The 143,562-nt window shown below is 48.4% G+C and overlaps 1 protein-coding gene across 1 annotated transcript; it reads left to right on the forward strand.

Annotated features, from left to right (window-relative positions):
* The first annotated feature begins 16,135 nt into the window (after window positions 1–16,135).
* SH3PXD2B (SH3 and PX domains 2B) lies at window positions 16,136–116,404 on the forward strand. The gene is made up of 13 exons (XM_047072920.1): window positions 16,136–16,210; window positions 50,150–50,230; window positions 61,724–61,799; window positions 68,356–68,432; window positions 80,930–81,021; window positions 84,944–84,969; window positions 92,942–93,076; window positions 97,153–97,257; window positions 101,210–101,327; window positions 104,351–104,577; window positions 106,472–106,521; window positions 107,435–107,560; window positions 114,860–116,404. Exons 1-13 carry the CDS (start codon window positions 16,136–16,138, stop codon window positions 116,402–116,404), a joined length of 2,733 nt encoding a protein of 910 aa, XP_046928876.1.
* The last annotated feature ends 27,158 nt before the right edge of the window (window positions 116,405–143,562 follow it).

The following is a 143,562-nucleotide window of genomic DNA, read 5'->3' on the forward strand; positions in this document are numbered from 1 at the left end:
AGCCTGCTTCAGATCCTGTGTCTCGCTCTCTCTCTGCGCCTCCCTGCTCGCGCTCTGTTTCTCTCTTTCTCTCCCAGAAATAAATAAACATTAAAAAAAAGTTTTTAAAGATTCTGCAACTTCATCATATTTTTTGCATTAATTTTGTTATTAATAAATCTTTCATTAACATATTTTTTCTCTTTGTTACTGAGGGTTTTTGGCACCCCCTTTAAATTTTGCATCTGAGGGGCACCTGTGTGGCTCAGTCGGTTAAGTGTCCAACTTCGCCTCATGTCATGATCTCACAGTTCGTGAGTTCGAGCCCTGCGTCGGGCTCTGTGCTGACAGCTCAGAGCCTGGAGCCTGCTTTGGATTCTGTGTCTCCCTCTCTCTCTGTCCTCCCCCCCTGCCCCACACTCTCTCTCACTCTCTCTGTCTCAAAAATAAATAAACATTAAAAAAATTTTTTTAATTAATTTAAAAATTTTGCATCTGAAGTGAGAGCTTCACTTAGCTCACAAATGTCCTGGCCCCATCTCGTGCATTTATTTCATCCCTTTGTGCCTCAGTTTTCTCATTTGTAAAATGGGGAAAACAGTAACACCTCCCTCTCAGTGTTGCTGCAAGAATTAAATAAACTAATATACATACAGAGGTTAGACCAGAGCTCAGAAGGTGAGTATTAGCTGTCATTATGACCATAGTGCCTAGGAAGTTTGGAGCACACGGTTAATGGTGGCTATTAAGTAAATACTACAATAGTGTATGGTTGATATTTAATTTGGCACCTCTTACAGTCTTCACATTAAGCAGGATTTTTCCACAATCATCTGGAGTATGTAGGGTGCCCAATGGTGCTCTTTGCCCTGCAATGATTTGTTTTAAATGTAATCTCACAGTTCTTTTATGAAAGATAAAAAGTTCCTCACTCAGACTCAGAATTCTGCATTCTTGCAAAACTCCATTCATCTCTGTCCGTGATCACATCTTACCTTTTCCCCCAGCACACTCTCCAAAGCTTCAGGACCCCTCCCTGGACAGGGTTCCATTGGATCTCAATCGCCTGCCATCATTGCCTTCATTATCTTGCTTCCTTTTCACATTCGGTCTACTAACTCACAAAGGACATTTACAAAAACTGTCTTCCGTTGAACGTCTTCTGTCAAAGCAGAAACCTCAGGATTGCCAGGCAGATAGATCCGCCTCCCTCCTGCCTTACAATCTTCCAACCTAGAGCCATCCACCTTTGAGCTCTTCCTTCTACTTGGTCCAGCCCCTCCCTGTGCTAGCTAGCTTTTAAATACACCTCAATTACTAATCTTTCTCTCATTGAATTGTTCCTGTTTCCTTTCTTACTCCATAACATATTAATTATTTTTCTCCCATTTTCTTTATTATTTTATTTGCTTGCCATTCAGAATCTTGATATTCTACTCTCTAGCTTTCTTGCCTAGCTAGAGAGTAGAATATCAAGAATATATCAAGAATATATAGGGGCGCCTGGGTGGCGCAGTCGGTTAAGCGTCCGACTTCAGCCAGGTCACGATCTCGCGGTCCGTGGGTTCGAGCCCCGCGTCAGGCTCTGGGCTAATGGCTCAGAGCCTGGAGCCTGGTTCCGATTCTGTGTCTCCCTCTCTCTCTGCCCCTGCCCTGTTCGTGCTCTGTCTCTCTCTGTCCCAAAAATAAATAAACGTTGAAAAAGAATATATATATCAAGAATATATTTCTTGCCTATATAGTTTAAAGCAACAAATATTGATCTCCATTCCATGTGGCACTTCTCAGTTGTCCCGGTGCCATTTAATGCATCCATTTGTAAAGCTTCTATCTTCCTGAATCCATTTCCCTTGTGATTAACTCCACAACAGAAGCCATTGCCACAGTCAAAGCCATGTGGGCCCTGACTCCACTCCCGGTAGGCTCATCTATCCTGGCCTTGGTCCCCAGGTCCTCCCACACCTCTTGGTGCCCACAGGAACCTCCAGCGCCTGTCCCTAATTCTGCTGAGAAAAGAAGATGGCCCTAGGGACCACCAGACACTGGGAAAACGAGGTACCCGCAGCAGCATCTCTGATAGCTTCTCCATCACAATAAGGGCACATTTCATTGATTTTTCTCTTGGGTCCAACATCTATTCAGAACAGCTTTTATTTCTTGTTTTTTCTATTTCTAAGTAGTTCGAGCTTTTTCTTTTAGTTTAAATTAGTGTTATTTATGTCTTTGTTTAGTTGCCTTGTGGGCAAAGGATGCCTTTGGTGTTTAACTGTTCTTAGTGGCTTCAGGTAGGATCCATTTTTGTAGCTTGTGTATGGGCACATAAAGAAGGTGCATTTTTTATTTGCAAAGTACAAAGTTCCATGTATGTCCAGGGCACCAAGTAAGAGCCAGCCTCCCCTGAGGGCTTGCTGTGTGCCAGGCTCTGCGCCGTGCCCTTTGCACACATTCTCTCATGTAATCCCCCGCAACCCTGCAAGAAATGTCTCTGTGATCCTCGTCTTACAGACAAGAAAACCACGGCTTAGAGGGGTTCAGTAACTTGTGTAAGGCCACACAATGAGAGGTACGGAGCTGGGATTCAAATTTAAGGTGATTGCTAAGCTCAGGCTAGTTTAGGATTGAAGTCTTCCATATCAGGGACTCATGGAGCTCCTGGGGGACATAATGAGCAGCCCCCATCCCAGTTACAAAAGTACTGGCATGCCTGCAGATGTGCATTTTTCTGAAGCAAGGGTTCATTGAGCACATTAGATGCTCCAAAAAGGTCAAAAAGCACTGTTCTGTGTCCATGTATATTTTTTGTCTATTTCACCTGTGAAAGATGGAGATGGGTGTTTTAACATGCCCCTTCTGTCTTGGGTTTCTTTCTGTTTCTTTCTATTCTGCTTTATCTATTTTGCTGCAATGTTTTCCAGTACATCAATGCCTAGGACTGATATCATCAATGCAAACTGTACCGCTTTCTCGAGAGAGGGAAACAAACCACAAGATACTCTTAATGATAGAGAACAAACTGAAAGTTAATAGAAGGAGGTGGATGGGAGATGGGCTAGATAGGTGATGGGCTCTAAGGAGGGCACTTGTTGTGGGCGCCTGGGTGGCTCAGTTGGTTAAGCAATTGGCTCTGGCTCAGGCCATGATCTCACGGTTCGTGGGTTCAAGCCCTGCATCAGGCTCTGTGCTGACAGCTCAGAGCCTGGAGTTTGCTTTGGATTCTGTGTCTCCCCCTCTCTCTGCCCCTCCCCCACTTGTGCTCTGTCTCTCTCCCAAAAGTAAATAAAATGTAAAAAAATAAAATTTTTTTTAAAAAAGGAGGGCATTCCTTGTGATGAGCCCTGGGTGTTGTATGTAAGTGATGAGTCACTGAATTCTACTCCTGAAACCAATATTGCACTGCATGTTAACTAACTAAAATTTAAATGAAATTTAAAAAAAGAAATTGTATCTCTTTCTCAACATAAAATGACTCTCTACAACTAAATAACTACTTTTTTAGAATCCGGGTTTACTAATCCTTGGTGGCTATATACCTTAGACCCCACAGTTCCCTACTCTGAACTTTGGTCCTATAAAGTAAGACCCCCATTCCTGCCATCAGGACCCTGGTTAGACTCCACAGCAACCTCAAGCCCACAAGGCCAGAAACATGTGTCTACAATTGAATTCCTACCCCTCTCTATAGACATGCCTCCTCTCCCAATTCAAGCAGGTGGCAGGCTCCGGGCCTCCTTGCCTCTTGGGAGATTTGACGCAAGACCTTTCCCTTCCCAAACCCAAGGAATAACAGGGTTCCCCTAATGAGAACAAGCTTGAAGAAGGGGATGAAAAATAAAAAAGCAATATGATGGTCTCTTGCTCCCGGCCAGACTGTGCTGGTCCATCCTGAACATACACAATCTCCTAGAACACCAGTGTCAGATGAGGACGTTCTGTGATTGTGATGGAACAGAACAAAAAAAGACCAGTCCTTAGTCACACCCAAGCAGAGATAAAAACAGAGACCCTCGAGCAATCCATTAAATTAGCAAACATCCCCTCCCCCCTCACCTGAGTGATTACTGCCCAGTTCCTCCCACCTCCCAGGCACAAAGTGTCACCCGATCACTGAATTACCCCACTTCCTGACAGCACCCAATCCAAAACAAACCCCCATGTCCCCTAACACAGACCCCAACGCTCTAATAAGCCCCCGTAACCTCTCTTACCCAGATGCCTCAGCTCTCCATTGTGTGTGTCCTGCTCAACGCAGCAGGTGATACACCCAACTCTGCACACAGGTGTGTGTGCCTGAGCTGTTGGGCTGGTGGCCATCACCTAAGATTTCCCCCGAGACAAAAAGAGCCCTCCCTCCCCAGGCTGGGGAGGAGCAAGAGGGTCTGTAGAAGGGATCTGTGTCCCCTCTTGAGCTGCACCTTGAAGAGCGATGGGAGTTCTGCAGAGATCCTGGGGATTACCAGAAAGCCTGGATCCTGGCCTAGAGCGCCCCCTAAGCCTCCCCAGAGATCCTGCACCCCTAGCAGGGTGTGGATGTTCTGGGCAGGGGACATGAAAGGACCACGTGGGCTAGAGCCCTGGGCAGCACCACAAGAATGGCTGGCCACGACACCCAGAAAGAAGTTGCCCTGTTAGAGCCTAGGGGAAGGGTTGCCTCGAGAGTGGCTGAGATGAATTTATCCAACAACCAGCAGGTTAGAGAGAGTCAACAATTAGCTAATTTGAGAAAATTAAGAAATTAGGTCTTTCTTGGATATGTACATCTGTGGCCTGAGTTCCATACCTACTACACCGGATTAAGTCAAAAGGGGGATGAAAGGGACACTGACGTGTCTTGATGAACTACAAGGCAGAGATGAAGCTGGGCCTCCAGACGACTCTGCACCCAGGCTTGAAAGGAAGCGAGGACTCCGTGTTCACCTCCCATCCCGGTTTCTCTGCACAAACCTGTGTGATCCTTTTCTGCCATTTCACATGACCCACCATCCAGTACACCGGCTCGGTGCAGCCTGGGGTCCTGGGAAAGCAGAGCTTGAAGTCAAGGGAAGCCTTTTGCTGAAGACTGGGATGCAGGGAGCAGGAGGGAAGGGCAGGAGGGGGAGCCATTCAAAATGCCCCCAAGCGGCCAGGGCTTCAGGGGACTGGCTGCTCGATGCCACAGGCTCAACAGAGAAGTCATCCTTCGGAGGGAAGAGAGGGGAAGCATCTTACCATTCCTTGAATGTACCAGCTCTGAACCTCTGGCCTGCCACCCAGTAATGTGATTAGGTGAGTCCTACTTACCCATCAGTTCTCCACTTAAACATGACTTCCTTGGGGCGCCTGGGTGGCTCAGTCGATTGAGCGTCTGCCTTTGGCTCAGGTCATGATCTCGCGGTTCGTGGGTTCGAGCCCCGCGTCGGGTTCTGTGCTGATGGCTCAGAGCCTGGACCCTGCTTCGGATTCTGTGTCTCCCTCTCTCTCTGCCCCTCCCCTGCTCATGCTCTCTTTGTCTCTCAAAATGAATAAATGTTAACAAAAAATTAAAAACAAAACAAAACATGACTTCCTTAGGGCAGCCAGCAGACAACTGGTCCCTTTGTACACCAGTCACTGCTGTGGCCACAAGTTCACGCGCAGCCATGGACATAAATCACATGATACCTGCAGACAGACTGTTTCAGTTCAAATTCTGGCTCTGCCACTCATCAGCTGCGAGACCTTGAACAAGTCATTCTTTTTCAATTTCTTTGTCTGCAAAATGGGAACAAAAATAGTATCTACCCCATAATCCTGCTGTGAGGATTGACTTGTTATATACACAGGGCTTAGAAGTGCCTGGCCCAAGGTAAGTACAATGTTTATGTAAATAAGCAAATAAATAAAAATACATATGTGATATTAATGGCAGGTTAATAGTAATAGAAGGTTTTTTTTTTTTTTAAGCTGAAAGTATTTTTAAATCTCCCCAAAAGATGTCATACCTGGGTGGCTCGGTTGGTTAAGCGTCCAACTCTTGATTTTGGCTCTGGTCATGATCTCATGGTTAGTGAATTTGAGCCCCATATCCTGGGATTCTCTCTCTCCCTTTCTCTCTGCCCCTCTCCTACTCACGCTCACGTTCTCTCTCTCTCTCTCTCTCTCTCTCTCTCTCAAATTAAATAAACTTTAAAAGAATTAAATAAATCTCCCCCAAAGCATCAGAAATGTAATAATATATGTGTCCCTGGCCAGGAACCCAAATTGGTGACCAAAGAACTCAAAGCCAGTTTTATTCTAGAGGTATTTGCCAATGCAATCAATTGAGAGGCTAAATTGCCCTTTTGTCAGGTTCCAAGTGCTAGGTGGGCACAATATAGAATCAAGGCAGGGATCTTAGTACAACACATTTGGTCTGAGACTGATAGACTATCTTCAAGAAATAATTATAGATCAGAAGGAAGCCAGCCATGGGATAGACTATAGCCTAACTTTGTAGCATTAAGCCCAGAGCTTATGCTAAGGGACCCCAAAATCCTTTATGAAGGAAGATAATATTATGTTGGGCCTCAAACTATTTCTACAAATACTTTCTCAAATAAAATGTCTAGGGAAAAAAATGGAAGATATGAGGAGACTAGACAAAAATAAACTAGAAACAGCAGAAACGACCAGCCACGGAAATAGACCCATAGAATCCCGGGTGTTGAATCCTTAGACAGACTGTGAAATGCTATATTTTATCAACTCCAAAATGCCATTAATCATTAGAGATAGCATTATGTGATGTCTTACCAAAAGAAGAAGGTTAGGCTGCCAATAGGTCACATGAGCCTCTCGTGACTTTGAAATGGATTTCAACCATGTGAAGACATCAGGCAATTTATTTTGCCTTCAGTAGCATCGCTTGGTGAATCATGGGCAATCTTTTGCATAGTTTCAGTATCAAAATGCAGTACAGGGCTTCCGGCCAAGATGAACTAACAGAGACCAGATTTACCCTTCCATCAGCAATAACTAAAAAGTAGGATAAGGTGTATGAAACCATGGCAGTCGCAATATTGCACACCAACAACAAAGGATGGTGACCCCAGGGAGCCATGGAACAATTGAAGGGAGCCCTAGGGTGCCCCAAACACAGCTCAAGGAAGAGAAACCTTGGCAGCCTCCCTGAGTCCAACAGAGAAAAAGTTGGGAGCGTAGGGAAGCCAAGGCAGCTAGAGTTTGCGGAACAAAGTATTGGAGAGGAGAAGGATTCTCAGAGAGAATTCCAGACATCTACAGAGGGTCCCCTATGAGTATTCAGTTGAAAGTTTATCAGCACATGCATGTGAGGAAACTACCAAGGCCAGGCAAAGAACTACCTTTAAAGATTAGAGGAAAATGTGCACAGAGCCCACGCAGGGGCAGGAATCATGCCTTTCTCCAACAGCAAGAGCAGAAAACCTCATAGTGATGTTCCCACTCGTTTCTAAAGGGCCTCAGGGCATCATTAAGGTATCTAAGAAGGATCTTGCCTCAGTAGTGGGGAAAAATTAGCCCTAGATTAAATGCAGTTCTGGTACTTCATAAAAAAACGTAAAGATAAGATCTGAAAGGACCAAACTATTTCCACATAACATAACTGCATTCCAGAACAAAGCTCAAAAATGTCTATAGGAATATAAGAATATCCAGCACCCAACAGGATAAAATTCACCGTATCTAGAACCTACCGCCCTCAGCATTTCTACTGCCAATACTCTGGTCTGGGCCACCATCATCTCTCCCCTGGATGATTCAAGTAACCTCCCAGCGGTCCTCCCCTTCTCCCCTTGCATCTAGCAGTCAGGATAGGCCAGGTTATGCTGCAGTGACAGATAACTCCAAAAAGCCCAGCCACTTAACCAGCAATGGTTTCGCTCCACACTCACGTTCAGCACAGTTCTGGAGAGGGGCTCTGCTCATTTGTCTTGGTGCATTCGGGCTGCCATAACAAAGTGCAACAGACTGAGGAGCTTATAGACAACAGAAATTTATTTCTCATGGTTCTGGAGGCTGGGAAGTCTGAGATCTGGCATGGTTGGAGTCTTCTCGTGTGTCTTCACAGGGTAGAAGGGAGCTCTCTTGGGTCTCCTTTACAAGGACTCTAATCCCATTTGTAAAAGCTCTGCCTCCCAAAGGCCTCCCTTCCTAAGATCATCACTTTGGGGCTAGGTTTCAACGTATGAATGGGGGGTGGGGCAGGAGTCACATTCAGACCATAGCATCACCATGGTCTTTGCGGGACCCAAGCTGGCAGAGCAGCCACAATCTGGAGCATCGCCAGGCAACAGAGTAGAGGTGAAATTGCCTATTCACCCTTCTGCCTGGAAGTGAAACACTGCTTCGGTTCACATTTCAGTGGCCAAGAAAGTCTCATAACCCACTCTGAATAAGGAGTGGCAGACTGCAATCCAAGCATGTGTCCAGGAGAGCTGGAATCTATTCTCATTCTAGCAGACACAGCGATCTCTGTAAAACATACATCGGATCACGCTGCCCCTCAGGGTCAAAGCCAGCATTCCATGGTCCCTACAAGACCCTGTGGAAGTCAGCGCACCATTACCTCACTTCCCTTTCCCTGCTCCACTCCAACCACACTGACCTCCTTTCTGTTCTCAGACGTGCCAGTCATGCTCCCACTTTTGCACTGGCTATTCCCCTCTTCTAGACAGTTCTTCCCCTAGGCGCAGACATGGCTCACCGCCTCACCTTCAAGTCTGTACTCAAGGTCACCTCCTCAATGAAGCCTACCTGTTCCACCCTATATAAAATTGCTTCCTGCTCTCCTGACCCCCACCTTCCTAGTCCGCATTACCTTGCACTATTATTTTGCTCTGAACACTTTTTACCTTCTAATTTCCCTATTTCTTATGTTTATTGCTAGAATAGGAGTACCACCAAAAAAAATCTTTACCTGTTTAATAAAACTGATATGTCCCAAGAACCTCATGCAGTGCCTGGCACATATTAGGCACCCAATAAGCACTGCGTATGCAAGTGATCAGTATTTGCTTACAAGCGATAAATAAGTATCAGATTACATAACTGGGATCCATGAGCTACCTTCGTGGGCTCATGCTCTGATGCACTTTATACGAGTAGGCAAGGCTGAACCATAACCTTTGGTGCAACAAACTTATAGGGTAATCAAGCAGTTAGATTCACCTGTTAATGTGGGGTGTGGGAAGCACTGGGGATGATTAAACAGTAATTGTCGTACCTGAGACGGGAATGGGGCGGTGCATTGGCAGGAGTGACAAGCTGGTTGCCACCCTGTGGCTGAGTGAGGAAATGCACCCAGGCTGATTTGGGGAAACTGACAGGTGATCTCTACCTTGTTAATACCTTTCTTCAGGTTTCTTTAGGCTCTGTGAACAAGGTGGGAGTCACCAGGCTTGTCCCCCTCCAAGGTCTCTGGAGTATGTGCCCATTGACCTGAAATGTAGCCCAAACCCTTTTCGTTATCTATCTGATCTCTCACACACTCTCACATCCATTTGTTCATCTGTTCATTTCTTTTTTTTAAAGACTGAAATTTTTAAAAAGTATGTATGTATGTATTTATTTATTTTGAGAGAGAGAGAGAGAGAGAGAGCATGAGCAGGGGAGAGGCAGAGACAGAGAGAGAGAGTTAGAGAGAGAATCCCAATGCAGGGCTCAAACTCATGAACATGAGATCATGACCTGAGCCAAAATCAAAAGTTGGACATTTACCTGACTGAACCACCCAGGCGCCCCTCCATTCATTTCTTCAACAAACATTTGCTGAGCAGTTGCCAGGGGTCCAGACACTGTGGGGGAGAAGAGGCCCTACCTTTCTCGTGGAGAAGAAAGCCATTCATTTATTCCAAGACTATTTACCCACTACTAGCCTATGAGCGCTGTGCTGACATTACAGATGATAACTGATGAGACAGTCTGAATTAAAATGGTGGAGCTGATGTTCTATTGACAGAGAAAAAAAGAACATGACAACAATGATAAATGCTGTGAAGGAAATGCACATGGGAGAGAGGGGTTACTTTAGGGAAGGTCTCATAAGAGATGATATTTAAACTAAGGCCTGAAAGACAGGAACGGGCCATGTGAGGGAAAAGCATGCCAGAAGGAGGGAACAGCATGTACAAAATGGTGAGTATTCTAGGAATGGAGAGAAGGCCAGAGTGTCTGTAGGGGAGTGTGCCAGGGGGAGGGGATGAGATGAGGCCAAGAGGTCAGCAGAGGCTTGACCATAGTGAGGCGTTAACCTTTGTAGATATTTTCTAACTTCCTTTTTGTAAAGACCCATGTAGCTGGAGACATAGAACGGCTTTAGGGGTGTCAGCCCATTTGGGCTGCAATAACAGAATATTATAGCCTGGCTGGTTTATAAACAACAGAAAGTAATTTCTCACAGTTCGGGGGTCTAGGAATTCCAAGATCAAGGTGCTGATTTGGAGTCTGGTAAGGGTCCACTTCTTTTTTTTTTTTTTTTTTAACGTTTATTTATTTTTGAGACAGAGAGAGACAGAGCATGAACGGGGGAGGGTCAGAGAGAGGGAGACACAGAATCCGAAACAGGCTCCAGGCTCTGAGCTGTCAGCACAGAGCCCGACGCGGGGCTCGAACTCACGGACCGCGAGATCATGACCTGAGCCGAAGTCGGCCGCTCAACCGACTGAGCCACCCAGGCGCCCCAAGGGTCCACTTCTTAATTCATCAACAGCTGCCTTTTCACCGCGTCCTCGCATGGCAGAAGGGGTGAAAGAACTCTCCAGAATATCTTTTATAAGGGCACTAATCATCTTCATGAAAGCTCCACTATTGTGAACTAATCACCTCCTAGAGACCCCTACCTCCAGATTATATCAATTTGGGAATTAGATTTCAACGTGGATATGGGGACACAAACATTCAGTCTGTAGCAGAAAGATATCTACTTAATGAAGACGAGTGGATACAAACATTAAGAAAACATCAGTCCTGGGGCTCCTGGATGGCTCAGTCGGTTGAGCGTCCGACTCCTGATTTCAGCTCAGGTCATGATCTCACAGTTCATGAGATGAAGCCCCGTGTCAGTCTCTGTGCTGACAGTGAGGAGTCTGCTTAGGATTCTCTCTCTCTCTCTCTCTCACTCTCTCTCTGCTCCACCCTCGCATGTGCATGCTTTCTCTTTCTCTCTGTCTCTCCAAATAAATAAAGAAACATTTAAAGAAAAGGAAACATCAGTCTTATCCTCAAGTGGGGTCTTGCTTCCAGAAAAAAACATGGCTCACGCACCCAGTAGATCTGAGCTTAAAGCTCAGCTTCACCACTTTTCTGTGCTAGGACCCCTGGGCAACTTGTCTGAACTTTGCTTTTCTCACTTGAAAATGGGAAAAATAACACACCGCAGGTTTCCTGGACGAATTGGATAGAGGAATGCGCATAGAATGTCTGCGGCTGTACATAGCACCTGGTAGGTGCTCAGTAAAAGACACATTACAAGACACATGCACATCCCTTTACAAAGTAAGGAACAGACAGAAACAGGTGCAATTTATAGACACAAAGTAGGAAGAGATGAAAGCAGTACTGAAGGGTCCAGGTCATGGAGGCCTTGAATGCCAATCTACAGCACATGAACACCTTGAGCAGGGGAGCGGGGGCGGTGAGGCCAGTGAAGGTTTCTGAGCAGCAGGGGGTGGCGGGGACAGTGCTTTCCTTCAGAAGGAAGATGATTATGGCAGCCAGGAAAAGGAAGAAGATAGGAGGAATCTGTGCTCTCCTCCTTCCAGCCGCTGAAATGTAACTTCACTCAAGCTCCTCCCCCACATCCAAGGCTCTGCCCTGCCGCCTGGGCACCTGGAACTTTGCTTTAAAGCCCACTTCCTTCCCAGCCCGTAATCCGTTCCACAGGACCACGTGTGCCTGGCCACTGAGCACTTGTAGGCTTAGCTATGAGCATCTTGCTGTGCCAGTCTTGGAGGGAAAGAACCTCTTTTCCAGTCCCCCGCCTCTGTTCTGGAAAGAGAGAGGTCTGATTCCATCTCAGACAGTTGATGGACAGAGGAAGAAAAGGAGCGGAGCCTCAGTTCCCTGGGCCTAGCCGTCTGTCTTGGGGACTTGGGATTTGGGAGCAGTGAAGCCTGACAGTCAGGCAGACATCAAAAATCACCAAATGACCAGAGGCCTCATTCAGCCTGATGGGCTCAATGCCCCTCGAATGTATAGCCCTCCTCTCAAGTGAGCCTGCCATATGGAATTCTGCGGTCTGTTGGCTTCAGCGTTGATTTTCTACGGTCTACAGCTCTTGAGCTTGCAAAATGCGCTTCTAGAACAGAAATTTAGAAGAATGAAGTCAGCTAAGGCAACAAATTTACCTTTTTCTCTGCCCTGGTCTCCTCACATCCCAATCAGGAAAAATGCCAGTGTTCCCAGGAGTGTGGATACAGTGAAGCTTGGTGTGAAGAGGTCTCTGGGGAACAGGTAAGGACAAAAGCCAGCCCAACCCTGGAGAGGAGTTAGGTTAGCATTAAGGAGATGGAGATAGATTCATTCATCCCACAGGCATTTCCTCAGGGGCCTCTCAGTGCTAGTTTGTGCCAGATGCTGGGGGATCTGAGACAAATGGGACCCATTTCAGCTCCTTGGGGGCTCAGAGTATGGCAAAGGAATCAGATCTATAAGAAGGAAATAATGGCTATGACAAGGGACAGTGATAGCTGCGGGGGATGGGTGTTGGGGAAACAATTACATATCTGGGATGCAGGGCTTCCTGGAGGAAGTGACATCCCACCTGGGCTTTAAAGGCTGAATAAGAAGTCACTGACAGACAGGGTGGGGAAATGAATCGCTTACCCTTAGGTATGCAGGTAGGAAAAACCAAAAATATATTTCCTTCTGGAGATCACAAGTCATTTCTATTTGGGGGAACAGGGAGGCAGCTGGTGGGAGATGAGGCTGGACACAAAATCAGGGGCTAAAAAGAGAGTCAAGACTAGGAAAGAGCAGGGGCACCTGGGTGGCTCAGTTGGTTAAGCATCTGACTTCGGCTCAGGTCATGGTCTTGTGGTCTGTGAGTTCGAGCCCTGTGCCAGGCTCTGTGCTGACAGCTCAGAGCGTGGAGCCTGCTTAGGATTCCATGTCTCCCTCTCTCTGTTCCTTCCCTATACACATTTAAAAAAACTTTTTAAAGGGGGCACCTGGGTGGCTTAGTCAGTTGAGCATCTCACTTCGGCTCAGGTCATGATCTCGAGGTTTACGAGTTCGAGCCTTGCATCTGGCTCTGTGCTGACAGCTCAAACCTGGAGTCTGCTTCGGATTCTGTGTCTCCCTCTCTCTCTGCCGCTCCCCCACTCACACCCTGTCTCTCTCTCTCAAAAATAAATAAACATTAAAATTAAAAAAAAAAGACTAGGAAAGAGTAGATGTAATTCATGGCAGTTGGGATTAAAATTAGGTTTGCGATTTGGATGCACTTAAAGGGAGATATTTAGCTATCTCAGATCAGCGAATAGCAAAATAACAAAAATACATGTACTTGACATGCATTATCTCATTTAGACTACAGAACAAGCCAATGAGGTCAGTGGCTATTCTTATCCCAAATTATAGATCAGGAGATAGAGTACAGAGAGGTGGCGTGCCTTGCCAAGGTCACACACTAGGTAAATGGTGGTTGCCAGGGGCTGGGCAAGGAGGAATGGAGAGTTATTGCTTAAAGGGTACAGAGTTTCAATTTGGGAAGATCAAAAAAGTCCTAGCGATGGTTGTTGGTGACGGTTGCACAATGATGTGAATGTACTTAATGTCACAGAACTGTATGCTTACCAAGGGTTAAAATGGTCAATTTTAGGGGTGCCTGGGTGGCTCAGTCGGTTAAGCGGCCGACTTCGGCTCAGGTCATGATCTCGCGGTCCGTGAGTTCGAGCCCCGCGTCGGGCTCTGTGCTGACAGCTCGGAGCCTGGAGCCTGTTTCGGATTCTGTGTCTCCCTCTCTCTCTGACCCTCCCCTGTTCATGCTCTGTCTCTCTCTGTCTCAAAAATAAATAAGTGTTAAAAAAATTTTTTTTTAAATGGTAAATTTTATATTGTGTATATTTCACTACAATAAAAAAGAAGAAAATGGAAGACAAAGGAAGGGTACGGAAAGATACAGGTATTGCCTCTTCTGCTACGGGCAGGTGAGAAGAAAGTTTGTCTTTCCAGGCCATTCCTGCCACCACAGAAGAGGTGAGCACAGGCGGGCTGAGGACCCAACTTTGCCACTCAGCACACAATTAGGGCCAGGTCTCATCGCCTTTCTGGGAAAACCAAGGAAGCTGGCTGATTCACAGATTTCCTCTAGCGTCTGCGTTCTGTGGTTCTGCCTTATTAGGAAGGCCGGGCTTATTCACAGGATGAGGTAAAAGGAACAGAAAAGCCAGGCCTTCGACATACTGGACATTTCCAAGTAATCCGACTTGCAACTGTGCTTCAGAAGAATGTGCCTTACAGAAACGGTATCAGTGAGGGTCCTGGCATGAAACAGATGCCACCCTCAAACAGGGCCACCAGGGGAAGTTTACTGAAAAGTCCCCTTGCAAAGGTGTGGCAGGACTTGGGGAACCAAAAGGGGACAGGACTGTTAACATGTTTAGTGGAAAAAGTGGCCCCAGGAACCCTCAGGGAAAAGGTATGTGGAAGGCCACCTTGGAGGCACAACCCTGCAGGACAAAAGAGAACTCAGGAAATTAATACCTAGACCTCTCTCTTCTTCTGCCCTCAAACTGCTGCCAGGGCCTCCCATTGGCCAAGCCCAAGAGGAAGCTGAGGACAGGGAGCCTGTCCCTGAAATCCTAACAGGCCATCCTCTAGGGCCAGGGCAGGGTGGCAAAACCTGGCAAGGAAGTGGGAGGGGCAAATGGAGGGGTGAATCCAAAATGAATCAGCACCAAACCATCCAGGAACCTGGCCAGGGCTGCAGAGAAGCATCCTCCCCAGGATGACCCTCACCATCTTTCAAAGGCTGACCTCAGATCTAGGGTGGGAAGGAGCCCTGGGCTCTTTCAGGCCCGGAGGGGAGTTACGCAGTTTGTTGGAAAGAGCCCCCGCTTACTAGTGTGACAGCATTGGCCAGGCTCCCATCCATGCATCGATGTGTACATTCATTCAGACATTTGTTCAGCCAACATCTGAATATGACTCTGAGCCAAGCCAGGGCTAGGAGGCACTGGATGAAGAAATGTGGAACAGCCCCAGCCACCCTTAGCTTGTGAAATATGCCTAGAGCCAGATAGTGATGGGTTCCTTCCACCATTCCGTGAGTCCGCAGGCTGTTCTCAGTCACCTCTGTAATACGGGTCAACCATCTTTTCCTCCCGGAGTTGTCTTGAGGATTCAAAGAGAACATTTCGGAAAAGCAGAAAGAAGGTTCTGCATCTGGCATGGAAGAAGTGCCCCACATTTGGGACTCAATGGCCTCTGTTACCAAGCACCCAACTGCCCCTCACTCGCTGACCACCCTACGCTGTTCTGCCACTCTTTCAATTATACTGCACTTGTTTTTGTTGCCATTTTACTCCCTGAATCTCCGAGGCTCGGGTCTGGGTTTAAAACTGCCAACTTTTATACCCTGGCCAGACATTGCCGACAGCCTCACGTGCATCTTCACGCGGGGAGCTCAGCCCTGGATGGTGGGCAGTCGTACCAGGCCCATTTTACAGATGGAGAAACTGAACCCGGAGAGGAGAAGCAACTCGCCCAAGGCCACAGAATAGACAGCGGCAGAGTCGGAATTCGAACCCGGGAGCCAGGCCCTCGGATCCGGCGCTGGACCGCGACTCCCGAGCGAGCGCGTGCGGGAATGAGCCAGTGAGTGACTGGACGGCGGGTGCCCGCCCGTCCCCTCCCCCGGCCGCCGGGGCAGGGCGCCGGGACAAAGGCGCGGCGGAGGCCGGACGTGGGCCAGCCGGGTCCGCGCGCCGGGGGCGGGAGCGGGGCAGGGCCCTTTAAGGGGGGCGGGGCGGCGGCGCGGGGGGCGGGCCGGGGGCGGGCCGGGGGCGGGCGGCGGCGGCCGGCCGGGCCCGAGGGCGCGCGGAGCGAAGGGCGGCGGCGGCGGCGGCGGCTCGTGCTCGGCCCGGGCTTCGGATAGCGCTCGGCACCCCGCTCGCAGCCCGCGGCGGCGCGCCCCCCGCACCCGCGCCCCCCGCACCCGCGCTCGGCCCCGCGGAGGACGGCCATGCCGCCGCGGCGCAGCATCGTGGAGGTGAAGGTGCTGGACGTGCAGAAGCGGCGGGTGCCCAACAAGCATTATGTGAGTGCCGCGCGGTCCCCACGCCCCCTCGAGCCCGTGCCCCGCCGGGGGCGACCGAGAGCCCCCCGGCTCTGAAAACTTCCGAACCGTCTGCTCTCTCCCCACCCTCTCCTTCTTTCCCCTCCTCGGCCCTGCTGCTTCGAGCCCGGGTCTCTCCAGCTCCTCCCCCTCCCCCTCCTCTCTTTTGCCCGGTTCTCCTCCCCTCCTTCCCGTCCTCCCGCCTCGCCCCTCCGCCGCTCGTCTCCCCCTTAACTGTCTTCTCCTCGGCCCCCCACTCCGTCCTGCCCATCTGTGGAAAAGTCTGGCCCAGGCAGTGTAGGGGACAGAGAGACAGAAAGAGGGGGAGGGGGAAAGAGAGAGACACAGATAGAAGCTCCTGTTCTCGGGCCGCCCGCCCTGTTCCTCCTTGTCCAGAGGCGCTCAGACCCGCAGTGTCTTAGCCACAGGTAGCCCCTCTAGGGATCGCCAAGTTTGGCTCCGTCCTTTTGGAGCATCCAGCCAGCCTGAGCGATCTCTGAGAATGGATCCTTTGAGTGCCTGCACCGTGAAAAGGTTTAAAAAAAAAAAAAAAAGTCTCTGCCCTTTTTCTCCAGTAACTTCTGTTAAAAAATGTGCGAAAGTTTTCTCCTGGTACCTCCCTCTGTAAAATGAGAATCTTGTTTAGAGCTAGTGAGGACTTGAGAAAATGGGCCAGTAACCTCATTGTGCAGATGGGAAGGCTGAGGCTCCAAGAAGCTGCAGGTTCTAGAACATGGAGCTGCATTCAGGCCTTCCCTGCCTCTGGAAGGTGTGCCAGGGCAGGCGGTGACCCCCACATGGGAACCGGATTCTGCAGCAATCTAGGAGCTGAATCTGGGTTCAGGGGCCATGGGATCACCTCAGAGGTTTTGGGTGGAGGTATAATGGGTCTGTGGGATGTTGGGCCCAGGTGAGGCCTTGGGGAGGCCTCCCTTACTGGAGGGAAGGGGGCTCTGGTGTCTCTGGTGGTGAGAAGGGGGCAGTGGCAGCGCCTAGCTGCAGAGAAGTTAACCAGGAAGGAAAAAAGCAAGAGGGAGGGAAAAAATCCTAACAAAGAAGTGTAGAACAATGAATAGCAAAGGGCGTTGGCTGGCTAAATTCAGCTCCTTGGCCTCCCTGCAAGTCTTCTCTGGATCTATTTTCTTAAGAGGCTCATTCTTACAGAGCAGATCTATATGCCCTCCGTGAATAGCTTATAAAATCCTGAAAGGAGATAGCCGGAATCCACTCTGCACTCTCCACGAGAAAGGGTGTGCTGTGTGAGTCCGTATTGTTATTGGCTGGGCAGCCAGTTATTCAGCCCTTAGCCAGGCTGTGGGAAGCAATTTCCTGGACCTGTGGCATCCTTAAATAGAGTGAAGTTTCCCTTGATTCCAGAGCTGAGCTAAATTGTCTTTTTTTTCTTCTTCTTCTTTTTTTTTTTTTTTTTTTTTGTCAACTGTTTCAAATACTGCCAAATCGTGGTTTCTTGTTTGAGCTTGTTGAGTGTGTAACTGAGTTGCCTTTTTGGTATGAAGACAGTTTTCACCAACATGGCAACAAGAGGAAGTCTAAAATTCTCCATGCTGCCTCCCACCCAATCTGTGAGCTGGCAAAACCAGAATAGATACAGTCACCACGAAGTGGGCATCATCATCCACTAACTCTCTCCTGTCCGCTCCCGGGGCACACCACATGAGGCAGAGGTTCTTGAGCCCATTTGACGGGTGAGGAAACTAAGGCTCAGAAAGGTGAGGTCTTCTGCCTGAGGTCACAGTCACAGGCAGAGCAAGGATGTCAGTCCACGTCTGTTGGACATCGAAAGGTGGTGTTTCACCTGACCACTACAGCACTTTCTAGATCCCATACCTTCATAGTTTCCTGAAGCAAAGTCCCCTTAAGAACCAAGAAGTCTGCCATCATTTGTGATCGTCCTGCGGCTTTTCATTCCCTGCTTAGTCGGATCCATATCCGCCAGCTGTTTGAAGGTTCGGCCGCTTTAGGGGGCATCTTGCTTGCTTTTCCATCCCTTTTTTCGGGGTCCTTTGAGACAAGTTACAGTATGGATTTGGGTTCACATTGTGGCCTCAACTTGATAGCTGTGCGGCTTCTGAGCCTCAGTTTTCTCATCTGTACCTGGGGGGTGATGGTGCCCACTTCCTCGGGGGAGGGACCACGTGACACCAGGGCTGGCTTGCCATCACTGTTAGAAGCCTGCCTCCCTGCTCCATGGTGTCCATGTCACCCTGATTGGGAGTGTGCCGAGGTCACATGTGGAGGGATTTCACCAAAAACTTGTTTTTCTGCATGTGGGTTTAGTCACTCTTGTGACTCAAGGGGGCCCCCTCCCTTGGATCCAGCCTTTTGGGTTCGTCAGATGACATGGGGCGATGGGTTGAACTGAAGCCTGAGTTATCTACAGGAACAGGGCAGATTTCATGCCATGATGGCAGGGGACCTGAACCCACCAGAAACTGCCAGTGCCTCCCCCCTCCTGTTCTCAAAACACATCCACCCCACCACTCTGGAAGAGTGTGGAGGCGCCTATTGGCATAGGCCTAGACTCTCATCCCATTTGGTACCCTCCTCTCAGAACCTGGCCCAGCCACCCTGGAGGGAAAGCATGAGAAGGGAAGTTGGACAGTCCTGAACTCTGCTGTGTGACCTTAGGCTGCTCAGTTTCTCTCTCTGAGCTCCAGCTTCTGTAATCTGCAAGCTGTAAATACTGCTGCTTCCCCCTAGGACCGAATTTCTCACCTCAACCCTGTTGCCACGTTGAGCCAGATCATTCTTGTTGCCAAGGGCTGTCCTGAGCACTGTAGAATGTTTAGAATCCTCTCTGGCTTCCCCCTCCCAAATTGTGACAACCAAAAACGTCCCAGGACATGTCTCCCATGGTTCCCCCCAACCCCCTGCCCCAACCATTGTGTTAGAATATACGTATCAGTTATGGAGAGTTCCGTTAGCCATGCCCCGTAATTTTCCACCCCCTCCTCCCCATTTGCAGTTACCTTGCCTACCACCTGTTCATCCCTCAGTTGCTTTGGAAGGAACAGGTCACGGGGACTGTAGATGTCATAGAGAAACTGCATCTGAGCTCAGGGCTGGGCCCCCTGTTCCACCTGAAAGGGCAGATCTCCATGATCAGGGTGACATCCTGTCTCTGCCCAGCCCCAGCCTCCTTCGCTTGTGGGCACAGACATCATCAGTGGGCCCAAGGGCAGAGCCACAGGTCAGGAGGTCTGGAGAATGCAGGGGCAGAAGCTCCCGGGGCCTCTGAGAGCCTAACAGTTGGAGAGGGGGTTTTGTTGGTGATAATATTGATAATAAGGATAGGATTATTTGGAGAGTATCTCCCGGAGCCACCACCCTCTGTCAGAGGCAGGGAGAGAGAAAGGCTTAGAGAGCTGCTCCATTTTTGTGCTGCCACCTTTCCTGCCCCGGAACCCAGGGCTTTCTGAATGAATGGAAAGGGGGCTTTCAAGCGCGATACCCTGGGGAGACCCTTCCCGGCTAGGTTGTCTTCTTTCTGACTTGAGGGGAGGAGGAAGTGCTCCCTGTACGTTTTGCAGGTTTTATTTGGATCACCCCATTTCCTGCACTGGAGCGGGATGTGTAGAAGCCTTGGGTTCAGAAGACAGTGCTGTCTGCAGGAGCTAGGAGATGCTGGCTTGCCTAATCGAGATCTTGAGATGTTAAGAGGAGCAAGACGGTAGTAGTCGTTACAACAGCAGTAATCACAACAGCTGAAATATGATCAGTCGTGGTGGATCAGGCACTGGGTTAAGCTCTCTATATAATTAGTCATCATAACAGTCCTTTAAAATAGGTACTCTTGGGGGCACCAGGATGTCTCCGTTGGTGGAGCATCTGACTCTTGATCTCAGGGTCATGAGTTCAAGCCCCACATTGGGCATGGAGCATACTTAAAAACTAATAATAATACAATAGGTACTTTTTCATTATATTAATCTACTGTTTCAAATATACGAATACAGAAAGTATCTATCCACCATCCAGCTCTGTCAGAACTTCATATCTTGCCATATTTCAGATCATTAATTTTGTTTGTTGAGAAATAAAACATGGCAGATGCAAAGCCCCTTGTGTACCCTCCCCAGCTCACGCCAACCCCCTCCCCCACCCAAGTGAACCAGTGTCCTGCATTTGGTGTTTGATGTTTGTCATTCCCATTTGCTTTAAAAAAAAAAAAAAATAGAACATTCGGTCTATTAGATAGGATTTTCTTTCTCTAGCAGCTTTATTGAGGTATAATTTACATGCCATAAAATTCACTCATTTTAAGCGTATGTTTGCTGATTATTTTAGTAAATTTACAGAGCTGTGAGACCACCACTACAATCCAGTTTTTTAACATTTGCATCAACCCCAAAAAGATCCCTTGGACTGGTCTGCAGTCAGTCCCCTTCCCACCCCAGCCCTTATGCCCCTTTTAACATTTTTTACCTTTTTAACTGCCCCAAATCTTGCATTGAGTGTTTTAAAACTACATAAAAACATCGCCCTTTCAAGATCTATGCTGACGCACGTGTCCCCAGTTTCATTTTAACTACTATTTAATATTCCACTTGAGGGGCGCCTGGTGGCTCAGCCGGTTAAGCGTCCGACTTTGGCTCAGGTCATGATCTCGTGGTTTGTGGGTTCGAGCCCCGCGTCGGGCTCTGTGCTGACAGCTCAGAGCCTGGAGCCCGCTTCTGATTCTGCCGCTCCCCCTCTCGTGCTCTGTCTCTCTCTGCCTCTCAAAAATAAATAAATGTAATAAAAACATTTTTTTTAATATTCCATTTGAATATACCACTATTTATTCTAGCTCCTGGCGGGGTCTTTTAGGGTGTCCCCAGCAGTTCAGATCTGTGTGGCTGCTTCCTGCACATGGTGGAGTTGCTGGGTCAGGGGGTTTGTACACTTTCAGCCTTTACATTTAGATGCCCCCAGAGCAGTGTCTGTGCAACCCTTTGCTGCGTGTCCTAGCTCACACCCTAAATTGTCAGCCTTTTTAGTTTTTGCCAAGCTGCTGGGTGCAGAATAGTATCCAACGGTTGGTGTGTGTTTGGATTTTTCCCTGCTTGCTGGTAAGGTTGAGCATCTTTTCACACCTTTGTCGGCCATTTGAGTGTCCTCTTCTGTGAATTGCCTGTTTTATCTTTTGCTCCTTTCTCAGTATATTGAGTTATTTGTCTTCTGTTAATTGGTACGATTTATTTATACAGTCAAGATCCTAATCCTTCAGGTAGTTATTACATTAAGGGTTCCCATTCTCCCCTTGAGACTGGAAGGGAGGGCGTGCACCTAACTAAGGTCACACAGCGAGGAGTGGCAGCATGGGGATTGAGCCAGATATGTACGTGGTCTAGGAGAGGTGGCAACTGTGTGATCCCACCCCTAAGCCAAGTGATGTCGGGTGTGTCACCTGGCTTCTGGACCCCAGTTTCTCCACCCTGCCCTTCCCCCCATCTCACTGCTCCCTCAGGCGGCCGCCAGCCCTAAACATTCTCACCCCAGGAAGCTCTGGGTTGATTGTGCCCCTGGAGTGATGAGGTGGCAGACCCTGTGCCCCCAGTCTTGAAACCTTTCTCTCTTTGCCAGGCCCCTAGAGCCCAGGGGTCACTATTCGGAGCTGCTGATCACGCCCTTCTTAGGTATTACTGGCAATCTCAGCTCAGCCTGTAGGAAGCCTCTGGGTGCTGAGCTTGGTGGTCTGGAACAAATTGTGAATCTGCATTAGCTGCATTCAGTTTCCAGCTACTAGTTACCTGGCACCCCCTTTTTTTGCAGAAACGTGCAGGACAGGGCAGCGAACTTGAGTGGAAAGAACTTGGGTGTTAGAGATGAACATGGCCTTGGCTGACTCCGCCCCCAGCCTTAGTTTCTGCATCTGTAGAATGAGTACAGTGTCGTCCTCCTAAGACTGTTGTGTGCTGTTTTTTGTTTTTTTGTTTTTTTTTCAACGTTTATTTATTTTTGGGACAGAGAGAGACAGAGCATGAACGGGGGAGGGGCAGAGAGAGAGGGAGACACAGAATGGGAAACAGGCTCCAGGCTCTGAGCCATCAGCCCAGAGCCTGACGCGGGGCTCGAACTCATGGACCGCGAGATCGTGACCTGGCTGAAGTCGGAGGCTTAACCGACTGCGCCACCCAGGCGCCCCTGTTGTGTGCTGTTTTTGATAATGTATGGACTCTATCTATACTCCGTGCCTTCTGCCGGGAGAGATAAATGCCAGTGACTAGCACATTTCTTTCATTATGAAAAGACCAAGGTTTTTTTTTTTTTTTTAATGTTTGTTTATATTGGGGGGCAGAGCGGGGGAGAGACAGAGGGAGACAGGGGATCCGAAGCAGGCTCTGTGCTGACAGCAGACAGCCTGATGTCGGGCTGGAATTCACCAACCACGAGATGACCTAAGCCGGAGTCAGTCACTTAACCAACTGAGCCACCCAGGCACCCCAAGAAGACCTAGCTTTGAGTCCTCTCCAACCACTTCTGAGTTAGAAGAGCTCTCTGAGGGTATGTAAAAAGGGAGCCAGGGTGGTAATAGTCCTTACCTAAAGTGTGGGCAGTTATGAAGATTCACTCGTGTCACGCAATATTCAGTCTGATGCATCATGTATAAGAGGCGCTTAATCAATCATAGTAGTCATGAAAAATAATATTGACAGTAATAATGGCCATGATCCAAATCTGTGCCGCTTTCCTACCTGCTGCTGTGAGGCCAGGCTACAGGTTCTCCATGCTCTTTCATTCAAGAGGCATTTCTAGGGTGCCAACCCCAGGCTGGACACCCTACGGCCACTGGCATAGGCCCTTGAGCAAGGCTGAGCCTTCCTATCTACTCTGTAGGTGGGTTCTTGTCATGCGCCCTATGTGGGTCACAAAGAAGTAGACATTAAGACCCCTCAGGTCGGCTTTTTTTTTTGTTTTTAAATTTATTTATTTTGAGAGAGAGAGAGAAAGCAAGAGCAGGGAAGGGGAGAGAGAGAGAGAGAGAGAGAGAGAGAGAGAGAGAGAGAGAGAATCCCAGTCAGGCTCTGCACTGTCAAACACAGAGCCCTACGCGGGGCTCAAACTCACAAACCGCAAGATCATGACCTGAGTACAAACCAAGAGTCGACACTGCACCGAGTGAGCCACCCAGGCACCCCTAGGTAGGCTTTTGTTTTCAATGGCTGTTGCTTTCTTCTGATTGAAAAATAGTGGACCTTATCAGTTGCATTGCCCCATCCTGCTCTGTCTGGCCCACAGATGCAAGGAGCTAGATAGGGCATCTCAGCAGAAGATATCAGCCTGCTGATTATACTCTGGGCTCCTGCAGCTGTCTCAAGGTCAAGGCGGGTGGGGCTCTCATATCTTCAGATTATTTACATGTCACTTTAGTTCAGACTTTGAACCTGTGTCATTCCGCGCTTCTGGTGAGCAGAGAAAGTACACCAGAAAGCCTGCGTTCAAGTCCCTGCTCCGCCACCTACCAGCAGTGTGACTTCAGACAAATGACTTACCCTTTCTGCACCTCTGTAAAATGGGAATAATAACAGTTCCAATATCATAGGGCGGATGTGAGGATTAAACAAGCCTAGCATCTCACAACTATGAGCTTTATTAGGAACATACAAGCATAGTATCATTTATGATAGTAAAAAGTTGGTATCCACTTAAACGCCTGTCGCATGCTAGGATATCATCAAGATGGTAAAAATATATTCTGTCTTCTGTCATGGGAATATTAAATAGTAAAAGCTGGTTGCAAAACAACATGCTCAGGCTGATTCCCACCTGATTACGAATGAAGGATGAAAATATGTGTCTGTATAAGCACAGAAATATAGCTGATAAAATGTCACTTTTTTTTTTTTTTTTTTGCTCGTCTGTGCTTTTCTGTTTTCCAAATGTTCTGCAGTGAACACATATTCCTGTTTTTAGTGAAAATAAAAAAAACAGCAAATGCTCATTTTAAAAAAGAAGCCGTGCCGGGGCGCCTGGGGTGGCTCCGTCGGTTGGGCATCCAACTTCGGCTCAGCTCATGATCTCGCAGCTCGTGAGTTCGAGCCCCGTGTCGGGCTCTGTGCTGACGGCTCAGAGCCTGGAGCCTGCTTCGGAGTCTGTGTCTCCCTCTCTCTCTGCCCCAACCCACTCGCATTCTGTCTCTCTCAAAAATAAACAAACATTAAAAAAAAGATTTTTTTTTTAATTTTTTTTAAAAGAAGCAGTGCCAAACTGTGGGTGGCTCCAGCCGGGTTCCCACATCCTTCTGCCCCATCCTGTCCCGAAGCAGTGGGGTTCTCCCGGCTCCTCAGAGAGCCTGTCCTCCCAAGGTAGGCGCCGGCCTCCGAGACTCTTCCCGCTCTCCTGCTGCAGAGGGAGGTCTCTGGATGTGGCTTTCCAGTGCGAGAGCCCAAGAAATGGAAAGAAATGAGTTTAAAATACCTCAAGGGAAGGCCTGAGCAGACGCTTTTCTAGTTAAAATGCTGTTTGCTCTGCGGGTCCAGGCCCTCCTCCCATATCGCCTACAGCTAAGGAGGGTTGGAAAGAATTGCAGGCCTGAGTTCTATGGTCTGCACCGAGGTCACTGGGCACAAGAAAGTTCATCCAGATTAGAGGGATGCCCTGCACCCCCCTCCCTGGGTGTTCATTCATTCGCTTTTAGCCCACCCCAAGGCGCATGGGGGTCAGCACAAAGTACGGTTATCACACTGCCAGAAAAGTACCAGGGGACCGCACCATTCATTGTACTGAACATCTAGGACACTGCTATCCTCATTGCAAATGATGAGTGCTTTTTTCCTGGAGGGAGGGCTGTGGTAGGGGGAATAGTCTTGCTTTGCGTGACTCAGTTTTTTCCTTCCCCTTGGGGATGAAAGCCAGCCGTGGGCCACTGCAGCTGCAAGAAAGGGGACCATTGGCTGAGGGTCCTCTCAGCCTGGTGGATACAAGCAGTGAGTCATGGGCACCCATCCCTAGCTGAAGGAGAGAAGTCGACGCTCGTTAAGAAGGCCACGTGGCCGGAGGGTTGTGAGTGTGGCTTCTGCCCTCAGAGACTGAGTTCTAGTCTGAATCTGCCATTCACTCACTGTTGGCCTCGAGCCTTCTCCTCTGGGAATGGGTGGCTTTGGTGGCTTTGCAAATTAAGTGAGCTTTTGTGCAGAATGCCTGAGGACAGTACTGCTGGGACAGTTGTCCTTGGAGCTTCCTGGCCTGGGGTAATGCCCAGACACTGGGGCCCTGTGGTTCCTTCCCCAGAGCCCTTGTCAGCAGGGTTAGCCAGACCCTGGCTAGAGCTGGCATTGCTGCCCCCTGCCACGACATGGGAACTGGCTGTAATTGAGTCAGGAGGCTCGGTGTCTCATAGTGGGCCAGTGGGCAGGGGCTTGTGTGGCTCACTCCTCTGGGACTCTCCCAGGAGCCCACAGGTCCCAGCTTTGTCACACATCCATTGTTCCTCCGCCCCCTTCTCCAAACTGCGGGGTGTTTTCCTCCCATACTTGCTGGCCTGGATGCAAGCCTGCAGGTGGGCACAGAGCCCAAGCGCAGGGCCCTCTTGAGGTGGTGAAGGGAGGAGGGACTATTGGTGCATCTATTGTGTGCAGGTGGACAGAGCTCTCCTGCCTGCTTCTCTGCAGGCCTATCCCAGGCCATCCTCAGGCATCCTTAGGGTTGCCAGATGTACCAACTTTAACAGGACGACCTGTTAAATTTGAACTTTAGATAAACATGCAATATTTGGGACATACTGACACTACGGAATTAATCATTTTTTATTTGAAATTCAAGTTTTACCAGGCATCCTGTACTTCGTCTGGCCGTTCCACCAGAACCACCACTTTCAAAAAGAAACAACAACCAAGAGACCTTTGCACTTTGTAGTCGACCATGTTTCTTGAGAATTCACTGAACAAATATAAATCCTTACAGGAGCCCGGCACTTTGACATGCAGGGATGATATACAGATAAACAAACCAGGAATTCATACTTCAAGGAGGTCAGCGTTCTGAGAGAGACAGGTAGACAGGGTGTTTCGGAGCTAGTCTGGAACTTGGGGAGTAGGCACTTGGGTTGTGGGGAAGTTGGACTTGCACGAGGCGGCATGGCAGAGGTGATCCAAGGCCGATCACAAAGCCAGGGAGGGATTCCACAAGTGGAGAAAGGGAGGGGAATTTCAGGCAGAGAACAGGAAGGCAAAGAAATGGAAACCCCAGCATAAAGTGTGTTTGAGAAAAGCAGGAGAGCTTTGAGTGACGGAGATGCAGCGTGCCTGGCAGGTGCAGGCCAGAAGGACCTGGGGGCTCCTGAGTGGGCCAGCAACCACAAAAGAATACAAAGAAAAGAATACAAAGCATGGACGCCACGCTCAAGAAGGCCATGGCCCCAGTATACACGGGCTGGGGGCCAGGGGTTGGCACCAGAGGTGTCCAAAAGGAAGTCACTGGAGTAGTCAGGAAGCTGGTAGTCAGGGCCCCTCCTGCTGGCTGGGTGGTTAGAAAGGCCTTTCACAGGAGAACGGAGGGGGCAGAACACAGATAAAAAGTGGGAGGAGAGAGAAAGCACCTGTCCACAGAAGGGCTGTGTGCAGTGAAGATGAAGTCGGGGTGGGAGGGACGGGAGGGAAATATTAGAGGGGACTGTGGGAGTCCAGCTCCAGGAAGAGAGAATCTGATTGGCCAAGCCCAAGATCACCTGGCCGTCCTTTGGCCCAGCAAGGGCCAGATAGTGGGATAGATACTCCCCCTAAATTGCAAGCAGTGGGAGAGACAGTCATTGTAGGAGATTCAGGGTACTGTTGCTGAAGAAGGATCTGGTGGAAACCATTGATGCCGGCCACGTGGGTACTATTATTAGCCCATTTCACAAGTGTGGAAACTGAGGCTTGGAAAGGTGGAATAATTTACCCAGGATTGCACTCAGCTCTATGCGCATCATTGACTACAAATGAGAGTATAGTCTCTCTCCCCAGACATGAAGGGAAACATTGCCTTAAAGCACATAAGGATAATATTTTCTAGTCTGCTTAATTAAGCAGAATTGCATGGACCCCCTGCCCACTGCATTGGCAAAGACAGCTAGAAACCCACACAGTGGCGTCACCATTTCCTCTTCCCCAGCCAAGGTGTGAATCAGCAGCCTTTGGCTTCGGGCCAGCCTTGGCTGCCAGTCCCTTGCACAGATGTGGGTTTATTGTCTGCCCTGGCCAAGCCTGGCCCCAGGCCGGAGAGAGGCTAAGATAGCCAGGCAGCCTTTGTCCCCATGGAGGTCACCGTCTGTTGGGAATGCATCACCACTGCATTGGGGCCCTGATGGGGCATAGCATGGAGCTGTGGTGACAGGGAGGGGTCTGAGGCCTGGGCTGCCTATTCTTCACTGGGACAGAGACGTTTGCTCTGGAGGGGGAAAACCAACTGGCAGAGGAATCCTCAACATGGGTAGAATTCAGAGGGTCCTGAACTTGGAAGGGGGAAAGTTCATCTTTATTTCCGTTAGCCTCTGGCCATAATTTAGCATTGCCTTTCTTTGTGAACGAAGGCAGCAGCCCTCAGTGATGTTAGTAATACCTGGGACTTTGTCGCCAGAGGTAGTGTCGTATCACTTTATAGTTATTGCATGGATCCCAAAGATCATTCATTTATCGTCTGCTAGTAGTAAGTAGATCATTCACTAGTTGAGAATTGTAGTGTTACTCATCCTACCGCTAGATTTCGTTAATAAAGGGGTACCTGTATTCGCCGTTTTGGCTTTTGAAACCCTTTCAATATATATAATTCAGTGTAATCCATTTCATTTGAAATCCTTTGTGCTTTATTTTATTAATGCTAGATCATTCTGAGAAGTGGTCCATGGGTTGCGCGAGGTTGCCAACGGGGTCCTAAGCACAAAAAAAAAAAAAGATGAAAAACTTCTGGGTAGAAGTTTCCAACTCTGGGTTTGGAAGCCAGATGGCATGGGTTCAACCCGGCTCTGCTGGTTCCCAGCTGTGTGAGCTGGAGTAAGCGTCTTAACTTCTCTGTGCCTCACTTTTTTCATCTGTAAAATGAGAATAAGAATGGCACCTACTGTGGGTTGTTTCACATAAAGGGTTTAGAGCAGTACCCGGCTGTGAAAGGGTTGGGTAGTTACCTGTTAGTATTGTCTTAGCATCATCATTATCACCATTACTTTCCAGACAGGCAACGCAGCTGATATGACTCGGGTGGTCTGGAATGATCGCACGTTGAGAAGCATCCTCTAAATGGACTAGCCCGGGATGCACCCCCTGAGATTTAAAGCAGTTTTCCTGGATGATTTATATATTCGGATATTCAGCGGTGTGGTAATTAAAACGATGTCGAAAATAGCCTAGATGTTTGTCATTGGAAATGTGATTAGATAAATGATAGATGGCCTTCGGTGGACTGTTAAGGGTTCTTTAAACATGGTTTGTTCAAAGAATTTTTAACGAGATGGGGAAATGCTCACCATATAATGCAAGTGAAAAAGACAAATTGTATATACAATGTGATCTTCATTTCTTGAGTACTTCCGAAAAGAGTCTGGGGAAGAAATATGCCCAAAACAGCATTTCTGGTGGTGGAAACACGGACAGTTTTAAGACCTCAGACTTTGCTGTCAGGGCTTGTTCCCAGCTGGATTGCACAAGTGACTTGACCTCCCAAGGCCTTACTTCCTCCACTACAGAATGGAAACAGCGATACAATGCAGCCTCATAGGAAGTACATCTAGGCTGTTAGTCGTTGTGAAGAATTATATTGTTTTATATTGCATTATATTTTTGTGTGTTATCGCATGTTTCCCTGGAGGGGAGAGGACAGTGTAGTATGGCAGAGGCAGGAAGGAGAGAGGGAGAAGGAGGGGACCCTGTTCCCTTGCTCCCCCTTTTCCTGTCTCATGGACTTGTGTATGAACCATGAGAAGCTGGCAGAAAATTCCACACAGGAGCTCAAATTGAGGCTGGGAGGAATACTCTCTGCCAGTTGCGCCCAGTAGGATATGAGGACAGGGGTGGCCAAGGATACTCACAGAACTTGACCCTTAGGAATCACTATGGTTTTTGCAGGAAAAAGGGCTCCTTGTCTGTACAAAGCTTGGAACCCACTTCTGTAGCCCCCCCCCCACCTTTATCTGGTGCAAGAATCCCTCTCTCCTTATGACACCTCTACTAGGTGGCTGTCCCCAGGGTCTGAGAGCTCGGTCCTTCCACATTCTCATCTAGTTGTTTTCTCCTCCATGTCCCCAAGCCCAGTGGGACAAGATGAGACCAGACTTAGGGGTAGGGGACAGTTGTTTAGGGAGTATTCTAGATTAGTTGGCCTCTTTCTGCCTGTCACCCAACCAGGGCACCCAGCTTTGATTCTGAGGCTCTCAATGGACAAGCACCATTGCAGTGCCCATATATTGGGTCCAGTCATCCACTGACGTGTCTTCTCTCCCACGGGGCCTGAGTCCCTCATAGTCCAGGGCCTTACTCAGGACAGGAGCCACGTATATTCCTTCAAGCCATAACTGCTTGGGCTCTCTCAGTCCCAAGGTCCCATGATTCTAGGGCGATGGCCGTTGACATTGTTGAGCTGAGACAATCAGATTCCTCCTGACGACCTCCTTTTGCCACCAGACCAAGCCTTTTGTCATAGCTGTTAAGGCACAGGCTTTGGAGGCAGCCAGACCTGGATGCAAATCCCGGCTGTGTCATTTTCTAGTTGTGCAATTTTGGGTGGGTTACTTAACCTCTTAGAACTTCAGTATCTTCTTCATTTATAAATGGAGGAGTCATCCCAGTACATGACACATAGTGAACACTCAAGAGAAAAGTAACTGTAATTCTTAGTCTATCTGGAAACAGAAGGAATCCTCTAACCCTCTGGGATGCTGTTAGGTTGAACCCTATGAAATTGTCCATTTTTTACCCAAATGGCAGTTTCACTGGGTTCAACCTAATGATAGGAATTTGATTTGGGCCTAAGGAACTCGCTCTGCTTGCGTGAAAGGGGATTGGTGTTCACTACTATACCAGACGTGTTGCAGACATTATCCCATCATATGCATTACAATAACCCTGAGAGACAGGAAATACTTTTATTAGCATCTCTGTTTTACAGACGAGGAAACTGAGGCTCCTCAGTAGCTTGCTTGAGGAAGTGTTTTTAGCAGGATCGGAACCCACGTCTGTCCAACTCAGAGTCTGTGTGGTTGACATTGTTGCTGTCTTGAGGCTGGGCTGCCTGTCCTGTGTGGTGTCGCCTCACCTCGTTGCTGGAAGAGCTCCCAGCATTCTCTTGGGCCCCCTGGCCCAGCAGCTGGTAGATGTGGACCAGAGCCTCCCTGAGATGTCACCTGGGGGACCCCACATTTCTGACCCTCAGTTAGACTGTCTCCGCTTCCACAGTTTTCTGCTGCAGTGCCTTTGGCCTTGGTTGAAGGACTGGAGGGTGATAAGGACTTGTGTCAGTTATCCTTCCGAACTTTGGGAGTGTTCTTCCCAAGCCCTCCTGTTCACCTGATTCAACACCTAGATCCTGGTGTCTAGACTCTGGATCCAGGCACAGCGTCCCCTTGTCCAGTCCTTGTCCACAGCCCCACTGAGGCAGAGCCAGAGTGGCCACTAGAGGCAGGAGGCCAGACAGGGGGCCCTTGCAGAAACCCAGACTGGTGACTGTGTTGGCCTGAACTAAATAAGGCCATCGGCTTTTCCAGACTCAGTTACCCCATCTATAAAATGGGGAAGACAATAGGTCCTGCCCCACAGGGGAATAAGGATTAACTGGCCTGAGCATGGCCAGTAGTAAGGAAGTGCTCCTTAAATGTGAATCTGTGTGGTTGTTTTGCTGTTTTTCATTAAGAGGGAACCCCTGAGAGACTCTAAGGAGGAAGGAAATCCAGTCAGATGCTGTGTTTTAGAAATATCCCTGTTGGGGCGCCTGGGTGGCGCAGTCGGTTAAGCGTCCGACTTCAGCCAGGTCACGATCTCGCGGTCCGTGAGTTCGAGCCCCGCGTCGGGCTCTGGGCTGATGGCTCGGAGCCTGGAGCCTGTTTCCGATTCTGTGTCTCCCTCTCTCTCTGACCCTCCCCCCATTCATGCTCTGTCTCTCTCTGTCCCAAAAATAAATAAAAAACATTGGAAAAAAAAAAAAAAAGAAATATCCCTGTTGAGGTGAGCAGAGGGGCAGGAGGCCCTGGAGGGAGCAGCCGCTGCATCCAAAATGAGGTGGCCCAGGCCTGAGCTGAGGCTGCGTGGTGGAGGAAATAGCCAGCGAGGAGGCAGCATGAGCCAGCGGGGCAGGGAGGACCCAGGATGAGAGCTGGCTGCCAGATTCTTTGCTCTGTCTTCTCTCCTACATCTTTCCAGCCACCCTGGCCCCCATCTCCTCCTCCACTGAACTCCCTCCCAGCTTGGAGGTCCCAAGTCCATGTGACCTTGTTTTAGAAGGTGCCAGACTTCTGGGGTCTTCTGATTTCTGCAGGATCAAGAATAGCCAGGCACCTGCACACATTTCATTGCCTTTGTGCCCACTAACTGTAGGTTGGGGGAGAAGTAACAACTCTTCTTTATTGAGTAGCTGCCGTGTGCCTGGTGCTGTGCTTAGAGCTTTGCATGCGTTGAATCAGCTGATCTTTACTGTCATCCCATGAGGGAGGCACCACTATTGCCCCCATTTTACAGATGGAGAAGCAGGCTGAGATAGGACTTGCCCAGGCCCATGCAGCTAGGAAGTCACAGGGTTTGAACCCAGGCTTCGGGCGGGTCTGGCGGGGGTCACACTCTGGAGTTTTCAAACGCACCCCAAATGTACTGTGCAGTCAGGTTTGCGAACCTGTCGGGGACAGTAGGTATGTGGCTGGGGCCGTGCACTGGTTTATGAGCCCATGTAATCTGTACATTAGAGAGCGCCTACCGCTCACAGGCACTCTTTGACTTCGCATATGTGGCCTCATTTACATTTCAAAACAGAGACTTGTTGCCCAAAGTCACCTGGCTGGTAAGTGGTAAAGCAGGATTCGAGGTCGGCTCTGATGTTCTTGGGAGCCAGGGGAAATGAACATACTTGCTTATGGTCCCTGTGGCTCCTTTTTACCTGGTCTTCTTGGTTAGGAATGGGCATTCTGAAGTGAAATAAATCCGGGTTCACATTCTGTCATCCTCCTTCACCAGCTGCATGGCTTTGGGGCAGTGACCTAACCTCTCTGAATGTTGGTTTTCTCTGCTGTGAAATGGGGTGGACAGTAAATTTCACTCCAAAGGGTTTCCTGAGAGCAGAGTGCTGGGGATTTAGTAAGTGGTCATTAGGTGTTGGTCCTCCTTTGGAAAACTCCTACTGATTCCTCGAGATCCAGAGCAGTTGGTTTTCTGGTTTTTGTGGGGTTTGTTTGTTTGTTCGTTTTTCATCTGGAAAGCCTCTCTGAAGTTCTCCCTGCAAAATTAGCCCTCATCCCCTCTATGCCCCCACAGAGTCTATAGAATGCTTCTAGGGAGCCTGTGGCCTGTGATGTCGTCTCTCTTGAGTACCCACTGTGTTCCAGGCACTGTGCCGGACCCTTTAGGTAAGAACTGAGACCCATCTGACCTTGCCTGCCTGACCACGTATCCTGGGGTTTTCCTACCATGTCACGCTGCTGGGGTTTAGATCTTGGCTGTGTCGCGTGGTGGCTGTGTGACCTTGGGTAAGCTAGCTGCCCTTTCCGAGTCTCCAGATCCCACGACATAACATAAACGAAGTACTTGGCATAGCCCCCGATCAGCCCAATAAATGTGGCCCGTTTTGATTCTTTTTCATTACTTGGGCAGCTTTATCCCTACTGTCTGTGGGGATATCCCTACATACTATCCCTACATACAGATGTGTTGCACATAGTGGGTGCTCACGTGGGCTTCCCGGTTCTGTCCCGTCAGCCCTGTTAACACAGGACAGGTCCCAACTTGAAATCTCTCAGCTCTGTTTCCTGCAAGGCCCCGGGCTCCTCTGAGGCCTGGCAGCCTTAGAGATCCCCACAAGCCCTAAGTGCCTGCCCTGGAGGCTTTCCTAGAAAGCCAGCCTTCAGGTTGGTTTCAGCAAGCCTGGGCTCCAGCTGCCAGCACCTCTGCTTGCCATTGGAAAGTTCCCCATGCTGCTCTGGGCCAGATGTGTGCGAGGACGTGTGTTGGCAGCCAGAGGCCCAGGCTGGAGCTGCACACCCGGCCCAGCGAGTGTTTCCATCAGTTCCATGGCTCTGTATAGAAGAAGGGAGGTAGCCTGGCCAGCCTGGAAGTGGTTCCTGCTGCCCGCCATCTGGAGAAGACTCTGGCAGTGAGGGAAAGACAGGCTCCAAGGGTGGGCAGCTCCGTGTGCAGGCACACAAGGAGGGGACGGTTGATTGGGTTTCGCAGCATGACCTTCCTGACTGTTCCTTTTAACATAGCTTTACCTCGAAAAGATTTGAGTTGGCCCCGGGGGAGACGGACTGTCTGAGCCTCCAGCGCCTCATCTCTATAATGGGGTTAGCAGTGATAGTGCTGGAAGCTACCTAGAGTGGGGCAGTGTGCCAGGCACCTTGCGTGCATCAGCTCCTGTAATCCTTAGCCAACCCTAAAAAGTAGGTACTATTCTCTCCATTTTATAGATGAGAAAATGGAGGCTGGAGCCATGCATGAACTTGCAAAGTCACACAGCAGCTTCCAGCTATAGAGCCGAGATTCATACCCGGTACTCTAAGGCCAGCGCCTGCCTGTTTTTTTAATGACATTAAGAAGTGATTGATGTGTGTGTGTGTGTGTGTGTGTGTGTGTGTGTGTGTGTGTGATTGTTATTTTTAGTTTTTAGTTGTGTGCGGTAAAACTCCCTCTTTTGGTATAGCATCCTGAGTTTTTATGCATGTGCAGGTTCTCATAACCACCACCACAGACAGGATACGGAACAATTCCATCATCCCCGCCAAAGAATTCCCTCAGGCTGGCCTGGTGGGATGGGAATTTGCTCCTGTGGTGTGCTCTTTTTCTCCATCGCCTGTTCCGAGAAGCCTGGGGGTGAGAGGTGGACTTCTCTTCCCGGGTTGGGCCCCATGCCTGCATTCTCCTCTGTCACAAAGCTGGTTCTGTTTCTAGTTGAGCTGTCCATTCAGCCATTTCAAGAGCATTGTCGCTCTCCAGACACAGAGAGCCTTGAGTGAGGTCACCTTGATTTATGACTGTGTGGCCCTCTCTTGGCTTTTTGTCACTTTGCCTGCCTGCCTGCCTGTCTGTCCATCCGTCTGCCTTTCACCAGATGTTTCCCAAGGGCCTAATGTCACCCAGATGGATTTGGGTGGCAAAGCCACGGTGCACCAGATGGATTTGGCCCCTGCCCCCTCAAGGCTCCTGGGGGAGAAGGGGTGACAGTCGTGCAAACAGAACGGCACACCCAGAGGAATGTATACTGAGAGAGGGCAGTCCCAGTGGCTGCGGGAACCCAGAGAATGGGGCCAGACCCAGACGTGGGGTCTTCAAAGGCTTCCTGAGCTGACCCCTGAGAAGTAAAGAGGCACTAGACAGGCAAAGGGAGAGGTGTTCCTGCCAAAGGCCATATAGCATGTGCAGGGCCAGGAGGCAAGGGAGAGCCTTGCTGGGAGGAAGCCCCTAAAACCCCCTAGCGTGCTGCTGTTGTCTTCCTTGACGAGGCTGAAAGCTCCAGAAGGGCGGGGGCCTCTGTCTCCTCCATAGCCAGAGCTCCAGCTCTTGGAAGGGAGCCTGGTACACAGTGGGCACTCTGTCCGTATTGGCTGAATGCATGAGCGAATGAATGAACTGAAGTGTTTGAAGCAGAGGCGAGAGACACAATTAGATTTTCACTTTAGAGAGAGTGCCCCGTTGTCCCACCTCCCAGCCTCGCACTCCTCTGCCCACGGGTGGTCAGAGACCCTCAGCTCCACTGCACATTCACCGCGTACCCTATGGACGAGGAGCGGTCGGAACACAGCCCTGAACCAGAGCATCTTATCTGCAGCTAACGCCACAAGCACTTGGATTTGGGCCCCATTCCAAGCATTCACTTAATTGAAAAGATTGGGAAAAAAAAAAAGAAAAGAAAAATTGGCAGCCAGCCACCCCCAATGTGTCACTTGCTGTAGAGCCTGAGCTTGGTGATTCCTGACGCTGATGTGGGGACAGGAAAGTTCTGGCCTGGGGCCAGGACACCTGAGGCCTGGCCCTGGGAAGCTAGGAGGAGACAGGACCTCAGAGGCTGAAGGGGCCAGGATCCAATCTGAAGTCACCTGCCCTTCGCAGCTGCGTGACCTCAGGCATGCCACATCACCACTTTGGGCCTGAGTTTCCCTCCCCTGACCTAAGGGGGGGGGGCCCACCTTCCTGGCAGACATTTCATGAGGATTGCACACTCTGTTCATAAAGCACTTAGCACAGGGCCAGTGTTTAGCAGCACATTTCCCAACATGGTCAATAGTTTTGTCTTGGGCCCCCACTCGCCTTGGTCCTGCCTCACTGTGACACCCTGCGATCACCTCCTGGGTCTCCAGGACATCGTGACATTTGGCAGCATTTCCCCAGGAATAGCCTCAACGTACTTTCTCTGAAAAGATAAATACACGGTCTTGAGCACTTCCGGTGGTGTCGCTGCTCCGGGGTGCTGGGAATCAGACAAACTGCAGGGTGTTGCAATTCCAAAAAGAGGTTGGGAGTGCTGACCTACATAGGCCAGATGTTGGGCAGACAGCTGGGGAGAGCCGACAGATCGGAACCAGAGGGAACTCGTGGTCTCCACGGGGAGCGGCAGAATCATGTTTCCCATTAGTTAAGCCTTCGGAGCCCATCCAACTGCCTCTGCTCTCTCCCTGTCTCCTCCACCCTTTTCTCTCTCTCTCCCTGCCTGCCTCCTACCCCCCTCAGACTGGGCTCCCCCACCTTAGGCCAGCATATTGCCAGAGACTGGAGCCCAGCCAGTCATTACCAGGCTGTCCCCGGGATCCGCCAACCCAGAAACCCAATGAGTGTGGGAGCTTAATGGAAGAGGGGGTTGCACTAGCCTTTTAAAGCTGGTTTCTTACTTAAACTAGGGTCTGTGTCTCCTGGGCGCCCTTAGACATATCCCCAGGAGCCTCCTCTGCAGGAAGTGGGTTCATCTGGATCTTGAAACTGACACAGCTGCCTGATTTCAGGGCTGCACGTGCTTTTGCAGTTAAGGTTGCGGCACAAGACAGCTTCTGTTATCGCTGGCTGAGCACCCGCTGCAGAAACTATATGACTCTAAGCAGAAGCTGTAGCCCCTCGGTGGGCTGCGTAAGAGACCATTTTTCCTTCCTCCATCTGAAAGGGACTCTGCTGCTCCTCAGATCTAAAGAATGGCACTCTGGAGCAGAGCTCCTGCGTCCTCAGCACCTCCCAAGAGGAGCTCTGAGTCTGGTTCCAACCCTCCTATCTGCCCTCTATGTGACCTGGGCAAGTCGCTTCCCCTCTGTGGCCTCATAACCCCAAGTGTAAAATAAGGGATGGTCTGGGGTGCCCGAGTGGCGCATTTGGTTAAGCATCCAAATCTTGATTTCAGCTCAGGTCAGGATCTCACGGTTCATGGGAGGGATCAAGCCTCACATCAGGCTCTGTGCTATCAGTGCAGATTCTCTCCCTCTGTCTCTGCCCGCCCCTGCTCACATGCACGTTCTCTCGCTCTCTCTCTCAAAATAAATAAATTAATTTAAAAAATAAAAAATAAAATAAGGGATGGTCTAGAGCAGGATTTTCAAGTATTTTGAAGTCTTGGAACCCCCTGCTGTTGGCAGTGAGGACTGTGGGCAGTGGAAGAGGCCAGGCCCTATCAGAACCTTCACTGATGATTGCCTTGCGGACCCACAAGGTCTGGCAGTCGGGCCTGTATGCTACTGGGTTACACCCTCCTTCATATATACAAGAGCTAAAGTGGTGCTGCCTAGTGGAAACCAAGGTAGAGAGACCCAGCCACCTCCCCAGGATCTGGGGCTCCTTCCAGGCCAATTTGGCCACTGGCTTAATCACTCCTAAAGTTCTCCGGACAAGTCATTGTGCAGGAGGCCTGAGCCGGGGCAAGAGGATCCCGTATAGAAATTTGGGCACTCTCGTGGAAGTGAAAGAGTCCACAGCTGGCAGGTTGCTGCACCTCGTGGCCCATCCGTATCTTCATTTGTAAAATGGAGGGGTTGATCCAGATTAGGGATGCTGAGTATGCAGCACACATCCTACAATCCCCATGCCCGTGGCAGACATTGTTAATGGATCACAGAACTCTGTCTTGCTGATGTGCCTTTCTTACAGCCTCTGCAGGAGAACAGCCTCAGTCCCTTCTGCGCCACTGGTGCCCTCTCTTTAGGTATTTTTTTTTTCCATCTCCCAGGTCATTCCAGACTGCCCACCAGCACTGTAGAGCCAGAAGAGGGCTTCCAACTTGAGAAATGTTGTGGGCTCATTGGCCTGTAAACAACGGAACTCCAAACCAAGTGAGAATGGCAGTGGATTCCACTGAAACAGTACTGCCCTCATTCTCGAGCCTCCTTCTGGCCCCGTCACAGTGTCTGACATATCCACAAACCCCTGTGCTACATATTCTTAATTCAGTATTCTTCAGATTGACTCCATTTTTTTACTTAAATTATTTTTAAAGGTGAGGCTTTCACTGTCTACCATAAATGGAAAACTAGCACTTGCTAGAAATAGAAGGAAACTAAATAAAAAGGAAAAGGAAAAAGCCGTGTGTTCAAGTTGTTCCTGGCTAGTGTTGCCTGCCCTGAGCTGTCCCCTCTTTTCTAAGAAGAGACCAGCAAATGTTGGAGAAAGTGTTAAAAAGCCATTATTGCCAGCCTTCTGAAGGGAGGGGAATGTCAGAGACTAATTTTCCCTCTGTGGGATTCCCTGCAGCTTAGTGCTGAGATCCCGTATCAGCTAGTACCCTCTCGTGTGCCCTGAGCTCCCGTGGACCTTGAGACACAGTGATCTTAGGAAAGACCGTCACTTTGGAAAGCCCTTGGACCAGACCCTCCCCACGCCACCAAATCAAAGTTCTGGCCACTGCAATCCAGATCAAAATGTAATCACTTGGCCATGACTTGTGCAGCAGCCCCACCCCTTCTAATAGTATCAGCTGGGACTTTAAGCTGGGTTCTTTGTCAACCCTAAAAACCCCACTGAATACATATGCAAAGCGAAGTGATGTTGGAGGATGTTCCCCCGGGTCTCAGAGATTTTATGCACAGGGCAGAAACACCTTCTCATGTTTTCGAGAGTTCATATGATGAAAGCAAGCGTCTGAGATCAGAGCACTCCTGAGGCAGGGTGACAGCTGCTTCATATCATGCTGCCCTGGGGCCGTAGTACTGGGGCCTTTCCAAAAGCTGCAGCCATGGCCAGTGGGTCTGCAGGGGATGGGGGTGACAGTTAACCAGGCTGCTGGGAGCTACCCAGGCGCTTGGCTTGTTTCAGACCAGCCACTGCTCCTGGAGTGTTTCAGGGGCCTCTAAAGCTTTGTTCTGATTTAAATCTTTATTCATGGACAGATTTGCCCCTTGGCTGTTGTCTCTTGGAAATGGGGTCTAAATTCCTGCATGCTTAATGGGGGCCTTCCAGGCACTGGGAGCCCTCACCCCCTTGGGCCAGGGCTGGACCTGCCAGGTGAGGTGAGGGCAGAGGGCTTAGGGAGCACACATTGAATACCCTCCCTGGTGTCCCAGCCATAAGCTGAGATTCCAGCCAACACGGGTTCCATTTCTGGAGCTTAGGAAAAAAAAAAACAAAAAAAACAAAAAACCCATTTAATCTTACAATGCCGTAAGGTTGGATTTTTATCCCCATTTTTCAAAGAACAAAGAGGCTCAAAGAGGCTGAGGACTTAACCCAACTCACGGTAAGGTCAGGACAAAGGCCCCCTCTGCCAACTCCCAACTTCCTCCCACCCCACACTCTCACCTGTGCCATCGGCTATGCTAGCACCCGGTAGGTGCTCTGTGATGTGGAAGGATATTCCAGAGGGATGGCCCCAGGACTGAGCCAGGGTAGTGAGAGAAGATGCTGTCCTGGGGCTCAAGGCAAGAAAGTGGGCCACAGACCCTTCTGTCTTCCTAGAATAGTGGCATCCTTTTTTCTGATTATAAAAGAAAATCTGAAAAATATGAGAAAACTTCAAGAACAGAATAAAAAAAAGTCCTACATATTCCTGCCAACCCAAGCAAACCATATATATGATATATGTATCTCACTGGCTTATCCACATAACATACACATTTATATGCCCTACAGTCAATCTGCAGTATTTGTAAATTCCATATTTGGGAATTTGCCTACTTGGTAAAATTGATTCGTAATCCAGCATCAAAACGTACCACAGTTTTGTGGTCGCTTGCAGACAATGGGCATGTGCACAGCAGCAAAAACACACAGTGTGCGTGTTCCCAGCTGAGGTTAGACAGGACGACATTCTGCCCTCTGGTTTCAGCTCTTATACGCTAAACAAGTGTCTTCTTCATAATCTCTTTAGTGCCATTTTTTTTTTGTACTTTTGTTGATTATTTCACCTTTTTTTTTTTTAATGTTTATTTTTGAGAGACAGAGAGAAAGAGAGTGCAAGCGGGGGAGGGGCAGACAGCGAGGGAGACCCAGAATCTGAAGTAGGCTCCAGGCTCCGAGCTGTCACCGCAGAGCCTGATGCAGGACTCGAACCCACAAGCTGTGAGATCATGACCTGAGCTGAAGTCAGACATTTAACCGACTGAGCCACCCAGGCGCCCGGTTATTTCACATTTTAAAATGACCCCAAACATAGTGCTAAAGTGCCGTCTAGCGTTCCTAAGCTCAGAAAGGCTGTGATGTGTCATAGCAGAGAAAATACACGTGTTAGATAAGCCTCATTTAGGCATGAGATATAGTATCACTGGCCCAGAGTTCAGTATTAATGAATTTATAATATACATTAAATAAAGTGTCTTTACACAGAAACAGCCAGGCTATATACTGACTGGTTAATGAAAACGTTGGAACCAGAACCTTCAGGATCCTAATCTTGTAGTTCCCCAGGAGCAGTGGTTCAGTATTTGCTAAATCAGTGTTCACAAAAGACTTTATAGAACATAACTACCACAAATGATGTATATGCATGCACACACATACGTTTATATACAGTACGTATAACTTTTTCAAGATGGAGATTACATTTTTTTAGCCTGTTCTTTTTACCTAAGATAGTGCCTGAACTTTCTTCTGTACATCATAGAATTCTTTTCGTTGCATAAAAACTCTCTTCTCGCCAAAAGGGGAATTAACTGGAAGGCCCAGGCCCCTGTCGTGCGTCATAGAAGCCATGGGTGGGCAGGCGGGCCCTGGAAGCAGGAACTGAAGCACTGGCGGGAGCCAAGCAGGGCTCTCCCTCTCCCTCCTTTCTGTGCCTTTCCTTCATTTGTCCCTTTCTGCACACTGAGTGCCCTCATAAAGTGTGGAGGTGCTCAGGCTGCAGCCAGCCCCCTGGCTGGAGCTGACATGTGGTCTGATTCTAGATACCTGAGAGAGAGAAGCTGATTGGCCCGCCCTGGATCAGTTGTGGCCAGTTGTGGCCATGAGACCGGCAGGACAGGTGGTGCTTCTCACGTGGGGGGTCCAAGAAGGACTCTCAGCATCTACCAGAGGGCTTTTTTTTTCTGTCTTCTGAGAGCAGTCTAAGTTGAGAAAAGTAGCTTCTAGAAGCCTCAGAACAGAGTAGTCCTCAGAATACAGGGGTCCCTGTGGCCAAGGCCACACCCAACACCATCCATGAGCAGATGGGGTTCTTCATCCTTTGTGAGGTACCTCCTGGCAAGGTTAGACTGACCTAGGACTCCTGGGACAGTCTTCACCCCTTGGTAGAGGAGGAAAGGCCAGGGTGGGTAAAGCCTGGCACCAGGCAGGCTCACAGGTATGTGGTGACCCTGCATTTGGGCCAGACACAGAACTCCCCTCCACTGAGGCTGAGGCTCAGGGTGGGGGTAGGAGGTGGCGGGGGCCTTCCCCGCAGACATTCACGGGGAGGGGACAGGGCCCTGACTCATCTGACAGCTAGAAAATGTGTGCCCTGGCTCAGGTGAGCTGGGCCTGTGTTCCCAGGCCACGCAGGGGCCAGTCCTTCTGACCCTCATGGGGCCTGGAGAAGACAGTAGAAGAGGCAGGGTCCTGGAGGGGGTGGAGAGATGGGGGCAGGTGGGCGGGTTGTGGGAGGCGTATCTGTAGAGGCAGTGAGCAGAGACCAGGTCTCCCTCAGCTTTGTGTCCCTGGGTTTAGCTCACCGTGCTGAGGGCAATGGTACCTTCTCTACACCAACCATTTACCGCATGCAGGCACCATGCTAGGCACTCTGTGTGCACGTTCTCGTGTCATCATCACCCCAACTCTGAGGTTGCAACTATTGTGATCCTCATTTCTTCCAGAGAGGAAGCTGAGTCACAGAGAGTTCAAACCACTTTCCCAAGACCACGCAGCTAGTTGAGTAGTTGAAAGCAGAGGTGAATCAGGGCCATCTTAACTCCTGAATCCCACAGCCTCCTGGTGGGCTCTCAAAAACAGAAGAACCAGCATGCATCTTCCTGTAGGCCCACAGTCCAGCTGCAGTCCAGCTGCCGGGGTGGAGGCCTGATTCCCTGGTGCAGCAAGGCCATCAGGGTTAGAGGCAACCTGGATCAGAGTCCTCATCTGGAACTGCAGAGCTCGTGACCTCAGGCAGGTCACTGCACTTGTGTGCCTCCGTTGCTGGCTAGGAAAATGTGAGACGTGTTATCCTAGCCTGCGGGCTCTGGGGAATTTGGGAGACACCACGGCCCAGCCATGTGCCCAACTCTACCCCACGCACCCTGATCATGGTATACCCTGCCCCCACAGCCCTCCCCTCCATCAGTCCATCTCTCTACTGACTTAGAGGAAGTGAAGAAACCCAGCACTTCTGGGCCTGGTGGAAACCCGGGCCTGGGGAGTCTGGGCTTTGTAAATCACGCAGGCCTGACTGCTGAGGTTGAATAAGAAGGGGTTTCCATGGTGGCTAATTCCAGTTTAAGGCCTCCTGTGAGGGAGCGGGAGGAAACCCTTGGGGGCCCTCAGACACCAGTGTGGTCTCTGCTTCCTCATTCTCAGAGGGAAGGAGTCCCGGCTGCTCGGGGAGACTCTCTCTGCTCCAGGCAGACGGGTCGGTGGGAGGGGTTGTGAAGCAGGGCACCGAGCACAGAGGATAGGCGAGCCTGAGGGACCATCTGAGAGACACGGCTAGACCAGGCTCCCTTCCCACAGACCTCAGGCCTGCCTCGGGCAGGCATTGCCACCTGTGAGAGCTTGGCCACCTGGCATCTCCGTCTCTTTCTCATTTTTTCATGAAGCATAGATTTTCCACTGTGCTCGGAGCTGGGCATACAGCACCCGGGGAACAAGACAGGCATTGTCTCTTCTGTCAAGAAACTTAGAACCTAGAGGGAAAGCAGACACCTAGCAATTGCAGTAAAGCTTAACTGACATGAGGAAACGGTGATGGGGAAACAGGTACCAAAGGAGACATGTAGCAGGGAGACCCAACCCAGTATTGGTGGGGAAGGAGCAGTCCGAGAGGGCTTTCCGGAAGAAGTAGCATTTGAACGATGCCCTGTTAGCAGACTTCTAGAATACCCCACATTCTGAATTTGTCTGACTGTTTCCTCATGGTGTCATTTAGCTTGTTCCCCATCCTCTTTTGTTTTCTGTAAATTGGAAGTTAGGTCAAGAGGCTTGAGATTCAGGTTCAACATTTGGGCGACAGTACTTGACAGAAGATTTTCTTGATTCCACATCACATCACCTCGGGGGCCACGCGGTGCCTGCTTGCCTCTATTGGTAATGCTGGGTTTGGTCACCTGGCTCCAGTTTGACTGCCAGATCTCCATTGAAACGGTACATTTGTCCCCTTGCTGGGAGAGTAATCCGTGGGGTGTTCCTTTCACCGTCTGCCCTGATCAACAGCCTTTCACCCGGTGGTTCCGTTTCGTTTCCATCCAGAGTGGCTGTGCCATCTTGCTTTCCCACCAATGTGTGAGAGTTCTGGTGACCACACACTTTTGTCAGCATTTGTTTTCAGTAATTTTTTGTTTGTTCTTGTCAGCAATTTTTATTCTAGCCATTCTGATAGGTACGTGGTGATATCTCATCATGGTTTCGGCGTGCCTTTCTCTGATGGTTAATGATGTCAGGCATCTTCTCATGTATGTCTTTGCATCCATATATTCTCTGTGGTGAAGGGTCTGTTTAAATCTTTTGTCCATCTTGTGATCACGTTGGTTGTTTCCTTACTGTTGAGTTTTGAGAGTTTAAAAAAAAAAAAAAAACATGCTCTGGATACAAATCCTTTCTTGGATATGCAGCACATGTTTTGAAGGCTGTACCAGGGAGAACATTTCAGTGTCATTTCCAGAGGAACGTGACATGGACTATATAAATCTGCTTTTGTTAAAAATTATTTTTTTAGGGGCACCTGGGTGGCTCAGTCGGTCAAGTGTCTGACTTTGGCTCAGGTCGTGATCTCACGGCTCGTGGGTTCGAGCCCTGCATCGGGCTCTGTGCTGACAGCTCAGACCTAGAGGCTGTTTCAGATTCTGTGTCTCCCTCTCTCTCTATCCCTGCCCCGCTCATACTCTATCTCTCTCTCTCTCTCTCTCTCTCTCTCTCTCTCTCAAGGGTAAATAAACACTAAAAAAACCTTTTTTAATTATTTTTTTAATTGTGATAAAATATATATGACATAACATTTTACCATTTCAACCGTTTTTTTTTGTTTTATTTTTTTATTTTCTTTAATTTTTCTTTTTTTAACATTTATTTATTTTTGAGACAGAGAGAGAGCATGAACGGGGCGGGACAGAGAGAGAGGGAGACACAGAATGGGAAGCAGGCTCCAGGCTCTGAGCCATCAACCCAGAGCCCGACGCAGGGCTCGAACTCACAGACGGCGAGATCGTGACCTGAGCTGAAGTCGGACGCTTAACCGACTGAGCCACCCAGGCGCCCCTCAACCGTTTTTAAGTGTCCCGTTCAGTGGCATTAGGTGCATTCGCTTTGTTGTGCAACTGCTACCACCATCCGTCTCCAGACCTTTTATTTTTTCATTAACACTTATATTTTCATTTAACACCATTGAACACTAACTCCCCATTTCCCCACCCCATCCCCTGGCGACCCCCACTCTACTTTCTGTTTCTATGAATTTGACTCCTGTAGGGACCTCCTATAAGTAGAATCGTACGGTATTCGTTTTTTTGTGGCTGGCTGATTTCACTTAGCATAATGTCTTCAGGGATCATTCATGTTATTAGCATGTGTCAGCATGCCCTCCCTTTTTAAGGCTGAGTGATATTCCACTGTATGTATACAACACATTTTGTTCCTCATTTGGCTGTTGTGAATAATGCTGCCATGAAGAAGTCGGCTTTTAATTCCTTCAACGGCAGGCCACGGAGCGTTAACTGGATTTGGGATATAATCTAAAAGTCGTTGGGGCGCCTGGGTGGCTCAGTCGGTTAAGCGTCCGACTTCGGCTCAGGTCATGATCTCGCAGTCCGTGAGTTCGAGCCCCGCATCGGGCTCTGTGCTGACCTCTCGGAGCCTGGAGCCTGTTTCAGATTCTGTGTCTCCCTCTCTCTCTGACCCTCCCCCGTTCATGCTCTGTCTCTCTCTGTCTCAAAAATGAATAAACGTTAAAAAAAAAAATTTAAAAGTCGAGGTCAGATATGTTAGGATTGCTTTGGTTGCAAGTAATACAAACTAAAACTGGCTTACACAAGAAAGGGAAGGTTTTGGCTTGTGTCCATGAAATGACCGGGACGCTGGATCCAGGGGTTCAAACGATGTCACAGGACTCAGGCCCTCTCTGTCCCTCTTGGCTGCTTGCTTCTGTGTGGCAGGTGCTTCCCACATGGTTCTCCCAGCTAGCTGTCACAGTAGGGAAGAGGGGCTCTTCCCTGATCGTGCCATCAAAAGTCCCAGAATTGAGTCTCATTGGCCTGGCTTGGGTCATGTGCCCATCCCTGAAGCATCGTTGAGGCCAGGGGTAGACAGTAGTCTGGGACACCCACCCATTCCCTGTCACAAAGACCTGGTGGCGGCAGAGGAGTGATCTTCCAAGGGAAATCAGGTGCTGTTACCAAGAGGAGTAGAGGAGAACCAGAGAAGCAGTAATGTGTCGGACAGCTGCTATGCAGGAAAGACTGTTTGCACGTGTCCTGTGTGCCAGGCATCGGGCAAAGCCCCATGTACCTTAGTGATTACAGTGAATCCTCAAGGGAAAGTAGAGAGAAGGACACTGTGGCCAGAGAGGTTGGTGCCTGTGAGTCTCACCCAGCAACAGGGCTGGCATTAGAATCCAGTGAGTATGCCCTTTCACCCACCCCAAACCCTGGGCAAGACCAAAACCCTGCACTGGGGCAATGCTCGTTAAAAATTAGATGTGTGCCTAAAAATGCAGACATTAAATTGTGTTCACAGGTTGGTTCCACTAAGCCAATTAGGCCTGCTGCAGAGTCCTTGTACCATATGTACAGAACTTTAAAAACTATAAACAAGAGATCGAAAATGAATTGTGTAAGCAGAATTTTTTTTCCATTTATGGGAATGTTTTTCTTACTGGTTTTCAGAAAACAATGAAACTTTGATGGTCAACCTTTTTTCCCCCCCCTTTTTTTTTTTTAGTTCACTCAACGAGCTTTATTTTGATACTCGCTTTATTTTTTTTTTTTTTAACATTTATTCATTTTCGAGAGACAGAGTGTGAGTGGGGCAGAGACAGAGAGAAAGGGAGACCCAGAATCTGAAGCGGGCTCCAGGCTCTGAGCTGACAACACAGAGCCCGACGCGGTGCTCGAACTCATGGACCGTGAGATCATGGCCTGAGCTGAAGTCGGATGCTTAACTGACTGAGCCACCCAGGCGCCCCTTTTCCCTTGTTTTTTAATCCCCATTAGTATTATTCTTGACACATGGTCATCCACACTTTGCTTATGCATCCCCCAGTGACAAGACTTTTGGTATGGTATTCTCTGGGCCTCAATTTACCCATCTGGATGTTGGGCCATTGGATTGGCTGTGTCCCTCTCAGTGACAGAAAAGCCTCCTTAGTGATGTCCCTGCTCCTTGTCAAACCATTTTTCACACAGCAGCCAGAAGGATACATAGGAAAACTTTTTTTGAAACATACGTTCAATCATGTCACACACACACACACCCCACCCTTTGAAACTCCTTAACAGAATAAAAGCCCATCTCCTCCCTGTGACCTGCAAGCCCCTTGTAATGCCGCTGGTGCTTGCCTCCCAGCCCCAGCCTCCTTCCTCCCCCGGCTCTGCTTGCCATGACGGCCTTCCTGCACCTCAGACATGTCCTGAACCATCCGGCATCCGCATCCTTATTCATCCTTTTCTTTCTGCCTGGAATACTCTTCTCTCAGTTCTTCTCCCTGCCAGCTCCTTGTCCCTCAGGTCTCCGTTCAAAGCCTGCTTGCCCCAGTGGGCCTTCCCTTCCGGGGATACTCATCCACCCCAGCCTCCCCCATTGTACAATCATACCAGACTTTGGGTCCTTCCTAAGCACTGACTGGAACTTATAATTCGTACGTACTTGCTTGTCTGCTGGTCTGTTGCCCATCTTTCCATTTCCCAAGGGCAAGGTCTAGGTCGCTCTTGCTCTTCATTACGTCCCAGCACCCAGAGAGTGCCTAGCACACAAGAGGTACTTAATAAATGTCATAGAGTGAATGAATGAATGAATGAATGACAAATGGGAGCCATTCAGAATCTCTGTGCCGGAGTCTTGATGAACAGAATGGATGTCTTTTTCATAAAACTGACTACTATCTGGGTGGCTTTGGAGACAGTTCTTTTTTGTCAGAAAATCACCTTTCCAAGGTGACTCCTAAAGGATGTCTTGACCTGTTCTTTGGCTCCATGAGGTTCCCAGGACCAGGGAGCACCAACAAGGGAGGGGAGGTGGGCCCGGATGCCCAAATCTCTGATGTTGAAATAGCCTGTTTTTATGAACAGGGTGGGACAGGCCCTGGGGAATCAGAGTGCGGGGTACTAAAGTTTCTTGAACTTTTCCTTTCTGCCAGGCAAAGAGCTCAGAGCTTTGCCTCTTATAATCATCGTAACAATGTGTGAGATGGGCTTACTGACCCCATTTTACAGTTAAGGAGGCTGTGGCCCCAAGGCTAGGAAATTGTGTGAGTCTAGAGCCCAGGTTTCTTCCTCTCCATCATGCTTCTTTGAAATAAAATCCATGTTGGATTTGGAGAGGTCATTCATGGTGGACTTAGCTTGGCACTCAAGGGCACTTCCCCACCTTGTCCTGAATTACCTTTCCATTATTCATTTCTTCTATGGGGTCTTCTGTGAGACCCTGGTGTTCACACTGGTCCCTGGCTCCAGCCCCCCATGGTTTCTCCACCCTATTCCATTTTGAATGGAAGTTTCCTTGTAAAGTTTCCACATCGTTCAAAGTGCACCATGATGACTCCAGGCTTCAGAGAGCTCTCTCCTACCTCCCATCCTGCCTCGGTCAGGACTAGATTACCTATGTCAAAAACCCAACTTAAACTGGCTTCAGAAATAATTCGAGAGGGCAGGTTTGGCCCAAGGTTTCTCGGCTCAGTAAACCTGACAGACCAGGAGTAGATTGAGCTTCAAGCAGAACTGGATCTAACGGTTCGACTGTGTTCCCAGGAACCTACTGATGTTGGCATCCTTGCAGGCAGGAGTGAGATGGCCCGCAGCAGCTCCAGATCTACTGCCTAGCAGCCTAGCAACTTCAAAGAAAAGACAGCTTGTCTTTTTTAAGGGTTGGAGCAAAAGAGCGACTCTTGCTGGCTCTGATTGGCCCAGCACAGGTCACGTGCTCATTTCTCAACCAATCACCATGGATCATGAATGGCACCCACCTCTGTATCTAAGGCACTGTGCTGGGGTGGGGAAGGAGGTTCCCAGGAGAAAAGTCAAAAAAGCTTTGGTGGGAAGAAAAGGGAATCAGTACTGGGCAAAAAATAATAGGCGTGCACTACCCACAGGTTATTTTCATTTACGTATGTGTTGTCCCTCCAGCCACTCCTCAGCTCATGACCTCCATCACCGTCGAGCCCATCGTGTTTATACAGCATTTCCGCCTTTCCAAAGAGCTTTCACATACATCCTTTTTAATTGTCCAGGTGGTGTGCGGGGCCACGAGGTACCGCCTCTGACCAGCTGCCACCTCAGTTTGCCCAAATTTGTCATCATATATTATTTTCTGCATGTGCCGTGACTTGTGACAATGATTGGAAACATGGCCCTGTGGTTGCCCCCCCCATCGTCGATCGCGTGAGATCCTTACACTGTCACCCTGAACAGATGCTCTCAGACCAATTCACCAATGAGGAAACACACCTGGAGGGAGGAAATGACTTGGCCCCAGGCCCCTAACTGGTGGCAGTGGCGTGAGGCTTAGCTTATGAGAAATACCAGAGCGCTAAGAGCCATAGGTCTCTGCGACTTCTGACAAAAGGCAAAGTGTTAAGAATGACTGGAAAAATAGCCAGCCCCGTGGCTCTCTGGATTGAGTGGAAAGCAAGAAGTCCCTGCAGTGCTGAAAATAACACTATCTCCCGAGATGAGCAGGGTGTTAATGTTTTCCATTCTTGATTTCACTTAATCCTTTGTATAATTCTCAGAGGTGGGAGTTATACCCATACTGTTGAGGAAGCTGAGGCCCAGAGAAAGCAAGTAACTTCTCCAAAGCCACACAGCAGGTCAGCAGCAGAACTTAGATTCAAACCCAGGTCTTTCTGACAGCCCTGTGCTTTACTCCAGAGTCCTGGAGATGGAAGAGCTCCCCGCCCCCACCCCCAACTCTTTCCTTTCATTTAAATCCAAGTTAGTTAACATGTAGTGTAATAATGACTGCAGGAATAGAATGTAGTGATTCATCACTCACATATCACACCCAGTGCTCGTCCCAATAAGTGTCCTCCTTAATGCCCCTCGTCCCTTTAGCCCATCTTCCCACCCAACACCCTGTCAGCAGTCCTGAGTTTGTTCTCTGTATTTAAGAGCCTCTTATGGTTTGTCTCCCTCCCTGTTTTTATATTATTTAATTTTTTTAACATTTATTTATTTTTGAGAGACAGAGATAGAGCATGAGCAGGGGAGGGGCAGAGAGAGGGGGAGACACAGAATCTGAAGCAGGCTCCAGGCTCCAAGCTGTCAGCACAGAGCCTGACACGGGGCTGGAACCCACAGACCGTGAGATCATGACCTGAGCCGAAGTCAGACCCTCAACCAACTGAGCCACCCAGGCGCCCCTGTTTTTATATTATTTTTCCCTCCCTTCCTTTATGTTCATCTGTTTTGTGTCTTAAATTCCACATATGAGTGAAATCATATGGTATTTGTCTTTTTCTGACTGATTTCACTTAGCATAATACCCTCTAGTTCCATCCATGTAGTTGCAAATGGCAAGATTTCATTCTCTTCGATTGCCGAGTAATACTCCATTGTATATATATACCACATCTTCTTCATCCATTCATCCGCCGATGGACATTTGGGCTCTTTCCGTACTTTGTATTGTCAATAGCATTGCTATAAACATTGAAGTGCATGTGCCCCTTTGAATCAGCACTCCTGTAAATGCCTAGTAGTGCAATTGCTGGGTCATAGGGTGGTTCTATTTTTAATTTTTTGAGGAACCTCCATACTGTTTTCCAGAGTGGCTGCACCAGTTTGCCTTCCCACCAGCAGTGCAAAAGGCTTCCTCTTTCTCCGCATCCTGGTCAACATCTCTTGTTGCCTGAGTTGTTCATTTTAGCCATTCTGACAAGGATGAGGTGGTATCTCATTGTGGTTTTGATTTGTATTTTCCCTGATGAGGAGTGACACTGAGCATCTTTTCACGTGTCTGTTCGCCGTCTGGATGTTGGAAGAGATCCCTTGGTGTTAATGCCTGTCTCCTCTGTCCCTCTCTATAGGTCTATATCATCCGGGTCACGTGGTCCAGTGGCTCCACAGAGGCCATTTACCGGCGCTACAGCAAGTTCTTTGACCTCCAGGTAAGGATTTGGAGTCTCCAATGGGCTGCAGGGTCGGGAAAGTTTAATTGGACTAACTTTCCATTTTGACTTCAGGGTCTAGATGCTCACCCCACAGTGGACACAGAGTGGTTTTTTTTTTTTATTTCCTAGACTTAAAAATGATGTCCATTGTGCTCCCTTGAGCAGCACAGCTACGGAAGTCAGAATGATACAGAAATTAACATGGTCCCTATATAAGAATGACATGCAAATCTGTGGAGCATACGTTTGAATATCCCAGGAGAAAAAAACCTTCCTGGCTTCAGGCACAGATTGATCCAGGGTTTTCATGGTACCACCTCCCCCAGCTCCTTCCTCTCATCCTGCATTCCTACTTTCAGTGGTGTTGGCTTTATCCTCAGATCCCACGTGGTTACAAAATACTCTGGGATTATACTCAGCAGGAAAGAGTGAAAGGTCACTTCCCAGAAGTCCCGGCAAACACAGTGTCCTGCACGCCATCCTATCTCTTGACCCCACATGTTCTTTTAGAAGCTTGGGTGATATTAACCACCGACATCTTGGTTGTATGGACCTAATCCATTCCTAAAAATGTTGAATAAAGGATTTTCAGAACCTGTATTTCATTATTTTAAAGGAAGAGGAGATGATAATGTGCTTCTCGCAGGTTTCCCCAGTATCACTAAAACAATCTCAAACGCCTACATAACAAACTGCCAAGAGTCGTTGTGTAATGTCAACCAATGGAGACTCCTGTTACCTAATTATTAAAATGCAGTGACCTCATTAGTGGTGTTCTGTGTTGACAAAATGCAACAAAATTAAACAGTACCATACGTAAATTATATTTTTCTTCTAGTCTACAGCAGACCTAGAAGTGCACAAAGAGACTATATGGTAAGGATGCTAAGACTCTAGCTAAAACAGACTTGGCAGGAGCAGCATGGGGGCCAGGAAAGGGCTGAACCGTGGGGGAAAGGAAGGGAAGATGATGCCCAACACCTTTGAACGTGATGAGCTGGAGGCATCGTCCTGTCTGAGAAGGACCAAGATCCACACCCTCTTTGCCAGGAGCAGGGGTGACTTAGGCAGATCTATTATAGCAGATCTTCAGTTCAGAGATTGAAGTTGCTAGACTGACTTTTCATGCACAGAGGGTCTGTGTAGGGACGACCACTTGTATTTTGCTTTCAGAGCCCTCTTGCCTGCTTGACACCTCCAAGAAGGATGAAGGATAAGAGGGGACAGAGAACGGCGACACTCAGGATTGCTGTCCCGGGGATTATGGGAATCCGCAGAGCAAAGTAGCCACTGGGCAGCTTAGGCAGGAAGAGAGGAGTGGGGTAGATTTATGGGAGGAGGCAGGTGTGTCCCATGGAGCCCCAGAGCAGGAAATGAAGCTGGCCCCACAGGGCCCCAGAACCAGCACCTGATTGACCCTCGGAGGACCAGCAGCTCCCCAGCCGTCTGTCATTGTGGCCACAGGGTCTCCCATCAAGCCTATTTTGTTTAACTGCTAGCTTCTCTGGACCGGCTTCGTCCCCTAGCCCATTGGCCCACATCCCCCAGACAGCACCTCAGTCCCTCACTTTTCCCTGTTGTCAACCCTCTGGAGTTTCTAGGTGCTGAGTCCAGTCTCCAGGAGAGAGAGAATCTGATTGTCCCAAGGGTCCTAAGTGTACCTCCACGCCTGTCAGCTTGGCCAGGGAGGTTGGGGTGTTTGCTCCGGCATCATCTAGAAGAGGAGGTTGGATGAAGACGGGAGTGAGGAGAAGGGCATATGGAAATGTCCACGGCTGCCATTTTGCAGCCAGCAGGGCGGCATACCCACGGCTTTAGACCTTGACCTCTGGGGTTAGAGAGACTGGGTTCAAGTCTCAGCTTCGTGTTTCAGGTCTCAGCTTGGTGTCACCTCTGTATGCTTCTGAGACTCAGTCTCCCCACCTGCATGTTAAAGAATGAAAGAACTTTCCTCATGCATTCGTGGTGACGGTTAATCGAGCTGCGCCTTGCTCAAGAAGCACATTAGCTGCCATTAGCTGTCCCTCAGTTCAGAAGGGACTTGCCCGAGGTGACATCATTTGGGAATGCCTGAGCCAGAGCGTGATCACGAGTGTCCCTGGCCCAAAGCCTGTACTCCCTCCACTCTCCTGTTCTGACTCAACTTTCTTGTTTCTCCCAGAACTTAAAAGTGAGGTTTTCTTCCCCACTCAGCATAATTGGCAATAATTGGGGGTTTGGTATAGCATATATAGCTGCCTCAGACTCCCCTCCCTGTTAGTCCAAAGGCAGTGCTTCAGCCAGCCTTAAAGAGGCCCAGATGGGTGGCTGGAGTGGGAAAGTCATAGAATTCCAGAGGGTCCTGCTGTCCTAGAAACAGCCACCCCCCCCAAAACCCAGAGGAGGAAGCTGGAAGAGGTCAGGGCGGGATCCCACCAGCCAAAGTCAGCTGTTCCCGAGGAGCAGGCAAGGAGGCCGGCCCGTGTGGGGCCGTGACACCCTAAAGTGAGGTGATTTCATGATCCCACCCTCCCCTTCCTCCTGTCTGGCGAGTAGCCTTGGCTTTGTCAAAAGTAACTTGGCACAAAAGAGTATGGAGAGGGCCAAGCTTTCGTGGAGAAACAGCTAGGCCAATGTGGCGTAATGGAAAAAGCAGAGGACTCGGTCAGGAGACTTGGGGCCCAGCCACCTGTGCTATGAGGCCTTGGGCACGCCTCTTAACCCCTTTGTGCCTGATTGTCCTCACCAGTAACAAGGTAATGACAAAAGAAACAGCTGGCATTTCTGGAGCACGGACTGCTAAGCGTCTAGATATAATGACTCACTTAATCCTCATATTAAGTTTATTAAATTACATAGATGAAGAATTCTAGGCTCAGAGAGGTTAAGTCATTTGCGCAAGGTCACACAGCTAGTGAATGTCCGAACTTAGATTTGAAACTGGGCGCGTGACACCAGATACTGCACTCTTTGCCACTGTGCCGTCTAGTGTCCCTGTCTCTAGTGGCTACTTCACAAAGTTTATATGGAGTTAAAAGTGATGATGTGTGTCCAGAAGAGGCAGATCCGTAGAGACAGAAAGCAGATTAGTGGTTGCCAGGAGCTGGAGGGAGGGACAAAAGGGGAGAGGCTGTTATTGGGTATCTTTTGGGGGGTGATGGAAATGCTCTGGAATTAGATGATGGCCCTGGTTGTGCGGCCTTGTAAATGTACTAAATACCACTGAATGGTACACTTTAAAGGGGCGAATTTTATGGTACATGAAGTATCTCTCAATTGCTTTTTTAAAAAGAGTGATGATGTGTGGGAGCAGTCTCTGGGCTGTCAAGCCCTGAGCAAATGTCAGCTGTTGGGATTATTGATGGGCGTGAGTTGCTGCTAGGAACTGGCATGAAGATCAGAGGAGGCGACGATGCCAGTTTAATAGAGTGGTTAAGATCCTGGGCCTTGATCCAAATACTGCCACTTACTGGCTGTGAGATCTCGTTTTAGTCAGAACTGTTTTAGTTGCAGATGACAGAAACCTAGTCAAAATGGATTATTCAAAAAGAGCATTGATCGGCCAAATGTAACTGAGATGTCTAAGGGTACTAGGCTGCAGGTGTGGCTGGATCCAGGAGCAAAAATGTCCACGAGGACCTGCCTTTCTCCACATCTTAGCTTTCTTCATGCCCAAGCAGGGTGGTGTGTGATACAGTGGTGGCCGCAGCTCCAAGCTGTATCCAACAGGTCAGCTCAGTGGCTTCAGGAAAAAGAAGAATGCCCCCAACAATTTAAGCAAAAGTCTCACTGGTTCATCTTGAGTCGATGGCCAGCCTAGGGACTGGAGGAGAATGAGTGTAGACTAATCGAGGAGTAGAAATAGTCCCCGGAAGAAATCAGACAGCTGCTTCCAGAAAGGGAGAAATAGCCTGTAGATGACAAAAACCAGTAAATGTTCCTTCTGGTCGGGGCGAGACATTCAGGCAGAGGAAATCCTCTCCAGAGAGGCTGCCTGGAATAGAAAGAAGGAGCATGACTCAGGTTCCTTTGTGGGAAGAGAGACTCACAGTCACCAGCGAGAAGGTCCTGTTTACGACAATTCACCTTCCAATGTGATTTTCTAACCCTCTCACGCTTAGAGGAGCCGGACCCTGATCGTCATGCCTGCCACTACTAGCTGACATCTGGCCACAAGTCTCGTTGACATGAGGGGGCAGGTAACAGAGCCCTGGGCTTGGAATGGGCAGACCCAGTGTCAGGTCCTAGTTCTCTGTCTTCCCAGCTGTGTGGCCTTGGGCAGGCCACTCAGCCTCTCTGAACCTCCCTTTCTGCCCTAGCCTAGGCCCACGTTGGAGAGTCCATCAGAGTGTGACGGAGGGAGCTGGCCTCTGAGCAAGATGCCCACAGCGTTGAGGGCAGTGCCCAGAGAAAATGCATTTTGGTTGAGTGGCACAGTAACAGTATCAGCAATCACGTACTGAAATGGGCCAGGTGCCCATTTTCCATGCCGCCTCGTGTAGTCCTGATTTGCAGGCCCGAAGTCGGTATTGTGCCCGTGTCACAGATGGGGAAACTGAAGCTCAGAGAGGCGGAGTCATGTGCCCAGAAACAGCATGGCTAAGATTCAGGCTGCGGCACCCTGAGTCTGAAACCTGGGCTCCTAACCACGGAGCCCCCCGGCCTCCCTGAGGCCCAGAATTGCCTTCACCCATGTCTCTTCAGAGTTAGCTTTGCCTCAGAGTTCTGCCTGTAGCTGGCCTTCAGAGACTCATTTGGCACTCCTTCTAGATGTGGGCGGGGCCTGTCCTCAGGGCTACTCCGAGCAGACCACAAGCCCTTCACAAACGGGCCTCAGATGCATGAGGGGGTCCGCTTTACACTGCACCGTGCGACCTTTGCCCTCTGAGTTTTCCCACTGGTTCATTCTATCCCCTGGGCTGGGGTCATGGTCATCCCTGGAGCCAGGGCTTCCCTCACAGAAGGCACGGTTAAACACGTGCTGAGCCAGACCCCAGGTGTGCAGAGAGGGACCTCTGTCCCAGCCAGGGAGCCCAGGCAGAGCTTGCTTCCTGGAGGAACAAACATCTGAGCAGGGCCTTGACAAGGAGTAAGGAGTTGACCTGCCTGCAGGACGGGGGGAGGGCTTTCCGCAAAGAGGAAACCACGTGTGCAAGGTGTAAAGGCGTGAGGAAGCGGGACTTTTAGGGTGCCCTGCAGAATTACAATGGTGGGGGACACAGAGCCAGCTGGGTCACTCTGCCTAGCAGGGAGCTCACATGTGTCCCACGTGCAAGAACGCTCCATCTCTGAGGACCCAGAGAGGGCTGTTCCTAGGCACAGGGGCTCTCGCGGGATGCTGCGCCCTGGACGCCGCACATCTCAGAGCTGGAGGCAACCTGGAGGCAGCATGTCGATCCACGCCTTTGTTTCTCGCCAGAGAAGGGAACTGAGATCCAGAGATGGGAGAGGCCGTCCCAAGTCACACAGCAAAGTCATTTGTTTCCCACTGTGATTGAGACAGGACTGGCCTGTCCCTCTGCTGAGAGTCTAACTGCCCCCCGTGCACTTCTGAGCTTTGGGGACTGTCTGCCCAGGAGCCCCCACGCTCCACCCCAGGGGCCAAAGGGAAGGGAGTGTTTTTCTCGTCTCTTCTGGGGGCAAGTACAGGGGTGGCAGAACCGAAGAGCTCTCACTCCCCAGGCGGGCCTTGCCCACCCGGGGGGGCTTCCCGGTGAGATCCTAGCCCACAGCCGGCTGAAGAGCCCGCCACGCATATTTATCCAAATGCTCGGGCACACTCCTTTCCACAGACGTTCTCTTCTGAGGTCGCAGCGCACCTCCCACGTGTTGTACGCGCTTCATACACTCCTCCTTCCCTTCCGTCTGAAGAGCTCTTGCCACCTCAGTTGTGTGTCGCTAAGAAGACAATACCGTCGTTGCCCTTTTCCACACAGTTAGCAAGTCTTTCTTTCTAAACTAGAAGGAAGCGAGACTGTGTTGGTCAGTTGCCTCTGCATCCCAGCCCGGGTCCTGTTGCTCCACCTGGAACATTATAATGTAACTTCCCCTCTCCTGGACAATGGCTGGCCAAACCAGATAGCCACTTTCTTTTACTCATTTGTTCGTTCATTCGTTCATCCGTTCCCTCTTTGCACAGTTGCTGGCACACACCAGTGGGGAGTGGGGAGGTGGTGGGGCAGGCCAACGGGCAGGCAGACCAGTGAGGAGGCCAGACTGAGGCAGTGGACTGAGGGGCAGTAGGGAGAGAGAGATGGATCGGTGGGACGAGAGGCGGGCCCCACGTGGCATGTCCACCGGGACGCCGGAGCAGGCTAACCTTTAGGCCAGCTCCTCGAGGGGACAGAAACCCCAAGGACAGCGAGCCGTGTCACACAGGTCCAGGTATGCTGTGTCCTGCTCTGAGGACCACGCGGCCTCTATCCAGCCAGCGGCTGCACATGACGGTCCCCATGGGCCGCCCTGGCTCTTCCGGGTTGTGAGGCTTGGTGATACTGAGGGAGGAAAGCCCTCCAAGTCCAGTCTGCCACTAACACAAACCACGTGTGGCCCTCCATGCCAGCTTCCATGCTGTTTTCCTTGGACAGCACGTCTCCTTTCTCTCTACCACAAGCTGATGTCTTGAAAACTGCTGATGGAGGGTTCTCTCATCCCCCTCGGAGGCCTGCAGTGTAGCCACTTGACGTGGCTCCCTCTCCCTCCCTACCCCTCAGACTGACTCACTTTCCTCCTTGGTTTCCAGTCCTCCTCACCCCGAGCACCACTTCCTTTTATTATTTGGGGGGAGGGGCATGGATTTTCTAGTTTCCAAGGAGAGCGGTCCACAGTGGGACTTAGCCTGGCATGTCTCTGGTCCTGCTGCTGCAGACAGCCTGGGTCTGGGGGTCCCCACAGAGTGTCTGGAACGTGGCCTGTGGGTGCAAGGATGACGGTTCTCTGGATAGGAGTGGCTTGTGGCCTGTGAAACTGGACACACTAAGACCAGAAGCAAAACAGCTCCCAAGCCTCCGATCTTCTGTCCTTTCAAATAGCAGTCTTAGACTATAGTTGCCATTGACAGGGTGATAAAGAAAGCGAAATAAACCTGGGTACGGCTAAACGAGGAGGATGGATGTTCTAGTCCAGCCCTGCACTGTTCACTATGATGGCAGTAGTCATGTGAGGCTATTTAAATTAATAAGAATTAAATTAAATTAAAAGTTCAAATCTTTAGTCTCCAGAGCCTTGTTGCAAGTGCTCAATCTTGGAGCTCAACCTAGGGCTTAGTGGTGACCGTAAAAGGTCTGTGCAGATAGAGAACATTTCCATGGTTGCAGAAAGTTCTGTTGGACAACCCAGCTCTGGCTTGTGGGGGGCCTTGGATAGTCTGAGGAGTTTTGCTAAGTTTAAAACACAGCCTTGCGATGGAATGTTCTTCAGCTTTAAAAAGGAGGGAAATTCTGGGGCGCCTGGATGGCTTAGTCGGTTAAGCGTCCAACTATGGCTCAGGTCATGATCTCACAGTACGTGAGTTTAAGCCTCACGTTGGGCTCTCTGCTGTCAGCCCAGAGCCTGCTTCAGATCCTCTGTCCCCCTCTCTCTCTGCCCCTCCCCTGCTCGTGCACTCGCACACGCATGTGCTCTCTCAAAAATAAACAGTAAAAAAAAAAAAAAAAGGAAGGGACACCTGGGTGGCTCGGTCAGTTAAGCATCCGACTGGTTCAGGTCCTGATCTCACGGCTCATGAGTTTGAGCCCTGCATCGGGCTCTGGGCTGACAGCTTGGAGCCTGGAGCCTGCTTCAGATTCTGTCTCCCTCTCTCTCTGTCCCTCTGCCACTTTCTCTCTCTCTCTCTCTCTCTCTCTCTCTCTGTTTCCCTCAGATATAAATAAACATTTAAAAAAAAAAAGGGAAGAAATTCTGACACCTGCTACAACACGGATGAACCTTGAGGACATTATGTTGAGTAAAATAAGCCAGACACAAAATACTGTGTGGTTTCATTATATGCAGTACCTAGAATAGGTAAATTCATACGGATAGAAAGTGGAATGGTGGTTGCCAGGGGCTAAGGGAGGAGAATAGGGAGCTGGTGTTAAATGGGGGATAGAGTTTTAGTTTGAGAGGATGGAGAAATTCTGGAAATGGATCATGGTAATGGTTGCACAGCAGTATGAATGTGCTTAATGCCGCTTAATTATATGTTTAAAATGGTCAAAATGGTTTATGTTAAGTGTATATAACACAGTTTTTAAAAACACACAGCCTCGGGGTTCCGGGGGTGGCTCAGTCAGTTGGGCGTCGAACTCTTGATTTCAACTCAGGTCGTGATCTCACGACTCATGAGTTTGAGCCCCACATTGGACTCCACGCTGGTGGCACGGAGACTGCTTGGGGTTCTCTCTCTCCCTCTCCCTGCCTCTTCCCTGTTCATGCTGTCCCTCTCTAAATAAGTAAATAAAACTTTAAAAAAATTAAAGAAAAAGAAAATCACAGCCTCACAAACTACTAATTATTCCCAAAGAACTTTCAGAATAATGTATTCCTTATGAACAGAGTGCAAGGAGGGAGGATCTGTTTGCGAGCACCTGCATGTCCTTAAAGGGCTCACATTCAGCATTCATGTACACAAGGACCCTGACAGGCAGGCTGTGGTCCTTGTTCCCCAGATGATGAATCAGGCTCCCTGGGTGAGGAGTCTGGCCGCTGACACACAGCTGGCATGAGGAAACATCAGGATTTAACCCCAGGGCTGTCTGGTCCCCAGGGGTAATAATAATCTGTGGTTACTCTTTGCAGCATTAAACCCAGGTCTGCTGCCTCAAATTAATAAAGAACACTTGGGGAGACACTTCAGCTCTTTGGGCCATGCTTGTCTGGGGAAAAAAAAAAAAAAAAAAAAAAAAAAAAAAAAAGGCAAGTCAGGACAGAATGAGAGAATAGCTTCCTAAGCAGACTGTTGACCATAAGAAACACTGGGGGAGGCCTCTTCAGCTGGCATGCACATTCGGACAGGGGCTCAGAAGGAAGCCTGAAGAATGGAGAACGGGCATGAGAGGGTGGATGGATTACTGGTGCAGACCCTTTTTTCCCCCCTAAGTTCCCTGTAATGGTGTTTCAGCAGTGTCTTAGCAACACCTATAATCGCTAAAAGACTGCAGCTGGGACTGATGGGTCACCCCGCTTTTCAAAAGAAAACACGTTCACCTGTGCCCAGAATGTTACACTTAACTACATCTCGGGCTGAGTTTTCACGTTGGCATGACATTCCAAAGCCACCTCTGAGGGTGATCTTAGGGAAAGAGAATGGGATTTACATTAAGATACTTGAACTGGCCGGACCACCACTTAGCTGGGCGACCTAAGGCAGCCGTCGCTCTCTGCTCCCCAGTTTCCCCCCCTCTGTGACATGGGGAGCATACGTTTATGTCACAGAGTTATTGTAAAGGGCAGATAAAATCATGCATAGGAGAAGTCTTGTTAACTGTAAACTGCCAAGCAAATGTTAGTAGCGGTTACTGATTGTTACTTAATATTAGTGACATGAATAGTATTAAGTAGGGTACTTGGCAAACATGTAAAGCTGTCCTCCACAGTGTTCACTCAGTGAACATTGGTTGCTTTCGTCGGTTTTTATTGAGAGCCTACTTTGTGCTGGCTTCGAAAAACTCCTGGGTTTGAAGCAAGAAGCCTGCCTTTTCCAGAAGGCCCGCCGTGGCCTCGCCAGTTGCTGAACGACGTGAACCAAGCATTTCCCCATCACCACACAACACAGAGTAGGGCCGGGTTGGGGGGGGGGGGACCACATATAAAACCATGGCCTCCGGGCAGCCCTTCAGGGTGCTGGCCAAGCTGAGGGGGACCCACCTCCCTGGGTTATCCCATAAGACAGCGCAGAGGAGGCGTGAAACCCCAGCCCGTTTCTCGAGCCTGAGGAGCAGTCCGTGTTAGTTGTTATCTTCGCTGCTCTGTAGAGGCGGGGTGTGCGACGGCGGAGAAGCCATGGACTTCCGTCTCTGGCCCGTCCACTTGCTGGCTGCAGGCCTCTGGCAGGTTTCTCCACTCTCTGGGCTTCAGTTTCCTGGCTAATCTTGTCCACCTTGAAGGAGCATTCTGAAGATTTAGTGACAGCCTGTGTCTGAAGAATCGAGTCTATGCCTGGCACGGACAACCTGCTTCTCTTGCTCATCCGGCCTCTTCTCCCTCCCCCTGCGCAAGAGCCCTGCTTATTTCTCCAGGGCTAGTAGGAGCTTCTCTCCTTCTATTGGAGGGACATCTTGAAAGCCAGGGTGACTCTCTCCTGGAGGGGAAATGATGAGCAGGCTTCTCACATTCCAGCCATCGCTCTGGGACACCCCAGACTCCCTTTCCCTCTGCTTGAATCCTGGGCCCAGATACCAGTAGGATGGTCATACCACCATGACAGAGCCTCTCTATACAACAAGGGTCAGCTCTCCCTTGGGCTGCTTGTCCATCAGAGGTTGTTGGGGGCTCCGGACCCTCAGTGGCAGAGAAGCCAGGGTCTGGAGCGTGGCCGGTCACGTGGCAGAAGGAAGTGGGGGGTAGTGAATCACGCACCGCTCGTAACTTGTCCACCCCAAAGCGACGTGTGTCTTTTCTCCCTCACGTTTAACTGGCTGTGTCCCAGCTCAAGTGCGGGGTGGGAAGTACAAATCTATCACGTGCGCATCTACCGTGAGAAGAACCAGAAATCTGACGACAGCCTTAGTCACTACCACGGCCCGGCCTTAATCCATAAAGTAAGGCTGCAAGTTGGTATCATTTTGGCCAATTAAAAGTTGAGGCCCAGGGTATGTCACTTCCCCAAGACCACAGCTGCAGGTCCTTGTGATTTTGTGTATCAAATCCGAAGCGTCGTCCCACTGGTAAAGGTTTTCAGTTCGGGTACTCTGCCCTTGTTCTTTCTCACCCCCACAGCAGCCTACGCCTCTCCCTGCAGGTACCGCCTACACCACCCTGTAACGATCCATTTCCTTTGCAGTCTCTTGCTAGACTGTGCATCTTTCCATCTCTGTACCCCGTGCGCCTAGCACAGATTCAGGCACAGATGTATCTGTTGAGCCAAGCTGGGGAGTCTTAGTGGGGCATGGGAGTGTAATGATTCACAGGCATAGACCTAACCAGACTGAGTCGTACTGGTTTGTCACTTAACAAAACCTGCAGTTCTTAGGAAGCAGATTGGCCTGCTGTCAGTGGGATTCTGGTGGCTCTGGGGGTGTTGTTCACATTTCAGGTCCTGTGGCTAGAGAACCCCAAGAAAACTGAGAATGGTCTCTCCCAGCTCTGAGCCTTCACTAATATGGCGGCTGTGGACATAAAGAACTGTTTTCATGGAGAACCTAAGTCCAGTTGACATTGTCTTTCCCATGTGCACATGTCTGGGTTTCTGAAAAGCTGAACAAAGTGAGCCTTTATGTATCAAATCACATATTTCACATAACTCCCTTAAAATGTCAGAGATGCATGTATCATATTAAAGGCTTCCATTTTTGCTCTTTTCTCCCTGTTTAGATGCAGATGTTGGACAAATTTCCCATGGAAGGAGGACAGAAGGATCCCAAACAGCGGATCATTCCCTTTCTGCCAGGTAGGTGAGACACATGCTGTCAGAAGGGGCTTCTGGGGGTTCCAGGACCGCCCCCAGATCTCTCAGCTCAGTTTCCTTGGGGCATAGTACTAATGACCAGAGTCCCAGTCATTTGTGGAAATTAGTGCCTAAGAATAGGGGCTTCGGGGTTAGATGCCACACCATCTACTTAGGCAAGATACTTCACCTCCAGGATCCTCAGTTTTTTCTGTCTCTAAAATGGGAATAATTAGGGGCGCCTGGGTGGCGCAGTCGGTTAAGCGTCCGACTTCAGCCAGGTCACGATCTCGCGGTCCGTGAGTTCGAGCCCCGCGTCAGGCTCTGGGCTGATGGCTCAGAGCCTGGAGCCTGTTTCCGATTCTGTGTCTCCCTCTCTCTCTGCCCCTCCCCCGTTCATGCTCTGTCTCTCTCTGTCCCAAAAATAAATAAACGTTGAAAAAAAAAAAATTTTAAAATGGGAATAATGAGAGCTCATAAAGTTTTTGTAGTGAGTGGCATCTTTATTATGGCTGCAATATTAATTTGCTATTGCTGTATAATGAATTAATGCCAGTTTAACAGCTTAAAAGCCACACTCATTTATTATCTCACAGCTCAGTTGGTCAGAAGGCCAGGCAGTTCTGCTGGGTTTTCTGTTTAGGGTCTCATAAGGCTGAAGTCATCATCTTGGCCAAGCTGGCTCTTAGCTGGAGGATAGGGGAAGAATCCATTTCCAGCCTCATTCAGGTTGTTGGCAGAATTTACTTCCTTGTACCTATAGAGCTAAAGTACTATTTCCGGTGTGCCTGGGTGGCTCAGTCAGTTGGGCGTCCAACTTCAGCTCAGGTCATGATCTCGCCATCCGTGAGTTCGAGCCCCACATCAGGCTCTGTGCGGAGCCCGCTTCAGATTCGGTGTCTCCCTCGCTCTCTGCCCCTCCCCCACTCACGCTCTGTCTCTCTCTGTGTCTCAAAAATGAATAAACATTAAAAAAAAATTTTTTTTAAGAGTACATACAGTTACAGTATACCTCCCTAGCTAATCCAGCATAATTTCCCTCACTTAAAGTGAATTATGGCATATATTGTAACATGAGCCCAGGAATGAGATCTCATCAGATTCACAGGCTCTGGGGACTAGGATGGGACGTCTTTGGGGTCCGTTTGAGAAATTCTGCCTGCCTATCTACCATAGCTACCAAGCACCTTCTGAGTGCCCAGCACCACTCTGGGCACTGTGGAGGAGTTAATACAATCATGGCTGGTCCCCGCTCTCAAGACATTAAGTGTTCCTTTCCCCCGCAAAAATTCCCTTACCGAAGGAACAGCATGAAGGCTTCAGCTCAAAAAACGGGGCTGCCCGAACCAGAGTTATTGCTTCAAGTAGTAACATTGGATGTCTACTGCAGGCCAGTCACTGGGCTAAGTGCTTTACATTCATTACCACATTTAGTCTTCAGAACGACCCTGTGCCCATTTCACAGATGAGGAAATTGAGGCTCAGAGGAATTATAATCATTTGCACAAGTAGCAGAGCTGGGGTTAAACACTGGTATGGCTGGCCCCAAAATTCATGCCTGAAGTCAGAGGGCCCAAGTTCAAATCCCAGTGCCCTGCGGATCCACTCGGTTACCTTCGGTAAATTATTTAAGCACGCACATTATTTCCATTTGCAAATTAGAGATGATAATGATGCTTAAATGATAAAGTTGTTATGAGGATTAGCTAAGGGACTGGCACAGAACTAGCAGCAACCAAGCACTTACTATTTTTATGTACAGACAATCAGCAAATTGACAATCGCCCCAAATCACAAATATTTAGCGCTGGGAGGGCCCTTTCCATCTTTTTCATTTTGCAGACAGGAAGCAGACCCAGAGAGGAGGGGGACTCCCTAGGTCACACAGGAGCCCACTCTCCCCTCCCCCACCCCAGAGTTCTGCAGTCGGCAACACATCGAGTGGGTTCTTCCAGATGTTAGCATCATCGAGTGGGTTTAGAGACAGGGTAGATGTATTTGCCAGGCCCCCATCCACTGGGAGAATCATTTGCCTAAAAAAGCTAATGTTTTTAGTTCTTCCACGGAGAAAGTGTGCAATCACCCTGGAATTTTTGTTTCCTATTGGAGAAAACCCAGTGTACCGACTGCAGCTGCCAAATAGCAGTGCCCCACAGCGTGTGCTTTAAAGTCCAACAGACCCAGTTGTGTGACTTCCAGCAGATGACATCCCCCTGCCCCTGAGCCTCAGTTTCTACATCTATAAAATGGGACCATGACTCCCCTTTTACAAGCTTCTTGCCCTTGGATATAGTGGGTTCTCTGTCAAAGTCAGAACCAGGATCCTGGGATATTCCTTTGGAATGTCTTGGTATTCATATTTGAGAGTCATACATAAATGATCAGTCTGAATATTCAAGTTGAACTGGACTCTAAATGTAGGCCTTTCTTCAAGGAAAGGAAGGAAAGCAGTAAGTTGTAACTCTTCACTGGATGAAAGGCAAAACCAGCTCTGAAAAAACTTCCCAGGACAGGGAAGAACTTGAACCGACCCTCTCCCAAGCCCCTGAAAGCTTTTGTGGTTACGTAATCTTCCACCCACGAATTTATGAAAATGCTCTTCTCAGAGACTCAGCCCCATTTGCCCTGCTCAGGGTACCGACTTGCAGCTTGGAGTGGTCTGGTCGGGCCCCAGGACCCCTAGAGCATTCCTTCCCAGCCCACCCCTTGGCTTTTCCTTGAAGCCGAGGCCAACGGCAGGGATACGCGGGAGACACATCCCCTCTCCTCGGGGTCAGTTTTCTGCCAGGACTGCCGCGTCAGCAGAACAAAAGCAAGTCTCATGTTAGCACAAAGGCAGGGGGAGGGGAAAGGAGCCCTGTACAATTTTCCATCCCAGCAAGAGCTGGGGAAGCCAACTTGGCAGAGGATGCAGCTTGAAAAATAAGACTTACAGTTTGGCCTTCCACCACTGTGGAAAACAAAAGCCTGCCCATTCCCACCAAAGGCTGTGCTCTCCGCTGAGCACCCTTTCCACTCCAGGAAAGCTGGCCTGCCGGGGAAGGCTCGGGCTCACCCTCCTTCCCTACAGCTCACACCGAAAGGCATCAGGTGCAGACGAGGGGCCGTTGCCCAACTGGCATTTCACTCAGAGCCACCGGTCAAGGAGGTACTGGCCACGTGCTTCTGTCCCGCAGCCCAGGGCCTGAGCCAGGTTCCGGTTCTGCTGCGGATAGACGATGAGTTAGCCCATTGGAGACAGGTCTTCACAAACTAAGCTGCAGGTTGAGGAAAGAACGTGTGCTCTTAATTGCAGAATATAAGGCCGTATCGTCTAACCCATGTTTTTTTAAGTGATTTACTCTTTTTGTGAGCACCTAGGAAGGGCCAGGCCCTGTGCTGCGTGTGTCATGGAGGGTACTACTAAGAAATAGGGGCTGCTCTCCCATTTTACAGATAAGGAGACTGAGGATCTGAGAGAGAAATGAATTTCCCAAGGCGGCATAGTCAGTAAGAGACCACCTTGGAATTGGCCCAGGGCCTCTCTGACTGCAGAGTCTGTGGCCTCCCTGGCAGATGCCACTGCTGCCACGGGGCTTCCTGTCCCCAGACATCTACCCAGAGACTCCTATCCCACAGAGGCCACGCAGGGAGAGGAATGGTGCTTTTGTTGTTGTGTCACCCATCCAGGAGACATTGAAGGTGCCTGAGTTCTCCATCCTCTCTCCGCCCCTGCAGGGTGGGCCTCGGGTGAATTCTCTTTGGTGGTGGTGCCTCCAGGACCAGCCTGTGCTGTTCCCATGGGCCGGTGCTAGCAGCATGCCCGTTGTGAATTGTTTGAGTCGGGTCACGATCTCCCCAGTAAGAGGCCTGAACAACCCCACTCTCCACCCTTCCTCTGATTTACGGAAAGGGACGTTATATCAAAATGGGACCAAATGTTTTTGCTGTAGATTTCTCTTCACAGGCATGCATTCCTTGTTTTTCCTCAAGGCTCAGGATTCTCCTAGGGGTTCTAAACTGCAAATGGTCCCACCCATGAGGGTGGTAATGTGATTATCACAGTGACTGGGGGTGGAAAGGGGTTGGGAAGGCTGTGCGCTTTCTCTGGATTTGGGCCACGGATGCTAAACATCCTGCAGGGTGGGGAACCCTCCCACACAAGGAAAGACTGCCCCACCCGAAATGTCAGCAGGGTCCTCCCTGTTGGGAAACACTGACTCAGTGCCAAGAGGGCAACCCCCTGCGCTGGCCCGCTGAGGGCTCACGTGGAGACTGTTATCTATCAACTGAATAAGAGCAGGGATGCCAGGTTGTAAACCCTCCCCGCTTGGCTGTGTAATTTACTTTTTTATTGTAAAGGACAAATTTTCTGATTCTGGAAGCAATGCATGTTTATGGTAGGAAATTTGGGGAAAGTCAAGGAAGAAAACAAAAAGGCTCTGTCTTCTACCCCTTGGAGACAAGCACTTTGAATCCTGTGATGCATTTTCTTCTCGATTTTTTCTTTCCTAATAGACATGGTATGTCCGAAGTTTGACTCATGAGCAGAATTAAAACAATCACCATAATAAACAAAGGAGATTCCTTGTTATTAAGGAATATGAGGAAGATGTATTTTATCTCACTGTGGGTTGTTGTTTTCTTTCTAATTGGTAGAAATTAAGCAAAACAAAACAAAACAAAACAAAACAAAACAAAAAACACCTCACTATGAGGCTGACCATATCTACCTAATATCCTAATTGTGCCCTTTTGCCCAAGAGCAAGTGGTCAGATAATTTTAAATGTTAGATTAGCCACATGGTCTCTTTGGGTGCAAATCTCCCTTACCAGCTTGCATGGAACATCTCAAAGGCAGTACACTGTCTCCCATCATCATTTCCAGTTCTGTCCTATTACGAAAATTCCTTTGGACCTTTCCTCCTATTCGGTTCCGGCTCACCCAAGCTCATTCTATGCGGTCTCACCAGAGCAATGTTGGCATGCTGATTGATCTCTCCTCACCCTGCCAGGCTCGTGGCCCAAATTCCTCTCCTTGACCTGCCTCCTCAGGCCAGAAGTAAGTGAAGCTCTCCATAGCTGTCCGTACTCTGCTGTCTGAAACGCTATGGTCCCCCTGTGTCTTCCTCTTTGACTTCCCCCTGGAGACCTCTTGACACTCTGATAAGCTTGGCAGAGGAGCTTGTCTCCATCCCCCACCTTTTTGGCCCCCCCTTGGTGTCTTATTTCTGATTTTGCTCACCCCCTCCCTGTGTGACAGGTCCAAAAGGGTAAGGCCGAGCTGTCTTAATGGTCAGTGCATGTACTTGACCACCATCTGCCATGTCTCTCCCCTGTGAGACTCACGGGAACTCACCAATTTGCTTAATTTTTTTAACATTTATGTCTTTTGGGAGAGAGAGAGCCTGCACATGTACACATGAGCGGGGAGGGGCAGAGCGAGAGAATCCCAAGCAGGCTCTGTGCTGTCAGGGCAGAGCCTGAATTGGGCTCCCTCCCACAAACCATGAGATCATGACCTAAGCCGAAATCAAGATTCAGACCCTTAACTGACTGAGCCACCCAGGAGCCCCTCACCAATTTGCTTTAAACAAACCTCACCCATAACATTTTAGCATCTTGGATATTTCCAGACATCCTCAGCGGCATCGTTTATATACTTGTCTTTGCCTGTGACCTGCCCACATGTCACACTAGAAGCTCTGGATATCACCGAGCAAGTCATCAATTGATTCTCAGTTCGTTTTCAGTGAAATAGGAAGGCTTGGAACTCTTCTGTTAGAGAGAACTGATTGTAAGGAATTTGTCATCTTGAAGAATTTGTCAATTGAAGGATTTGTCATCTTGGCAAGTGAAATCCCCCTTTATACATTCATCAAACATGAGTGCCATGTGGTGAGGGCACACAATTGACTAAGGCCCAGTCCATCCCTTCTTGTGCAGAGCTCCATGACTAGTAGGAAAGAAGAAGATGTAAATCAACAATGTGATGTGTGCAGTCAGAAAGAGACATGAACTCTTAGTCCATTTAAAGTGGGTAAAAAGTTTCCCACTGGGAGAGTGGGTGATGTTAGATGGGGAAGGTTTTCTAGACAGAGAAAAAGATAGAAAATAATGAAGACTGTGGAGTATTTGGGGAATGTAAGACTAGACTAGGTGTACGAGGAAAGAGGAAGAAAGGAGACTGAGCTGTTAGGTTGGACATATCAGAGTGTCCTCTCTACTGCTTGCCCCATCTGAGAACCCTGGAGTTGAATCATCAGATCTGACCTACCTTCTTCATCTGGCAGGAGCCCCTTCCTTCCACACGATTGGTCCAGCCTCCCTTATCTCACCAAAACTTGCCTAGTCGACCCCAGTCACTCAAGCCCTTGCACTTGATCTGTGAACAAGGCTTTGGAGGACCATGCGTGGGGTCATCCAGGCCCTGTGGACATCCAACAGGGGATATTAATGGAAGCCAGGAATTTGGGTACCACTCACACCTAACAGAGGCAGCCACATCCACACCCTCCAGGATTGCTGACAGCTTGTCATTGCTCGCATACAGTGTCATGTGTGCTTTCATTTTCTGCAGGCAAAATTCTCTTCCGAAGAAGCCACATCCGGGATGTTGCTGTCAAACGCCTGATCCCAATTGATGAATACTGTAAGGTCGGTCTAAGAAATGCCAACACTTGCCCTGTGTCTCATGTCTTTCATTGGGTTGTGTGTGTGTTTTTTTTTCCTTCTTTTCCCTTTCTGGCTACAAAATAGTCATCTGCAGTTCAAAGAAATGTAAAAACAGAAAAACAACCACCCATGATCCCTCAACTCAGAGGCAACAGGTATTAAGGTTCTTATGTTTCCTTTCTATCTTTTCTCTCTACATGCATTTCTTTATGGTTTTGACACTATCCCACATGTGTTATTTTTTTTGCTCTTTCTTTTTCCTTTAATATTGTAATATAAGAATTTCCCCATGCTATAAAAACATTCTCTTGAACCTCCCGTAACTGGTTGCATGGTATTCTACTGTGTGTGTGAATGTCCCAGAAGTTATTCAGCCAACCCCTGTTGTTGGACAGTGCAGCTGGTTTCCAATCCCTTGAATGTTCTAAACCACAAGGTGCCTGCCTTTTGGTTGTATTTCGTTTGACTGGAGGCTGTGGTTGGGGAAAAAAAGCATGCTTTTCCTCTGTTTAGTTTCCCTTATCTTTAGTATTTATTTCTCTAGCTTCAAATCACTAGAAGCTCTGATTGGAGAGGGTGGGAAGAGCAAGAAATACTATCACAATGGAGCAGTAAATGCTCTCTCTCCCTAGGATCGGGAACAAAGCAAGTACATTTTTCTTGCCACTTCTGTTCTACATTTTGCTGGAGGATCTAGCCAATGTAAGCAGACAAAAAAAGAAATAATAAAAGGCATATGGGTTGGAAAGGAGGAAGTAAAACTGCCTTCCTTCACAAATGACATGATTCTATTGTAGAAAATCTTAAGGGATCCACAAAAAAAAACCTACTAGAACTAATACAAAAGTTTAGTAAGATCACAGGATACAAGATCAATATCAAAAATCAATTGTATTTCTAAGCACTAAGCATGAACAATCCAAAAATGAAATTAAGGAAATAATTCCATTCTCAATAATATCAAAATAAATAAAATACTTAGGAATAAATTTAATAAAAGAATTACAAGGTTTATACATTGAAACTACAAAACACTTGACAGAAATTAAACCAGCTCAAAATTAATGGAGAGACATTCCATACTCATGAATTGGAAGATTCAATAGTGTTAAAATGGCAGTTGTTACTGAGCCATAAAAAAGAATGAAATCTTGCCTTTGCAACGACATGGAAGGAGCTAGAGAGCATATTGCTAAGTGAAATAGTCAGAGAAAGACAAATACCATATCATTTCACTCATATGTGGAATTTAAGAAACAAAACAAATGAACAAAGGGGTAAAGAGAGAGAGAGAGGGAGGGAGAAATCAAGAAACAGACTCTGAATTATAGAGAACAAACTGGTGGTTACCATAGGGGTGGGAGGGGGAGGGGATGGGTGAAATTGGTGATGAGGATCAAGGAGGGTACTTACGATGAGCACCGGGTGTTGTATGGAAGTGTTGGGTCACTGTATAACTAACTGGAATTTAAATAAAAACTTTTTAAAAATCTAGGAGGGCAAATTAGAATTTGAGTGTTAGGATGAATGTCTTAATGAGGACAATATATTGTATATTTGTGTGTGTGTATAATATATACACGTGTATGTGTGTGTGTAGAGAAATTGATATGAAAAAGACAAACAACCATATAGGAAAAATGGATGAAAGACAGGACTAGAAATACAAAGAAAAACAAATCCCAGGGCGCCTGGGTGGCTCAGTTGGTGGGAGTCCAACTCTTGGTTTTAGCTCAGGTCATGATCTCACAGTTAGTGAATTTGAGCCCTGCATCAGGCTCTTTGCAGGGCCTGCTTGGGATTCTCTCTCTCTTCCTCTCTCTCTCTCTGCCCCTTCCCCTCTCACGCTGTCTCTCTCAAACTTCCCAATGACTAACAAAACAAAAGATACTACAAATAAAATAAAATAAAATAAAATAAAATAAAATAAAATGGCAATTCTCCCCCAGTTGACCTATAGATTGAATATAATCTCTGGCAAAATCCTAGTAAGCTTTTTTAGAGAAATTTACAAGCTGATCCTAAATTGTGTGGAGAAATGCAAGGAACCCAAAATAGCCAAAACAATTATGAAAAAGAAAAAAATTAGAGGCTTCTACTATCCATTTTCAAAACTTCCTACAAAGCTATAGCAATGAAGACAGTGTGGTACTGGCATAAGGATAGGCATGTGGATCAGTGGAACAGAAGTAAGAGGCTAGAAATAAACTTTTGTGAAATTTATAGTCAAATGATTTTCAGCAATGGTGCCAAGAAATTCAGTAGGAAAAGGATAATCTTTTTAACAGTGTGGGATAATAGGACATCCGTACACCAAATAAAAGAAAAAAAATTATGTTGGATCCCTACCTCACACCATGCACAAAAAACAACTCAAAATGGATCACAGACCTAAACGTAAGAGCTAAAACTATAAAACTTCTAGAAGAAAACATAGGAGAAAATCCTCATGACCGTAGTTTAGGCAGAGAGTTCCTAGCTGTGACACCAAAAGAGAAAAATTGATAAAGGGGACTCATTAAACTTCTGAACTCTGTACTTCAAAAAGATCCCATGAAGAAAATGAAAACACACACCACAGATTAGGAGAAAATATTTGTAAATCATATCTCTGGCAAGGGACTTGTATTGAGTCTATATGAAGAACTCTTGCAACTCAACAATAAAGATGGCCTGGTTTAAAAATAGGCAAAAGATTTGAATAGAAATTTCACCTAGGAAACACATAAAACACATGACAAGGTGTTCAGCTTCTTTATTCATTAGGCAATGCAAAATAAAACCATAATGAGATACCCTACGCAGCCCTTGGAATAGCTATAATCAACAAGACAGACAAAACCAAGAGCTGGTAAAGATATGGAGAAATTAGAGCCCTCATTCTGGAGGGGATACATGATGGAAAGCCACTTTGGAAAACAGTTTGGCAGTTTCTTCAAAAAGTGAAATTTACCGTATAACTACTCTTTGATATCTACTCAAGAGAATTGAAAAACTATGTCCACACAAAGACTCGGATGTACATGTTCTAGCAGTACTAATCCATAATAGCCCAAAATTGGAAGCAATCCAAATGTCCATCGTCAGGTGCATGGATAAAGAAAATGTGGAATAATCATACAATCGACCATTATTCGACAGTAAAATGCAGTGAAAGACCAATAAATGCTGCAACTTGGATGAATCTCAAAAACATGATGCTGAAAAAAGCCAGATGCAAAAGACTACATACTGCATGATTCCATCTACATGAAATGTGCAGAAGAGGCGACTTTACGGAGACAGAAAGCAGATCAGTGGTTTCCTAGGCCTGAAGACAGCATAGGCAGACATGGACTGCAAATTAGGTGGGGGAAATTTTTGAGGTGATGGAAAAGTTCTAAAACTGGATTGTGGTCATGGTTGCACACTCTGTAATTTACTAAATATCATTGAATTGTGCACTTATAATGGGTGGTTCTTATGTACATAAATTATACTTCAATACATCTATAAAAAAACTTAAAGGAGGCAGTGTGGGCATAGATGACCCTTGTCTTGGCAGGAGATGTCATGGAAGGGTAGAAAATCATTCCTGATCACTCCTGTCCTCTCTTTACTGGACATAACCTCGTTTCATCCCTCCAATAACCTTGAGAAGTAGGTTTTACTATTCCCATTGTGTAGATGAGGAAACAGAGGCCCGACAAAGTTACTTACAATGAGAGTATTACAGAGTTTGATGGTTGAACCCTGGCCTTTTAGGCCTTGGCACTCACATACCACATATGGCCTCTCTTAAGAAAGTAAAACTTCATGGGGCGCCTGGGTGGCACAGTCGGTTAAGCGTCCGACTTCAGCCAGGTCACGATCTCGCGGTCCGTGAGTTCGAGCCCCGCATCAGGCTCTGGGCTGATGGCTCGGAGCCTGGAGCCTGTTTCCGATTCTGTGTCTCCCTCTCTCTCTGCCCCTCTCCCGTTCATGCTCTGTCTCTCTCTGTCCCAAAAATAAATTAAAAAAAAAAAAAACGTTGAAAAAAAATTTAAATAAAAAAAAAAAGAAAGTAAAACTTCAAGAGATCAAAATATTCAAGCATATATTTCATAGACGTAGATAAACTCAGACTCTTTTTCTCCTAAAGATACCCTTAAAAAAGGATTGGGGAGTGAAGCACAGAGAAGGTCACCCAGGCACAAAAATGCTACTACTGCCTCCCAGCTCTCAGAGGAAAGTTCGGATCATCTGTGCTTTGTGTCTTTTCAAACCTCTAGAGCCTAAAAGTCCTTTGTGCCAGCCTTGCTGGCAAGAACTTTGGACCTCTGGGGTCACCTTGGCCAGTTGGGGATTTCTCAGACCAAATTGTGCTATCCTGCTTCTTCCCCTGCCCACCCAACTCCTCTCCAGAGTCACACTTTCCTCATACCCAGGGGGTCACAAACCTCTAGACATTTGATTTTGAAAAGGAGATTTAATAAAACCCTGAAACGAACAGATAGCAGCAGCTGCCTGCGTCTGGCTGATGCTTGGAATGGTACGGAGATCATGAATTCACTTGGATTAGCCATAGGGAAGAAGCCGCTTATGTTGTATGAGCCACATGGAAGTTACCACCCCCTGCTATTAATGCATCATAAGAAGCAGAGCAGATATTTTGGGGTTTTGGTTGGCCAAATTCCCTGGCTTAGCTTCAAGGGAACTGCCCTCCTGGAGGGAGATGAAACTATCTATTCACACAGTCTGCAAAATCTTTTACAGACTGCATAGACTTATTTAGCATTTGGGTATCTGTTATTGACATTGTTGTGCGCTGACTTAAGCCAATTTAATCTATCACTCTTAGCCTTATTTTAGTAGAAATTGGTAGTCTCCAATAGGGAAAGATAGACAAAGGCTGTAGGTATCCCTAGACCTAGTTACCAGCTAGGAAGAAACCTTCTGCTCTGCTAGACCAATTATAAAGTTACAGTACTTAACATAGTATGGTGTTGGCATAAGGAAACAAACCTTTGGAACAAAATAGAGAATCCAGAAACAGACCTGTGTGTATTTGGACATTTTAATACTGGCAAAGGCAGCCTTACAGGTCATTGAGGAAAGGTTGGATTCTTCAGTAAATGGGAATCCTTATGGGGCGCCTGGGTGGCTCAGTCGGTTAGGCAGCTGACTTCGGCTCTTGCGGTCTGTGAGTTCTAGCCCCTCGTCGGGCTCTGTGCTGACAGCTCAGAGCCTGGAGCCTGCTTCATATTCTGTGTCTCCCTCTCTCTGACCCTCCCCTGTACATGCTCTGTCTCAAAAATAAATAAACATTAAAAAAAAATTTAAATGGGAATCCTTATGAGGAAAACAAACAAAAGATAACTAATCCCTGCCTCACACCACACATGTAATCATTTCCAAGGAAATTAAAGACCTAAATGTAAGAGGCAATACTATAAATGGCTTTAGAAGGTAAAAATAGGGGGGGAAACTTCATAATCTCTAGGTTTAGAAGGCTTTCTAAAGGCACAAAGTACCAACCATACAGAGATTGATTTATTTGACTACATTAAATTTAAGAACCTCTGTTCATTGAAGAACACAGTGGAAACATGCCAAATTCTGCCACATATACAAACATTTATTATCAAGCACCTCCCTAAACAGCCTCTCAAGTTGTTCTGCAAGCTTACTGGAATGCCAACTGTCTGACACCACTTCACATGAACGTTTCCTCAAGACAAATGGAATGATTATCCCTGTGCCAGGATCAGCTAATCCCACTGGTGATTAGCTGGTGTGACAGTAAAATCCCCTAGAAGAAACAGAACACAGTGGATTCAGAATCCTAGACCCGGTGCACCATTTTGGAGGATGGATGTGTCAGGTTCTTTTTATGCAAGGGTTAGAGTATCTGAGAATATTTCTAGAACATTCTTCATTCCACCAGTAAAGAATTTCATTTCTAACAACTGTTATGCTGGTGGATAAAGGCCATGGTGTTGATCAGAGGTGAAGACAACAGAAGCCATGAAGTAGCCTTTTCAGGAGGGAGGGCTTGTGATTAGAGTTTTTTACTTGCTAAAAATGATCATTTCTAGTGAAGATGCTTCAGATTTTAACCATCATTGGAGTGTAGCTTACACACACGTGAGTATGCACACCCATAATGTAGTGTTTTGTTTTGTTTTGTTTTTTAAAGAGAGAGCACAAGAGGGGGGAGGGGCAGAGGGAGAGAGAAACAGACAGACAGACAGACACAATCCCAAGCAGGCTCCATGCTCATCATGGAGCCTGACACGGGGCTCAATCCCACGACCCTGGGATCATGACCTGAGCCGAAATCAAGAGTCAGACACTCAACCAACTCTTGATTTTGGCTCAGATCATGATCTCACGGTTGGTGGGTTTGAGCCCTGCACTGGGCTCTGTGCTGACAGCCCTGACCCAGCTTGGGATTCTTTCTCTCTTCTTCTCTCTCTGCCTCTCGTCTGCTCACATGCGTGCATGCTCTCTCCCTCTCTCTCAAAAGAAATAAACATTAAAAAACAAGTAAACTGTAGGCACCCAACAGCTGTGCTCACCAGACACCAGCCATTTGAGACCTCTCTTCAAGAGTTTTACTATATGCTACCCCCCTGTATCATTATTATTCAAATGAACTCACTTTTTTAACTTCTTAAAAATACACACTTTAGAGGAAATTTTCTAACACGACCATAATATAAAACTGGCATCATTTGCCATAAAAATAAAAGTAAGAGCAATGAAACGATAGCAACAAAGGATATGTCTTTAAATCTAGCCAGCTGCTGCTGCCTGCCTGCCCGCCCAAAGCTCCATGCAGCCTGGTCCTACTCTTAGGAGGCAAGTTAGAAAAGCCTTTTCTTCCGGGAATTCCAGAGTTTGGGGTCTTATGTTTCAATCTTTAATCCACGTGGAGTGGATTTTTGTGTGTGGTGTGAGATGAGAGCCCAATGTCATTCTTCTGCCTGTGGGTATTGTTCTCCCAGCACCACTCGTTGAAGAGACCGTCACTTCCCTCATTGTATGTTCTTGGCACTTTTGTCAAAAATCAGTTGCCCATATGTGTGGATATATTTCAGGGCTCTTGGCAGTGATTTCATGGATCTGATACCAAAAGCAGAGGCAACAAAAATAAAAATAAACAAGTGGGACTGTATTAAACTAAAAAGCTGCAAAGCAAAGGAAATAATCAACAGAGTGGGAAAAAAAGCAACCTACAGAATGGGAGAAAATATTTGCAAATCAGGTATCTGTGAAGGGGTCAATCTCCGGAATATATAAAGAACCCATATATCTCAATAGCAAAAAAGCTAGTAACCTGATTTTAAAATGGGCTAAGAACTTGAACAGACATTTCTCCAAAGAAGATCTACAAATGACTAACTGTATATATGAAAAACTGCTGAATGTCACTAATCATCAGGGGAATGCAAATGACAACCACAATGTGATATCACCTCGCATCTGTCAGGATGGCTATTATTAAAAAACAAAAAAAACAAGTGTTGGTAAGGATATGGAGCAATTGGAACCCTTGCATACTGTTGGTGGGAATGCAAAATGCATCCACTATGAAAAACAGTATGGAGGTTCCTCAAAAAACTTAAAATAGTACTACCATGTGATCCAGCAATCGCACTTCTTTTGGGTATACATCCAAAGAAATTGAAGTCAGGATCTGGGAGAGATATAATCACTCCCATGTTCTTTGCAGCACCCTTCATGATAGCCAAGATGTGGAAACAACCTAAATGTGGTATATACGTCCAATAGAATACTATTCCACCTTTAAAAAGAAGGATATTCTGAATGTGTGGCAATGTGGATGAACCTGTGCTAAAGTGAAATAAGCCAGTCACAAAAAGATAAGATACTACATCATTTCACTTACATGAGGTATCTAAAATAGTCAAACTCGTAGAATCACAGAGCGAAATGGTGCTAACCAGGGGCTGGAGGGACGGAAAAATGGGGAGTTACTAACCTACGGGTGTAAAGTTTCAGGCAAGCGAGATGAATAAGCTGTAGAGATCTACAGCCGACAATACTGTATTGTACGCTTAAAATTTCCTATGAGGGTAGATCTCGTGGGGACTGTTCTTATCACCCTAAAATAAAATTGTTGAAATATAAAGAGAGGGTCACCTGAGTGGCTCAGTCGGTTAAGCATCCAACTCTTGATTTGGGCTCAGGTCATTGACCTCACAGTTCTTGAGTTCGAGCCCGCATCAGGCTCCCTGCTGACAGCGTGGAGCCTGCTCGGGATTCTCTCTCTCCCCTCACTCAGAATAAGTCAGTTTTTAAACATGATAAAAATAAAATGTAAAGAGAGAGAAGTGTTCATTCTCTGGGGCACTCTTTTGAAGCTGAGAAAACTCCCTCACTAGCCAAGCCGCTGTTAAGAGTCCTCTTGCTGGCTCTAAACCCACCTCTGGGAACCACCACCCCATTGTACTTGATACAGTACTGAGAGACAAAGGGTTAACTTAATGTTACCAAGGGGCTGGTGTATGATGGAAGTCTTAAAGTCTTGTAGCACAACCTTCCGACATGGATGTTAGTGATTTCCATTTTACAGATGAGCAAACTGAGGCTCAGAGAGGTGATGGGACATGGCTAGAGCCAGAATGAGGAGCTGGGTCTGTCTGACCTTTCCTCGTCACCCTCAGCAAACAGCACTTGTTCTTACCTCTCCTCTCCTCCCTGCATTGACCAGCCACATTTATCCAAAAGGCCCGGACTCTATCCAGGGAAGAACCGAGTTTTCCTGGAACTATGGTTCTTTGTCTTTACTGACCAAACACAAGATGATTCTGGAGTATTGCTCTGCCCCAGGTCATGTTTTTACTGTTAGCCTGTCCTTCCAGAATGGAAGGGGCGAACATCAAAGCGTTCAGGCTGCCTTTTATTAGTAACTTGGCTGTATTTTATGGTTTGGAGGTTTGGCTTTTACTTCCCAGGAATTACTCAAAACCAAAAGAGAACTTGGCATTGTCAGGAAGTTTCCGTGGGCCTTGTTGTCCCTTCCCTCGCTGGTCCTTCTGGAGCCTCTGCTCATTTCAGCAAGGAGCACCCTTGCTGAAGCCCCTGTAGGCAGAGGCCATGGCCACCTCAGGGCCCACCCTGCTGTCCCCAAACAGGGCCACGTGGCCACATCCAGGCCATTTCCTCGTGTCATTGATCCAGTGAATACTTTCAACCAGGTATGAAGGTCTCCCCAGCACTGTCTAGGCATGAGGAAAGGTGCAGGATGAGCAACTATGTACTCCTGCCCTCTGTAGATTTGGGGTAGAGGAGCTGGTGTCAGCCAGTCCTGGGCTCTCAGGTCCTACCTACTTCCCCAGAGCTTCCATTTGCCCATCTCTGAAATGGGCCAGCCCTCCCAGGATTACATGGAATGACACAGACAAGCGTGTTTCAGGAGCCATCAAGTGCTGAGCCCACATAAGGGAATGAATGGTGTTATTGCAGTCTGGGGGGAGCCGCAAGATTTCTGCCCACTAAGCAGCCACGGTCCAGCATATAATCAGCTCTTTCATTATGTGGTTCTTACTTCTAACAGTAAGAACTGCAGGGTTTCGGAGGAATGAGAGAGCCACAGGGGTCCCCAAGATGGCAGCTCGTCCCAGGAAGAATGAATACTCTAAACCAGAAGGAGAAGGCGGTCAGGGACCAGAGGCAGGGGAGGGGAGGGCCCACTCTCTCCCTCTTGGGCTGTCTGCCTCTGGCCTGGAAAAGGTCAGTTCCTGGGGATTTGCTACAGAGCAGAAGCTACTTCAAGGCTAATAAAATCAACGAACCACAAATATCAGGCCCCGTATGGTCAACATCTTTCAACCCAGAAGGATAGAGCATGGACAGTAACTGGGGACATCACCCTACTAAAAACATGTCCACCCGCTTCACATGTGTTCTCCCACTTTAGATCCGGGACAGGAGCCTGACTCAAAGGCTGTGCAGGGTCAGCAACCCAAGTGACCATCTTTGGCTGAACGAATAAACAAAATGTGGCATATCCTTCCGGTGGAATGTTACTCAGCCTTGAAAAGGAAGGAAATTCCAGCACATGCTGCCACATGGATGGACCTAGAGGCCATTAGCTAAGTGAAAGCAGCTTGTCACAAAAGGACAAATGTATCAGTCCATTTGTATGAGGTACTTAGAGTAGTCAGACTCATGCAGACAGAAAGCAGAATGATTGCCAGGAGCTGGGGAAAGGGGGAATTGTTTAATAGGTACAGGGCTTCAGATTTGCAAAATAGAGTTCTGGGGATGGGTGTTGGTGATGATTGCACACCATAGTGGATGTACTTAATGCCACTGAACCGTATGCTTAAAAATGGTTAAGATGATGGAGCACCTGGCTGGCTCGGTCAATAGAGCATGCACCTCTTGGTCTCAGAGTCAGGAGTTCGAGCCCCATGTCAGGCATGGGGCCTACTTTAAAAAAAAATGATAAAAATGGCAAATTTTATGTGTCTTTTACCACAATTAAAACTTTTTAAAAACCAGGGGTGCCGGTGGCTCAGTCAGTTAAGCGTCCAGCTCCAGCTCGGGTTATGATCTTGTGGTCCGTGAGTTCCAGCCCCGCATCGGGCTCTGTGCTGACAGCTCGGAGCCTGGAGCCTGCTTCGGATTCTGTGTCTCCCTCTCTCTCTGCCCCTCCCCCACTCACGCTCTGTCTCTCTCTGTCTCTCAAAAATGAATAAAATCTAAAAAAAAATTTTTTTAACTTTTTAAAAACCAGAAAAATAACTCAGAATACCTCCTGAGGCTCCAGGAAGGGTGCCGTTGGAGACCTCCCCTGCATCCGTCTCCCCATTAATCCATCACAGCCCTGTAGCAGGGTTGGGGGGGGTCATTTTGCAGGGGATGAATGGGAGGTGAGTTTATGGAGGCTTGTCATGTAGAAAATACAAGACACGATTTTTCCACGCCCAGCTCACACTCAGCATGGTAAGGGGGTATGGGAGTCCTGCCCACTCCAGAGCATGACTGTGGGCTGGCAGAATGGCCTGTGCTATTCAAATGTGTGCATGGGCCCAGGCGCCCTCCCTGCATGGAAGTTTGTAATAAAATGCGCGCACGAAGCTGCGTTACTGCACACAGATCCGCGTCCTCAGGAGCTGCGCCAGAAGGGGCTTAAATAGATTTGTTAAGCTGAGCTGTTTATTCGTTGTGGAGCCATGTCTTAGTTTCAAATCCCTTCGTGATCAGGATGTACCCTATACTTCTTGTATTGGACACAGAAACCACGCAGTTCTGGGCACAAAGATCATGTCTGTTGAATCAATGAATGGATACCTATTGGTAGGTAAATTAGCACAACACCTAGTCCCATTTGTGCTTTCTACCCACTCCTTATCCAATCCGCTGGCACACCTCTGAGGGTCCTTTAACTGATGAGCTGGGATGGCAGATTTTTATGACTCGGGCAGTGGGAGATACCAGATGTTTCAATCCCTCAGTAACCTCAGAACTTCTTTTCTTTAAAACTTTTTTTGGTGGTGGTGGGGGGGGGCACCTGGGTGGCTTAGTCAGTTAAGTGTCCGACTTTGGCTCAGGTCATGGTCTCATGGTTTGTGAGTTCGAGCCCCACGTCCGGCTCTATGCTGACAGCTCAGAGCCTGGAGCCTGCTTCAGATTCTGTGTTTCCCTCTCTCTGCTCTCCTCTCTTACTCTCTCTCTCTCTCTCTTTCTCTGTCAGAAATAAACATTAAAAAAAATAAAAAAGTAAAACTTAAAAAAAAAATTTTTTTTTATTTATCTAAGAGAACGAGTGGGGGAGGGGGGACAGAGGATCCAAAGCGGGCTTTGTGCTGACAGCAGCGAGCCCAATGTGGGGCTCAAACTCATGAACCGTGAGATCATGACCTGAGCCAAAGTCAGGTGCTTAATCTACTGGGCCGCCCACGTGCCCCATAACTTGGAAACTTCTAACCTCTACCCAAATCCTAAAGCTGCGCCTTCACTTTAACACTGCAGATCTGTGAGTTAAGACATCCATGCGGGCGTGTTGGAAACAAGCTAAGCGTTCACCACTAGGCACCTGGGTCGGTAAAGTAGGATACGTTTGTGCAGTAGACAGCCAATATCCAGTAGAGACGAAGTTGTATAAGAATGATGACGTGGCATGAAGTCCATAGTTGAGTGTTTTATCTAAATGTGTGCGTGTTATTTGTTCAGATACACCCATAATGCGCGCGTGCGTGTGTGTGTGTGTGTGTATACAGAGTGCGTGTGTGTGCATGCATGTGTATGTGAGGTCCGCAAACCAGCAGCAGCACCAGAGAAGGTGTCAGACATGCACATTCTCAGGCCCCACCCCAGATCTACTGAATCAGAAAATCTGGGGCTGGTCCCCAGCCATCTGTTTTCACACGCCCCACCCCCCTCCACCAAGAGATTCTGATCATACCCAAGTTTGAGAACCCCTGGCTCATTGCGTTCCCGACACCCCTTTCCTTCCCCTGGACTCACTTGTGTCTCTTCTCCAGGCCCTGATCCAGCTGCCCCCCTATATCTCTCAGTGTGACGAGGTGCTGCAGTTCTTTGAGACAAGACCTGAAGACCTGAATCCCCCCAAAGAGTAAGTTGGCGTGTGTACAGCTTCCCAGAGTGTGCCCTCACAGCCGTCCCTGCTGCCAAGCCATCCCCAAGAAGAACGGGAGTATAGCGGAGTAAAGATTTTCTCTTAATTTGAGAGAGAGAGAGAGAGAGAACATGCGAGTGGGGCAGAGGGGCAAAAAGAGAGGGAGAGAGAGAATCCCAAGCAGGCTCCGCACTCAGCACAGAGCCTGATGTGGGACTCAATCCCACGACACTGGGATCATGACCTGAGCCAAAATCAAGAGTCGGACTGAGCCACCCAGACGCCGCTAAAGCAAAGTAAAAATTGTGCTGGATCCCATTGATTGAGCCCTGGTGGGGCCTTGCTCCATGTGGCCCTCCCAGGGAAGGAACCCCCTATAGATCCACACTTAACCATGGAACGCATGGAGCATGCTAGAAACAGGAGGCTACGGGCCCTTGAGGCAGGGCCTGTGCAGGAGATTCATCCCAGTGCCTTGCCCACAAGGGTGAATGTGCTCAGGACCGTGAGGGAGATGGACGGGTGAGTGACGAGACCCGCTCAGGGTTATGGGGCCAGGGCCGGGATTTGATCTTGGTCGTCCAGGGTCCAGTGCTATCCAAAATGTTCACCACAGCCCCTACAGCAGACAGACGGCGCTTCCTGGCGCCTGTCCGTGCACAGCCGATAGTCCCCACCGCCTGGGGCACGCGGCAAAGGATTTCCCCACCTGCCTTCTAGCTTTCACATACCAGGAGTTGATGGCACCAGATGCCCCGCCAGTGAGACAGTGATATACACATAGTGCTTTTTGACAAGTTTTGTTGTGTGGGAGACCACCATGTGGTCTGCAGTCGCCATGAGGGGAGGGGAGACCAGCCTACAGGTGCAGGGCTGTCATGGGGTCCTAGGAGCAAGAGACAGCACCTGTCAGGAAGGGCTGAGAAGTGCCAGCCAGGCTCTTTGACCAGAGAGAGAGAGAGAGAGAGAGAGAGAGAGAGAGAGCACGTGCACACACACACATGCACACCAATAGAACATCCACTAAAAATACAAAACATCGCCTGGACTGTACCAAAGAAAGCACAAAGTAACAGCTACGGCAGCTAACCAGCATCCTGCTGGAGGATATGTATCTAGTTCCAAGAGGCTTCCTGGAAAGAAGGAAAAGTTCCCAATTTCTGTTTCCTTTTCCTGCTTGTCCCCTTGAACAAGTGTCTTGACTTCCTTGAGCTTCTGTTTCATCAGCAAGGTGGGCTTGGCTGACCTTGATCGCATCATGGTTGTGAGGCTTGAACACCACCCTGCCGATAAAGGAGAGTCTGGCACGTGGCAGGTACTTACCTGGTGACGTCTTCCTATCTTTAAAGCGGGCTTTGAAGGGGAAGGTAGGAGGGTTGCTGAGGGCCCAGGGGATGGCTCTGGGGCCCCTCAGGCAGTCCCTGGTGGGCCTTGGTTATTGGCTTAGGAAGGAATGAACAGCAGCAAAGCAGCTGGTCCCTTGGTCAGCCTCCTGAAGCTCGTTCCCGAGTCAGGGCTGAAGGTGGAGACTGGGGGTCTTTCCCAGCAGTCTTGAGGCAGACAGGAGATGGATTCCAAACGGTGCTGTTAAAGGAAGGTTTTCGCTGCCGTGCACGGGAAAACTTGGGACCTTGCCAGGCATGTCGCACAGAGAGGTAATGTGCCTACATGAGCCCACACATGCTGCTGCTGCTGGAAACCAAGAGCCCTCTCCTGCCCCCAGCCCCCTGCCCCAGCTGCAGCACCCCCTGCCCCTGGCCAGGCCAGGGTTCGGGCAGGAGAGTGGGCCCCAGCCAGGTCTCCTGGGTTCTGATGTTGGCTGAGGTGCTTCGCCTCCCTGGGCCTCCGTGTCTCCGTCTGTGAAATGGAGTAACCCTCGAGGATTGTCGTGAGGGTTCACTGGGGCGGTCCAGATACAGCGCTCTGGCCAGCAGTGTCTCCACAGCAAGTGCCAGGAAGCCTGAGCCACATTATTCCTCCGTAGCTCTCACCACCACCACCCCCCAACCCCCCACGCACGGGTGATGAAGTTTAGCCCCACTGAGGTAGTGCCTGGCCAGGGGACATCACGATCAACCTGTGCAGCCCAGCACTGGGGCCCTGCCACTCCTCCCAGCTGCACAGGAGTGTGGCCCCAGGCTCAGGGGATTGTCTGAGCCCCCTCACCCCCTTCCAAGATAATGGTGAAAGCATCATTACACGGTGGCTAAAAAGCCAGACTGTAAAATGAGACTAAATTTGGGCACCTGGGTGGCTCAGTCAGTTAAGCATCTGACCTCAGCTCAGATGTTGATAGATGCATATTCGTAATGGACAAAAAGCGGAAACAACCCAAATGCCCATCAGCTGATGATCAGATCGGCAAAGTGTGGTTTACCCACATGAGGGAATAGCATTCAGCCATCAGATGGTATGAAATACTGACACATGGTACAACATGGATGGCCCTTGGAAACATTCCACCCAAAAGAAGGCCATCACAAAAAGCCTCTTGCTGTATGATCCCTTTCATATGAAACGTCCAGAATAGACCAGTCATTAAAGGTAGCAAGCAAATTAGTGTTTGCGAGCTATTCGGAGGGGTGGGGATAGGAAGTGACCATTATAGGTACAGGGCTTCCCTGTGGAATGATGAATATTTTTTTGGAATTAGGGTGATGATTGCACAACCTTGCGAAGATGCCAAAAACCAGTGGACTCTACACTTTAAAAGAATGAATTTTATGATGTGTGAATGATAGCTCAATTTTTGAAAATTAGGTAAATCTGGGGCGCCTGGGTGGCTTGGTTGGTTAAGTGTCTGACTTCGGCTCAAGTCGTGATCTCGCGGTTAGTGAGTTCGAGCCCCGTGTCAGGCTCTCTGTTCTCAGCGCGGAGCCTGCTTCCGATCCTCTGTCCACCTCTCTCTCGGCCCCTCGCCTGCTTGCTCGCGTTCTCTCTTTCTCTCTCAAAAATAAATAAACATAAAACAAAAATTAGGTATGTAGATCTGGCTTCCGCTTGCTACTTACTAGCTGTGTAGCCTTAGGCAAGTTACCTAACCTCTCTGGGCCTCATTTTCCTCATCTATAAAATAGGCATTAAAAGAGTACTTATTCCCAAGGGCTGTTCTGAGTGTTAAGTGAGTGAACTAAACAGTATCTAGCAGGGTACTGGCATATGGTAATAACATTTGGCTAATGTTATTGCCACCACAACATCTGTCTCAACCCAACCACCCTGTCACCTCCCTTTTCTCTTTATAGCATTGGAAACCTTTTTACTACTGGGATAATTTACTTAAAAAGTATGTGTAAACCCTGATTTGTCATACTGTATTTGTGATGCAGCGGTATGTACACATTCTGATGTGGTTGACAAATACAAGGGTTGACAAATACATTACTCACTGTTCGGTGTGAATTCTAGCCCACGGTAGTGTTCTCTCTGTCACCACGAGGGAGATGTGTTTTCTTCACTGCTATCCAGACTCCTACCCAGTGTTATAGTGTGTTCCCCTCACCACTTACTGCCAAGAGCTTTCTGCTTCGTGTATATGGCTCAGGGCACCCCCAGGAGGTGGGACAGGGCCTCTGCTGTGCCTGACGAGGTGCGCATCAGGCTCAGTGCAACATGGGGGCCTACTCTTGCTTTTATACTGCATGCCCCCACATCAGCTCCTCCCCAGGGCCCCCTACTCTACAAATAGAGTGGAGATGCTAGTCCCCAGGGCACCGAAGCACTTATCAGGCAAAAGGAGTAAATGAAAAGGAGTTCTTTCTTCTTTGAAGAGTCTGGGTCCCTGGGGCTGACTTGGCTTTTCTTCATTCACTGGAGATGATGTGGAATGGAGAATCTCCGTTTCCTAATGGAATAACTCATGTCGCTATATAACAGTACTGACTTGTTATTCTCTCCCACCCCTTTCTTTCCTGTGCAGGGAGCATGTTGGGAAAAAGAAATCTGGTAAGAATATTTTTCCATTTTCTCCTATTCATTCAATGGTGAGCATACCCCTACTCTGCACCGATGGTTGCCAATCCCTGGGCACTGCCTGAGGGATACAGCATGGGACTGGGTGGATGGGTGGATGGATGGGTTGATGCTTGATTGATTGGTTGATACCCCAGTCTGTTTTCCAAAAAAAGTGTTGGAGGTTGTTGCATCCTGTGTCAAAAAGTTAGAGTGGATAAGACCTGCTGTCTTTCCCTGAGAATGCCTCAGAGGAATAGGGGAGCCCGATATCTCCTGACCACCTGTAGGGGATTAAATACCTTTATTCTGCTGTAGACAGAGGAATGTGGTGACTCACAGCTAAGAGCATTCTTCTCAGGTGTTGGAAGGGGTCACAAAAGGAGGGACACTGGGTCTTAAAGAGTGAACGGGAGCTTTCCACAGAGCGAAGGGGCAGTTAGGGCTGCGGGGAGGTGCACAGGCGGGAGGCACAGGTTTGGGCCCAGCCTCTGGGCTGCTATTATTGCTGGGCAATAAGGGCCACTCTTTCCACCACCTCTGGCACTCACTCCCTTCTCCCGGGCACCAGTTCCCTTCCTTCCCAGCACCCCTTCCACTCCCTAGAGCAGTGATGGGAAAAGAGAAGGTGGGGATTTAGGTATGCACAGAGGAATGATTGAGTCATCGCAGGCCTGGGGTTGATAACTTTAGACTCACAATAGTCCAACCTTTTCTTCTGCAAACCCAGTATTATCTGCCCCCCCTCCCCGTATCTGCAGAGTCCCCTACGCACACCACCACACCTGGAGCCAGCATGGTCCTCAGAGCTTCCAGAATTCCAAGTTCTTTTATGTATCTAGGACTCCAGGAAGTTTGAGGGCATTGATAATGCTGTGGGGAGAGAAGGGCCAAGCAGAGATCCCAGAAGTAAAAAAGGATGCCTGCCTCCTCTCGTGGCCCTCCATTTCCTCATCTGTAAAATGGGGGATAATAATAGTAATCCATCTTGGAGGGTTATTGTAGGATTTATAGTAATATGTATAAAGCACTCAGACCAGTGCCTGGCACATTTTAAGTGATACGTGTTTGCTGCCGTCTTTATAGTGCTGCCATTAATTCAAAGCACATGGATGTCCCTGTCCAGCATCAGTAGAAATTCCAAATTCAGTAGCCCTGGTCCCTTTACTGCCCCCTGGGTACAGGGCCTGTGGTCAGCTTTACAGGGCCCAAGCTGTGCTTGCAAGGGAAAGTAGAGAGGAGCTAGGTCTCTGCCTCAAGGTCTCGTGTCTGGAACGAACGCCCGCCTTTCCCCAACCAGTCTGTTTAGAGCTGCACTTTGCGTTTAATAAGTACTGGCCAGAGCCATGGCATCCTGTTCAAGCTGTGCACGGCCCTTGGGCTCTGAGGATAATGATACGTTTCTTAGAAAAGAACAGAGAGGAGAAGAGGAACTCTTGGGCTGATCACAAGAGTTTCTGGCTTTGAGTGTGCAGAGACTTTCCTGGAGGGAATGGCTGAAGGAAGAGAGGAAAGAGACAGCTCTAGTTTGCAAAAACCAAAGTGTCCGGTCGGAACAGGCTTGATGAGGGGACTGGTCTGGAAAAGAGAGAAGAAGCTCTAATTTGTGGTGATGACTATTACATCATTCACCTGCAATGATGGAGGGGTGGATTTATTTATAGTTCAGCTGGATGGAAAATAACATTTTTCTTTTCAGACTAAGGACCCATGCGGAGATGAACCTTATTTTTTTATCTGACCTTTGAACTCTTCCTCTGTGTTAGTAATGGCCTTCTTGATTGAGTGTGAAAGGGATTTAAGGTCGACAGCCCAAACCCAGAGATTTCTGTGCTGGTACTCTGAATTGAAGAAAGCTCACCTGTCTCCAGAATTTGCCAGCAGACTTTGGCTAATGTGGTCTCAACTTCTGCTCATCTTGCAAGAAAAAAATCCTCCCACCAAAATTTAAGAGGTCATCTGATTATTTAAGGAGTGTCTTTCTTCTTGATTTTTCTACCCTTTACTTATTGAAGTATACTCTTGATTTACTGGCTCTTCCAGTAAGACTGGCAGTATGGTCAATTTCTGGAAAGAAAATCCCACTTTATCATTGCTCACTATATTTTGCCATAACAAAAAAACTATTGACTGAGTGGCTTAAACGACAGAAGCTTATTTCTTTCCAAGTATGGAGACTGGAAGTCTGAGATCAAGGTGCCGGCATTATCAGGTTCTGGCAAGAGCCCTTTTCCTGGCTTCTAGGCTGCTGCCTTCTCTCTGTGTCCTCCCATGGCAGAGAGAGAGCAAGAGCGAGCCCTCTGGTGTCTCTTCTAGTAAGGGCACTAGCCCCATCCTGGGGGCCCCACCCTCATGACCTCATTGAAACCTAATTACCTCCCAAAGGCCCCACCTCCAGATGCCATCCCATGGGAGTTAAAGTTTCAGTATATGAATTTTAGAGGGACAGAATTCAGTCCATGGCAGTTATCTTTAAAATTCAAAACAAGTCAGGGCACCTGGGTGGCTCAGTCGGTTAAGCATACACCTCCACCTCAGGTCATGATCTTGCGGTCCATGAGTTTGACCCTGACATTGGTCTCTGTGCTGACAGCTCAGAGCCTGGAGCCTGCTTCAGATTCTGTGTCTCCCTCTCTCTCTGCCCCTCCCCTGCTCACTGTTTCTCTCAAAAATAAACATTAAAAATTTTTTTAATAAAATTCAAAACATGTCATCATGAATCAAAACATCCCAACTAGGAAATTCTGTGGTAGATTAGGCACTGTACCTCTTGAGAATATTTTATAGCACTTCCTCAATGTCAAAATCACCCTTCTGCTGTCGAATCTCCTCCTTTATGCTGACCTTTTCCTTCTCTTATTCCTGCTGGACCACAAGAATGACACTGCTTACCTAGGAACACTTTGATTTCAAACTTGTAGCTCCTAGTACTTACCTACCTGCATCAACTTGAGGTATTGCTATTACATGCATTCTAGAGCTTGGGTGCAATATCACTGTCCACCGGTAGGTGTCCACCTAAAGCCTGAAGCCTAGTGTGGCCTGAAGCCTAGTGTGAGAATTCTGGTAGTCAAACCAATGAGGTTTTCGTAAGTTGAGTGCTCTGGGTAAAATGAAGGCAAAAGAACTGTTGGAAAGGCAGCCCCATGCACTTTTTTCTGAACCACTTAATGGCAGGGTACTTCGGTATAAAAGCTGCTGTCGTAGAAGAAGAAGGAGTTGTAAGACAGAGACGTGGCCCCTGAGCGAGTCTTGGAGGAAGTGCCAGCCCTGAGCCCTGTGCCAGTACCAGATCTGCTCATGGCCATCCCAGAGTCCTAACCCTTGCTCCCTGACCTCCTCACTTCCTGGATTTGTGTCTTGTTTGCAGTGAGTCCCGTGATTTTCTGATTCTGTCACTGCTGTTGGTTCTCCCAAATCCCCTTGGCAGCATGGTTGGGAGAGTTGGTGCAGAAATGAATAGATCACTCCATTGATCAGATTCCTGAAAACTATATAAACCTGTATATATAAACCTGTACCACCATCAGTTGTTAAAACTGGGTGGCAACAATTAACTTTTTGGACAGAGCAATCATACTTAACTGGACCCTGACTTAGTCGAAGCTCTATCCCTACTTGTAGGCAAGAAGGAACAGTCTTTGGTCGCCCATAAGATGGACAGGTGCCTTCTGTAACTCTCAACACAGGAGGAGGCTTGGCGCCATGCAAAGCAAAGAGTTTCTAGAAGTTTCCCTTCATCATTTGTCGATTCAGTCCACAAAAATCCGTTGAGTGTCTGTGCTAAGTGGCGAGTGAACAGGACAGACGCAGTTGTTGATTAAATGTTTACTAAGCACCTACTGTGTACCTGACAGTGGTCTAGGCCCCCAGGGAATGCAAAGGTAAACCAAATGTGGGAAGCCTTCTTACAGTCTGGTAGAACGAATAGGTGGATAAAGAAAATGAAATGTTGTAGGTATGGCAAAGGAAGACATTTTAATTTCTTTCTGAGGAAGGAAGTCTGCCAAGGGTGAGTTTTAGAATATTCTTTTTTTTTCCTTCAGATGTTCATTGAGCCTAGTAGGTGCCCTTCACATTCTAGGCCAGATGTTGGCAAACTTTTTCTCTGAAGGGCCAGAAAGCAAATATTTTAGGGTTTGCAGGCCACATACAGGTTCTGTCAATAATAATAATTTTTCCTCTTCCTCTCCTTCTCCTTTACAACCCTATAAAAATAGGACAACTTTCCAAATTCCCTTTGCACCAAAGCAGACCACATGGGCCTGTGAGCCTTTAGGCAGGGAGTCCAACACTAAACAAGAGCCTGCACTCATGGGGCTTATGTTCTAGAGTGGGAAAACAGACAGGAAAACTAGTGACTACACAGACTCTGTGGTTTTTTTTTTTTTTTAAACTCTATGGCAAAATAAAATTAGGTGAGGCAGCGCAGGGTGGTCAAGAGAAGGTTCCGTTGATGAGATACCACTTGAGCAGGACGCTGAACCATGCAATTTCCTATGCCATATTGGGGACAGTGAAGAAGACATGGTCAGAGAGATCAGGCAGGACCCCATGGGCCACCGGGCTTTTCCTGAGTGAGGCAGAGCCACTGTAGGGTCTTGACCTTTGGGGAACATGATCTTACACATCTTTTGAAAGGATCACTATAGCTGCTGTGTCCAGAGCAAATCGTAGCAGTCAAGGCTGGGGCAAGAGACGAGTTAGGCTAAGAATAGGTGGTTCCCACGTGAATGCAGAGGAGAGGAAAAGGCATCCTGAAAACAGCCTATGTTTTCTAGGTACACCAGGGATGAGGGAGCCAAAAGACACGGCCATAAAGGCCAGCAGAGTCCAGATTGTAGAGAACCTGAGGGCATTGGGGAGCCACAGCAGGTGCTGAGCAGGGAGAGGCATGACCAGAGTAGCATTTTTGAAGCAAGCACTCTGCAATATGGAGGACAGACCGGAGGGGCAGGATAGAGACCAGTTATAAGTGTCGTTTCCCTCCTCCCCCCACCCACCACCACCACCATCCCAAAGAAGCCTCACTCAGTCCCTGGTGCAGAGGATGTGAGTAAAGTCAGGTGACGAAGCGCTAAAAAGGTCCACCCTCATCAAACCTGTGGCTCTGTGACAAAGAATCCCGACCTGCCTCCAGGTGGCAGCAGAGAACCCCCAGGCATGAGTACAGCCGCACTGTGACTCCACCAGCCCCCTGACTTCCTGCCCGGAAGACCCTGGGCACCTGAGCAGTGGGCACAAGTTCCAACCTAACTGTGAAGTGGATACTTTTCTCCTGTCTTCTCCAGTTCTTTCTCTCAAGTTAAGGCACAGAGAAACACAGTTGGCCTGGATACAGCCCACCAGAGGGCCAAATCAGAAGAGTAGCTGCATTCCTGGGATTGTGATCCCCAAGGCAGGCTATATCCCGGGGTAAAAACTCTAGACTCTGGAGTCTCTACCTCTTGCATTCCCTGGGGAAATTGTCCCCAGCTCTCAATGGCCAGGAGCCTCCAGCAAGCCAGAATCTACCTCCATTCACTCACGTGGTAGGATCTTTTTGGGCCCAGTGCCAGGTGGTTCAGGACACCATCAAGACTTCCGCTGTCCAGAGCTTATTATCTAGTGGGGGCAGCGGGAGGGGCAATAACCAGCTTGCTCGAAGGCGACTGAAAGCCCGGCTGGGCTGGCTGGGGCGGACTGTTGTGCTCAAGGCAATGAGGAAGTCAGCCCCGCAGGCCAGCCTCAGGAGAGGTGCTGGAGGAGAGAAGATACCCCTGAGAGACACAAGGAAATAAAACTTGGCCTTACTGGTCCCTGGGGGTGCTCACAGGTGCTCATGGGAACCCACAGGGAAGGAAAGCAAGCGGGCCTCAGACCACACTTCCTTCCCTAGCGTCTTTTCTTTCCTCACCTACCCCCACACTGGGAGCCTTTGAGCCAGGTGGACCTGATTCAAGTCTGGCTTTGTCACCATCCAGCTGTGGGACCCGAGGGAAGTCACTTGATATCTCAGGGCCTCTCTTTTCGTGTCTGTAAAACAAGGTAGTAGCCACCTTCCAGGTGGTTGTGTTGACATAGTTTATGTATGGTGTGCAGCCATACAGTTTACGTGTGATGTGATGGGCATTCGCGTGGGGCTGCTTCCCTCCAGACCTGCTCCCGAACCTTCGGCCTACATCTCCCTCTCTCTCCTCTGCTCTTTCTCTGTTCCCGTGCTTTCTCTACCCAGGGTGGCCCTGGGACCCTCCCACTCCTGTTTCCCTCCATCAGCCTCAGCTGGGAAGAGGCACTGGCCTCAGTCACAGAGCCAAGAGGCAGTAACGCTTCACCCTGCTACAATGCCCTATTCTGGCTTCCCACATCAAAAATTCAGAGCGCATGGTGCTGACAAAGGGCTTTTGTGCTCTTTCTGGATGCCGGAGGCTGGAGGGCACTGGCATGCTGGTAAATACTTCACAACCAGCTTTCTGATCGAAAGCCCTGCTTTGTAGCATTTGCCAATATCCATGGTGTAAATACTCCCACGGTGGCCAATTTCAAGCTACCAGCAAGGCGCCACCCAACAGAGCTGGGAAGAGATGCACAAAACGGGCTCAGGGTGGCCTGGCGCTCGCACACCACTCCGTTACCGGGTGTGCTTGGACACAGAGAGGTGGGATTCCCTGGCTATTTCAGTTGTTTATGGAAACGATAGGAGGAAATGCTGTGAATCAGGACTTGCAGAAAATGAAGACCCTGTGGCCAGAAATGTCAGGCTGCCCTCCCACCGCATTCCGTCTGCTGCTCTAAGAGAGCCATTCCCTTCTCTTTGGAGTCTCTGAATGCAGATTTCCCTTTACATCAGCCATAGTCTGCAATATCTTTTCTTTTGTTAGGCAGGTGTGATTTACTGCTTAACCAGGACCACACAACTCCAGAGGGCACCATCCACCGCGTCCTGTGGAAACTGCCTCTCCTGGCGCACCTGTCCACACCCTTCTCTCCCACTGCCACTGCCATGGTCCAAAGCCACCGCCGTCTCCTGCCTGACAGCTGGTCTCCGTCTGGTCTCCTGCTTTCTTTCCGGGCTCCGTGTGGCAGCCAGAATTATCTTTCTAAAGATGTAAATCTGTACTTGTCATTCCTTTCTTCAAGTCCTCTCCTGGCTTTCTACTTGAGGGTGAAAAAAATCCAAACTTCTTATCTGCCTGCTCTGGCCCTTGCCTGCCTGTGTGTCTTCATACGGGACCGCTGTCCTCACTTACTGGACTTCAGTCCCCTGCCCTCCTCCCAGTTCCTAGAAGGCTCTGGGCCCTTTCCCATCCGAGAGTCTGCCTGCACCGTTCTTTCCCCATCCTCTCATGTCTCCTGTTCATGCCCCTGTCTTAGGGAGGTCTTGTTCACCACCCATTGAATGTGGCATCCCCTTTCCCAGTCTTGGTCCAGCTTCCTGGTTGTTTCCAGCAATGTAGCTATCAAAAATTAATACTTCTATTATCCTGTATACTTGTCATGATGTATATTTGTTTATGTGCCCCAACTAGGTTAACTTACTTGAGACTGGGAGTCATGTCTGTTTCATTCACTTTAGTACCCCCAGCACCTAATAGAGGGTCTGGAACATCACTGGTGACTTCCTGAATTACGAGATGAATGATTTTGGATGGGCGGGTGGATGGACGGATAAATGGATGGAAGGAAGGATTGGTATGCATGAATGCACTTTCCCATCAGGCTGTCTGCTTCTTCAAGGCAGGTACCATATCTTGACCAACTCTGAATCCCCAGTGCCTTGCACAGTGTCTGCATAGAATAGGTATTTGGTAAATTTTGGTGGTTGCACGAGCAAATTATGCAGGAAGGAATGGATGAGGTGACCCTCAAGGTAAGTCCTATGATAGCTTCTTTCTCTCTTTGGAATGTTCTCCTGACCCACCCTTCTCCCCTGGCTCTCGCTCCTTCACGTGTGGGCAGTGGCTGCATGTGGGTTTTGTATCCACAGGGGGTGACCTGACCTCAGTGGACCCCATGGTCCTGGAGCAGTATGTGGTGGTGGCAGACTACCAGAAGCAGGAGAGCTCGGAGATCAGCCTCAGCGTGGGGCAGGTGGTGGACATCATCGAGAAGAACGAGTCAGGTAGGGGAACTAAACCATCTCCCTCCCGGCCCTACACTGTCCCCGAGCCCCTAGGACAGGAGATGTTTAGAAACACAGAAACAGCAATCGCTGATCTGAGCTGGGCCGTTTCCACAGATCCAGCTGACAACCTCTTAGAAAGCTGCCTCTGTTTGATCACGGTGCTCAGATATCCCCCTTGGTCACAACTCGCCAGCATCCTGTTGGGTCCGTTGTGACCGATTTATTCTGAGGGTCACATTTCGTGAACGGGTCTTCTGGTTTCAAAGCCACTTAGAGACACGGAGTCCAGCATTCCACTGGAACATTGCCTTTGATTACCGTGGGAGTCTTCACGAAGGCTCCGCCAGCTGTGGGCTCTGGTGGGAACGGACACGCCACCTGACTCTTCGGCCCACCTGGCATCACGGGGGCCACTGGTCATGTACACTGGCCAGGTCTGGGACGGAATGTGGTATGATCCGACACTGAGCCTGAACTCTGCACCTCACCGCAGTCCAGCTTGCTGCTCCTCTCAGTCCATCAATGCTCTCGTATGCAAAATATGCAAAATAGAAAACGCTGCTACTTCAAAGAGCTATTATAAGGATCAAATGAGATAGTGCCTAGAGTGTGCCTGGCACACAATAGGTACTCAAGGATGTGGGTTTCCCTCCAGGTTGCCTTCCTTAGCCACAGAGTAGCCATCAGCACTATCGAAAGAAAAGGGCAAGGAGTAGGGAATGAGCAGCTCCTCTCCAGGAAAAAGTGGCATAAACCCACCCGCTTTGTTGTGGCTAAAATGTGACCTTGCCTAATAATATGATTGGCAGGCCCGTCTTTGTGACACCCCATTGACCAGTTAAGGACCAGCAAACGGCCAACAAACAGAGGGAAAGCTGTGTCTGCAGCAGCATCTGAATCATGTTACCACAGTCATGAGATCTGCATTAGCCAACCAAACTCGTTAATTACTCAATATAGCAACTACCATCCCTGCATCACAGCCAAAGAAACAAGACGCTAAGTGACGTGGTCACTCACCCCAGATCTCATGACAGGTTACTGAGCTGGAATTCCAAACCAATTCCAGCTGGCCCCAAGGGCACGTGACTTTCTGATTCCTGGGAATGAATATGTGCTCCGCAGGGACTAAGGAAGGCAGCCCCCACCCCTCTGGGCAGCCCGCTTGCGTGAAGTCGGGAAGACTCCGCGGCTGGGAGGAGAGTAGAAGCCAGGATGGGGTGTTGAGGATAAGCCTCGTGTGTCCAGAAGGCGGCAGGGAAAAGGAGGCAGACAATGAAATCTTCCTGGGGCCAAAAAACTGGCAACATTTATTTTTAATTGTATTTTACCAGCCAAGTAATACTGGACACATTCTTCTTAGAACAACCATAAAGTTAAAATCTGCTTTTTCCACTAGCTTCAACATTAGTCCCCTTTCAAAACCCCAAATAGACCCTCTAACGGTTCACTCTGAATCCTTCTTGATAACTGTATACACGTACATATACGTATGTATATATATGTGTCTTTGTGCATGTGTGTATGTGTGTGAACTGTATGTCTACATGTGTGCCCATACATAGATACGTAATCATATGCACACACACACATTTTGTGTGTGTTGATATAACTTTATAGTTTAACCCCAGTGTTATCATTCTGTACCTTTTGATCATTTTGATCTGCAACATGCTTTTTAGTCAACATTCAGCTTTTATTCCCTTAACATCTGCCTACTGTTGATCTACATAAGCCATATTTTTCTCTACCATGAATAGAATATCTGTGCACACTGGTGCGTGTTTCTTTAGGTTAGACAATGAGACATAGAACTACTGGACCGTAGGTACACATATTTTGAATTTCAAGATCCTGCCAAATTGCCTCCAAACTGGTCATGGCAATTTACTCTCCCTCTAGCAACGCATGAGGCATTGGTGCAGAGTTAAGAGCTGAGACTGTGAGGCTAGGACAGCCTAGGAATGAATCCTGGCTCTGCCACTTTCTTTGTGACCTTAGTCAAGTCACTGCCTCTCTCTGAGCCTCGGCTTCCTCATCTGTAGAATGGGGCAGTAATAGTAGGCAGCTCGTAGGGCTATTGTGAGGATCCCGCCAGTCAGATGTCAAGCACTGCGACAGTCTGGCACACGTTATTGTCGTTATATAGTGAGTTTCCTGAACCCCCACACAAATACCGGCAGATACGAGTTCTTAGGAAGACATACGATGTATCTTCTAATTTCTGGTTTTCCACAGACTTATCCACCCCATTCACTCGCGCGCACACACACACACACACACACACACACACACACAGCCACCAAAACTTGTATTGCAAAAGGAGTGTCCAGCCGAGTAAAGTAGGTGACTTCCAAGTCAGGGAGGTCAAAAGCAAAGGCCTCCCTGTAAAACCAGAAAGGCTACTCAGTAGGCTGCCCCTTCCTTCTCTTCTTTTTTGGGGTCTCCAGGGCTTGGAGGTATGTGATCTTGGGGAGCAGATCCTGTTTTTCCATTATACTGTGCAGAGCCTGTTGGGCCCTGTGTTAATTTCCGGTTGCCATTGTGACGAAATACCACAAACTTAGTGGCCTCGAACCACGTAAATTATTTATCTTACAGTTCTGTAGGTCTCAAGTCCAAATTGGGTCCCACTGGGCTAACATCAAGGCGTTGGCAGGGCTGAGTTCCCGTCTGCAGGTTCTGGATAGGATTTGCTTCTCTGCCTTTTCCAGTCAGTTTCTAGAGGCCACCCCATCCCTTGGCTCATGGTCCCTCCCCAGTCCTCAGAGCCAGCAGTACTGTGCCTCTCTTGTCTTTCCTCCACAGCCACACCTCCCTGACTCTTCTTCTGCCTCCTCTGTAATGCATGGGGCCCACCCTGATAACCCCAGATAACCCCCTATTTGTAGTTCAGCTGCTTTGCAACCTTGATCCCACCACCTGCAACCTTAGTTCCGTAACATAGGCACAGGTTCCCAGGATGAGGGCACAGACATCTTTGGCCAGTCACTGTTCTGCCTGCCACAGGGTACAAGCCCTTCTCGAAAGGAGGAGGACCTGAGTCTGGGTGAGAGGCCTCTCAGTTACACTGCAGCCAGATTTACTTTGACACGAGCAAATGCAAACTCAGTGTCTCAGATAAGTCATCAGGGCAGTGGCTTCAGTATCTCTTAGCCCTGGGTGCACATAGCAGCTTTGCCCTGAGCCATGTGAACTTGGACAAGCGTACTGACTTCTTGGAGCCTCAGTTTCCTCATCTGTGCAATGGGGATGATAATCTGAAGATTATATAAAACAGTGTAAGTAAAATGGTTAGTGCCTTGCATACCTTAGCGAAGATAGCTACATTCTTTACTCTCACCATTCAGGATGACCTTTCTCTCCCCTGTCCTAGCTCAGAAGTGGGTTCTTTCTTTCTTTCTTTCTTTCTCTCTCTCTTTCTTTCTTTCTTTCTTTCTTTCTTTTTAAGTTTATTTATTTATTTTGAGAGAGACAAAGACAGCGTGAGCAGGGGAAGGGCAGAGAGAGAGGGAGACAGAGAATCCCAAGCAGGCTCCACACTGTCAGCACATAGCCCAATGTGGGGCTCAAACTCAAAAAACCATGAGATTATGACCTGAGCCGAAACCAAGAGTCAGACGTTTAACCAACTCAGCCACCTAGGTGCCCCTTCTTTTTTTTTTTTTTTTTTAATGTTTATTTATTTTTGAGAGAGAGAGAGTGTGTGTGTGTGTGAGAGAGAGAGAGAGAAGGGGGGCAGCCACAGAGGGAGGGGGACAGAGGATCCAAAGCAGGCTCTGTGCTGCCAGCAGTGAGCCCGATATGGGGCTCAAACTCACAAACTGTGAGATCATGACCTGAGCTGAAGTCCGATGCTTAACCACCCAGGCGCCCCAGAAGTGGGTTTCTTCTTAGGCTATTCTTAGCAGGTAGCAGGCAGCTAACATGGGTAGTTGTGTTCCATGATAAAATGGCAACTTTTTTGCCTTACCCTAAGCATGGACTCATAGTGGCTGAACATATTATTATACTCTGACCCCCAAGCTTCACATCTGACCCAACTAACATCAGTCTGCACTCTCATTTTCCAGGTTGGTGGTTTGTCAGCACGGCTGAAGAGCAAGGCTGGGTCCCCGCAACCTGCCTGGAAGGGCAGGATGGTATGCAGGATGAGTTTTCACTACAGCCTGAAGAAGGTAGGAAGGAGTTGGAGCCTTGCACTTGCCGTGGGGTTGGGGCTAACAGCAAGCCCACCCTTAGGGGCCTTTGGGAGCCAACCCAGGTGAGGCTAGCCAGAGCTGGGGACCTAATACTTCCATGGGACCCCCAGGAGGGCCCCAGCCTGATCACCCCAGCACCTCACTATTCCTCACTCGAACCATTCTGACGGCCAAGATGCTGGGCTCCTTCCAGCTCATTCGCAAGACATCTGAAAGTATCAACGTGTGCTTTCTCAGTGACCAGTCTGGGTGTCAGCATTAGGCCTGACCCTCTCCACGCACACTTCCGTTTCCTGGAGAACTTACCCTACAGGTGTCCTGAAGGGTGGTTCCTACAATGCCAAAAATGCTAACGCCCAGCTGACTCTGTTTTCCCCACTAGAAGCATTCCTGAGACTAGAGTAGGAGTCCATCTTAGCTAATAAATCGAAGGGTTTTAGAGTCAGACCTGAATGTGAGTTAGCTGAGTTGGGCCAGCACCTTAACCTCTCTCCACCTCAGCCTCCTCCTCTAAAAATGGAAATGATGATGTCTGTACCATGAGATTTTTTTTCTTAATTAAAGGAGATTCCACATGCAAAGCATTTGGCAAAGAACCGGAGACAATAAATAACTAGGAACAGTTATTAAATAACTATGCCTTACCCAGGGGTGACTATTTGGGCTTTTAGCTGACTGTTCGGGGGAAAGCACAAAACCACTTTTTGTGTTTATCAGAAAAGAGGGTGACAAAAGGGGGATAACTCTATGCTGAAAGGTTAATAAAAAATGTATATGTGGGTTTGCGTTTAGTTTTATTACAGCCAGCACCCCTCATCGAAAACGTATGTCGTTTTACTGGTGGTTTTGTGGGGCCCCCAAGCTCTGAGGGGCTGGGCCAACTCAAAGAATCCACTCAGATTCAGGGGTTGTGATGTTCTGCATGAGAGCTGTAGCTCCCTTAGGCAGTTGATGATGACCATTGTGGGCACCCCGCTGTAAGAGACTGATTGTTAACTCCATCTGATAGATGAGGAGACAGGCTCAGAAAGGTAGAGACACTTGCTTGGGGTCACACAGCTAAAAGGTGGAGAGATCCCACATTTTCCTAAGTTTGCACATTTTTCTTCTCCCTTGACACAAGGGCTTCTTTTAGTGCCTCTTTATAAGTCACGCTAGGAATAGAATTATATCTACTGGTGGCCTCTGCACCCGAGTTCAAGGTTAATACTCAGGAAGTCGGTCCTTTTAAGATACCTGGGGCTTGGCGTAGGCTCAGAAATAATTCCTCCTAAACGGGAACGCACGCTCAGCGTCCCCTTTGCCTCCAGACACTGGGAGTGCTTTCTTCTCACCTCTGCCTTCTGCCCTTCACCTCTACATGCTGCCTGTCCAGTCTCATGGAGGTACTGGTCTTTGCCCCGGCCTGTGGGCCGCCGCCGGACCCTGGGGGACTTGTATGCCATCAGCTGGCGTCAAGGTGCCTACCTTGGGGTTTTCTTCCCTGTTCGGTGTTTGGAGCTGGGTCCCTGCATCTGCATGCGTCTTCCTGCTCGGGGACTGCCCATGCCTGTTGCATGTGAGAAACAGTGACCTTGCCTGTTCTGTGTGTGTTGGTATGTAGGTTTGGGCAGTATTTCTCGGCCTGGGGCTCTAAAGTTTACCAGGTTGAAAAATAATGCCTGGGGCCTCTATAATGCTGAGCCAGTGACCTGTTTCTTTTATCAGACACATCACAAGGGGAAGAAACCCACATCAAACTGTCCTAGGCCAAAAGGGAAATGTATCAGCTCGACACTGAAAAGTCTGGGGAAGGACTAGCTTCAAGCATGGCTGGATCCAGGGGCTTGAAAACATTATGGGGACCTGGGACTTAACTCTCCTCCCCTCTGCTCTGCTGTCTACCTTGCCGACACCATTTTCTCATGACAGCGATTCCAGGCACCTTTCAGAGATACCTACCAAAGAAAGTGCTTCTCCTTCAACACAAGTCTTAGGACTGGTTCTGACCGACCCACATGCTATCCCTGAACCAATCACAGTGGCCAGGGGAAGACAGCACTTTGGCCAGGCTGGGGTCCTGCACCCTCCCAGTCCCTCCAAGGCAGTGGTGAGGTCAGCCTTACCCAAACCATGTGGATGGAGGCTGGTAGTGGCGACAGAGGAAGGGCAGACGGACGCTAAGCATGCAGTGTCAGCGGGCACCTGCCATGCAGTCTGCAAGGTTTCCCACCGTAAGGTTTGTTCAGGATCACTAAGTGTTTCATGGAGCCCAGAGAGCGCCTCCGGGTGCCAGAGAATCTCCCTGTGTAATTCAGGTGAGGGGTGGGCCCCCAGGAGTCCAGGGCCCATAGGACTGACAGCATTTAGTCTAGGACTGAAGCAGCAACCCTTCCCACCCAACCAGAGAGAACTTCTCTGCATCTACGGGTTTGAATTACCCCCTGCACCCCTCACAGCACCCGCACCCACCCTGCAGCTACCATGAGTGAGGGGAGCAGCTGACTCTGCTGTACGCAGGATATCTGCAACTTGAGTCAGCTCAGCCCCCACAGAGCAGGTCAGTGGGCTAGATCAATAAATAAATAAACTCCCTCTGTGTTTTCCACCTCCCTCGACACCAGCTGGGCAGGCCACAGACAGCTTGTGGTGTTTTCCCAAAGAGAAGAGAGTCGGCCCCAACATGCTGGCCATCAACACCAGCCCACAGCTGTCTCGGTCACTCCCTGGGGGCCGGAATGTAAGCTAAATAGGAAAGCCCTTCCGTGTCCTCTTCAGGGTCCCTGGGGACACTCATCTGTTCTGTCTCAGAAGTCCCTGCTGACAGTGTTGAGCACGGGAGCTATTCTCTTGTTCTCCGGAGGGCCCTGCCAGCTTGTGACAGTGAGCAGTCCTCCAAGCAGAGCCTGAGAAATAGTCCCATGGCTTTGAGGGGAAGAGTGAGGCACCACTGAGAGTGAGGTGGAAGGCACCCCAGTCACATTAACGAAAGTTGAAGCAGGCAGTGATTTCACTGTGCACACGTGTGTGTGCACGCGTGCGGTCATGTGTGTGCATAAAATTATCATGTGACACGCTTAAAACGAATACAGTGTTAAATGTCAATTAATATCTCAATTAAAAAAACAAAATATTAAAAATAAAATTGAAGCTTCAGGCGTGGTTGGATCCAGCGGCTTGAAAATAATTAATGAAAAATGAAGATCAGTTACCCACTAGGTAATGACAATTGCTTTTAAAAATTAAAGGAAAAAAGAAAATTGCTAGCTGTGCCCTCCTTGGTAGGGATTTCAGCCTGAAACCATCTGTTGCCAAATCCAGCTTACCCCTGAACAGATGACTTAACCCCCTCTGGCATGAGCTAGGTGGCTCCCACCAGGCCTTTGGGAACTATTCATTTACTAAACGTTGACTAATGTACTAAATAGTTACACAGTATTGCCAGTACCGTGCCCAGTGCTAGAGACAGAGGAATAACTGAGACAGACACAAATCCCTACCTTCGTGGTGCTTGTATTCTAGCAGAGAACACAGACACAAAACACAGTCACCAGGTAAATTGTATGTGTGTTAGAAGGTAATTCCTGGTATGAGGAAAAAAATAAACCTGGGTAAGGGGGATGAGATTGCCATGAGCTGGAATACTGCATAAAGCAAGGTCAAGGAAAGTAACCTTGAAGCACAGCTTTGACCTTGAGGAAGATGAGGATGACTGCATGACCCTGAGGGATTTCAGAGGGACAGAGGGATTGGGACCTGACTTGTGTCCTGTTGCTGCTTGCACAGGGTCATCCAGGCCTAAATGAGGGCCTAGGGGGTCCCCAGAAATTTCTGGAGGAAATCCTTCCTTTCAGTGGGCAAGGGCATCTCATGTATCACAGCCTTGGCCGTCAGCATCCCAGGACTCTCACTGTCTTTGACTTAACCCAGCATCCCTTTGTCCCTGCAGAGGAGAAGTACACAGTCATCTACCCGTACACAGCTCGCGACCAGGATGAAATGAATCTAGAGCGAGGGGCTGTGGTGGAGGTGATCCAGAAGAACCTGGAAGGCTGGTGGAAGATCAGGTACCTGCTGCAACTGAGTGGTCACATGGTCTCTGGCTGCTCAGAGGTCTGTAAGTGATTACAGATGGATGGGATGAGGTTTTGGCCTGAGCCACAAAAGGATGCTTCTCCTCGGTGCCGTTTAGACTCCCTCCCTATCCAAATCCTTCTCTCAAAATCCGTAATAGACAAAACCTCCAAATGCCCCAAACCACAGATAGCGGTAACCCTGTTGAGCAAGACTGGTTTCCACCCCCATGTGTTTCTCGTAAGGAGATGCTGCATTGCCCTGTGCGGGTGATTTCCCACTCCAGCCCTGCTCTGACACCAACAGGATGCATAACACCACAGGACCGCAACTCATCCTAGAGCCAAAAATTGCCCTCATCTCAGAGTTCAGTAATATAAGCTGGAGGCCAGCTTTCGAACTCTTTATCACAGCTCTTTCGCCTATGTGATGCAATCAGAACCCTATGAGTGCCAACTCCTCCTGGCCTGCCTGCCACTTCCCCAGTGTTAGTCCTGGGAACCCCTCCTTGGTTACCTTAGGAGGCAGGCAGTGGCAACAAGACATCAGGGCAAAAAAAGAAGTCCTTGGGACCTGGTGTCTATACAGCAATGTGATGCAGGATATTAGGGCCATTCATCGGGGTTCAGCCTGTGGCATTTCTTTCATTCACTCAACAAACACACACCAAGAATCTGTACTGAGCCAAGCACCGTTCTGGGACTTGGGGAGTCAACAGTGAGAAAGACACAGAGATTCACACCAGCAGGCACGGCAGGCAGGCTCAGTCCCCTGGCAGGGTGGTGATGCATGGGGACTCTGGAGCACAGAAGAGGAGCTCCTGAGCTCAGGGGGCAGGATGGCTTCCTGGGAGGGGTCTACAGAACTGAGGTTTGAAGCAGGAGTAGTGACAGTGACACCTAACATATCCTGAGTGCATATGGTGTCAGCTACATTACGAATTATCCCAAAACTTAGTGGCTCTGGAATTCAAGGAGTGACTTACTTGGGTCCCTCCTGAGGTTGCAGTAGGATGTCAGCGACGCATGCCATCATCTGAAGGTTCAGCTGAGGCTGGAAAGTGACAAACCAGGATTTAAACCTGTACCTTTCTCACCCCAGAGCCACTCACCTCTACGTGCGCTGCTCTGCTTGTGGCTTTGTGACCCCAGACAGTGAATTGTCTCGTGCCGAGGGCCTGGATTCTAGGTAGCATGACATTTTCCAGTTAGGACAAGATTGGCTCCCTCTCAGAAGATATTTTAAGATTGAAAGGCATCAAATCCTGCAGATTTCTGTCTCCTGTAAATTGGCTTCCAGTTATAAAGGACCTTTGTCGTCACTGAAACACAGTGCTGTTTAGTTCTTGAAGTGATTCTTGACGAGAGATTTGGCCTTGCCGTATATCATCTCCAGCCGTTCAGGTCTCTTCCACTCTCCCCCAGAGGTGTGGGCATGCATTATGTGGGCCAGACCAGCGGGGTGCTTGCAAATAGTTGACATCCGGTTCTCAAGGGAAAACTACCCTTGAGTTGTGGTGTTTTCCAAAGTGTACATAGTCCCACCGGGTGATTCCAAGCCTCCCGTGCAACGTCACTAAATGTGGAGTTCGGAAGAGACGAACACAGTTGACGCTCACCAGTTGGTGCAAGCAGGCTCCAGCACCCCTCTGGTCCAATCTGACCCCTCAGCTCATGCTATGAAACTGAGCTCTGTTGTGCAGAGAATTAAGCGATCGCATTCATTGAATCCTTTGGAATTCAGTGAGCTGTCCATCAGGGTCTCGGTCACTCTGCAGTTCAGTGACCACCAGCTGACTCTTAGCAAGTCGTGGAACCAGCTCGTGACCAGCTGAATGCATGGTGGTTGTTTTTTTATTTTTTATTTTTGAAGTTTATTTATTTTAAAGATATAGTATGAGTGGGGGAAGGGCAGAGAGAGAGAGAGAGAGAGAGAGAGAGAGACTCTCAGGCTCCATGCTGCCAGCACAGAGCCCAGCGTGGGGCTCAAACTCACGAAAACTTGAGACCGTGACCTGAGCCAAAACCAGGAGTCTGCCAGTTAACCGACTGAGCCACCCAGGTGCCCCCTGAATGCATGTTTAATCTATATGTTAACCAGTGTGACTGGAGCCATGCCCTGGCTGTGCCAGGCTTTGTGCCAGAAGCTGGGGCTGCTGGGAAGAGGCAGCAAAACAGGTTAGGAGCAGAGACTAGACTGGTGCCGACTGCCTAGGTCTCAGTCCGTTTCTGCCGCCTCCCAGGGTTGGATGCGTGAAGTACGTCAACAGCGGGAAAGTGGGTAGAACAGACTGGCATACAGTAGGTGCCCACTAAGTGGCAGTTATCACTGTTGTCATCTCTGCGATGACTGTAACGGGACAGTGAGTGTAGCAGAGCTTTATGGCTGCTCGCCTTTGCCAGGCCCGTGGGCAATTTGTCCACTTGTCCTTTTATTTCTTTATTCAACTCCCTGGCACCAAGGCTCTTGCCACACAGAGATCAGTCAGGTGCAGCGTACCCCAGGAGCTCGTGTTCTAGCTGGGGAGACGGAACCGCCACAGCCAAGTGCACTGTGTGTCCCAGGTGCTAGGGTGGTGTTGTGTGCGGGAGACACTGGGTCACCGTGGAGGGAGGGGTTCATTCTCTGTGAGGCTCAGGGAAGGCTTGAGAAAGGAAATGACAGTAAGCAGAGCTGGGGAAGAAAGAACAGGAAGGACAGGGGGAAGGGGCTTTCCCGACACAGAGTTTCCAAGAGCAGAGGCCGCCGGAGTGAACAATGGTGGTGCGTTTGGGAGACTGCAAGTCTTGTGCGGTAGGAGGGGCATGGGGGTTGCTGTTAAGAGATGAGGCTGGGGAGGCAGGCAGAGGGTGGGTTGGAAAGGCCTTGAATGCCGAGCTGAGGTCAGCAAGGGGTGTGCCAGCCTCTGGCCCATCGTTCCTGCCGTCTGGGACTTGAAGTGCAGTGCGTGGTAGGAACACAGCCTCTTTCTGTGCGTCTGGCAGAGCAGCCTGTCCAGCATCCCTCCTCTTCCCAGGTACCAGGGCAAAGAGGGCTGGGCCCCAGCCTCCTACCTAAAGAAGAGCAGTGGGGAGCCCTCACCCCCGAAGCTGGGCCCCGGCTCGTCCGCCCACACCGGCGTTCTTGACCTGGACGGAGTTTCCCGGCAGCAGAGCACGGTGGGCAGGGAGAGAGAGCTGCTCAACAACCAGAGGGACGGCCGGTTTGAAGGCCGCCCGGGGCCCGACAGCGACATCAAGCAGAGTGAGTGACGCCCCACCGAGCTCCGGGGGCTGAGGACCTACTATGTGCCAGGCTCCGTGCTCGGAGCTCCTCACGTGTCCCTCATCCTCACAACAGCCCTGCTGCCCAACATCCTGTAGACAGGAAAACAGGCCCAGAAACCCTGGGGAGCTTGTTCCAGACCATGGTTTTTCCACGATCTTGCGCTGATCATGATAGCTTCTATCTCTCAAGCCCTACTATGTACCAGGAATCTTACAATTAGTCTCATTGGCTCCTTGTAACGATCTCAGAGGGACTAAATTACTTTTGTTTTACAGATTAGGAACCAGAGAGATAAGGTGATTTGTCCAGGGCCACCCAGCTAGTAAATGGTAGGGCCGGGACTTGAACCCAGGCCCACCTGACCCCAACACCTGTGCCCTCTCTTTAGGGCCTCATTTCTGAGCCAGAAGTTGTTGACCTTGCGTTGAGTTGATTCGAACAACAGTTCTTTATGCATCTTACTTTCCAAAGCCTTCTGTATATATGCTTCCATTGAATGTTCCCAACACACCTGAGAGTATGGGTTCCTTATTGTTGTCTGCAGTGAGCATGGGACCCAACCCCCAGGCACGTGACCCTGCCCCAGTTGTGCAGGGCAGGAGGAAGCCATCTGCTGGGAAAGTCCCCTGGCCCAGCTAGACTTCTCCAACTGTTTACAGCAGCTCAGCAAACTCGTAAAAGTCAGTGAATTCTTGAAACTCAAGAATTTCTCCATTCTCTGCTCAGCTGATGTCTCAGAAAAAAAAAAACAAAAAACAACACTGGCATGCCATGGTGGGGGTTCTGGCCAGCCCCTGGCTTCTGTGATTCTAATCTATCACGGCCAAGAGCACAGGATTCCCATTAACGCTGAGCAAATAAGAATCTGAACCCCCATGTCTTTGTTAGGAGATGGGTTCCGATGCTCAAGCAAACTCTCCCTACCCCTGCCTCACACCCCCCCTGCCCCCCCGCCCAGTAACAGGGGCTCAGATCATTTAGATGTTCATTTCTTTCTCACAAAGCTGTCCGGCTCTGCGTCCAGGGCTGCTGGGGCAGCTCTGTGCAGTCAAAGGTCTTATTAGACGCTATCTTGTGTTGCCCTCATCTTGCTGGTCCAGGGTGGTGCCCCACTAGTCCAGCCAGTGAAGAAGGCAGGGAGGAGTGGAGGACTTGACTCAGAAGCTACATGCTCTCCACTCTGTCACGTCCCCCTGGCCAGAACTTAGTCACATGGCAATACCTAGCTGCAAGGGAGTCTGGGAAGTGCAGTCTTTACATAGGCAGCTTAGTGGCTGGCTAAAACTCCATCGCTAACTAATTGTAACAGAAAACGGGGGAGATGGGGATTTAAGAGATTAGCACATCCCAGCTGCCAGACTTGCCCTCCGTGTGGACCTGTGCTGAGCCAGCTCAGGGGATGACACATGTTCCGCCTTGAGCCAGGAGCCTGGACCATTACGCAGTCATCCTCCTGAGCCTAGAGCAAGGGCAGCCCAGTTCCAGAGTAGAAACCCCTGATGTCGTCAGCCCACATTTGTTTGTTCTCTTTACGTGTTGTTTAACGTTGCACGCCACCAGGTGCCCCCGGCCTCGTTTGCACCCTTTCCTTTCATCTCTGCCACTGCCCCTGGGTGGCAGGCAGGCATTACCACGCCTGTGTTCCACCAAAGCCTACATCATGGGGCCTGTCTGGAGAGCCTCACGCCGCTCCGGCACACGGGCAGTCCTCATAGTCCCGAGCCAAGTCTGAGCGGCCCCTTCTCAGTCAGGCTGTTTCTTCCCACAAGAAGGGTCACAGCGGCTCACGAATGCATGCCTGGTGTCCCCCTGAAGAATTCCATCTGCAGAATTCTGCATGTGTGTGCAGTAAGCTCTCGTCTCTTTGTAGGATCGCCCAAGATGAGGCAGAGACCCCCTCCTCGCCGAGATATGACCATAGTAAGTGGACCCTTGCTGCTGGGAAGCCAGGCCCTGATCCGAATCTGGCCCCTCACTCCCACCTTGCCCTTTCCAGAGATGTTCTCTTGCCTCTCCACACAGCTGCCTGGACAAGTGTCGCAGACCAGACAAGTGTTGGTCTGGTCAGAGGGGGAAAGGCTAGGGTCCCCTGGGAGTGATGCAAGTTACCTATGGCTCTGCCACGGTTAGGTCTCAGGATGTGCCCTCTGCTTCCTGAGCCCACTTTGCTTTATTGTAGGTCAGTCTTCTCTGAGAAGGTAACTCGAAACCAAAGCTGGGATGAGGCATAAGTATTTGTCGTGCCGTTCTGGTATTTTACTTTCAGACTCTGTTTTTAATTCTTGAGGTACCTTTTCTAACCAATACTTTGAAAATTGAGCCTTCTAGCATTTATTGAGCACCAGCTGGGCACCCTGCAGTGTGCTGGGTGCTTCATTACGTGGACCTATTGAATGCTTACAGTGATCCCACCAGGTAGATCCCCATTCTACAGGAGATGAAACTGAGGCTCCAAAAGGGGAAGTGATTTGTCCAAAGGTGCACAGCACGCATAAGCAGTACTTCCAACCCAGATGGGTCTGACCTGCAAGCCCGTGTTCTTTCCACAACCCTCACTGCCTCTTGAATTCAGAGACTGTTGTCCTGCCCCAGATTTTCATGATTGTAGGTAAATGTCCCATGTTTCTCCTCCTCACTCTGAAGCTGATGGTCCAGTGAACCATCTAGGAGATGATCTGCACAGATGGTCCTCTGTGTTTTGTCCCTTAGAATCCAAATGGGTCCACCAGCTCCCCTCGAGGGTGATTGTGTGCCCTCGACCCTTAGCGCCTCCCCCCTTCAGCCAATGGCAATGGACTTACCCTGGATTTAACACTGTGTTTAATTGTGCCAGCCTCGAGGTCTTAACCTGCCCAAGCCTCCCGTTCCACCCCAAGTGGAGGAAGAGTATTACACTATTGCTGAGTTCCAGACAACCATCCCTGATGGCATCAGCTTCCAGGCGGGTCTGAAGGTCGAGGTGAGTGGACCTGGCGTCCCTTTGCCTACTTGTGATTCTTGAACCACGGCACCACCTCCTGCTTCTCTCATTTCTCTCCTCACCCTCCCTCCCTCCCTCCCTTCTTCTTTTCCTTCCTCCCCTCTTCCCTCTCTTCCTTCCTCTCTCCCTCCCTTCCTCCCTTCTCTCCTTTCTTTGTGGCAGCTTTACTGATACATAATTCACACCATACACATCACTGACTTAAAGTATACAATCCAGTGTTTTTTAGTATATTCACAGAATTGTGCAACCACATTCAGTGTTAGAACGTTCTCATCACCCAAAACAGAAAGGCTGTATACATTAGCCGCCACTCCCTGTCTCCCCTCAGCTGTTCTCAGCCCCCCTGCCCCCAGCCCTAGGCAGCCACTAATCTGCTTTCTGTCTCTGTTGCTGTGCCTGCGTGAACATTTCATATAAGTGGAATCATACACTATGTGATCTTTTGTGACTGCCTTGTATTCTGTTTTTATCACCACCTACTTCCCTTCTTGCTTCTCTCTCTCCTTTTCGTCCCACTCCTTTGCTTGTCTGCTCTGTTCCTGCACCAAGGCCAACATCAATCCTCTCTCTCCTTCCATTTCTTTCTCCTTTCCTCGTGGAGTCAGAGCTTGAGGCTGTTGCCCGTATTTCCCGGAGAGCCTGGAAGTAATGCTGTAGCAGTCAGCTGCCAGGCACTGAGCTCAGCACTTCACACACAGTCTCTCTCTTAATCATTTACTCTGGTGAGGCAGGACCATTCACAATCCCCATTTTTCAGATGAGGAAGCTTTGGCTCAGGAAAAAAGGTGCTGTCCAAAGTCACACAGCTGAAAGGTGGCAGAGGCAGGATTTGAACCCATGTCTGTCTCCAGATTTGAGCCAGGACTGTTAACCTCCTATTGTTAGCCATCTGCTGGACATTTGGGAATGTCGGGAGGGCGGGCACCTTATCTGTTTTTCACTCCTGTGTCCTTACAGCTAGCACAGTGCTTGGCACATGGTAGGTTTGCAAGAAATATCGATTCAGTGAAAATCTGTCTCCCCACTAGCCTCCTGCCTGACACTCAGAAGGCCGGGGAGTATCTTCTTCATTCTTACCCGCAGCCCTGGCATTGGGGCTGGTCCGTAGTGGGTGCTTTAGAAGTGAACGTTTGGCTGATTGAAGGACATAAGCAGTGGATGGACGACTGTTGAGCCAGTGCACAAGTGTGGTTGCCCTGAGGGTCTTGAATCACTCGCTAAGAGATCTGCAAACCACCTGCTGGTTCCCTCCCACTCTGACACTTCCTGCCTCTCTCTCTCTCTTTCCCCTCATGCCCTGGGGCAGCTGCCCAGGCAGCTCAGCAGAAGGTGGCTCCCCGAAGGTGCTGCGTCCTGGGCCTCGCCACCACCGATTCTTCCCAGGCATCTCCAGAAAGTCATCCTCAACCAAATGTCTTTCAGCCCATTGAGGGAGGGCTATCTGCAGAGAGCTAAAGTCTCTCCAGCTAATTTTATAAAATGCAAATCCCAGTCTAGGTAGACAGACTAAGGGGAAAGCAGAAATACCCACAAAGTTCTAAAAAGACTTCATAGCTGTTCCTCTTGCCTTTTTTTTTTTTTTTTTTTTTTTTGGCCTTTCTGGCCTTTCCAACTTCATATCTACAGAACTCAAGGCATCTTGATTTGTGCTAAAAGATCATTCTATGCCCAGTTCCCCATTTTGCTGCTGTAAAACATATACATCCGATTCGACATGAAACATGTGCCTTCTTCCTAGCATCTTTTCACACCCCAGGCTGTGTCTCCGACCAAAGCCTGTTTCCACAGCTTTTCTGTGAACCCCACTGGTCAAGCTGGCCCTTCTCCAGCTCTCTTACTCTCTCTGCCAGGACTGACCTTGCTTTAACCCAGCTCCTAGCACTCCACCTGCCTTCTCATAGAAGGCACTCAGGGCCTGGGTGACTCAGTCGGTTAAACGTCTGACTTCAGCTCAGGTCATGATCTCCAGGTTGATGAGTTCGAGCCCCGCATCAGGCTCTGTGCTGACCATGTGGAGCCTGCTTAGGATTTTCTCTCTCTTCCTCTTTTTCTCTACTTCTCCCCACCTTGTGCTCTCTCTCTCACTCTCTCTCAAAATAAATAAGTAAACAAACAAACAAAAGGCACTGAAGGCCATTTTTTGAACTGAACTTGGCATCTCAAAATCAAATTCATTCTTTAAATCCTCTAGGAAGCCTCCCCTGATTCACATTGGTTTCCCTTCCCTACCCTGTATGGCTTATCTGGGCCCTATGTCTCAGTCTTCAGCTGAGAGCAAGCCCCTCACTTCTGTACATGCTTTCTTGACATAATGAGAGATGAGTGTTGTTTTCTTCTTCAGTGACTGGGTTTTGTAATCCAAGTTGAAAGTTCCCTTCCCTTGGCACTTTGCATAGATCACTCTGTTCTCTTCTCACATCTAGTGCTGCTGGTCACGAGCTACTACCTACCTAATTCTTATTCTCTCGTTCAAAATCTGTCATTTCTCTGATTCTCACAGGAGCTCGTTATCTTTAAAATGCTTGGATTTCACGAAAGTGCGTCTAGGTGTGACTTTCTTTATTTTTACCTGCTTAGCATTGTGGTGGGCCTTTTTGATCTAGGCCTCGAGATCTTCCTAGAGAGTTCCCCACTTTTACTTTTTTAAATAGTACCTCCATTCACCCTCTTTATTCTTTCCTCCTGGAATAGTTATTAAACAGCTTTGTGACCTTCTGCCCCTGTTCTCCACGTCTCCTGACTTTTTCTTCACGTTTCCATCTTTGTCCCTTGGTGCTGCCTTCTTGGAGCATTGGGCCTCATCTTTTTTTTTTTTTTTTTTTTAACGTTTATTTATTTTTGAGAGACAGAGAGAGACAGAGTGCAAGGGGGGGTGGGGCAGAGAGAGAAGGAGACCTAGAATCTGAAGCAGGCTCCAGGCTCTGAGCTGTCAGCACAGAGCCCGATGTGGGGCTCGAACTCATCAACCGGGAGATCATGACCTGAGCCAAAGTCGGTTGCCCAACCGACTGAGCCACCCAGGTGCCCCAGCATTGTGCCTCATCTTCTAGTTCATTCATTTGCTGTTTAACAGTTCAGTCTGTTGCTGGTTTTATTTCCACAATTATTTTCATTTCTGAGAGTGCAGTAATGATTCTTTTTCCCGGGCGCCTGTTCTTGTTTCAGCAGAGCCTGTTCTTTCGCAAATTTGATGCCCTTCGGTCATGCTCTGAGAATGTTAAATATGTTGAATTTAAGGTCCTACTGTTATAGTCCATTATCTCTTTTCTCAGCCGTATATCCTTTGCAGTGCTGTTGGTTTATTTCCGTTCTTCTCATGGTGTTAGTACTTGCCTTGGGCTGTGCAAGAAGAGGCAGCAGTCAGACAGTCCAGAGGGGACTTGTACACAAAGTGCTGGTCAGCTCCCACCAGTTCCAGCACTAGGTTGGAGACTTCCAAGCCAGCCACTGAATAGTGTGGGGTCTCTCTGACCCAAGCTCTCACATTCCCTGTTTCCACTTATGAGCAATCACCTTCTTTACTCTGCCTGCCCTAAAAGAATGGCAAGAAGGGCTGTGAGGAATCAACCAGCCTGGCTGCTTCTGCTCTGGTATCTCAGTTAATCCCCTGTTGCTTGCTCCTGGGCACCCTGTTCCCAGGATCCCCCACCTTGAAGTCTGGCAGACCTCAGCCCTGCTCCACCTTTGGTGGCAGGTACCCCTGCAGCAGCCCTGGGCCACAGCCTCCCTCTGCTGCCTCTGTCCATCTGTGAGTCCTCACAATTCCTGGTCCGCTAACTTCTCCCCTTCCTCCTTCTGAGCTTGGCTTTGTATTCATTTATTTCCCTGGCTTTTTCGCATCGAGGGGAAGCTGCTATTCACCCTCCTCTCGAAACCAGAAATCCAACTTGCACAGCATAAAGGTTTGGTTTTCTTTTCCTCGGAGTGCTGAAAAATATGATAAAACCACCTTCTCCTTCAAGACAATAAGTTTCCAGCGTTTTGTACACACACACAAACACACACACACACACACACCGTTGTTCAAGCATGTCGGCAAACAATATTTGCCGACAGGCACCACCGCTACCTGGCTCAGAATGTTCTGAAATCAGCCAAGCGCAGCTCAGGATGTCGTGGACCATGCGCCAAAGCTGAGGGCTGACTCTGCGTGCAGCCGGGAGCTCATGGATCCCTGGAGTTTCCTGGGGGTGTTGGGGTGCCTCCCGCCAGTCTCCACCCCCCACTTCAACTAGAACCAGTCCCCTTTTTTATTTCTGGCCTTTATCCTGTCTCTCTTTGCTAAAGCTGATCCATTTTAAAAGCTCACATACCCGACATTCTTTTCCAGAAAACACAGACATAACCCAACCTTGAAACTTAACTGCTCGTTGTTCCATGATGTCAGCGTACGGCTCTGCCAGTGGTAGCCTGGGGGCCTCCGGTGGGAAGCCACTAAAGCTTTTGGCTTACCCAAGTATTCTCTTCTCATGAGCAGTTCTGTATCCTCTACTTTCTCCCCCACTTTGCTTCCTGGCTCATTTCAATCTCATCTTAGCCTTCGGATTTCGTTAATGGAGCCACAGTGTTCCAACATGATGCCCAGGATCACCTTACTTGCCTGCCTGGTCTGTGTATGTTCAAAACATGTGCGGCTGCTGCTGCTGCTGCTGATGATGATAGAGGCACCTCTCTGTGCCGGGGACCTTACGCCCTTGATAACAGTCTTCACAGAAGTCCCAAGAGGTCGATATCTTCAGCCTATTCTACAGATGCACCTGAGACAAAGAGAGGTTAGGTCCACTGCCCAAGGTTGTATTGCTAGTAAGTGGAGCTGGGATTTGAACCCAGGCATCTCTGGCGTTAAAGCCCAGGTTTTTTTCCTTCCCCTTCATGCTTGTGATTTGGCATTGGCTTTTTTTTAAAAATTTTTTTTTTCAACGTTTTTTTATTTATTTTGGGGACAGAGAGAGACAGAGCATGAACGGGGGAGGGGCAGAGAGAGAGGGAGACACAGAATCGGAAACAGGCTCCAGGCTCCGAGCCATCCGCCCAGAGCCCGACGCGGGGCTCGAACTCACGGACCGCGAGATCGTGACCTGGCTGAAGTCGGACGCTTAACCGACTGCGCCACCCAGGCGCCCCTGGCATTGGCTTTTATTCATGATAGCTCTCGGCCTCCCTCTGGTAAATGAAAACTCCCGTAAGTTGTGATCAAGAACACACATGTTGAGTGCTTCTGCCGTAGGACTTTGCATAGAGCGTAAGCTTAGCAAATCCTCATTGATGTATTTCGCCGCGATTATCGTCCTGTTTTCATTTTCTCATGTACATACTTGGAGTGGTTGAATTCGTGGGTGTGCCGACAGTGACTTGTATGCCCAGAGTCACCTTTAATTATTACCAGAGCCACTGGGTGTCGGGGAGATGCTGGTCACCCTCACGCAAAGGGCTTGCCTGTATCAATACCCTTTCTGGGAGACCAGCAGGGCTTGTTAAATATACACTTGACACATGCATCCTGCCTTGTCAGTGATCTCCACTGTAATTTAATAATAGGAAACATTTACCTTTCGGCATTGACCAAGGGCCACTGTGTGCATTCGCTTATGCAGTCCTCCTGAAAATCCTGTAAGGGGTGTTCTTGTTCTCGCCACCGTCCTCCATCTCACGCTGTGGAATCTCAAGCATGCGGCTTGTGCGGGGCCACGCAGGCGATAAAAGGTGGAGCCAGAACTGGAACCCACACCGAGGGCCTCAGAGCCCGGCCTCTGCCTCCTGCGCTAGGCTGGGTGGAGGAGTGTGGCGGCAGGACCGCACCCGTGGCCCTCTCTGCCCCCAGCACTTTCTCACCTCGAATACAGCTCCTCCCCAGGCAGGTCCCCTTTCCCGGCGGCCATGGGCACGTAGTGGTAAAGGCTCCAGCTCTGGAACCCACACACCTGCCTTTGGCTCCTGCTTCCTCCGTTAGCTTTCCGCAAGACCCTCTGCAAGTCCCTCAGTTGTCCCGAGGCTCAGTTCTGCATCTGTAAAATGGGATGATAATCCCCATCTCACACAGCGGTTGCAAGCATTAATCAGGTCTCCTGTGGAGGGGGCCTGCCAGGGAACTGCAGAGTATTGGTTTGCTCAGTCTGCTGCCACGAAATGTCACAGGCTAGGTGGTTTAAACAACAGAGGTTTATTTCCTCACAGTTTTGGAGGCTGAAAGTCCAAGATCAAAGGGTTAGCAGATTTGGTCTCTCGCTAGGCCTCTCGCCTTGGCTTAGAGACCGCTGTTTTCTTAACTGTGTTCACACGTGGTCGTCCCTCAGTCTGTGTGTTCTCTGTGTCCTAATCTCTTATAAGCACACCAGTCCTGTTAGATCAAGGCCCACCCATATGACCTCATTTTAACTTAATTACCTCTTAGAAGGTTCTACCTCCACATGCAGTCACATTCTAAGACATGGGAGCTGGGGCTTCAACCTATGAATTTGGAGAGAGCACAGTTCAGCCCATAACATGCAACATACACACCTTCCAGTCAATTCAGCTATATGATACTGAACAAAAAGACAGGAAACGTAAGATCTTAAGTACCATGGGTAATTCCACCCATGGGTGTCTGTCCCAGAGGGAGAAGGAGAGGAGATAAAAGTTTCTTTTACCTTCATCAGCAGAGGTTCCCCTCTGTCTAAAGATGAGCTGAGTGTGGAATTGGAGCAGACACTGCCGGTGGCCTGTCCTGCAGCCCGACCCTCCTGCAGCCGCACACAGGTCCCTGAATATGACAGCCTCCCATCTCCTACACCCCCATTAGGGCACCACCCAGAGAGGCCAGGGGATTAATACCCCGGGGGGGTGGGGGGGTGGGGGGGCAGGGACTAGGAATCAGGAGATAAATGTCCCCACCCCCCAAGTTGGGATGAGTTCTGCATGGTCTCAAAGGGTCCTGGCAGATTAAGCCCCCGTGGCCCGAAACAATAACATACTCATAATTGGCTCTCTTTTCCCACTTTCTCACTTGCACCTCCTGAAATCACCTCTCAGATTAATTACTTGTACCCAAGTCCATGTCTCCAGGACTGCTTTGGGGGATATCCAAGATTAGACCAGAACCTACCCCCATGTAAGATGTTTCTGACCCACAGTAAGGTCTCCATAGATGGTCCACTGCAGCCGTTGTCTGGGGATCTGCTGAGTGAAAAGTCCTTGCTTCCAGAATCCAGTCACATGTGGGTTCTCCCAGACTGTTCTGGTCCACTGGCCCTGAGACCATCCCTACTAAGTGCTCTCCTCTGTCTTCCCCTCCAGGTGATCGAGAAGAACTTGAGTGGCTGGTGGTACATTCAGATCGAAGATAAAGAAGGGTGGGCCCCAGCCACCTTCATTGACAAGTATAAGAAGACAAGCAATGCCTCAAGACCCAACTTCCTGGCTCCCTTGCCCAACGAGGTGACCCAGCTCCGTCTGGGGGATGCAGCAGCAGCGGAGAACAACACGGGCAGTGAAGCCGTCGGCCCCTCCCGGCCCCTGCCCGACGCGCCACATGGTACCGCGGACTCCGGGATACCGTGGTCCAAAGACTGGAAGGGCGGCAAGGAGGTCCTGAGGAAGGCGTCTTCCGACATGTCCTCGTGCGCAGGCTACGAAGAGATCTCAAGCCCCGACCTGGAGGAGAAGCCCAGCCTCCCTCCCCGGAAAGAATCCATCGTCAAGTCGGAAGGGGAGCTGCAGGAGAGGGGGCGGCAGAGGATGGAACAGCTCCGGGGCTCCTCACCCAAGCCTCCGGGCATGATTTTGCCCATGATTCCAGCCAAACACACCCCCCCGTCCCGAGACAGCAGGAGACCAGAGCCCAAACCTGACAAAAGCAAGTTGTTCCAGCTGAAAAACGAGATGGGGCTGGAGTGTGGCCACAAGGTCTTGGCCAAGGAAGTGAAGAAACCCAACCTCCGACCCATCTCCAGACCCAAAGCTGAGCCACCAGAGGAGAAGCCGGAAGTTGTTCCCCAGAATCCCTTCTTGAAGTCCAAACCTCAGGTTAGGCCCAAACCAACTCCTTCCCCCAGGACAGAGCCACCTCAGGGCGAAGACCAAGTAGACATCTGCAACCTCAGGAGCAAGCTGAGGCCTGCCAAGTCCCAAGAGAAACCCCTACTAGATGGAGAGAGCGGCCACCAGCCTGCTGGGGGCCAAGATGCAGCCTTCAGCCGGGGCTTCCTCCCAGGCGACGGGCCTGGCCGCACCCAGGACAGGACGGCCAAACAGGATGGGCTCAGCCCAAAGGAGATGTCCTGCAGAGCCCCTCCGAGGCCAGCCAAGACCGCAGATCCTGTGCCTAAGAGTGTGCCCGCCCCACTGCAGGAGGCTTCCCCGCAGAGACCGGTGGTCCTGCCCCGCAGACCGCCGCCCCCCAAGAAAACCACCTCATCCTCCAGGCCCCTCCCAGAGGTCAGAGGACCACAACGGGAAGCCAACGAAGGCAAGACAGCTCCTGCCCCAGGCCGGGCCCTGCTGGTCCCTCCTAAAGCCAAACCTTTCCTTTCCAATTCCTCAGGTGGCCAAGACGACATGAGAGGCAAAGGTGGTCCGGGACCACGGATGGCGGGCAAGATGGGAGAAAACAGGGAGAAAGTAGCCGCAACCCCCTTCCCCAATGCGGATGGCCCGAAGGACTCTTTATATGTGGCTGTGGCCAACTTTGAAGGAGACGAAGATACCAGCAGCTTCCAGGAGGGGACGGTGTTCGAGGTCCGGGAAAAGAACAGCAGTGGCTGGTGGTTCTGCCAGGTCCTGAGCGGGGCCCCTTCCTGGGAAGGGTGGATTCCTTCCAACTATCTCAGAAAGAAGCCGTAGCCACCTCCTTCCCTGTGTGGCGGTCCCGTGCATCCCTGCTGGCTTTACCCACATATTTAATATGCCTCTTAATTTATCACCCTTCATGCAGCTTCAAAGGAAGGAAGGCTCTGGAGTACTGTGGTTTCTTCCCTCCCATCACAGCATTCCCTGGAGGCTCAGAGGGTCAGAGGCCACACCCCCTGCTTCCTCTCCAAGCCAGCATCCCTGCCTTAAGGCCGGTGGCATTGCCACCCTGTGTAGGCCACCTAGCAGCGGGACCGTGACTCTCCGACGCCTCCAAGACCAGAACCCATGATCTGGAAACTGCAGAAAGGGTCTCTCATTGCTGGCACCCCACCCAGTCCGTGATGGCTGGCCCCCAACTTCTCCGTGTTTCTAAAATCCCAGTGACTTTATTTACTCAGTTTCCAAAATGCCTGGTACCAGAAAGAACTCCATCCCCTGGAAGTTGGCTCCATTGCCAATCCCAAGGAGATGTCCTCCTCGAGGCTCGGGGCCCGGGAGCCTCTCAGGTTTGACCAGATGCAGCTGTCCCAGGAGTGGACCTGAAGGTCTGCTGAGCCATTCTGCCTCCCATCTTCTGTCTTGGGACCCTGACTGATCCTGAGGGCATGGTCCCAGCCCCAGCACGCTTCACTTTCCCACAGCAGGGCTTTTTAAATAGGAATCCCCACCCCACCATGGGACATTTCACTTTGTCTCCATAGAGCAAGAATCTCAAAGTCGGTTTGAAAGGAGCTAATCACAATCCATGCCCCTTGTGAGTAGCTAGTAGGTGCCAGACTCTGTACTTGGCACTTTACATTCATGTTTTAACCCTCACATCAACCCTCTCTTGTAGTATACCTGTTTTACGGACGAAGAACCTCAGACTCAATGTGCCCAGGGGCACACGAGCTGGGCAGAAGAAGAACGAGGACTTGAATCGAGCTAGTGTGACTTCGATGCCGGTGCCCTTCCCCCCAGTAAGAGGCTAACCAGGCAGGGGAAAGGAAGAAGCTAACAGTGTCAGGAGCAGGTGGCCAAGGGCTTCCTCGTGGTGTGGGCACCAGTAGCTGCTCCCACACCCACCACGCCTCCAACCCATCACAGCTTGCACCAAAGGCTGCCCTACACCGTGGACAGCTACTCCTCGGCAACACGGGGATGCCCAGGGCTCTGGCGGCTGCCACAGGGCCCTGTTTCCTCCTCCTGTGCTGCTGCCCGCTCTGGGGGATAAAGCTCGTGGAGCCAAGGGAGCTCAGATGGTCTCACGTGCCAGCCTTGAGGGGCTCTGGTGGCTCAGGGGCCAGCAGCTGCATCTCCACAGGCAGACGCCTCCCGGCCCTCTCTGCTGCTGCTTCCTGCTCCTCTCTGGCATTCACAGAGCAATTTTTTTCTTTCTTTCTTTCTTTCTTTCTTTCTTTCTTTCTTTCTTTCTTTCTTTCTTTTTTTTTTTTGCATGCACTCTCCCTCTCTGTCATCTCACTTCCACCCATTTGGACAGATATGCTTCACGGAGGCACAGCTACCCACCCTACCCTGCAGAAGAGGATCCAGCTCGGCAATCTCCAATTCAGTGATCGTCTGCTGTGATGCTTTGGGGACCACAGGGCCAGCTTTCCCAGGGACGCCCACTGTCCCCCTGCAGTGCCAAAGACTTCTGTGCAAACAGCCCTCTTCTGCTCTCCGCTGCCCGCACTGCCACGTGGGCTCTGGATGCTTCTACGGGAGAAGGAGCGTCCTGAGTCACAGTAGCATCTTTATTCCTTCCTTCAGTCGGTCTGTGGACCCTGGGCAGGGCCCCGGGGTGCTTCTGGCGGTGCCCACTTGCCCCCTGGCCCTCTGCCCAGAACCGTGGGAAAGGACAGCAGTCAGGGAAAGGGGGAGCTGGGAGAGGGCCACCCACATCTTTGACATCCCCTCATTTGGAAGGGAGCGAGCCCGTAGCATGGTTTTCAGAGTTTTTGACCCACTTTGGCTTAAACAGCTTTTATGAAGCTGTTATGCAGGATTTGACTACATTTCCAAAGACAGAACTCGGTCTCTTTTTTGCTGATTCACTTCTGCTTCCGTTGACCTTTCCAAGTATTTTGTGAGTGCCTACCACGTGCTAGGCACTGGGTACACCAGGATACGTGTGGCTCCAAGCCCGGCTCTAAGAGCTCTGGCTTTTGTTTGCTGATTCCACTGAAGGGGTTATCTTTGGCTCCGCTCCCTCCTCCCGAAGGTCCGCTGGGTGGGAACAGACTGGTTCCACCTCCCTGTGGGCAGAAGTGGTCCTGCAAATGAAAGAATTTGCTTTTTTGTTATTAGTATTATTCTGACGCGAACCGAAGGTACTGAAACCACATTCCTCTCTGTTCACCGTTCTTTGCTCAGGACACGTCTAGGGCCTGAGGACTCCTCTCTCGGGCCGGCTCCGTTTGCCACAGTGGTGGGCCCCTCCTCAGGCAACTGGAAGTAGGGGGTCTTGATGGCCCTGTGGCTCTCCCTAGCTGTCCTTGCTCGGGAACTTAGGTTTACAGCATTCAGTCCGGTGGCCACCATTCTGCGAGCAATTGGTGAAGCCTATGCAAAACTCCCCTGAGGTGATGCCCACAGAAAAATGCCCAAGACCACAGTTAAAACTCCCATGCCACGCTCAGGGCAGGTCACTGGTGCTTAAACTCCTTCCTTTAACTTAACCCTCACGACAGCCCTGTGAGGGCATAGGATCAGCCCTGAGCGGTGGAGAGAAAGTTGAGGTTCACAGGGTGAAGCCACGTGCCCAGTTTTCATTCAAGTTGTGATCGAGTTGAGACTCGCGTCCACGGGTGCTCTCCCCCCAGGTCCCGGGACTTTTCCTCTGACAATGGCAATGAAATGTGCGTGAAGCGGGTCACCCTCGCTCATAATTTCGGTTTCTCCTCTCCTCACCTCGTGATCACACGTAGCAGTAGGCCACAGGCCAAAGGCAGGCGGAGGTGGGTTTTGTTTTCTTTTCTTTTCTCACCCCTGCTTCGTTCCTCGTGATGACTGTTTCAGCCTACGTCCTACGACCAAACCACAGCTTACAGTGCCACCAACTCTCTGGAAAATCTGAGTTGTGAGATCACCACTTGGCAGACTAGGCCTTTGCAAAAAATCTCTGCCATTTGGTGGGTTTATGTCACTGTCCCAAGCTGAGACGGGGGAGCTGGGCGCTCGCTTGGACCACTGTTAACGCCCTACCCCGCTGAAAATTGCTGGAGCCCACATGAGCTCCCATTAATCAATCATCTTAAGCCTCCACCACAAGGCCTTCCCATGTAACCAATCTCTTAGGCAAAGTTCTTGGCCTTAAGACATTTCTGAGCCCACCGAGGATCCCACTACCAGGCGAAACGTAGGAAAACAAACTTGCCTCGTGAAAGGGCAGGTGCCGTATCTCCCCAGGATCTGGATGGTCCTTAGGCTGAGGGACGCACTGTGTAGTATTTTTACAGCCTCTATCAAGTACAAAGCACTGTGTGGGATCAAGAAGTCACTCCTGCCTTCAAGTAGCTGGTAATTCGACATCATCAGGAACAGGAACATTTGGGGCTTGGCTGCCATCCTTTCATTGTGCCCAAGTCTCTTAAGTGTTGGGTCAGGCTGCTCCCTGGGAGGTCTCGCCCTTCTCTTTGGACTGCGTCAGTGGGTATGGGACAGCCTGAGCCCTGCACTGCAGTCCTATCCCTCCCCCTTGGTTGTCCAGGCTTTTGCTGCAAACCAGCCACACCACACCATAGACCAAAGATTACCTAATGTCAAACTCTATGGCCTGGAGGAGTGGGAAATTGGCTCACACTGAGGCCTGAGGGGTAGGATGCCCTCTGTTCGCCTGGAGGAATTGCTCCTAACTTGGCTGAGGTTCTGACATTGAGACGGACCACAGCCGGGGTCCCAGACGGACCAGTCCCAGCACTGCAGAGCGAAAACCCAGAAGGCTCCGTGGTCCTCACCTGCTCATGGACCACCTGCTGAGGACCCTTTCCCACAGACTTGAACGTCCAGCTTCGTAGGGTAATGTCTGGTTTCTGGTGCTACCCTGCCAAGCTATCCACACCCTCATCACGCTTCAGCATTTCCCTCTTCCTTCCTGTCTGCATCCCTCCTCCAAATTAGGCCTCTCAGTGACTCAACTGCTGTTATCCTTGAAGAGGCCAAACCCAGTGCTACAGCCAGTAGCCTTCACTTCTAGGTCTTCTATAAACGTACAAAAGGAGGTGCCCCCACCAGGCTTGTTACAGCAATAAGCAATTCTAACATAGCTGAGGTGTCCGTATTTTATCCCAGTGCGTGCCTGTCTATGCCTTTGTGCCCATGTAGCTGTTAATAGTGCCCCTTTCACTTGTCCAGGGGAGATGATAAACTATGGTCACCTTAGCGATCCACGCATTTCCTGCTTCCGAGCGCCACCAACAACTAGGCCATCTCTCACATCCCTCCAGGAACAGGGGAGCTCTGACCACCCTGCCCTACCGCCTCCTATCTGCTCACGGAGTGACACTGGAGATCCCTGAATGTCACAGCACTCCTCATACCCTCTTGGCAAACTGACGAATTCTGGTGGTGGTTTTTGTTTCCTTTTAACACACACACACAAATACACGAGGATATGTAATGTGAGGGGGGGAGGGTGGTGAACACTTAGCTGTAGCATGTATAGACTATATACCATTAGACTTTTTTTTCTTTTTTCTTTTTTTTTTTTTTTTAATAAAAAAGTGCTTGACTGGTTTCAAGCTTCATTGTGAAGATGCAGTGTCTACGAATTTTATTTGGCTAAAGAAGAATTACATAGCTTCGTGCCCTGACATTTTGGGCTTGAGTTTGGGGAATCAAAGAACAGAAGCCTGTGAGCTGTTTGGCCAAGAGGGGGGACTTCTCTGTCAGCCTCCTAGTTCATCTTGAGTCTTTGAATCACAATGTCCAGAAATTAAGGGAAAACACCCTTGTGTTCACTGGGTATCTCCCACATATCCTCAGCTCTGTGCCTAAGGGTGGAAAATTTAGCACATCCAAGGTGCCTTGAACCTCTTGCTGGTGTTGCCTACCCATGGGCAAGAGTGTGGGGTGGAGGGGAGGGGCAGCCACGCTTGGGCTGTGGGGACTGCCCAAGCCATCTGCTCTGGGGAGAGGGAGGGCATTGTCTGACGCGTTATCACCTTCCCAAGGGCACAGGCAAGGCCAAACCTACCCCCAGCCTCCTTGGCCTCAGGTGAATCATTAAACAAAATGACACCACCACCCACCTTCCTAGGGAGAGAAGAAGAGAACCAACAGAGTCCCTGAACAGAAAACATCAAAAGGGGAAATTTACATTTGATATTCACCCTCCCTTGGATGAAAGATTTCAAAGAATGCAATTACCTTCTGGACCTTGCTTAAGGATAATGGTCCTTTGTGTATTAGTCTCTGTTCCCATTTAAAAAAAAAAAAAAAATCATGTGCTTCAGCCCCCTCCCCCCCTTGGGAGCATTTTCTCCCAAATCTTCCAAACTAATTGTGGTTGTTCGTAAGAATACAAGTGATAAGGGCATGGGATTCCTGGAGCAGGCATGCAGGGGCACCTGACCCTGACGGGATGGGATTGGACCATGGTCAGGAACCAAACCTGGCTGACTCTCTCGGGGGGGGGGGGGGGGGGGGGTTCTTACCCCATTGCCCTCAGGACTCAGTTGGAACTGGTACATTCGCCATTCCCTTTATACTGTTTAAGAAGTGCCAGGCCAAACATGACCCAGCTTGCACAAAACACCTGCACCCACACACCTGCACACACTCTCCTTCCTCTAAGGGGTCATGGTAAAGCTGTGTGTCTAAGACCCAGGTCATGCGGCCACTCTTCTCCGAATCCAAGGTGTTTAACGTCCATCACTTCTCTAGTTAGTATCCATCTGGTCCAGGTGTGATTCCTCACCATCTTGCAACCCATGCCTCCCAATCACCCCCTGGGCTGCACCCCCTGAAAGTCAGAATCAGCAAGAAACTGCATCCTTTAAAAGTACGTTGTGAGGAAATGGTCTGCATGCTCCACTTTTGAGAAATGGCCAGACTCAGCACATTGCCTGGCGTAATCTAAGTGTTGCAAATGGTGCTTCATACACTATTATTAGCAATGTCACCCTTATTTTTCTGAGCATTTACTGTGGTCCAGGCCTGTGGGATACACTACATGCACTTTGATTTCATCCTCAAAATGCTCCAGAAGGTAGATGTCCGCATTTTATATGTGAAGGCATGGGACCAAAGTCTCACATAGCTAGTGCGTGCTGTCTCGTCCTAAAGCTCTCTCATGCCATACTATGCCCCCTCCCGCATGCTAATCAAAGCACATAGCTCATCCTGATATAACTATTCCCTGGATTCAAAATCTTGTTCAAGGAATACTTTCTCTTCCCTAAACCTAACTCTGTGATTAAGGGCAAAGGTCTAACTTTTGTTGAGAACATGCTGTTGGCTGGGCACCTTACAGATATTATCTCTTAAGCCTCCGCTACCGTTCTTCTGGGTAGGAATTGCTATGCCTATTTTATGGATGGAAATTAATAGTCTGAGAGATTAAGTTTATCTGTGGTCACAGCTAGTAAGAGGATGAACTATCCAATATCTAGCTCCAAAGCCCGTGAATTTAATAAACCATCGCAGCTTCCAAATTTGTAATCCCTCCATTCAGCATTTTTCAAAGTGTTTTCCAGAACAAATGTTAATAGATATCCTGAAATAAGACACTGATGGGGAAACTTGAGAAACACTGGGTTAAGTAAAGTTAAATAGCTCCCTTATTACAGGATGTCTCAAAGCCTCATATAATAACATGCAGTGTGAACGGCTGAGAGGGGGTTATTTATAGTGGGTCCCTCAAATGGACTTGACAGTGAAACCATTCACAGGGCATCTAGCAGGAGCTTGGTTTCATGCAGTAAACTCTGGAAAATGTCAAAGTTTGCAGTTCAACTCTCCCTTGAATTCTGTCTGAACCACCGTTCTTAGCTGATTCATCACCCCAACTCCAGCTGTGACTCTGCCCCGCACCACAACCCAGTCCTCAATGCTGACATTCACAGCATCACCAGTACAAAATACTTCCTTGAATGGGGAGCTGCTCGTGAACGTGGAGGTTTCTTATTGGCTATTGGTCTAACCTGAAGCAATCTGAATGGGCTTCTCCATAGTGAAATTGCCCCATGTAGGAAACTGTTCAGAAAATAGCCTCCAGGAATGCAGTTTGTGTTCTACCTCATAACCAAATTCTCCTTTAGAGATAACTTTAAGTTAATAGCAGTATTCAGAGCATTCTAAGTCAAGTTAATAAAGTCTAGATTCACCTCCTCTTAAGACTCGGGGCCCAGATCCTACAATTCACTATGTCCTCTGGCTTCCTTTTAACTGCATGAAAATTGGCCACACGTGTAGAGTGTAGCTTACAATAGTCATCATCAGTTTTCACTGAGTATAATCAATAAAAAATTTTAGCATGTGTGTGGCACATATTTATATATGTTTTATGAAATGAATATATCATGGACTGTCTTTTAAGGTAGCAGATTCTTCCACTCCAGGCTTGGTATTCCCTTCCACTTAAAGGGAGCTTCACTAGAGGGGCGCCTGGGTGGCTCAGTCAGTTAAGCATCCGGCTTCGGCTCAAATCATGATCTGTTTGTGAGTTCAAGCCCCACACCGGGCTCTGTGCTGACAGCTCGGAGCCTGAGGTCTGCTTCGGATTCCACGTCTCGCTCTCTCTCTGCTCCTCCCCCCCACTCTCTCTCTCCCTCAAAAATAAATAAACGTTAAAAATTAAAAAAAAAAAAAAAAAAAGAAGCTTCACTCAACACTCCAGCTTTCTTTCTCCCTAGACCAGAAGAGGACATTCTCTAGATGATTGATATCTAGGGTAGCAGGAGTTCTGTAGGGCATAGCACACTCCTCCTTCTCTCCTGTGTGGAGTCAGATATCTTCGGGGAGCACCCCTTCCAGCTGGCCCCAGACAGTGGGAGGCTTAGTGGTAAAAGGAGCCCCCACAAAAGAAGTCCTGTGCTTTTCCAGGAGCACGTCTAATTCTAGGACCCAGGCATAGGAAACCCATGACTGCTGCCCATCTCACCTAAGCCAGATTCTCCCATGGCTGTCTCAAGAAGAAAACTGACATTTTGTTTTCCAATTCCCGGGTCCTTCTGTCTCCCTCAATTCTAAATTCAGGTGTGGAGAAAGGCAAGTTATATGTTAGGCTCCTTAAAAACCACCTATAGGGGCTCCTTGGGTGGCTTAGTTGGTTAAGCGTTCAATCCTTGGCTTCTGCTCAGGTCACGATCTCACAGTTCATGGGATAGAGCCCCATGTCAGGCTTTGCACTGACCGTATGGAGCCTGCTTGGGATTCTCTGTCTCCCGGTCTCTGTGCCCATCCTCCACTCCCTCCCTCTCTCTGTCAAAAGTAAAACATTAAATAGTACCCTATTGGCTACTGATGAAGTTAATTTTAGCTGATTTGTTATAGCAGTTTTTATATTATAATAAAATATGTATGTAAAATTGAAAGTGAAGGATGAGCTAAAAAATATATAATTAAAAGACATAGTTTCTCACTACTGTGAGATAATAAGAGATTTATGTTGGTCTCTGCCCCAAGTTCCCACAGAGAGCTCCTAAAACCCTTGTAAATTGCCTGAATGATAAGAGTACAGGGAACATGTTTGTTCTAATAGTTGGTCTTTGATCCCAGGTTCCTGAAACAGAGCTCCTGAAACCCTTGTGATCTCCCAGGTGGGAGGCATAGCTCTGGTTCTAATAAGGTTCTTCTGGGTGAGCTCCTGGATGGCTCCGGAAGGGGAGTGGTCGCCAGAAAGACCAAGCCGTGATTAGAAACTTGGCATTTTCAGCGCATCCCCTTTCTCTTGAGAGAGGAGAGGGGCTGAAAATGGGGTTAATGATCAATGTGCCTACGTGATGAAGACTCCACAGAAATCCCAGTAGTATGGGACTCAAAGAGCATCAAAATCGGCAAACACATCCACACCCAGAGGGTAACGCACCCTAATTCCACAAGGACAGAAGCTCCTGCACTCAGGACCCTACCAGACCTCACTATGTAGATCTCTTCCATCTGGCTGTTCGTTTATATCCTTCATCATATCCTTTAATAAACTGGTAAATGTAAGTGTTTCCCTGAGTTCTGTGAGCCTCTCTAGCAAATTGATTGAACCTAAGGAGGGGGTCATGGGAACCTCCAGTTTGCAGACAAATCAGACAGAAGTTGTAGGTACCCTGGGGACCTAACACAGTTAGCATTTGAGATGGGGGTGGGGCAGTCTTGTGGGACTGAACCCTTAACCTGGGGTATCTGATACTGTCTCCAGGTAGGTAGTGTTAAAATCAAGTTAAGTGATAGGACACCCAGCTGATGTTGCAGGGAATTGCTTGGGGCGGGGAACATACATTTGGTGACCAGAAATGTCAGAGGTAAAGTTTTCTGTGTGAGTAGTAGATGACACACACAGGAAGGAAAAACACAGGAGACACAGGCAGAAAACAAGTGTTTCGAATTCAGCTACGCTCCAGTGACTTGTCCCATCCACCTCCTGGGCTGTGTGGACCCCACTTTGCAAAACACTGACAAAGCGACCATTATGGCCTTTGGGGTTAAACAGACCTGGTTTTGAATTCTGGCTCCGATATACACTTTGTCTTTCTGATACTTAGCATCCTTATCTGTAAAATGGGGACAATAATCTCACACAGTTGTGAAGATTAATGGAAACAATGTATGCCTAGCACATAGCAGGCACTTCTAATAACGCATCATAATTATCATTGTTTCTAGAAAAAGTAAAAAGAATTAACAGTCTTCAGATATTTTCATCGCCTCGGACAGGAGTTAGCACTTTTTCTCAAAGAGTTACATAGTAAATATTTCAGGCTTTGGGAGGCAAGAGTCAAAACTAGAATGTTATGCAAGAACTTACATAACTATTTAAAATGTAACCATTTGAACACGTAAAAACCATCCTTTGCTCTGAAAAAATATGCCGCTGGGAGGATTAGGCCCAAGGGCTAGACTGCAGACCCTTGGCCTAGTCTATATTCATCTTCTATTTTATTACTGTTCTCTAAATGAAAGTTTTCCAAAGTGTGTTTGTGAGAACATCAGCCCCTCACATGATCATGAAAAAGCATCATGTGGTCAAATCCACTTGGCAAACACTTGTGTAAGTATCTTCCAAGCCTCTTTCCTTGGAGATCCGTGTGACACACTAGCACGTTAACAGCTCTGAGAATCCTGCGGTAAGGAAGCTGTTTACCCTGGTTTAATCCAGAATTTCCAAAATGTATTTGATAATAGAATTCTCTTTTTCATGTAACATCTAAGAATATCCCACAGAATATACTTTGCATTCAGATGCTCTGCCCCTGAGCTATAACCCCGGCCACCAAATATACTTCGGAAAATTCTGCTGTAGATCCTAGAACGTAACCATTATTCAGCATTTCCCTGCACTAAATTGTATTTGTGCCCCGTAATGCATACATCTGAGGAATCTGACTTGGATCGTGTGTGTTAGTTACTATCTTCAGCAGAGTAACCAGGCCAACTTGGTCTTTAGTTCGAAAGAACTATAGACTTTGCTGACTTTTCTCCCTGTGTTTATTTTAGGACCGTAAGAATGTTCACTTGGAGAATGTTAAGGAAGTCCCTGTTAGAAGGATCAAGACGCCCTCTTATAGCCCCTGTGTGCCCTGGGAATTGTGCCGCATGTGTTCTTGGAGGAGATCTGAGAGCCAGGCCATGTCCTTGCTGCCAGGAACCTGGATGTGCTAAATTACTGTCACTGTGGATTCCTTTTATTATGGTGAGATGCACATAGCATAGTGTTTATCATGTCTACCATTTTTATTTGTTTTTTTAATTTTTTTAACGTTTATTTATTTTTGAGACAGAGAGACAGAGCATGAATGGGGGAGGGGCAGAGAGAGAGCGAGACACAGAACCGGAAGCAGGCTCCAGGCTCTGAGCCATCAGCCCAGAGCCCGAGGCGGGGCTCGAACTCACGGACCGTGAGGTCGTGACCTGAGCTGAAGTCCGACGCTTAACTGACTGAGCCACCCAGGTGCCCCTCATGTCTACCATTTTTTTTTTTTTAATTTTTTTTTTTTCAACGTTTATTTATTTTTGGGACAGAGAGAGACAGAGCATGAACGGGGGAGGAGCAGAGAGAGAGGGAGACACAGAATAGGAAACAGGCTCCAGGCCCTGAGCCATCAGCCCAGAGCCCGACGCGGGGCTCGAACTCACGGACCGCGAGATCGTGACCTGGCTGAAGTCGGACGCTTAACGGACTGCGCCACCCAGGCGCCCCTCATGTCTACCATTTTTAAATGTACATACAGGTCAGTGACATTAAGTACATCACTATGTTGCATAACAATCACCACCATCCATCTCCAGAACTTTATCTTCCCCAACTGAAGCTCCGTCCCCCTTACCACCAACTCTGTTACCCACTTCTCCCCACCCCCTGCTAAGCACCATTCTGCTTTCTGCCTCTGAGTTTGACTCTTCCAGGTACCTCACGTAAGTGGAATCATACAGTACTTATCCTTCTGTGGCTGGTTTATTTCACTCAACATAATGTCTTCAAAGTTCATCTATATTGTGGCACATGTCAGAATTTCCTTCCTTTTTTGGGGTGCCTGGGTGGCTCAGTCGGTTAAACGTCTGACTTCAGCTCAGGTCACGATCTCACAGTTCGTGAGTTCAAGCCCCACGTCGGGCTCTGTGCTGACAGCTGGGAGCCTGGAGCCTGCTTCGGATTCTGTGTCTCCCTCTCTCTTTGCCCTTCCCTGGCTTGTGCTCTCTCAAAAATAAACATTAAAAAAATTATTTTACAGAATTTCCTTCCTTTTTAAGGCCGAATAATATTCCATATTTGTAGCACATTTTGTTTATTCATTCATCCGTCGATGGATGCTTGGATTGCTTCCGTCTTTCAGCTATTGTGAATAATGCTGTAATGTACATGAGCGTACAAATATCTGGTTCAGTCCCTGCTTTCAATCCTTTTGGGTATATATTCAGCAGAGACACTGCTGGATCCTACGTAATTCTATGTTTGATTTTTTAAGGAACGGACATACTGTCTTCCAGAGTGGCTGCACCTTAACCGTGTCCGTTGTTCATTTCTGGACCACATTTTTTTATTGAGATATAATACAACAGTTTCAGGTGTTTAATGTAATGTTGCATATTTGTATTATTGTGAAATGATCACCACAATCTACTTAGCATCCATTACCACACATAGTTACAAAAATTTTTTTTTACTTGTGATAAAACCATCTAAGGTCTACTCCTTTGGCAGCTCTGAAATATACAACGCAGTACTATTAACTATAGTCATCACGCTGTACCTTACATCCCCGTGACTTATTTATTTTACAACTGGAAGTGTGTTCCTTTTGACCCCCTTCTCTCATCTTGCCCACCCTCTGCTCCCCACCTGTGGTAATTGCCTGTTTTCCATATCTATGAGTTCTGTTGTTTATTTTAGATTCCACGGGTAAGTGAGATCACACGGTATTTATCTTCCTCTGTCTGACTTATTTCACTTAGCATAATGCCGTCAGGGTCCATCTATGTTGTCACAAACGGCAAAATGTCCTTCTTTTCTATGGTTGAGTAATATTCCACTACTTTATATGCCACATTTTCTTTATTCATGTATTGATGGACACTTAGGTTGCTTCCATGCCTTGGCTGTTGTAAACAATGCTGCAGTGAACTGGGATGAACACGGGTTCAAGCTAGTGTTTTCATTTCCTTTGAATACATACCCGTAAGTGGAACTGCTGGATCATATAGTATCTTTATTTTTAGCTTTTTTTAATGTTTATTTCTTTTTGAGACAGAGACAGAGCATGAGTAGGGGTGGGGCAGAGAGAAAGGGAGACACCGAAACCAAAGCAGGCTCTAGACTCTGAGCTGTCAGCACAGAGCACGATGCTGGGCTCGAACCCATAAATCATGGGATCATGACCTGAGCCGAAGTCAAACACTTAACCAACTGAGCCACCCAGGTGCTCCTGAGGAACCACCATACCTTTGTCCATAGTGACTGTACCAATTTAAATTCCCACCACAAGCGTATAAAGATTCCCTTTTCTCCATATCCTTGCTAACACTTGTTACCTCTTGTCTTTTTAAAAACAGCCATTCTAACAGGTATTAAGTGATATTTCATCACGGTTTTGATTTGCATTTCCCTGATGATTAGTGATGTTGAGTACTTTTTCATGTACCTGTTGGCCATCTGTATGTCTTCTTTGAAAAAGTGTCTAACCAGATACTCTGCCCATTTTTCAATCAAATTGTGGTCTTTTGCTATTAAATTGTATGAGGTCTTTACATATTTTGGAGCTTAACCCCTTCAGATATATGATTTGCAAATAGTTTCTCCCATTTGGTAGGTTGCCTTTTCACTTTGTTGCTGGTTTCCTGTGCTGTGTAGAAGCTTTTTAGTTTGATGTAGTCCTACTTGTTTATTTTTGATTTGTTGCCTTCGTTCTTGGTGTCAAATCCAAAAACTCATTGCCAAGACTAATCTCATGGAGCTTACCTACCACCTATTTTTTCTTCTAGGAATTTTATAGTTTCAGGTCTTACATTCAAGTCTTTAATCCATTTTGGATTAATTTTGTGTATGGTATAAGATAGTGGTCCTGTTTCATTTTTTGCATGTGGCTGTCCAGTTTTCCCAGCACCATTTATTGAAGAGACTGTGCTCTCCCTATTGTATATTCCTGACTCCTGTGTTGTAAATTAATGGACCATATCTGCGGATCTGTTTCTTGGCTCTCTATTCTGTTCCATTGATCTATGCGTCTGTTTTTATACCAATACCCTCCTGTTTTCATTATTATAGCTTTGTAACATAGTTTGAAAGGGAACATGATGCCTCCGGCTTTGTTCTTCTTTTCTTCTTCTCAAGGTTGCTTTGGCTATTTGGGGCCTCTTGTGGTTCCACACAAATTTTAGGATTGTTCGTTCTGTTTCTGTGGGGGAAACAATTTCCATCAGAATTTTGATACGGAGTGCACTGAATCGGTAAATTGCTTTGGTTAGTATGGACATGTTAACACTATTAATTCTTCCAGTCCATGAACACAGTATATCTTCCCACTGATTTGTGCCTTCTTCAATTTTTTTCACCGGTGTCATAGTGTTCAGGGTTCATACAGGTCTTTCATCTCCTTGGTGAAATTTATTTCTAGGCACTTTATTCTTTTCGATGCAGTTGTAAAGGGGAATTTCTTTATCTGAGAGTTCATTATTAATGTATAGAAACAACAGATTTTGTATATTGATTTTGTATCTTGCAATTTGGCTGAATTCATTTATTAGTTCTGACAGTTTTTAAGTGGTATCTTCAGAGTTTTTCAGACATAATGTCATGTCATATGAAAATAGTGACAGTTTTATTCTGCCTTTGCAATTTGGATGTGACTTTTTTTTTTTTTCCCTTGCCTAATTGTTCTGGCTAGGACTTCCAATATTGTGTTGAGTAAAACTGGCAAGAGTGGCCATGGGCCACATTTTTGACATGGAGCTTCTTATGTTTAAAAATAATTTTTCAGGGGTGCCTGGGTGGCTCAGTCAGTTAAGCGTCTGACTTCAGCTCAGGTCATGATCTCGTGGTCCATGAGTTCGAGCCCCGCGTCAGGCTCTGGGCTGATGGCTCAGAGCCTGGAGCCTGTTTTGGAGTCTGTGTCTCCCTCTCTCTCTGCCCCTCCCCCGTTCATGCTCTGTCTCTCTCTGTCTCAAAAATAAATAAACGTTAAAAAAAATTTTTTTTAATAGTTTTCAGGGCACCTGGGTGGTTCAGTCGGTTAAGTGTCTGACTTCGGCTGAGGTCATGCTCTCACGGTCCGTGAGTTCGAGCCCTGCATCGGGCTATGTGTTGACAGCTCAGAGCCTGGAGCCTGCTTCAGGTTCTGTGTCTCCCTCTCTCTCTCTGCCTCTCCCTGGCTCGTACTCTCTCTCTCTCTCTCTCTCTCTCAAAAATAAACGTTTACAAAAATGATTTTTCAAATTTGATTTTGTACCTACTCACTTTAAAGATAACAAAAGTCTTGGGGCACCTGGGTGGTTCAGTGGGTTAAGTGTCCAAGTCTTGATTTCAGTCAGATGCATTAGCCTAGGTCATGATCCCAGGGTTGTGGGATCGAACCCTGCATCAGGCTCTGCACTGGGCATTGGAGCCTGCTTAAGATTCTTTCTCTTTCTCCCTCTGCCTGTCCCTTGCGCTCTCTCTCTCTCTCTCTCTCAAAAAATAAAATAAAATAATAAAGATAACAAAAGTCTTAGAGACTTCCGGTGTCTGGACTGAAATGGTTTTTCATTATAGCATTATCTAACATAAATCAGGCACAAACATGTTCTCTTTGTAAAGAGAGCTAGTATAAAAATGTAAAAATGAACACTTTTAATTTTTTTTTTTCAACGTTTATTTATTTTTGGGACAGAGAGAGACAGAGCATGAACGGGGGAGGGGCAGAGAGAGAGGGAGACACAGAATCGGAAACAGGCTCCAGGCTCCGAGCCATCAGCCCAGAGCCTGACGCGGGGCTCGAACTCACGGACCGCGAGATCGTGACCTGGCTGAAGTCGGACGCTTAACCGACTGCGCCACCCAGGCGCCCCAAAAATGAACACTTTTAGAAGTTAAACACCCATCTACAAAACCAATAGAGTTTATCTTACCGTTAATAAGAAAATTAATGCTGCTTTTTTGGATTCTTTTTTATGGTAAAATATATAGAAGGGCTGATGCCGCTTTGCCAAAACTGTACCTCCCCTCACAATGACTGGATGAAGCCAAGCACATTGGAGCAAGGTTTTTTCAGTCGGTTGACCTACATACCCTGTGCATGGTGACAATTCCTCTTTCTACAATGGAAATGCTAGGAAAACCTTCAGTAAGGCAGGATACATCGTGCTGCCATTAGCCCTAATTTGGTGCAAATACTTCACTTAGGTATTGTCTTACTTTGTTCAGCCTCCTCTAACAAAGTACCGTAGACCGGGTGACTTTGAAACAACCGAAATTTATTTCTCACAGCCCTAGAGGCTGGAAATCTGAGGTCATGGTGCCAGCAGGTTCAGGTTCTAGTGAAAGCCCTCTTCTGGGTAACAGACGGCTGCCTTCCGATGGTATCCTCACATGGTGGAAAGAAAGCAAGTTGATTCTCTGACCTGTGCTTTCAAAAGGGCACAATTCTCAGGACACCTGGGTGGTTCCATCGGTTAGGTGTCCGACTTCGGCTCAGGTCATGATTTCATGGTTCGTGGGTTTGAGACCCTCATCGGGCTCTGTGCTGACAGAGCCTGGAGCCTGCTTCGGATTCCGGGTCTCCCACTCTCTCTGCCCCTCCCCTGCTCATGCTCTGTCTCTCTCTGTCTCTCAATAATAAATAAACATTTAAAAAAATGTTTAAAAATCATCAAAATGAAAATGCAAAATTTAAACATTCTTCTAGATAAGTTTTATACCCAAGAAATACTGTCTTTCTAACCCTCCCCCTAACTGCGCCAACCCCTAGGGACAAGCACACAGACACTCTCCAGTTGGACACTCTTTCTGCCACCAGCCTCTCCACTTCCCGTGAACACACCCCGCACAGAGGAAGGTGTACAGAAGTTCTGTGTGTGTTCTGGAAGGCATTTGGAAAGTGCTGGGATCACCCAATGCTTTACTTGCACTCTGGGGCTGGCTCCCTAAGAGCACAGAGTAGCAGTGTATTAAGACACCCAAAGCTGCTCCTGGAATTTCGTTCTTGCCCAAAAATTGGTGATAGGAAAAAAAGTTTGGATTCAAGGTTTAAGCAATGTAACCAGCAAGTTATTTTACACATTTTCATGTTGAAATAAACAAGGATAGGTTATGCAGTAGAATATAAAATTTGCACTTTTAAGATAAAACTGCAGACTTCAAAGAAATGTTGGCTTCGGTGGACTGCTTTGGGCCAGGCCCCAGGCCCCTTGAGGGAACTTGAGTCAGTAAAGTTTGAGAAACTAAGTGATTCATCACTCCTGCCACTGGCAAGTAGGGCGAAATCAATTAGGAGACTCTCTCCTTCCAGGTGTAGTCTTCTAACTGGGTTCATTATCAATCAAAACCAGATGCCCCATAGAGGATGAGCTGTAGAGATTCTCAGAAAAAGGTCCCACGATTAGTACCCTAAGTGTGGGCAGAGAGAGCTTGTGTACAAAAGCAAATGCTTCTGAGAAACTCCTGCTTGGTAAAACTTAAAAAAAATTTTTTTAATGTTTATTTATTTTTGAGAGAGACAGAGAGACAGAGCATGAGCAGGGGAGGGAGAGAGGGAGACACAGAACTGGAAGCAGGCTCCAGGCTCTGAACCGTCAGCACGGTGCGTGATGTGGGGCTCGAACTTATGAACCGTGAGATCATGACCTGAGCCGAAGTCAGACATTTAACTGACTGAGCCACCCAGGTGCTCCCGTGCTTTTTAAAACTGTTAATTCTGGGGTGCCTGGGTGGCTCAGTCGGTTAAGCGTCCGACTTCGGCTCAGGTCAAAATCTCACGGTCCGTGAGTTCAAGCCCCGTGTTGGGCTCTGGGCTGACGGCTCAGAGCCTGGAGCCTGCTTCTGATTCTGTGTCTCCCTCTCTCTCTGCCCCTCCCCCATTCATGATCTGTCTCTGTCTCAAAAATAAATAAACGTTAAAAAAAATTAAAACTCTTAATTCTTCTGGTCACGTGGTGGGGAGCCCTTCCATTAACTTCTGCCTGTATTTAATCACCTTAAGAAAATATTTTGGGGGCGCCTGGGTGGCGCAGTCGGTTAAGCGTCTGACTTCAGCCAGGTCACGATCTTGCGGTCCGTGAGTTCGAGCCCCGCGTCGGGCTCTGTGCTGACGGCTCAGAGCCTGGAGCCTGTTTCCGATTCTGTGTCTCCCTCTCTCTCTGCCCCTCCCCCGTTCATGCTCTGTCTCTCTCTGTCCCAAAAATAAATAAACGTTGAAAAAAAAAATTTTAAAAAAAGAAAATATTTTGTAATTTTTCAGCTAAGGGATACAAGTTTGGGGTAGGGATGGTGGGAGGGGAACTCCCGACTTGCCAAAGGTGTACCTCAAATATTCAGAATCAGGACTAGGGACTCAGACAAGACCAAGGTCGGACACTCAGGTGCTACCACACCCTCCCCTGTCCTTTTGAACCCACACACATACACAAGCTCCATGAACAGGATGAGGGCTCCCACCTCTGTGCTCGTCACTCATCATCGGAAGCTGGATGTTCCAACATCAAATGAAGTATCCCTTCTATGTGGGCTGAAAAGACAGCTGCCCAGTGGTAACTTAACAAGTGGCTCTGGTGAGGGGCGAATGGGTGGCTCAGTAGGTTAAGCATCCGACTTCTGCTCAGGTCATGATCTCATGGTTCATGAGTTTGAGCCCAGCATCAGGCTTTCTGCTGTCAGCACAGAGCCTGGAGCCTGCTTCAGATCCTACGTCTCCCTCTCTCTCTTCCCCTTCCCCACTCGTGCTTTGTCTCTCTTCCTCTCTCAAAAATAAATAAACATTAAAAAAAATTTTTTTTAAACAAGTGGCTCTGGGGACAAGGAGGAGAGCAAGCAACCCCTTGCAAACTGCTTTTTTTCAGCCTACAGGGACAACAATGTCTCCTTCAAAATCTGCCCCTCCCCCTCCGATAGTGGGTCGGTGACATCAGCCAAGAACACACCCTGGGGTGTGTGGTCCACTTGCCATTCACATCAGTTAGGAATCCAGTGTGTCCTTGCTGAAGTTCCTTCACACACCTCCTCTCTGACCCCAGCAGTTCCATAACAGAGAGGCTTCCAAAGGGCGAAAACTGCCTTGGCACGCGGTAGCTGAGCCTAGATGCTGTGTAGACAGTCCTGAAAGCTCCATGTTCACGCGTGAGAATACAGGAGCAAGCAGCCTACTTCTGGGGACTTCTCTGGGCCAGACGTGGTGCTGGGAGCTGGAGACAGAGAAATGAACAAGAGAAGGAGAGTCTAGCCAGAAAGACCGACCTATAAATGACTCCAGGTCAAAAACGTGAAAGGGTAGACACCGCACTGTGGAAGCTGGCAGCTGGCGGCCCGTATGTACATTTCCATGATTGCAAAGTGAAGTTTGACCAGGACGACCCCCATGTAATCACCCTTTTCTGTATCTAAAAATACTCAATGAGGTCCATAGTAGAAATAATTTTGCTTTTAATTGAAAGTCCTTGATCCTCTTTTCATAACACTACTGAAGTATAGTAAGGTTTTTTAAACCTTTTATGTGGAACGAAAGAAAAGGGAGAGTTCTTTGCAGAGAATGTTGCTATAACACCACACCGCACGGTAATCCTGTGTTTATGTGTCCGTCTCCCTCCCCTCTCACCCCCCAGACTGGGATCCTTTCTGGCAGGGATCTCCTGTTACTTTTGTCTGTCTCCTGAGTACATGGTGGAAGAGACGGACAGCCCTCTGTGTCTGCTGTGTGAATCAGCCTCGCTGGTAGAGTGGCGGGAGGGGAAGAAAGAAACGAAATAGTACTCCAGAATGCTTCTGACCAATGTTTTCTTAATGTGAGACAATGGAGCATGGTAATTAATTCGTTTAGACCTGAATTCTTGCCTGTTGAAGATAATAACAGGGTTGGCGTAAGGATTAAATGAGCTAATAGATGTAAAGTGATTAGAACAGTGCTAGTAAATAAACATTCAATTGATGGTAGCTACCGTTATTCCTGTTATAATTCATACAATTACACCTGCGTGCTGTGCGCGCGCGCGCGCACACACACACACACAAACACACATATATATACACACACACACAGGAACTGTCAAATGCTTGCATAGGGTGGACATTGCGACTATTAGCTGCCCACAATCTATTTTCCTTTCCCCGGGAAGTATCACCCTCATCTTCCTTTAAGGAACCAACCACTTTTCCCCCCCCTACTCTCAATTCACGTGATGTGGATGGGGCGGGCTTCACCAGTGCCAAGAACAAGCACGTGACCCAGATGTGGCCAATCAGGAAAGCCCAGTCTCCTGGCTACAACTGGCTCGGTAGTGGGCACGTGACCTAAGTCAAGCCAACGAGACTTGACTTTTGCAGAGATTTTGAGAAAAGGCTTGCTAAGCTGGCTGACTGTAGCCTCTAGTTGCAGGTGACTGTGCTTGTCACCTCAAGTGCCGCGCCTACCGGAGAATGACGCCCAAAGCAAAGCGCCAAAAGACGTGGAGAAAAAGTCTGGGTGACGCTGCTTGAGACTCCGGATCTAGCTGTACCTGAAGGTGAATGGATGATTGGATTTTTGTTTTTGTCAGGTCAGTTTGAGTTGTTTCTGTCAATGGTCACCGAAGAGTCCTAATATACATAATTAGACGGTATGTGGATCTTCAATCACTTTTTTTGGATGCCTTATTTAGAGCGAGTTTCACCAATTCAGTTCAACAAATCGGCACTGTGTGGGGGGCGGGAGAGCAGGGAACATGAATGAGAGTAAGACTGCTCCTACGCTCAAGGTCCGCATCTAGAAGGGAATACAAACTTTACAGCCATCACATAATACATGTTGAAATTGAGAGGTGAGGGGGCGCCTGGGTGGCTCAGTGGGTTCAGCGTCTGACTTCGGCTCAGGTCATGATCTCACGGTCCGTGAGTTCGAGCTCCGCATCAGGCTCTGTGCTGACAGCTCAGAGCCTGGAGCCTGTTTCAGATTCTGTGTCTCCCTCTCTCTCTGACCCTCCCCTGTTCATGCTTTGTCCCTCTCTGTCTCAAAAATAAATAAATGTTTAAAAAAAAAAGAAATTGAGAGGTGAGGAATGTGATAGAACAGGAAACAGAGGAAGGTCTGTTCTGCCATAGGACTGTCTAGAAGAGAAGGGAGTACGGCCGCTTTACCATAAAACAATTTGCAGGAACACCTGGGTGGCTCAGTCAGTTAAGCGACCGACTCTTGGTGGTTTCTGCTCAGGTCATGATCCCGGGGTGGTAGGCTCGAGCCTCCCATGGGGATCTGCGCTGACAGCATAGAGCCTGCTTGGGATTGTCTCTCTCTCCCTCTGCCAGCCCCCTCTCTCAAAATAAATAAACTAAAAAACAAAAACAAAAAAACACACCAATTTGCAGACATTTAACAGTGTTCTCTTGCCTGGGTTCTGGAAGCCATTCACAGGCTGCCTATTTCAATTAGATTTTAATCACCCACAGCTCGTGTATTCCTTTAACGAGTGCTTGATGTTACCAAGCGGAATGAAGCGTGCTTTATGCTGCTCTGAATGTGTGCCCACCTGATACCTAGAAGTCTCCTTCTGGAAGCAATCCAGATATGAAGAGACGGGGAGGCCTCTGGGGGTGGGGGGGAGCCAAACAGAAAACCTACCCCTCATATACCTACAGAAGAAGCATATAACTCAGTTATGCTCCGTCTCTCCTTGGAGGGTGTGTGGTTTCAGCCAGGGGGCTGTGAGGGAATGGTATTGTGGGCACCACTGCTTGCTTTTGAAAATAGCAAAAGCACCAAGCTCCACCCACCTAAAGGTCTGATACACAGAATGTCTCTTGTATCTTTGCTTGCCCTTCGTTACTCCTCACCTGCCCAAGATAGTCTAAGCCCTTTCACTTGGCGCACAGGGAAGGTTCTTCACAAGTGTGCCAGGGATCGCTCCAGGTGCTTGGGAGACAAAGATCAACAAAACCTGTTCCTGCCCTCAAGCAAGAGAAACCCCACTCAAACAGACTTATAGGGAATAAAATTAAAGTGCATTGACTCCTGGAACTGGAAGGATCCAACTCAGATGATTTTCAGGATTTAGTTTTTTTCTTCCCTTCTCAGCTGTACTTCCCTCTATGTTGGCTTCCCTCTTGGGTAGGCTCTCCCTCACTGGAAAGTGGCCCCAAGTTTTCCCTTAACGGGGACTCCAAGCAGCTCCAGGTTTACTGCATCCCAAATTCACGGTCAGAAGAAAGGAGATTCTTTCTTCTAAACGGTTGTTTGCAAAAAAAAATCCTGGATCTGACTCTGAGCGTCTGTCTCCTAAAGTGATTCATGTGCCCCTCCTAAACCAGTCATGGGTTTGGAATACGCCAATTGGCTCAAGTCTGGGTGTCACAACCACCCTGCAGTAGGGGATGGAATGGGCTCCATGAGAGCCAAACGGACTGAGTCATGAGTGGGAGGAATTGGGTCTTCAAAGGGAATTCAGGGCACTATTACTGGAGGAAGGCTGAGTGGACACTGGGGAGGCACAACCTACACAGACTAAAATCTAATCATTGAGCTGTTACAGTAAGGCCGTGGTCTGGTCATAATACAGTGTTCCATACGGGGTCTGGAAAATGGTTGGCGGGCAAGACTTTGTGGGGTCTCTTCAGCATTTTCCAAGGGACAGAATATTCTGTTTTTCAGGATTTAGGACAGGTATCCAGAGAAAAGAACATCTGCTTATTTGCAGACGAGAGAAAGAAAGGGCATAAGGTAACAGAAACTTCCTCAGGAAGATCCAACTCCATCTGCTCGAATTATTTGCTTAACAAGCCACTTTCTGAACTTGGTCTCTTGAAAGGCCCCACACCTGCCACACTGGGAGAGAGACTCTGGCACAAACGGCCAGTAGTTGTCTTTCCAGACAGATGAATAATGTGCCATTCCACTGTGCACATCTCTTCCTTGTCATCTCCGAGCTTTCCTCCTTTGGTGAAAAGATGAAAATCAGGTATTTAAACTGAGGAAGCCTCCACAAGTGGACATGAGGTGTCAGTAAAGCAGACTGAAGCAATCAGTCTCTCTCTTTGCTACTTGTTAGCTGCAACATTGCCCTTTTCAGAGGCAAACTCATAGGAAAAAGCAATATTTTCATCCCTACCAATTAGCATCCTGGCTTGCTATGATTTAACAAGTATTTTTCTAAATAGTAACCACGTATTCCTGTTGGCCACCTGTGGAACGTTAAATTATTTTTGGCTCCGATTTTTCACCCTCCCTGTATCCACTCCTTTTGCCTGGGAGTTTTCAGTCTCTCTCACTAGGGACAGAATGGACTTCTCCACCCCCTGACTTTGGGCTTGGCCATGTGACTTGTCGTGGCTAATGGGATGTTGGCAGATGGATGTGCCCCAAGCAGTGATCTCAGCCTGTATTTGTGCAGTTGGCTGTGCCTTCTTGCACCACTCCCTTAGCCATGAGAATATACTCCGTCTTAGCATATTGTTCCAAGGGCAACGAGAGACACCTGAAGCTGGCCTTGACTGAACCCTCAACCTGAAACAAAATTCAGTTTGGAGAACAAAGATCCCCAACTGATGTGAGAAAGCCCCTGCTGAAGTGAAGACCCATGGGAAGGCATAACTTCTTTAGAAATCATTTCAAACAGGGGCGCCTGGGTGGCTCAGTCGGTTAAGCATCCGACCTCAGCTCAGGTCATGATCTCACGGTCTGTGAGTTTGAGCCCCGCGTCGGGCTCTGTGCTGACAGCTCAGAGCCTGGAGCCTGCTTCGGGTTCTGTGTCTCCCTCTCTCTCTGCCCCTCCCCTGCTTATGCTCTGTCTCTCTCTGTCTCAAAAATAAAAACATTTAAAAAAGAGAAATAATTTCAAACATATAGAATAGTTGTAAGAATAGTCCAAAAACATCTTTATCTGGATATACTAGTTGTTAACATTTTGTCCCATTTACTTTATCATTTGCTCCCCTTTTTTTAAGTTTATTTTCGAGAGAGAGAGAGAGAGACAGACAGACAGACAGACAGACAGAAGGCGGGGGGGGGGGGGGGGGGGCGGGGACAGAGGATCCGAAGCAGGCTCCATGCTGACAGCAGAGAGCCTGATGTGGGGCTCGAACTCACAAACTGTGAGATCATGACCTGAGCCAGAGTCAAACACTTAATCGGCTGAGCCACCCAGGCGTCCCTTGTTCTCCTTCTATGTAAGTTTTTTTCTGAAACATTTGAGAATAAGTTATATATATCATACCTTTTTACCCCTAAATCCGTCTGTGTGTTTTGCTTAAGAATAAGAACATTCTCTTTTAGAGCCACAGAGCAATTGCAATTGTTAACTGCAGGCAATTTCACATTGATACAATATTTTTACCTACTTTACCATTCATATTCCAATTTTATCTATTGAGCCAGTAATATCCTCTATAGGATCAAGTGTCTTTAATCTGCTGTAATCTGGAACAGTTTCTTAGCTGTTCTTGGACTTTAATAACATTGACATTGAAAAAAATACAGTGTCTCTCTTCTTTTTATTATAGAATGTCCTCCTTTTGTGTTTGGCTAGTGCCTTCTCATAATTCCATCCAGGCTGTACCTCTCCAGTTAGAATACTACAGAAATGATGGTGTCATTCTCAGGAAATTCCATTTGGAGGCACATGACATCCATTTAATCATTTGGTCAAGGTATCGTGTATTTTTTCCTTCTGCATCATTACTGTTTTTCTGCTTGCAATGAATAAGCAATCTGTGGGGTGATATTTTAAGACAATGCAAATATCCAGCTCTTCATCAAAACTGTCTTCATATATTTAGCATCCATTGATGATTTTTGCCTGACCTAGTCTTTGCTGCTGTCTTAGTTCAGGCTGCTATAACAAAATGCCATCAACTATGTGGCTGAAATACTAAACATTTCTTTCTCACAGTTCTAGAGGTTGGAAGTCTGAGATCAGGTGTCGTTGTGGTCGGGTTCCTGGTGAGGGCCCGATGCCTGGTGTGCAGATGGCTGTCTTCTCTTTGTATCCTCAGATAACAGAAACAGACAAAGGGCTACTTCTCTTCCTCCTCTGATAAGGACACTAACCCCACCATGGGGGCTCCTACAGTCCTACTTCCAAAGACCATCACATTAGAGTTCCGACATAGGAATTCTGGGAGATCACAAACATTCAGTCCATTGCAACTACTGCACCTGAAAAATGATGAATTTCCAGCTCCAGCACTTTCTTCATATTCACCAGTCAGCACTCTGCTGTAAGCAAGTGCCTCTCTTGTGTCTCATCTATTTATCTATGCATTATGTGTATATACTAATGGAGTTCTATTATCTTCAGTGATGTGTAATTCCTTACTGTCCTTATTTTTTGGTGTTCAAATTGTCCTAGATTTGGCCAATGAAACTCCTTCAGGCTGGCTCTTGTGTCCTCGTGACATGTCTCTACCATTCTTTTTTTTTGGCACTTTTTAATTTTATGGCATAACAAGAGCCTCTCTCCTTCAGCTTGGGATATGCCATTTCTAGAAGGAGCCCTGCTTCCTGGTTGTGTGGAATGGTATTAGAGCCCAACATCTGGGTCCAAGACATGCTAATAAGGATTTTGCTTCTAGCTACACACACATACATAATCCTATGCACACAAACATAAAATATACTTATATGCATACATATATAATCATATACATGTAAACATATGTGATGGTTAATTTTTTGTGTCAGTTTGGCTGGTCACAGTGTGACCAGATTAAACATTATTTCTTGGGTGTCTGTGAGGATATTTCTGGATGAGATTAGAATTTGAAAAAAAATTTTTTTTAATGTTTATTTTTGAGAGAGAGAGAGAGAGAGACAGAGTGCAAGCACAGAGGGGCAGAGAGAGAGGGAGACACAGAATTCAAGGCAGGCTCCAGGCTTTGAGCTGTCAACACACAGCCCAATGGGGGGCTCAAACTCCTGAACAGTGAGATCATGACCTGAGCCAAAGTCGGACACTTAACCGACTGAGCCACTCAGGTGCCCCAGACTTTTGTCTTTTAACTTTGTTTGTGATGGTTTTGGTTAAGTAAAACTTTAATTTTATGTAGTCAAATGAATACTATTTTTAATGATTACATCTGGAATTTTTTAAAGACTTTTAAAGTTTATTTATTTATTTTGACAGCGAAAGAGAGCATGTGCATGGGAGGGACAGAGAGAAAGGGAGAGAGAGGGAATCAAAAGCAGGCTCCACACTGCCAGCGCGGAACTCAAAACCACGAACCAGATCATGACTTGAGCCGAAACCAAGAGTCAGATGCTTAATTGACTGAGCCACCCAGGTGCTCCAACATCTGGATTTTAAGATACATCTGGATTTTTTAAAGCTTTTCCCTATATCCAAGTTATAGAAAAATTCATCCTTGTTTTCATCCAGTCCTTATCTGGTCACCTGGTTTCATCTTTTATGTTTAAAGCTGTGATCCTTTTGGAATTTCTTGTGATGTGTGGGATTAAGAATGAATATAATCTTATCACTTTATTCCAACAGTTTTCCACTTAGCCCAACACTAATTAAAAATTCCATCTTTTCCTGGGGCGCCGGGGGTGGCTTAGTCAGCTAAGCGTCCTACTCTTGATTTTGGACCAGGTCATGATCTCACAGTTCGTGAGTTTGAGCCCCGCGTTGGACTCTGCACTGACAGTGTGGAGCCTGCTTGGGATTATCTCTCTCTGCGCCTCCCCTGCTCATGCACTCGCAACTCTCTCTCTCTCTCTCTCAAAATAAATTTAAAAAAAAATAGTAATAAAACACGTATGGAATAATCACATGAATTTTCTTCTTGGATCTATAAATATGTTGAATTATATTAATAAATATCTAACATTGAACCATCCTTGCATTTCTATAATAAGCCCCATTTGGTTATGGTTTATTATTTTCTTCAATGTTGCATTTGAGTCTGTTTGCTAATATTTTATTCCAGATTTTTTAAATCAGTATAAATGATATTGGTCTGTAATTTTATCTTATGTGGGGTATCTTTATCAGCTTGAAATATCAATGCTAACCTACTTCATATAAAGAATTTAGAAGTTACCTTTATTTTCTCTACTCTAGAACAACTTATAAAATAGTAATGGGACTATTTTCTAAGATTTGGTAGAATGGTCTTGTGAAACTTGAGCTTGGTGTTTTGATGTGTGATAGTTCTTTAATAACATTCTATATTTCTTCCTTGAAATTGATTAACTTTTTATCTTGGGAGAGTCAATTTTGGCCAACTATATTTTCCTAAGACATTATCCATTTCGTTAGGTTTATAAATTTCTTTGCATAGGGCTGTGTATGTAAAGGACTGTTTTATGACTTTCTGGCTTCCTCTGTATTAGTAGCTACTTTCCTCTTGTCATTTCTTATTCCACGTATCTCTG

Source organism: Lynx rufus, unplaced genomic scaffold (genome assembly GCF_022079265.1).
Source record: "Lynx rufus isolate CCGP_SWC_20201006 ecotype Redwood Valley unplaced genomic scaffold, mLynRuf1.p SCAF_1, whole genome shotgun sequence".
Classification (NCBI taxonomy): Eukaryota; Metazoa; Chordata; class Mammalia; order Carnivora; family Felidae; genus Lynx; species Lynx rufus.

Coding starts and splice junctions, on each gene's coding strand:
- SH3PXD2B (XM_047072920.1), top strand. CDS start 16,136: ATGCCGCCGCGGCGCAGCATCGTGGAGGTGAAGGTGCTGGACGTGCAG. Junction 68,433..80,929: donor CAATTGATGAATACTGTAAG/GTCGGTCTAAGA, acceptor TCTCTTCTCCAG/GCCCTGATCCAGCTGCCCCC. Junction 93,077..97,152: donor CATCGAGAAGAACGAGTCAG/GTAGGGGAACTA, acceptor CTCATTTTCCAG/GTTGGTGGTTTGTCAGCACG.